Source organism: Oncorhynchus nerka, linkage group LG20 (genome assembly GCF_034236695.1).
Source record: "Oncorhynchus nerka isolate Pitt River linkage group LG20, Oner_Uvic_2.0, whole genome shotgun sequence".
NCBI lineage: Eukaryota > Metazoa > Chordata > Actinopteri > Salmoniformes > Salmonidae > Oncorhynchus > Oncorhynchus nerka.
The window spans coordinates 35,827,530-35,957,876 of NC_088415.1; the positions used below are offsets into that span (position 1 = coordinate 35,827,530).

Sequence of the window (130,347 nt, forward strand, 5' to 3'; positions counted from 1 at the left end):
GTAGGAATAAACCACCTGATTATTAATATTCATTAGATGTTCTTCTTGAAGGTTTGGGGATTTGATAAATGTGTTATAACAATAACATTTTCAAACACCTAGCACTTCAGGTTAGGCAAACATTTCATGTATAAAGAATCCTGAATACACCTGACCTGTGGTTTATTTTTTGTATTTACTTTTCCATCCTGGTCATACCTCTAAGCCATGTCAAAATATGTACAATTGCAGGGAATTAGCTTTATAACAGTAACATTTTCCATCTAGGGCAATGAAATTCACACAGCAAATCTCACTCAATAACTTGTACGAACTCGGACCCAGGCACAGAGAAACACAGCAGGCAGGCCTGATCCTCCCTGCCCATCAGAACAGGTATGTGACAATAACTTGTACGAACTCGGACCCAGGCACAGAGAAACACAGCAGGCAGAGGTGAGGGTACAGAACATTTACTGAAGTATTCACAGAAAACAAAAACAAAGCAAGTGCACATGAGTACAACACAAAACAAGACAAGAGGCCTGAGCAACCGGCCCAGTTCAATAGAGGAACCTAAATAGTCCTAAACTAGGTGAACCCAGTAATCCTAATCAGGCTCACCAGGACACTAGAAACATATGGATGCCCTCCTGTGGTACCCTCAGGGGTACATTTCAAACAATATAACCACGCACCAGACTTGTAGTTTTCCATATTGTTTCTAAAATTAGCAAATTAAAGCAATTTCCTCATATTTGTTTCAGTTTTAATAAGGACATCATGATGAAAATATAGCCTAGATAGGCTCTCTTATTACAAATACACATCAAAGCCTACAGCACAACACAATGGTCTGAAAGGAAATCTAGGCCTACTTCACAACCCAGTACTATCAACAATGTATTGGAAATAATGTCAGGAGAAAGGCCTCACTACACTGGCACGGTATCACCAGACGAGTTTAGTGATTAGCTATAAGATTTTCATATCATAGCCCCCACGACAGAGATGTGAACATTGCATAATGTGTGGGATCATTGGGCTCATATTTGGTTCTGTCTCCTTGCCATGTAATTGTCCTTGGATAAATCCACTGCACTTATAACAATAAATGTTCTCTTTTATAAATATATTTAAATATTTCAATTAACAATTTTGTCCTTAGGCATCTTGTACAACTTAATGTTATTTGTTGTTTGCATTGACCAACTTGTTTGTTATGGTGAGTGAGACGGAGTATAACAGCTGCCGACGTACATAAACATTTCAAGAAATATGTTTTTTTTGCAAAATATCCAACCTTGAAGCTGTGGTTCTTTGGCAGTGACCTTGGTCAGAACAGAATGGACTGAGGCTCTCCCTATAGGGATGCTGAGGCTGGCTGCAGCTTGCTGTAATGCCAATAATGGCTATCTGGAATGGAGGCATTAACAAATATTGCCCAAATAAGCGCCAATACTGGTAACTCAGCCAGCTAAAAACATATGTATGTTTGGGGGGATGGATGGCACAGGGGAATGCATGCACTGTTTTGTAGCGGAGGCAAACGCTGATGAGGCATGATGGGCCAGTCTCTCACAGATACTGACATCTTGCCCTGTGTGCTTGAACTGAATTCCACCTATCCTTTTTTGCCATTTTACTGTCTCCCATCCTGGCCATGTCTTTCCACCTGACCATCTCCATCCCTGCCTGAATGATTAGGGTAGGATACAGTTCTGATTCACTACTAGAGGAAATGAGCCTGTTGTTTAGCAGAGAGTTGACTGACAGTCGCATTGCTGTAGGTGGAGCCTGACAGTATTCGGGCAGTCCTCTGGGGAGTGGTCCCTGTGTGGCAGTGTGCTCCATCCTCGGCAGAGTGCAAACATGCCCTGTGGCTCTCTGGCTGTCCGTTTGAGACACTCATGTCTTGATGTTTCTCTGGGATGTGGATCCAAATGGGTCTTTCTGTTCAGGCCGGGGGCTGCCCCTGCAGATCCTATTGCGGAACGTGGATGTGTCTCGACAAAGACACTTGCGGAAGTTTGGTTTGCAAAGCAGGTAGACCATAGGATTGTAGATGGTGGACGATTTGGCAAAGATGGCCGCCAGGGCGAATGCAGTAGGAGGCACTAGGGTGGCGTCACCAAATGCCGCCCACATGGCCACTATGGCGTAAGGGCTCCATGCACCCAGGAAGCCGATGCATACTGCTACTGACAACTGTTGAAAAACACACACAATATATAAACAGCCATAAATATTCAATATCACTTGACTTAGTCTGCTTTATAACTTTGGCACAGACCCTGCAAACTATACAAGTCTAACCACACACAAAAGTACATAATCCCTGAGCTGTTGTTGTTGTGAACTGGACTGCTGACACAGGGCTACTCTGACCTTGACGATGAGGGCGTGTGCGTTGGTGGTCTTGGTCTGGGGTGACACATGCTGCTGGACGGCCTGGTGAGAGCCGCGCACCGTCAGCAGGATGAAGGTGTAGGAGAGGAAGATGACGGTGCAGGGCAGAGCGTAGCAGAAGAGGAACAGGCAGACAATGTAGGACAGGGCAGACAGCTCATAGTTGGGTACGTTCCAGTCAATGCAGCAGGCAGTGCCATAAGGCTCTGCTCTGTAGTGTCCCCAATGTGCCAGGGGACCGATGGCGAACACAGAGGCATAACACCACACTGCCACCACCAGGAAGCAGGCATGGGATGAGGAGAATTTATTGCCTGGGAATGGAAAATGGGACAAAGGGGAAAAGGAATGAGGAGAAATTAGCATTTTGACACAAGATAAAATAGTGCTTTATTCATCTCGAAAGGGCACATTAGATTGTATCAGTTTTAACATACTACTTCACCATCTCAGAGATTAACATACAACAAAAAATTAAGGTTAGATTATATGCCAATGTCATCTAACTCACCATAGTTAGAGAAGCAGACTTTGAGGCAGCAGATGCAAGAGAGAGCTGTGAGGTTGGTCAGACTGCACAGACCAAACAGAACCCCACACATAGCGTAAAACTGACAGGTGATCTCATCGAACAGCCACCTACACAGTGGGGAGAGATAAGAGAGTTAGACAAAAGTTTTCACTGAGATATTTAGTCATTATCATTGCAGCATAGAATAAAAATGCTTTCTCGATAATGTCCTAGGGTTTTTTTGTTCCATGAACAAGAAGAGAGAAAGAATATCAAATACTTGTGAGCGAATGCTGAGGGAATGGCCAGAGGGAATAAAGACAGGGTCATCCCGAGGTCGCTGATGGACAGGTTTATGATGAAGAACTCGGCCGGCTTCAAGGACAAGCGCTTACGATACGCAACAAGCAGCAAGATGCCATTCCCCAGGAGAGACAGAACACCTATAAGAGAACGAGAATGAAATATGAAAATAAAAAAAGAGAAGGATAACTACAGTGCATTCTGAAAGTATTCAGACCCCTTGACTTTTTCCTCATTTTTCTTTTACATCACAGCGTTATTCTAAAATATATATATATATTTTTTAAATATACTCAATCTACACACCCCATAATGACAAAGCAAAAACAGTATTTTTTTAAACATTTTTGCAAATGTATAAAATAAAAAAACTAACCTGTAGGTAACACGTTCATCTGTACAAACAATAGTACGCAAGTATAAACACCATGAGACCACGCAGCCGTCATACCGCTCAGGAAGAAGACGTGTTCTGTCTCCTAGAGATGAACGTACTTTGGTGCAAAAAGTGCAAATCAATCCCAGAGCAACGGCAAAGGACCTTGTGAAGATGCTGGAGGAAACAGGTACAAAAGTATCTATATCCACAGTAAAACAAGTCCTATATCAACAGAACCAGAAAGGCCGCTCAGCAAGGAAGAAGCCACTGCTCCAAAACCGTCATAAAAAAAGCCACACTACGAATTGCAACTGCACATGGGGACAAAGACCGTACTTTTTGAAGAAATGTCCTCTGGTCTGATAAAAAATAGAACTGTTTGGCCATAATAACCATTGTTATGTTTGGAGGGAAAAGGGGGAGGTTTGCAAGCCGAATAACACCATCCCAACCGTGAAGCACGGGAGTGACAGCATCATGTTGTGGGAGTGACAGCATCATGTTGTGGGGGTGCTTTGCTGCAGGAGGGACTGGTGCACCTCATAAAATCGATGGCATCATGAGGAGGGACAATTATGTGGATATATATAAGCAACATCTCAAGACATCAGTCAGGAAGTTAATGCTTGGTCACAAATGGGTCTTCCAAATTGACAATGACCCCAAGCATACTTCCAATGTTGTGGCAAAATGGCTTAAGGACAACCCAAGTCAAGGTATTGGAGTGGCCATCACAAAGCCCTGACCTCAATCCTATAGAACATTTGTGGGCAGAACTGAAAAAGCGTGTGCGAGCAAGGAGGCCTACAAACCTGACTCAGTTATACCAGCTCTGTCAGAAGGAATGGGCCAAAATTCACCCAACTCATTGTGGGAAGCTTGTGGAAGGCTACCTGAAACGTTTGACCCAAGTTAAACAATTTAAAGGAAATGCCACCAAATACTAATTGAGTGTATGTAAACTTCTGACCCACTGGGAATGTGATGAAATAAATCAAAGCTGAAATAAATAAATCTCTCTACTATTATGACATTTCACATTCTTAAAAAAAAGTGGTGTTCCTAACTGACCTAAAACAGGCAATGTTTACTGGGATTATATATCAGGAATGGTGAAAAACTGAGTTTAAATGTATTTGGCTAAGGTGTATGTAAACTTCCAACTTCAACTGTAAGTAAATCATGTATTTGTGTTTTTTATTTTAAAACATTTGCAAACATTTCTAAAAATGGGGGGGGGGGGGGTAACGTAACAAAATGTGGAAAGGGGGAAGGGGTCTGAATACTTTCAGATTGCAGTGTAAATAAAGACCTAAACATAGAGGAAGAATTAGGAATATGTCAAATCAGGGTATATATCCAGCCATAAAATCATACAGTACTCTTAAGAATGGATGAGGGTAAATGCCTTGACGCTTCTATTTGATCTGCATGTGGCTGGGACTGGCTCCGCTTGGAATCATGTAAGGACTGGATCAACAATGAGTAAATATGACCCATTGACATGGAATAGGAACTCACAAAATATGCTGTAGAAAGTGCCCATGAGCAAGTCAAGCTCCTTTGAGATTGTGGAGACAAACAGGGTTGTGTCTGAAGCATTTCCCATCTGGAGAGGACAGAGGAGTGTAACGGTTAGTTACAGAAAACACTAGTGCAGTTAATTGTATTAATTATGTAATTACGTCATGCTTGCTAGCGTTAATTACAGACACAAGTTCTCTCTGAATCATCTAGTTGAATAATCAGTGAATGAGTGACAAAGGACAAATCAGAGGGGAAACAAACAGGAAATGGAAGTGAGAAAGTAGCATAGCAACAAAGGCTTCCCTAAACTATTTGTTGTTGTTGTTAGCTCTACAGTTGTCTACTTTTGATAAACAAAAAAATTGAAAATATATGAATTGGAAATACATAGATTTTAAAAGAATGAATTGGCCTAACATATTTTTTCAAAAGGGCCCTACTTTCTGGCTAATCTGATTTAACTGCTCCGGAGAGACAAATAGAAGTCAAATCACACCGTTGAAAACCATGCACCATAAATGTATTTACAATAAATATATTTACAGAGACACAAATTGGGCCAAGATGTGGGACTGTGGTTATGCAGAGAGCTGTGTTGAGCAATGAATCAAGACACTGCCTGTACTTCTGCCAAGAGTTTGAATGTGTGCTCTTCACCCAGCAGCTGCTGGTTTGTGTGTGGCGTATATTGGAGTAGATGTGTTAAGGAGGCTGCATTATTATGTTATATGCTGCAGTTTCTGCAGAGTGGATGGCATATACTATAGGAGGTGGGTTGTTAGATAAAGACCAAGATTCTGTGATAAAGGCATGCATTTGAAGCGGTAGAAAGGCACAACAGAGGGAAATATAGTTGGAGAGATTGAACGTTTCACAGCAGATACGGTGGCACCTAAAAATGAATGCCCAAAAAGTCTAAGTATCTCACTGAACCCAAATATCCCATAGAGAGAAGATTATTCATGAGAGAGACAGAGAGGGAGATGGAGATAAATGGGAGCTTAAAGTTGCTCCAGAGAGCGTTGAGCAGATGGTAAATCTGAATTTTTTTCTACCTCACACACACTACGCACACACTGATGTTATATGATACACAGAGGTTATTGGACATGTCTGTTACGGTTGATGTGAGGGATGTTGGAGAAGCCTGCAGTCCCTCTGCTAATAAAGCCTGACTAGCTACAGTATTATATCAGAGACACACGTTCCATGTTATGAGTCATGCAGAGGAGCTGGACAGAGCCACTTCAGAGACCTGAGCGGTCCACATGGAAATGCTTCCTGCTGAGGAATTGAGTTTGTATTATGCAGACAGAGAAAAGCTAAATAAAAAATCAAATTAAAGCCAGGAAATAAGAAAAGCACAAAGGGTCTTGAACACCACTCGTGTTCTGAATGGGCCGCCCGCCCCTTCCTCCAGAGGCTCTAATCTCCCTAGACATTCATGGCCCTCAAGCATCCCTCCTTATGTAGGCTACGAAGTTAGCTTATTTTTCCATATTTAGTAACCAAATGAATAAGGATTGATTGCCTATCTATAAACAAATTATTAACAGTTTATAAGCTACTTATAAACCCTTTATAAGTTATACCCTAATGTAAAGCGTTAACAATGTGTTGGCATGATGATGAGGGTGTAAGTGTGAGACAAGCCAAGTGTGTCACATCTTATGTGCAGACAGATTTTCCCTAAACGAGAAGACAGCAATGCATTGCACATTACAGTATGGTTTTATATGCAACCCAACACAGTCATCAAACTAAATCTGCTACCTCATTTGACGTGCCCAGGGAATTTAGTTAAAGATAAACATTTAGGTCAACATTCATTCAGTCATACAGAGAGTCCTCGAACCTGTAGCCATGCTCCAATAAGTATTTCAATACCTTACACAGCAAGACATACAGTATCAGTCAAAAGCTTGGACACACCTACTATTTCAAGGGTTTTTCTTTATTTTTACTATTTTCTACATTGTAGAAAGTAGTGAAGACATCAAAACTATGAAATAACACAAATGTTTTTTGTTCTTAAAATGTTCCAGATTGACTGATGTCTTAAACAACACAACTGAAATAAATTCCACAAATTAACTTTTAACAAGGCACACCTGTTAATTGAAATGCATTCCAGGTGACTACCCCATGAAGCTGGTTGTGAGAATGCCAAGAGTGTGCAAAGCTGTCATCAAGTCAAAGGGTGGCTACTTTGAAGAACCTCAAACATAAAATATATTTTGATTTGTTTAACACGTCACTATTATTGTACAATGTAGGAAATAGTAAAAAATAAAGAAAAACCACTAAATGAGTAGGTGTGTCCAAACGTTTGACTGGTAGTGTAGTTCTACCACCACAACTCTAGGAAATATTCATCATTTATTACAACATCGGTGCCGTAGAAGCAAGGCTATATAACATAATGATGCTCAGTAATTGAGTCTGGTTGGAAGCGCTCCACAGAACTCATTATTCCTTGCATTTCCCCTTGACCTGAATATCAATTTCCAATAGAGTGACTTGTCATTATGTTTCACATGGTTACATAACAGCCCTCTCCGATATATTCAGGTACATGTAGGCAACAATGTTACGTGTTACTTGACAGATGTTATCAAATGGGTTGGTTGTCTGAATTGACTGATCATGTCATGACAACACACAGAACTTCGTATGGTTAATGTACCTCAGTCATATTTCAGATGGGTACTTGAGCCAGGTGTAGCCTGTCAACTATGTGTCTGTCTATCCCTGTTCTCTCCTCTCTGCACAGACCATACAAACGCTCCACACCGCGTGGCCGCGGCCACCCTAATCTGGTGGTCCCAGCGCGCACGACCCACGTGGAGTTCCAGGTCTCCGGTAGCCTCTGGAACTGCCGATCTGCGGCCAACAAGGCAGAGTTCATCTCAGCCTATGTCTCCCTCCAGTCCCTCGACTTCTTGGCACTGACGGAAACATGGATCACCACAGACAACACTGCTACTCCTACTGCTCTCTCTTCGTCTGCCCACGTGTTCTCGCACACCCCGAGAGCTTCTGGTCAGCGGGGTGGTGGCACCGGGATCCTCATCTCTCCCAAGTGGTCATTCTCTCTTTCTCCCTTACCCATCTGTCTATCGCCTCCTTTGAATTCCATGCTGTCACAGTTACCAGCCCTTTCAAGCTTAACATCCTTATCATTTATCGCCCTCCAGGTTCCTCGGAGAGTTCATCAATGAGCTTGATGCCTTGATAAGCTCCTTTCCTGAGGACGGCTCACCTCTCACAGTTCTGGGCGACTTTAACCTCCCCACGCCTACCTTTGACTCATTCCTCTCTGCCTCCTTCTTTCCACTCCTCTCCTCTTTTGACCTCACCCTCTCACCTTCCCCCTACTCACAAGGCAGGAAATACGCTCGACCTCATCTTTACTAGATGCTGTTCTTCCACTAACCTCGTTGTAACTCCCCTCCAAGTCTCCGACCACTACCTTGTATCCTTTTCCCTCTCGCTCTCATCCAACACTTCCCACACTGCCCCTACTCGGATGGTATCGCGCCGTCCCAACCTTCGCTCTCTCTCCCCGCTACTCTCTCCTCTTCCATCCTATCATCTCTTCCCTCTGCTCAAACCTTCTCCAACCTATCTCCTGATTCTGCCTCCTCAACCCTCCTCTCCTCCCTTTCTGCATCCTTTGACTCTCTATGTCCCCTATCCTCCAGGCCGGCTCGGTCCTCCCCTCCCGCTCCGTGGCTCGACGACTCATTGCGAGCTCACAGAACAGGGCTCCGGGCAGCCGGCGGAAATGGAGGAAAACTCGCCTCCCTGCGGACCTGACATCTTTTCACTCCCTCCTCTCTACATTTTCCTCTTCTCTCTCTGCTGCTAAAGCCACTTTCTACCACTCTAAATTCCAAGCATCTGCCTCTAACCCTAGGAAGCTCTTTGCAACCTTCTCCTCCCTCCTGAATCCTCCTCCCCCCCCCCCTCCCTCTCTGCAGATGACTTCGTCAACCATTTTGAAAAGAAGGTCGACGACATCCGATCCTCGTTTGCTAAGTCAAACGACACCCTGGTTCTGCTCACACTGCCCTACCCTGTGCTCTGACCTCTTTCTCCCCTCTCTCTCCAGATGAAATCTCGCGTCTTGTGACGGCCGGCCGCCCAACAACCTGCCCGCTTGACCCTATCCCCTCCTCTCTTCTCCAGACCATTTCCGGAGACCTTCTCCCTTACCTCACCTCGCTCATCAACTCATCCCTGACCGCTGGCCACGTCCCCTCCGTCTTCAAGAGAGCGAGAGTTGCACCCCTTCTGAAAAAACCTACACTCGATCCCTCCGATGTCAACAACTACAGACCAGTATCCCTTCTTTCTTTTCTCTCCAAAACTCTTGAACGTGCCGTCCTTGGCCAGCTCTCCCGCTATCTCCTCAGAATGACCTTCTTGATCCAAATCAGTCAGGTTTCAAGACTAGTCATTCAACTGAGACTGCTCTTCTCTATCACGGAGCGCTCCGCACTGCTAAAGCTAACTCTCTCTCCTCTGCTCTCATCCTTCTAGACCTATCGGCTGCCTTCGATACTGTGAACCATCAGATCCTCCTCTCCACCCTCTCCGAGTTGGGCATCTCCGGCGCGGCCCACGCCGTCCTACCTGACAGGTCGCTCCTACCAGGTGGCGTGGCGAGAATCCGTCTCCACACCACGTGCTCTCACCACTGGTGTCCCCCAGGGCTCTGTTCTAGGCCCTCTCCTATTCTCGCTATACACCAAGTCACTTGGCTCTGTCATAACCTCACATGGTCTCTCCTATCATTGCTATGCAGACGACACACAATTAATCTTCTCCTTTCCCCCTTCTGATGACCAGGTGGCGAATCGCATCTCTGCATGTCTGGCAGACATATCCGTGTGGATGACGGATCACCACCTCAAGCTGAACCTCGGCAAGACGGAGCTGCTCTTCCTCCCGGGAAGGACTGCCCGTTCCATGATCTCGCCATCACGGTTGACAACTCCATTGTGTCCTCCTCCCAGAGCGCTAAGAACCTTGGCGTGATCCTGGACAACACCCTGTCGTTCTCACTAACATCAAGGCGGTGGCCCGTTCCTGTAGGTTCATGCTCTACAACATCCCAGAGTACGACCCTGCCTCACACAGGCGCAGGTCCTAATCCAGGCACTTGTCATCTCCCGTCTGGATTACTGCCTCGCTGTTGGCTGGGCTCCCTGCCTGTGCCATTAAACCCCTACAACTCATCCAGAACGCCGCAGCCCGTCTGGTGTTCAACCTTCCCAAGTTCTCTCACGTCACCCCGCTCCTCCGCTCCCTCCACTGGCTTCCAGTTGAAGCTCGCATCCGCTACAAGACCATGGTGCTTGCCTACGGAGCTGTGAGGGGAACGGCACCTCAGTACCTCCAGGCTCTGATCAGGCCCTACACCCAAACAAGGGCACTGCGTTCATCCACCTCTGGCCTGCTCGCCTCCCTACCACTGAGGAAGTACAGTTCCCGCTCAGCCCAGTCAAAACTGTTCGCTGCTCTGGCCCCCCAATGGTGGAACAAACTCCCTCACGACGCCAGGACAGCGGAGTCAATCACCACCTTCCGGAGACACCTGAAACCCCACCTCTTTAAGGAATACCTAGGATAGGATAAAGTAATCCCTCTCACCCCCCCTCCCCCTTAAAAGATTTAGATGCACTACTGTTCCACTGGATGTCATAAGGTGAATGCACCAATTTGTAAGTCACTCTGGATAAGAGCGTCTGCTAAATGACAAACTCCCTCACGACGCCAGGACAGCGGAGTCAATCACCACCTTCCGGAGACACCTGAAACCCCACCTCTTTAAGGAATACCTAGGATAGGATAAAGTAATCCCTCTCATCCCCCTAAAAGATTTAGATGCACTACTGTTCCACTGGATGTCATAAGGTGAATGCACCAATTTGTAAGTCGCAGAGATGCGATTCGCCACCTGGTCATCAGAAGGGGGAAAGGAGAAGATTAATTGTGTGTCGTCTGCATTCTTTATTTAAACCGCACAAGGAACAGTGAGTTCACATCGTTGACCTACTTAACATACACCGTGTTAAATAGCAGGAAGTTAGCTGTCCCGCCCACAGAAAAAAGAGACTTGAGGGTGTTCCTTTCTTCTTCTTTCAAAGAAATAGACAGCCCGGCTTCGCTACTCAAACAGACACCAATAAGAACTATGTTATGATACTACTTCAAAAAGAACCTGACATTAATATTTCAGATTTTGTTTTTTGATTTCATGCAAACCAAACCCCTTGGTACTTTTTTAACATGTTGAATGTAAATTGGAAAGCTTCGTTACAGACCAATGTGTGTCATCACTTTCAAACAAACCATCTTTTCCACTGACAGCGCTACAGTGGATGTCCTTGTTCTACTCGCTGTGTTTTTCCAAGAAATAGGCATGCTCACTAGTAACAGTGTATGAGTACCAGAACACCCTCAGCTGTGTGTGTGTGTGTGTGTGTGTGTGTGTGTGTGTGTGTGTGTGTGTGTGTGTGTGTGTGTGTGTGTGTGTGTGTGTGTGTGTGTGAGAGAGAGAGTACGTGTGTGTGTGCGTGTGTGTGCATGTGTGAGTACAGCTCATGCGTGATCGTGTGTGTGTGCATCCGTGAATGCTTGTCACCACATTGGAAAGCTGTATTACCACTAGTTGACCGGCTGAACTGCGACGTTGGTCAACTGTGGCTAATCTGTTTTTTGTGGGACCAGCTGAACTGTGCCAAAGATAATGTGTCTTTGAGTTCAGTTGAACAGCTGCTCTGGTCAGTTCTAGTGTACTGGGTGACCTGGATAGTGACAAACACAGGATGTGTCCCAATTGGCACCCTACTCCCTATTTAGTGCAATACTGGGCCCTGGTCAACAGTAGTGTACTATATAGGAAATAGGTTGCCATTTGAGACACTTCCACAGATCCAGTTTAGATGTCCAAACTTAGATGGCCTGCACAAATATCAGAAGTCAATGATTTACAATTGACACTACTGTGTTATTTTTAATACTGTATCTATTCCTTTATGTATCTCCCTTTTTTCCCCAACATAACACTGTATTCAGGCCAAAAAGGGATTTGCTTTGCCACATTTTTTTCAGTATTACTTTAGTGCCTTGTAACAAACATGATGCATGTTTTGGAATATTATTTCACTTTGTTAGTTAGGTTAGTATTGTGGAGTAACTACAATGTTGATCCGTTCACAATTTTCTCCTATCACAGCCATTAAACTCTGTAACTGTTTTAGTCACCACTGGCCTCATGGTGAAATCCCCCAGCGGTTTCCTTCCTCTCCGGCAACTGAGTTAGGAAGGATGCCTGTCTCTTTGTAGCTCAAAGGGATATAAGCTCAAAGGGATATTCAAAGTCTGCATTTTTATTTTATTTTACCCATCTACCAATACAGTAGGTGCCCTTCTTTGTGAGGCATTGGAAAACCTCCCTGGTCTTTGTGGTTGAATCTGTTTTTGAAATTCACTGCTCAACGACGGGACCTTCCTTGCAGATAATTGTATGTGTGGAGTACAGAGATGAGGTAGTCATTCACAAACCATGTTAAACACTTATTGCACACAGTGAGTCTATGCAACGTATTATGTGACTCGTTAAGCATATTTTTACTTCCTGAACTTATTTAGGCTTGCCATAACAAAGTGATTGAATACTTATTGACTCAAGACATTTCAGTTGTTCATTTTTAATTAACATGCAAAGATTTAGAAAAACATTATTCCACTTTGACATGGTATTGTGTGTAAAATTCAGGCTGTAACAGAACTAAATGTGGAATAAGTCCAAGGTTGTGAATATTATCTGAAGGCAAAACACTTCAGTGGTTTGATTTCCAGAGAGACAAAGTTCCAGACACTAAACGCTGTGGTCTGACCATGTCTGTCGGATGCTCTCCTCTTATTGTTTCTCCTCTTATTGTTGGCTGGATGTCAGTCAAATGTTCACACATTCTGTGTTCTCCCTCAGTTACATTTATTTAGTCTGCGACATACTGCAGGACTCCACTTTAACTAGAAATGTCACTCGTACTGTGTGATGGTCTTGACTCGGGAGATAACTGGTGGGATCAGTGTCTGTTGTAGCATGGTGGTGGCCATGTACAGTCTGAATTACATTTAAGGCATTTGCCGTATAAATGAGCATGTGAGCGATGACACGATTATAATTGCAGATCATGCATATGAAGAAAAAAAAAACTTTAAACTGTGTTTCCATCTAGGCTAACTGTTAAGTAAAGAGCTTAACTTCAGGCGGTAATCATATGACACTGTTCGCCTGGATGTCTTTCATTCTGTACATTTTCCCTTGCAGAAGCGTGGATCAAACCAAAGCCAGTTAGATGAGGTATGAAGACACGGCCCATATTGACTGAGGAAGTATTTGTTGACTTGTATTTGCTGTGTATAGCCTATGCCTTGACTTAGCTGGGAATTGGTTTCTGTCCGCATATGAAACATTTAGATGCAGTAAATGTAGTCATGAATCTAAATATGACCTGGAGATCAACCCTTTGGTTGCCAAGGATGCATGTGCCTTGATGTCGCTTTCAAATGAGATAATTGTAAACACATGATCTGCATGGGCTTTGAGACCTAATGCCTTATCTTACCAGTCCTCAAAAACTGCCTCTTCTCATACCACTGAGTCTCTTTCACATTTAGGCTACATCTCACATCTGAATATTCTGCATGGCTTCTCCTCCACGTTAGCATGTGAACTTATTGGTCAATAGTCTTGTCGTCATAAATTGCATGTCAAGAAAAACAGGGGGCTTTGAAGTGCTTTCATCCACAAAAAGCTCCTTAAAATGAAATTCTGAAAAGCTCCTTAAAATGAAATGAGCAGTGAGTTAGATTTTTTTGTTGCATGGATGCAGAAATGCTCGGGTCCGCCCGGCTGTTATCAATTGAATGAGTTAGAGGAATTACTCAAAAATAAAAATAGGGACATGAATGAACCTCGAAGAGACTTACCAATGCATTACATCAGAATTGGATTTGAGGTCCACAAAAACATTACTCAATGCCATACAGAATTGATCTGTGTACTCCCTCCACAAAGTAAATGTGTTTCTACTGTAGGATTCCACAACTTTTCCTTGGTTTCTAACTGGAAGTTGATGACAACTACAATAGTTGCTCTCCTCTTAATGTCCTCTTACAATAGTATTTTATATTTGAGATTCTTCAAAGTAGCCACCCTTTGCCTTGATGACAGCTTTGCACACTCTTAGCATTCTCTTAACCAGCTTCATGAGGAATGCTTTTCCAACAGTCTTGAAGGAGTTCCCACACATGCTGAGCACTTGTTGGCTGCTTTTCCTTCACTGTGCGGTCCAACTAATCCCAAACCATCTCAATTGGGTTGAGGTCAGGAATTGTGAAGGCCAGGTTATCTGATGCAGCATCACTCTCCTTCTTGGTCAAATATCCCTTACACAGCCTGGAGGTGTGTTGGGTCATTGTCCTGTTGAAAACCAAATGATAGTCCCACAAAGCGCAAACCAGATGGGATGGTGTATCACTGCAGAATGCTATGGTAGCCATGCTGATTAAGTGGGCCTTGGATTAAAATCAAATTTTATTGGTCACATACATATGGTTATCAGATGTTAATGCGAGTGTAGCGAAATGCTTGTGCTTCTAGTTCCGACCATGTAGTAATATCTAACAAGTAATCTAACAATTTCAAAACAACTACCTTATACACAGTGGGAACTACACATGCAGAGATCCTCCGTTTACCTTCTCTGCGTCTCACAAAGACATGGCGGTTGGAACAGAAAATCTCATTTGGACTCATCAGACCAAAGGACAGATTTTCACCTGTCTAATGTCCATTGCTCATGTTTCCTGGCCCAAGCAAGTCTCTTCTTATTATTATTGGTGTCCTTCAGTAGTGGTTTCTTTGCAGCAATTCAAGGCCTGATTCACGCAATCTCCTCTGAACAGTTAATGTTGGGCGGCAGGGTAGCCTAGTGGTTAGAGCATTGTTAGAGCATTGGACTATTAACCGGAAGGTTGCAAGTTCAAACCCCCGAGCTGACAAGGTACAAATCTGTCGTTCTGCCCCTGATCAGGCAGTTAACCCACTGTTCCTAGGGTGTCATTGAAAATAAGAATCTGTTCTTAACTGACTTGCCTAGTTAAATAAAGGTAAATAATACAAAAAAAAAACATGAAGCACATTGTTCTTTCCATGACAGGCTGGCCAGGTGAAAGCTGTAATCCCTTATTGATGTCACTTGTTAAATCCATTTCAATCAGTGAACGGGAGGAGAGGTTAAATAAGGATTTTTAAGCCTTGAGACAATTGAGACATGGATTGTGTTTGTGCCATTCAGAGGACGAATGTTGTGTGTATCAAGATATGGACACCCAAAGGACATCCAGCCAAATTGACACAACTGTGGGAAGCATGAGTCAACACGAGCCAGCATCCCGTGGACTCGGTCTAACAACAGCTCCATGGTCTTGACACCAGATTCTGTTCTGACACACCAGAGTCCATGGGCCAACACAATTGATTCTGTTCTGACAAAAGGGGGTCCAACTCACACATATTCCTAATGTTTTGCATCTAAACACACACACTCCACACCAGACTCGGTCTCACACACACACACACACACCAGACTCGGTCACACACACACACAGACACACACTCGGTCTAACACACCAGACTCGGTCTAACACACACCAGACTTGGTCTAACACACCAGACACACACAGACACACACACAGACACACACCAGACACACACCAGACACACACAGACTCGGTCTCACACATACACCAGACTCGGTCTGTGACACCAGACTCGGTCTCCTCCTCTCCCTGTCATACAGACTCGGTCTTTTCTCACATCCAGGTGCATCTAAACATTTCCATACATACTCGGTCTAACACACACCAGACTCCATCTCCATCTGTCAATAAACACAAACCAGACTCGGTTCACACACCAGACTCGGTCTCACCCCAGGCCTATAAATACACACCAGACAAGTCTAAAATGATTGTGTCTAAAAACAACCACCAGTCAAACAACTTTCTCACACACCAGTGAAATAAATAGACTTGGTCTAACACACCAGACTCGGTCTCACACACCAGACTCGGTCTAACACACCAGACTCGGTCTCACACACCAGACTCGGTCTAACACACCAGACTCGGTCTCACACACCAGACTCGGTCTAACACACCAGACTCGGTCTAACACACCAGACACCAGACTCGGTCTAACACACCAGACTCGGTCTAACACACCAGACTCGGTCTAACACACCAGACTCGGTCTAACACACCAGACTCGGTCTCACACACCAGACTCGGTCTCACACACCAGACACACACCAGACTCGGTCTAACACACCAGACTCGGTCTCTAACACACCAGACGGTCTCACACACCAGGTCTAACACACCAGGTCTCACACACCAGACTCGGTCTAACACACCAGACTAACACACCAGACTCGGTCTAACACACCAGACTCGGTCTAACACACCAGACTCGGTCTAACACACCAGGTCTAACACACCAGACGGTCTAACACACCAGACTCGGTCTAACACACCAGGTCTAACACACCAGACTCGGTCTAACACACCAGACTCGGTCTAACACACCAGGTCTAACACACCAGACTCGGTCTAACACACCAGACTCGGTCTAACACACCAGACTCGGTCTAACACACCAGACTCGGTCTAACACACCAGACTCGGTCTAACACACCAGACTCGGTCTCTCAACACACCAGACTCGGTCTAACACACCAGACTCGGTCTCACACACCAGACTCGGTCTCACACACCAGACTCGGTCTCACACCAGACTCGGTCTCACACACCAGACTCGGTCTAACACACCAGACGGTCTAACACACCAGACTCGGTCTAACACACCAGACTCGGTCTAACACACCAGACTCAGTCTAACACACCAGACTCGGTCTAACACACCAGACTCGGTCTCGGTCTAACACACCAGACCAGGTCTAACACACCAGTCTAACACACCAGACTCGGTCTAACACACCAGACTAACACACCAGACAGTCTAACACACCAGGTCTAACACACCAGACTCGGTCTCAGACTCGGTCACACCAGACTCGGTCTAACACACCAGACTCGGTCTAACACACCAGACTCGGTCTCACACACCAGACTCGGTCTCTAACACACCAGACTCGGGTCTAACACACCAGACTCGGTCTAACACACCAGACTCGGTCTAACACACCAGACTCGGTCTCACACACCAGACTCGGTCTAACACACCAGACTCGGTCACACACCAGACTCGGTCTCACACACCAGACTCGGTCTCACACACCAGACTCGGTCTCACACACCAGACTCGGTCTCACACACCAGACTCGGTCTAACACACCAGACTCGGTCTAACACACCAGACTCGGTCTAACACACCAGACTCGGTCTCACACACCAGACTCGGTCTCACACACCAGACTCGGTCTCACACACCAGTCTCACACACCAGACTCGGTCTAACACACCAGACTCGGTCTAACACACCAGACTCGGTCTAACACACCAGACTCGGTCTCACACACCAGACTCGGTCTAACACACCAGACTCGGTCTCACACACCAGACTCACACCGGTCTCACACACACCAGACTAACACACCGGTCTCACACACCAGACTCGGTCTAACACACCAGACTCGGTCTCACACACCAGACTCGGTCTAACACACCAGACTCGGTCTAACACACCAGACTCGGTCTCACACACCAGACTCGGTCTCACACACCAGACTCGGTCTCACACACCAGACTCGGTCTAACACACCAGACTCGGTCTAACACACCAGACTCGGTCTAACACACCAGACTCGGTCTCACACACCAGACTCGGTCTAACACACCAGACTCGGTCTAACACACCAGACTCGGTCTAACACACCAGACTCGGTCTAACACACCAGACTCGGTCTAACACACCAGACTCGGTCTAACACACCAGACTCGGTCTAACACACCAGACTCGGTCTAACACACCAGACTCGGTCTAACACACCAGACTCGGTCTCACACACCAGACTCGGTAACACACCTCGGTCTAACACACCAGACTCGGTCTCACACCAGACTCGGTCTAACACACCAGACTCGGTCTCACACACAGACTCGGTCTCACACACCAGACTCGGTCTCACACACCAGACTCGGTCTAACACACCAGACTCGGTCTAACACACCAGACTCGGTCTAACACACCAGACTCGGTCTCACACACCAGACTCGGTCTCACACACCAGACTCGGTCTAACACACCAGACTCGGTCTAACACACCAGACTCGGTCTAACACACCAGACTCGGTCTCAACACACCAGACACAGACAGACTCGGTCTAACACACCAGACTCGGTCTCACACACCAGACTCGGTCTAACACACCAGACTCGGTCTCTAACACACCAGACTCGGTCTAACACACCAGGTCTCACACACCAGACTAACACACCAGACTCGGTCTAACACACCAGACTCGGTCTCACACACCAGACTCGGTCTAACACACCAGACTCGGTCTCACACACCAGGTCTCACACACCAGACTCGGTCTAACACACCAGACTCGGTCTCACACACCAGACTCGGTCTAACACACCAGACTCGGTCTAACACACCAGACTCGGTCTAACACACCAGACTCGGTCTCACACACCAGACGGTCCACCAGACTCGGTCTAACACACCAGACTCGGTCTAACACACCAGACTCGGTCTAACACACCAGACGGTCTAACACACCAGACTCGGTCTAACACACCAGACTCGGTCTAACACACCAGACTCGGTCTCACACACCAGACTCGGTCTCACACACCAGACTCGGTCTAACACACCAGACTCGGTCTCACACACCAGACTCGGTCTCACACACCAGACTCGGTCTCACACACCAGACTCGGTCTCACACACCAGACTCGGTCTAACACACCAGACTCGGTCTCACACACCAGACTCGGTCTAACACACCAGTCTCATTTAGGACCCCTTTCTGGAGTCTCTTTGCATCGGTCTCCAATGTCTAACACACCACTCGGTCTTCGGTCTCTGTCTAACACACCAGACTCGTCTAACACACCAGTTTATACCAAAGGCCCCTGTGTAGGTTAGACTCCATGGTACTGAATGAGCTTTAGAGACGAGCAGACATCAAGGGTAACTCAATACCAAGATCTACCGTGTCGTTCACTTCCCTGACCTCATCTCTGCCTTAATTTGATGCAGTTCTTGGAAAATGGTCAATAAAGCCTTGAGTTTATCTTCCATCATTATAGCTTTGGAAACCAGGGATTTGCCAGAGTGCCAAATCACATCATAGACTTTTATAAGCTGTTGCGGGAAGATGCAATACATTATTTGTGATCTGAACAAAAGTCCAGCTTGACACATGAGGAGAAGGGGTGACATTGTTGCCTTCATCTAATCAGTAGAGACCCACAATGCAGAACATTTCAATCTAAAACAGTCACTTAAATCTACTCCAGATAGCGCTTCAACCTTGTTAGATAGCCTCCATGTACAGTACATATACACATACAACACTGCTGTCACACTTTTGAATGCTGCTTTTTCAGCCATTTCCCTGACAACAACATCACATCAGGTGATGTGTCAAATACACTTAAACAGTAACAAACTAACCAATATAACATCTTTGAGAGAACACAAGTGCGGGAGACAGACATACAGAAATGCAAAAGACAGAGACATGCAGCATAACAAATTACATTCTCTCTACGACATGTGTGGTTCCCCTATATCAAATGTCATGCCTGTACACTATCCCTACACTAAAATAGTCCAATAAAATAACATCAGCTAAAACCTGTAAGGTCATGTAGCTGCGTCAACAACAGTGATCCCCATGAACCAGCCCTGTAATCCTCTAATCCCCAACACTGAACTGAAAGCAAACAGACAGAATCCTCCATGCAGCCATTTCCACAGCCTCCCTTAATTTAAAGCCCCACACCATGCAGCCCCATACCATGTCTGCCCATGGTACCTACCTTCCAGGGAGGAGATGTGTGTCCTCAGATAAACTCATGAAGGCCAGGTGGAAAGCCAGGATTGCATTAACAGACACACTCATTCATTCATACATACATACAGACAGTACATTTGCCTGCACACATTTCCTTGGAGACGCAGTGGGTCATTGTAGTGCAGCCAGGAAGAAAAGGCCAGGGTGATGCTAATGTAACCAGAGAACGAGAGAGAGAGAGAAATCAGCATAACACTGACTGGGAGGCGCTGAGTGTCACTGACGAATCAAAGTACCACCGTTCCCCTACCCCTCTCTCTCCCTCCACTATACAACTCTCTCACTCTGTTCCTCCCGTCTCTCTCTCATTATTTTACTGACTGTCTCTCTCTCTCTCCCCCTCTTTCTCTTTTCTGTCTCTGCCCCTCTTCTTCCCCCGCTCTCACCCTCTCTCTTTCTCGCTCTCTCTCTCTCTTTGTCCCCTCCCTATCTGTTTACCACTCGGTCTCTCTGTGTGAGAGCATACTTTCTCTGTTTATCTCTCACACACAGCCTTTCTTGTTTTTAAGCACCACAAAATGCCACCATCAGACAAACTATAACATTCCGCAATCAGTAAATACTTATTTTAAATGCGTGCTTGACATTAACAGAAATGAATTAACAATATTGAAAAAAGTGATATACCATTGTTTGTTACTTGACCATACAAAATTGACAAACACTAATATCTCATGTCAGTGCCTCAAAACTGAAACATAACTGAACACAGGACAACGAACTAGTCACTGAACAGATACATACAGATACATAACAGAAGCTACTTCTGCTTGATATCAATCAATAGTATCACCATGCAACAAAACATTATGAAAAGCCTTTCTATTCTAACGTTATTCTTTCATTAATAAGACAGTCACAGGACCAGGATGGAGGTGGTCATGGCTGGCCTGTCCCCATCAGCGTCGCCCCTCTCTGCTGCTCGTCTCATGTAATCAAGTCTCGATTTGCTGAGTGACTCGCCAGACTCATAGAAACACAAAGCAAACCTCAAAACCATTTGCTGTGTGCGTATGTGTCTCTTACATTGTATGCCAGAGGACAGACACTTCATAAACTGAGAATATAGATGAGACCAGCTGCAAGCTGAGCCTGACAAAACTGTCTGTCCAGAAATCCATGTATCAGATATACAGTGCCTTCAGAAAGTATTCAGATCCCTTGACTTTTTCAAAATATTGCTACGTTAGTCTTATTCTAAAATGTATTACAATTTTAAAAATCCTTAGCAATCTACATACAATACCCCATAATGACAAAGCGAAAACAGGTTTTGAGAAATGTATTGCAAATGTATAAAAAAATAAAAACATTATTTACACAAGAATTCAGACCCTTTGCTATGAGACTCAATTGAGCTCAGGTGCATCCTGCTTCCATTGATCACCCTTGAGATGTTTCTACAACTTGATTTGAGTCCACCTGTGGTAAATTGAATTGATTGGACATGATTTGGAAAAGGTCCAAGAATACAGTGGGCTCCATCATGGAAGAAGTTCCATCCTAAATGGAAGATGTTTTGAACCACCAAGACTCTACCTGAAGCTGGTCGCCTGGCCAAATTGAGCAATCGGGAGAAGGGCCAGAATTCCTCTCTGGAGATGGGAGAATCTTCAAGAAGGACAACCATTTCGTTTTCTCCCATTCTTCTCTGCAGATCCTCTCAAGCTCTGTCAGGATAGATGGGGAGCGTCGCTGCACAGCTATTTTCAGGTCTCCAGAGATGTTCGATCGGGATTAGGCTGGGCTCTGGCTGGGCCACTCAAGCACATTCAGAGGCGTGTCCTGAACTCACTCCTGTGTTGTCTTGGCTGTGTGCTTAGGAGTGTTGTCCTGTTGGAAGGTGAACGTTCACCCCAGTCTGAGGTCCTGAGCGCTCTGAAGCAAGTTTTCATCAAGGATCTCTCTGTACTTTGTTCCGTTCATCTTTCCCTCGATCCTGACTAGTCTCTCTGTCTCTGCCGCTGAATAACATGATGCTGCCACCACCATGTTTCTCCGTAGGGATGGCGCCCGGTTTCCTCCAGATGTGACGCTTGGCATTCAGGCCAAAGAGTTAAATCTTGGTTTCATCAGACGAGCTAATCTTGTTTCTCATGGTCTGAGAGTCCTTAGGTGCTTTCTGGCAAACTCCAAACGGCCTGTCATGTGCCTTTTACTGAGGAGTGGCTTCCATCTGGCCACCCTACCATAAAGGCCTGATTGTTAGAGTGCTGGAGAGATGGTTGTCCTTCTGGAAGATTTTACCATCTCAACAAAGGAACTCTGGAGCTCTCACAGTGACAATCGGGTTCTTGGTCACCTCCCTGACCAAGGCCCTTCTCCCTCGATTGTTAGTTTGGCCAGGTGACCAGCTCTAGGTAGAGTCTTGGTGGTTCCAAACTTCTTCCATTTAGGAATGATGGAGCCCACTGTGTTCTTGGGGACCTTCAATGCTGCAGACATTTTTTGGTACCCTTCCCCAGATCTGTGCCTCGACACAATCCTATGTTGGAGCTCTACAGACAATTCCTTTGACCTCATGGCGTGGTTTTTGCTCTGACATTCACTGTCAACTGTGGGACCTTATATAAACACGTGTGCCTTTCCAAATTATGTCCAATCAATTAAACTTACCACAGGTGGACTCAAATCAAGTTGTAGAAACATCTCAAGGATGATCAATGGAAACAGGATCCACCTGAGCTCAATTTTGAGTCTCATAGCAAAGGGTCTGAATACTTGTGTAAATAAGTTATTTCTGTTTATTATTTTGAATAAATATGCAAACATTTCTAAAAACCTGTTTTTGCTTTGTTATTATATTGTGTGTAGGTTGATGTTTTATTTAATCAATTTTAGAATAAGGCTGTAACGAAACATAACTTAAAAAAGTCAAGAGGTCTGAATACTTTCCGAATGCACTGTATATACAGTTTATTGGCTACACCACTCTGTTCACGAAAATGGTTCGCTCCTACAGATAGGTGGCTTGCTATATAAAGCAGGCAGACAGTCATCGAGGCATTCAGTTACTGTTGAACGTTAGAATGTGTAAAACAATTGACCTAAGCGACTATGAGCAGGGTGTGATCGTCGGTGCCAAGCGCGCCGGTTCCAGTATCTCAGAATACTATACTACACACTATAGTATCCCTCGATCACGTAGTGCTTACTTTAGAATGTTGTAGTATACTGTGTAGAATACTATACTACACACTATAGTATCCCTCGATCACGTAGTGCTTACTTTAGAATGTTGTAGTATACTGTGTAGAATACTATACTACACACTATAGTTTCCCTCGATCACATAGTGCTTACTTTAGAATGTTGTAGTATACTGTGTAGAATACTATACTACACACTATAGTATCCCTCGATCACGTAGTGCTTACTTTAAAATGTTGTAGAATACTATACTACACACTATAGTATTCCTCGATCACGTAGTGCTTACTTTATCATTTTTGGATTGATTGAACTGCTAGCTAGCTTTACTTCTAGCTGCTAGCTTTGTCGATGCTGTTTTGATTTGAACATGCTGTCCTTGGGGAGCTCATGCCAGGAATTCCCTCTGGGGTTCCCGCTCAATCGTGTAGTGCTTACTATAGAATGTTGTAGTATACTATACTCCAGACTGTAGTATCCATTGATTGATTTGATTAGATTATTTAACAACACTATAGAACCACAACCGTAGGTACAATGCATTTAGACATTTGTCAAGAATAACAACATTTCAAATGTATTTCCATTGTGGTCCTGGTTCAAACATGGTACACATTTACAGCTAACCCACATAAAAATATACTATAGTATAATAAAGGCCCTAAACCTGGAGGGGGTGTGGTGTATGGTCAATACTGTTCTTAGCACGACACAACGCCGTGTGCCTGGATACAGCCCTTAGCCGTGGTATATTGGCCATATACCACAAACACCTGATGTGCCTTATTGTTATTATAGACTGGTTACCAACATAATCAGAGCAGTAAAAATACGTGTTTTTTCATTCCCGTGGTATACGGTCTGATATACCTTCAGCCAATCAGTCAGCATTCAGGGCTCAAACCACCCAGTTTATAATATGGTCTAAATAATGGTGTGTTACTATATTTATATACTATAGTAGTCACTGTATTGTTTTTGCGGACATGACTGTAATACACTATAGACGGGTTGGTTGTTTAGCAACAAAACCGACGCATGCGCAAATATGGTGTCACACCCTGACCATAGTTTGCTTTGTATGTTTCTATGTTTTGTTTGGTCAGAGTGTGATCTGAGTGGGCATTCTATGTTGTGTGTCTAGTTTGTCTATTTCTATGTTTGGCCTGATATGGTTCTCAATCAGAGGCAGGTGTTAGTCATTGTCTCTGATTGGGAACCATATTTAGGTAGCCTGTTTTGTGTTGGGTTTTGTGGGTGATTGTTCCTGTCTCTGTGTTAGTTGTCACCAGATAGGCTCAGTCACTTTGGTTTTTCTTTTTTCCTTGTTTTGGAAGAGAAGAGAACGAGCGCCATTCTCCTTGCGGAGATGGTGCTAAATACATCAACACGGTCGGTCCCTGGGATTGGGCTGGCCAACACGATTCGGTTTGCTTGGAAGGAAAAGGAGTTGGAGCCTTTAGGACGGGAAACTTTTGGAAGGATAATATTGATGGGGATTCTAAAGCTGACGGTGAAGGACGTGTTTTGTTTCCAAGGCAACTCGTTGGAGGGAGCATACGACGTGGCACTATATACAGAGGAGAAACACGATGATATCCTGAGAAGGGCAAGAGCAGTGGAAGGTGAGAGGCCGATGAGCCACTATGAAATAACAAGCCTGGCGAAGAATAACTTTAGGGTTGTAACTGTCAACATTTACAACCCTTACGTTAAGGACGAAGAGGTGAGGGCCTTTCTGGGGAGATACATGGATAACGTCTCCTCAGCAAGGCACCTCAAAGACTCCCTTGGGTTTTGGAATGGGAGGAGAGGCTTCCAGGCCCTCCTCAGAGAGGACCCAAAGGGACATTTTTCTGTCTGGGTTTAGAATTTGAGTGTATTACATGTTTTTATTTTATTCTTTCATGGGGTCTAATTTTACTTTTGTTAGTTTAAATGTAAGGGGTTTAAGGGATTTTGTTAAGAGGAGGGCGGTTTTTAGTTATTTGGAGGGTGTGGGGTTTGATTTTTGTTTTTTACAGGAGGTTCACCTGAGGGATGGAGGGGATGTTAGTAGGTTTAAGAGGGAGTGGGACAAGGGGGAGTCGGTTTGGGGTATTGGGGGTGCACTCATCGGGGTAGGGATTTTGTGTGGGCACAGGGAGGTAAAAGTGGAGGATTCTTTTGTGGTAATGCAGGGGAGTGTTATAGGCGTGGATGTCACGATAAGGGATTGTAAATTTAGATTAGTGGTGGTGTATGGGCCACAGGTGGTGGCAGACAGGAGGGAGATGGTGGACTGTCTGACGCCCCTGTGTGTCACAAATAGGAAATGAGTGATAGGGGGATTTTTAATACAGATTTAGGAATAGGGGGGGATAGCAGTGCAGGCGCCATTGCCGGGCTAATGGCTTGCCATGGTCTGGTAGATGGTGGTCTGCACACTACTCCGAAAATGGCCGGTCCTACATGGCGCAACTCCAGGGGGGTTGAGCGGAGGCTCGACTATATTTTTGTACCCAGGTCTTTGGGTAAGTTGTCTGGGCGGCTGTTGCCTGTTTTCTTTTTGGATCACGACGGGGTGCTCCTGCAGGTGGGGTCGCCAGTCTGCCTCTTTGGTAGGGGGTACTGGAAGTTAGATCGGGATGTGCTGGAGGAGCAGGCTTTTGTTGACAGGTTTTATGGTTTCTTTTGGAGGCTTGAAGGCCTCCGGTCCATGTGCGAGGGGGTGTTAGAGTGGTGGGAATTAGTTAAGGTGAGGATTAGGGCTTTTATATTAGGGTATTGCAAGAGGAAAAAAAGGGAGGAGAGGAGGGAGGTGGATCGTATCCAAAGGTTAATTGAACTCGAATACGAGGCAGGCAACCTCGGCGGGTCGTTTGACTGGGAGAGATCCGCAACCCTAAAGGCGCAGCTCAGGGAGTTGCAGGAGCGGAAGGCTCGAGCTTTCCTGGAACGTGCGCATAGTGGCTTTCTAGAACATAATGAGACTTGTTCTGCTATGTTCTTTAAGTCGGTTAGGGCCAGACAGAGTAGGAAGGTATAATGCATGGCGTTAGGGAAGAAAATGGTAGTATAGTTAGAGAACCAGAGGATATGGTCAGGGTGACAACTGATCATTTCCAAGGTTTATTTAAGGAAAGGGAAATAGATGTAGAGCAGGGAAATGTGTTTCTAGAACACTTGTCCAGGCGGTTTCCGGAGGACATTAGAGAAGTGATGGAGGCCCAGATTTCACTAGAAGAGGTTGAGAGCGCTCTTAGGAGGATGGGAAAAGGGAAGGTGCCTGGGATGGATGGGCTGCCGGCTGAGTTTTATCTCAAGTTTTGGGGTATACTTGGACCAGTGGTCCTCGAAGTCTTGAAGGCCATCCTTGAGACGGGGGTCCCGGGGGGATCAATGGCTGTTGGTGTGCTGTCACTTTTATATAAGAAGGGGGAAGTAACAGACCTTGGCAACTGGCGGCCGTTGACCATGCTGTGTGTAGATTACAAGCTACCTGCAAAGGTTTTAGCAGACCGGTTGCGCACAGCCCTTCCCTACGTCGTCCATGAGGATCAGACGTGCGGGGTAGAGGGCCGCTCTATTAGATGGAACCTACAGTTAATCAGGGACTCCATCGCTTGGGTTGAAGATAGAGGACTGCCTTTAATGGTAGCAGCGCTAGATCAGGTGAAAGCCTTTGATCGCATGAATAGATCCTTTTTATTCAGAGTGTTAGGTCGATTAGGATTTGGGGAGAAGTTCATAGGATGGATTGGTACATTATATGTCGGAGCGGGGTGCCGAGTTAGTGTAAATAGTCACTTGGGTGACGTTTTTGACCTCTCGTCTGGGGTCAGGCAGGGGTGCCCGCTCTCGGCTCTCCTCTTCGTTCTGTACATGGAGCCTCTGGGGGCTGCCATTAGGGCAGACACAGGGGTGGAAGGCTTGTTGATCCCTGGAAGTGGTGGGCTGCGTGTTAAGATGACGCACGACGCCGACGACACTTCTTTGCTGCTGTGCAAGGACTCGTGCCTGACAAGGTCCCTTGCCATCTTTGGGGATTTCACCCGAGCGTCGGGAGCAGTTCTGAACCATGCAAAGTCTTCCGTCAAGTTTTTCGGAAGATGGCGTGGTAGAACGGATGTGCCTGGGGGGTTATCTCTCTGTGAGGGGGTCCTGAGGATTCTCGGGGTCCATTTTGAGACCTCCGGCTCAGCGACGCTAAACTGGAACATGCGTATCGCAGTGGTACAGAGGAAGCTAGCAATGTGGAAGGCTAGGTATTTGTCTTTTTCATGGGCAAAGTCCTGGTCCTAAAGGTGGATGTGTTGCCGTCTCTTTTGTATTTGGCGTACATCTACCCATTGCCGGCTTGTCTGAGGAGGCCTCTAGTGAGGCGTGTGTTTCAGTTCATGTGGAGTGGCAGGTGCGAGTGGGTCGCCAGGGCACGCATGATCTGTCCCATCGGGGAGGGAGGTAGGGGGGTACCACATTTCCCCCTCAAGCTGGACACAATTTTTGTTTCTTTCTTGTTAACGGAGCTTGCTCATCCAGTGATACACCCATCCGGTTACCTCCTGCGGGTGTTCTTCTCGTATCAGGCGAGAAGCGTAATGGTGTGGTCTAACACGGGTCCTCGGGCGGAACAGAGTCCGGCGCCTGTAGTGGGCATCTCGGAAGTGGTCTGGGAGGGAGTGCATGCGCGGGGTCTGGACAACAGGCTCAAGGACCTGAATTGGTTGAGCCTCCATAAGTGCTTGCCAGTCTGGGGTCAGGCAGTGCTGTTCGGTCTGGGGTCAGGCAGTGCTGTTCCATCATGTACCGGTATAGTTTGGTGCAATCCCCCACCTGTCCAAGATCCTCTTGTGGCAGGGAGGAGACTGTGTGCCATGTCTTTTGGGACTGTGCCTTTGCCGGAGTAGTATGGGCTAGGGCACGTGTGTTGTTAGGTTTGGTAAGGGGGGATTTTGTATTGACGTGGGCCAGGTTAGAGAGAGGTGTAGGGAGAGCGAGAGGGACGGATAGGGACAGGTTTCTGCTCTGGCTTCTCATGAGTCTCTTTAAACGGGGGCTGTGGGAAGCCAGGCAGAACATGGTGAAGACAGGGAGAGATTGGGGAGGTGGAAGGGATAGTGAGGAGGGTGGAAGGAGATTTGAGGGGGAGGATGAAGAGGGAGGAGAGGAAGTGGGGGCAGCAAGCTGCTCGGGAGAGGTGGAAGGGGGGTTTAGGGCTGGGTGTCATTTAGATTTGTAAGGGGATAGATTAGGGACCGGGAGATAGGGAACGGTATTTTGTAGGGTGACGGGGAGAGAAGATGCTCCCCTGAGGTTTTGTTTGGGGTTTATGTTTAGTTAAATTAGTTCAATTAAAATACCATTATTTGAGTATGTATGAAAATTATGAGTTGTAAAGAATGAATGGTATTGAAGATAAATAAATTATTTTTTATTAAAAAATTTAAAAAATAGGGCTGTTTTGGTTTTTCCACGTTTATTGTTTTGTATTATGTTCATGTTTAGTTTTCTTATTAAAAAAACATGAACTTCAACCACGTTGCATTTTGGTCCGCCTCTCCTTCCCAGGAAGAATCCCGTTACATATGGGGCAAAGCTGACTGGGTTAGATCAGGTATTCCCAGGGGGTTTGTGTACCCCAGTTTTTTATTCACATTTTCAAACAGTCCATTTATATTATCCAACAGGGATATACATTTGGGCGAGTTTTTTTTCTATCTAAGTAGCTTCGTTTCACTGCCAAAAATAAAATAAAACCATCTAGTGTTCAGCGAAATAACAACACAATGTCAAATACAGGTAGCCTAGTCAAATAATTTTGGACACAACAGTAAAAATGGTTAACTTTGTTAAAGCAAGGCCCCTGAACTCTCGTCTATTTTCTGCACTATGCAATGATATGGGCAGTGACCATGTAACGCTTTTACAACATACAGAAGTTATCTGGTTATCAAGGGGCAAAGTATTGACATGTTTTTTTTAAATTGAGAGACGAGCTTAAAGTTCTCTTTTACTGACCATTTTCACTTGTCTGACCGCTTGCATGATGACGAGTTTCTCACATGACTGGCCTATCTGGGTGATGTTTTTACTCCCCTGAATGATCTGAATCTAGGATTACAGGGACTCTCAGCAACTATATTCAATGTGCGGGACAAAATGTAGGCTATGATTAAGAAGTTGGAGCTCTTCTCTGTCTGCATTAACAAGGACAACACACAGGTCTTTCCATCATTGTATGATTTTTTGTGTGCAAATGAACTCAAGCTTACGGACAATGTCAAATGTGATATAGCGAAGCACCTGAGTGAGTTGTGTAATTGCGCACCCAGGTACTTTCCCGAAAGAGATGACACAAACAACTGGATTCATTATCCCTTTCATGCCCTGCCTCCAGTCCACTTACCGATATCTGAACAAGAGGGCCTCATCGAAATGGCAACAAGCGCTTCTGTGAAAATAAAATTTAATCAGAAGCCACTGCCAGATTTCTGGATTGGGCTGCGCTCAGAGTATCCTCCCTTGGGAAATCTTGCTGTTAAGACACTGATGCTCTTTGCAACCACGTACCTATGTGAGAGTGGATTCTCGGCCCTCACTAGCATGAAAACTAAATACAGGCACAGACTGTGTGGAAAATGATTTAAGACGGAGACTCTCTCCAATACAACCCAACATTGCAGAGTTATGTGCATCATTTCAAGCACACCCTTCTCATTAACCTGTGATGAGTTATTCACAATGTTCAATTAACAAATAAGGTTTTATATGTAAGATGGTTAAATAAAGAGCAAAATTATATTATTTGTGCTCTGGTCCTATAAGAGTTCTTTGTCACTTTCCACGAACCGGGTTGTAACAAAACCTCACTCATTCTTATGTTTAATAAATGCATCGTATAATGTGTGTGACAGGCTTACAATGAAGGCAAAAACACATTTGAGTGCGCTGACCCTGGTGCTAGAGGGGGTACAGGACTATAAAAAGTGTGGGAACCACTGGCTTAGATAAACTACAATTAGTCTCCAATATTTATTGAAAACAAAATGTGCACAATGAGCACTTGTATCTCAAATGCATAGCTAGCGATTTTTGTTGTTGCCATAAAATGTTCTGGAATGCGCTGAACTGAACAACCTGTTGAAAAACGGGGAGGGGTTGTGGGAACGCTATCCGCATGGCCACTGTACTTTAAATACATCAATCATTGCTTCAAGCCACACCCACCAAACGGGAGCAAACATACCTCAAAGTCTGTTCAAGACCTTACAAGAATGTTTTGGGGATGGATACATGTAGTTCAGTGCAAACCGTTCCGCAATGTAGTAAACGTTCAAGCGAACTGAACGCACCTATAAAGCTAGCTGAAACGAGCCACCTACGATTCCACGCATGGCAGCTTCTTGTCACGGATTTACTGTAATATTCTCTGTAGTGTTTTTGCAGCTGTGACTGTAGTATACTATAGTGTTTTTGCAGACCTTACTGTAGTATTCACTGTAGTGTTTTATTATTGTGACATTATTGCAGTGGCTTTACATAATTGATATCTTGAATAAACTCACTGATGGTCCAACTCAACACATACCATTCAGAACAATCGACCACACCCCAAACATGTCTTCAAGACAACAAGGCCACAAAATGGTTGCTCACTGAAATAAACCAACAGCAACAACGCCATACAGCAAATATACAAAGGACCTTCCAGGTACAAAGCTTTCTCCTGAACTATTTAAATGTATATATATATATATAACTAGGTAGGCTAGCTGAGAACAAGTTCTCATTTGCAACTGCGACCTGGCCAAGATAAAGCAAAGCAGTTCAACACATACAACACAGAGTTACACATGGAATAAACAAACATACAATCAATAATACAGTAGAAAAATCTATATACAGCATGTGCAAATGAGGTAGGAGAAGAGGTAAGGCCCCTCCCTCACGACGCCAGGACAGCGGAGTCAATCACCACCTTCCGGAGACACCTGAAACCCCACCTCTTTAAGGAATACCTAGGATAGGATAAAGTAATCCTTCTCACCCCCTTAAAATATTTAGATGCACTATTGTAAAGTGGCTGTTCCACTGGATGTCATAAGGTGAACGCACCAATTTGTAAGTCGCTCTGGATAAGAGCGTCTGCTAAATGACTTAAATGTAATGTAAATGTAAAGGCAATAAACAGGCCATGGTGGCGAAGTAATTACAGAATAGCAATTAAACACTGGAATGGTCGGGTGTGCAGAAGATGAATGTGCAAGTAGAGATACTGGGGTGCAAAGGAGCAAGATAAATAAATACAGTATGGGGATGAGGTTGGATGGGCTATTTACAGATGAGCTATGTACAGGTGCAGTGATCTGTGAGCTGCTCTGACAGCTGGTGCTTAAAGCTAGTGAGGGAGGTAAGAGTCTCCAGCTTCAGAGATTTTTGCAGTTCGTTCCAGTCATTGGCAGCAGAGAACTAGAAGGAGAGGCGGCCAATGGAAGAATTGGCTTTGGGGGTGACCAGCGAGATACACCTGCTGGAGCGCGTGCTACGGGTGGGTGCTGCTATGGTGACCAGTGAGCTGAGATAAGGCAGGGCTTTACCTAGCAGAGACTTGTAGATGACTTGGAGCCAGTGGGTTTGGCGACGGTAATCTGTTTGTTAACTTGGCTTTCAAAGACCTTAGAAAGGCAGGGTAGATATAGGTCTGTAGCAGTTTGGGTCTAGAGTGTCTCCCCCTTTGAAGAGGGGGATGACCGAGGCAGCTTTCCAATCTATGGGAATCCCAGGCGATACGAAAGAGAGGTTGAACAGGCTAGTAATAGGGGTTGCAACAATTTCGGCAGATAATTTTAGAAAGAGAGGGTCCAGATTGTCTAGCCCGGCTGATTTGTAGGGGGTCCAGATTTTGCAGCTCTTTCAGTGCATCAGCTATCTGGATTTGGGTGAAGGAGAAGTGGGGGAGGTTTGGGCGAGTTGCTGTGGGGAGCGCAGGGCTGTTGACCAGGGTAGGGGTAGCCAGGTGGAAAGCATGGCCAGCAGTAGAAAAAGCTTATTGAAATTCTCAATTATTGTGGATTTATCGGCAGTGACCGTGTTTCCTAGCCTCAGTGCAGTGGGCAGCTCTGAGGAGGTGCTCTTACTCTCCATGGACTTTACAGTGTCCCAGAACCTTTTTGAGTTTGTACTACAGGATGCAAATTTCTGTTAGGAAAGCTAAGGCTAGCTTTTTCAAACTGCCTGTGTATATTGGTTCCTAACTTCCCTGAAAAGTTGCATATCACGGGGGCTATTCGATGCTAATGCAGAACACCACAGGATGTTTTTGTGCTGGTCAAGGGTAGACAGGTCTGGAGTGAACCAAGGGCTATATCTATTCCTGGTTCTAAAAATTTTGAATGGAGCATGCTTATTTAAGATGGTGAGGAAGGCACTTTTAAAGAATAACCAGGCATCCTCTACTGACGGGATGAGGTCAATTTAATTCCAGGATACCTCGGCCAGGTCGATTAGAAAGGCCTGTTTGCTGAAGTGTTTTAGAGAGCGTTTGACAGTGATGAGGGTTGGTCAGTTGACTGCAGACCCAGTAAGGATGCAGGCAATGAGGCAGTGATCGCTGAGATCTTGGTTGAAAACAGCAGAGGTGTATTTGGAGGGCGAGTTCGTTATGAGGATATCTATGAGGGTGCCCGTGTTTACAGATTTGGGGTTGTACCTGGTAGGTTCATAGATAATTTGTTTGAGATTGAGGGCATCAAGCTTAGATTGTAGGATGGCCGGGGTGTTAAGCATGTCCCAGTTTAGTTCACCTAGCAGCATGAGCTCAGAAGATAGATGGGGGACAATCAATTCACATATGGTGTCCAGGGCACAGCTGGGGGCAGAGGGGGGTCTATAGCAAGCGGCAACTGTGAGAGACTTGTTTCTGGAAAGGTGAATTAAATTAAAATTACCCTACCAACTAACCCTACACTCATTAAAAACCCACCACCTTATTCCACTACTTTGATCCTATCTGATACTACCCCAGGATAATGACTTGAGAGGACAGGGCACTACCACTCAACACACCCTGTAACTCTTCTGAAGTCAAATCTCATATACCCAAGTACTTCTCTGCAGCTGCCACCACATCTATGTTCTGCCTTACGTTTAATCTCTGCAGTACCATTGATAACGATTGCTATGAAGGCTAAGAAGCCAACCTTATGGAAACATATCACTCATTGGGCTTGCCCTCTGTTCTGGCACAGATCTACTATTCACAGGGATCCTCTCAGAATCCCTCACCCTTCATCCACCCTCCATTATCTTCTTCCCTGCCTTAGCATACAACATCTTCTACACTACTCGCCTCTCTCGCACCGGCCAACATCACAAGCACCCTTATAGTTTCTCACCTGAACATGGCCAAGGGGTGCTTTTACACATATCCTAAATGTCCTCCCCTAATAAGGCTGCCCAGGGGAAACGCTGACCAAAACTTTGGTTCCTAGCCTGCCACACAATATTGTTCAGTTAGAAGATTGTAGCTGAGTGATGTTTAGGTGAGGGTTATGGTGATGCCCATCTACTGTGGGACTCCAGTTAAAAAGCAGGCAGAGGCAGAGATACAGTTCAGTTTAAGAGTATTTATAGGCTCAGGTAATGGAGATGATACATGGCAGGGAATGATTGACAATTGTTGACATGAGACTCTTGTCTTGAATTGAGACTTGGTTGGCTTTGCATGGAGTATGGTTCATCTAAAAGGAGACACCGAAAGGTGCAAATAATAACTGTCAATTACAGCAATGAGCATGCATGATTAATCAGCAATAATCAATGGCAATATGTAAATGAAATAAGCATATAAATGGGTAAAGCTATGCATAAATATAGCAGCAGTTAATAATGAATGGCCAGAAAGTGGGTGCAGTAGCCTGTGGCATGGTAGACCGAAACTATAGCAGGCTAATTGAATGGTTACATAGCATAGCAAGCAAACAATATAAAGCTAACAGAAGTAGCAAGCATCGCCATAAAGGAGGCCTAGTTAGCATAACAAAGGCAATGCACAAAAAATGCACCAATTATTAATGTAGCCATTAACGCTACAAGTACCAAAGAGAACAGATCAATAGACTCAAAATGGCTATTTGACTGATCCTCTAGAATTTTGCGGCCATCCGATTTTATAAGATAAAAGGTTTGTTCTCACATTTTAGTGACACATACTGGTTGTTGTTTATGAGAGTTGTTTGTCGTGCTCAACTACTCAGCTCTGTCTGGGTGAAAGGCCCAGTTTGAACCTGCCCATATAAATACCTTGTAGAGTCCATGCCCCGACTAATTGAGGCTGTTCTGAGGACGAAAGGACGGTGTTCCTAATGTTTTGTGCACTCTGTGTATACTACGGTCATGTCCACAAAAACCCAAAACCCAAAACCCTACAGTGAATACTATAGTCATGTCGGCAAAAACACTAAAGTGATTACCACAGTAAAGTCTGCAAAAACACTAGTGACAATAGTATAATGTAGTATTCTGATACTATCAAAATTAGGCTTCTGTTAGTTTTTGTTCTTGTCTTTTTTTATTTGAATCAGTCACTGAAATATATGATCCGGGAAGCCTAGTGAGTGCGCTGCACTCTCCGACCACTTGTGACAATAATGGTCAATTAAGTGTAGGTTAAATGAAAAACAGCAGGACTGCAACCTGCGCAGCCATGTTCTGTTGGAGTCAAGCGGAGACGTGAGGGCTCTGCATTTCAAGATGGCGCCTTGCTCAGACAACATTTATCTCCAATGTAATGGATTTTCTGTCATGCGGCTCCCTTTCTGACCATCCTGTTCCCGAGACATAAGAACGTTTGATGGAAAGGGATATTCCTATCGCTAAGCCTGAGCGCCTTTTTAATGAGAAGATCTGAGGTTGTCTTGTTTGTCCTGAGGAGAAATACAACTGAGTTGATTAGGAGAGATATGATTATAGGATTGATTTGATTTGGTGTGATGCTGATTTAAAGGGAGGAAGTGGATGGTAAGGAGGCGGTGCATAAGAGAGTGTTCTGAAGGTGATAACGTGTGACAGGGCCCACTGGATACAACCAACCGCAGTGCTGTGTGTGTGTGTGTGTGTGTGCATGCAGATGACTATCCTTCAGCACCCAATCTTGCCTCCTGCCTCTTATTTTTTTCTCTCCTTCTCTCCCTCCCAGACATTGCATTAATATGCACCACCATTCTCCACCTCTGTGGCCAAAACACTTTCACATAAAGTGTTCATCTCACACAAATCAGTCATTTTAATGGTGGGATGTCAGATGGGAAACAGGGACCGACAAGGGAGGGTTAGTAGGAAGGTCACCTATGGGCCGTCATAAGGACCCATCAGAGATGGGTGCTTTGGGAACAGAGACAGTCAACAATCTCGGTATCGAGTGTCTGTCTAGTCCTCACCCTGATGATGCTTTTAGTATTATTTGCATTCAGGAGCGTCATGCACCACATTTTCACGAGGGCTACTGAATGGCCAATTTCAATATCGTGATTGAATAATCAATTCAGTTTAAGCAAAACTACATATTTTATTTCATGTTTTACAAATGGATGAAGTTGAAGGTGCAAGTGACCCTTCAGTATCAATGGACTTGGCCAATATGTGTAATAAGACAGACAGACTGATTGGCCAAGCGCAGTATTTTCTTGAATCGGCATGCAGATGCTTCTCAGTGGGTAGTGACAGAGTAATCTGTCTCTCTGTTGCCCTCTGGTGGCTTTAGATGTGGCCTAATGTCATACTTTTGCCATTGTGTTCACTCACTGATGGATTTAAGTGCATCTTTTTATTTACTGTTGTCAAATTGATACTTTTATTCTTTCAGACCATAGAGCAACAGTGACATAACGCCTCTTTATTATACAAACAATACTTTAACAGCAAGAGGAATGGAGGTCACAAAGAACTGTAATGTTTTATAAAAATGTAAAATACAAAAGACGATAATCATACAAAATAAAAATATAGTATCTTGGATACCTGTAAACTCAAAGGCCTACGAAAGAACAGCAATACAAAAAAATCAAGTGTAAACATTTTGCTAAACAAAACTCAACACAATTAGAAATTCTCTATGGATTGCCAGTGGGTTGAAACATTAGCCTTTTGTTTCTACCACCAGCCCTTGTCTCTGGGGCTCACGATTATGGTCCATTATCATTCCGTACAGAACACTGGCCTCCCTCTTACAGTAAATGATTTCATAACAAGTTACTGGTCTCCTCTTAATTGTTCTGGCTCTACGAGGAATAGGTTCTGCTGGGTGGGCTCTGCCTTCGACGTGCAGTTCCTGAGTTCCTGTCTTAGCTCAGACAGTTGGTGAGCGTGATTAGTGAGGGTGCCGTTGACCTGGGAGAGGTACACATCTGACTGCCTCTCCAGCTCTGCCCTGATCCTCTCCAGATCCTCGGCCAGGTGACTGAAGCCTTTACACTGGCCCTCCATGCTGGCCAAGCGCCCCCCCACCTCCACGACCTCCTTCTGGACTCCCAGCGCAGTGGAGCGGCAGCCCTGCACCTCACCGGCTAGCCGCCTCCTCAGTTCCTGGAGCTCTCCTTTTAGCCGGGTCAGCCTCCTCTCTCCCGCCCCCAGCATGGAGGCCTGGCGCCCCACCAGCTGCACCACGCCCTTCACCTGCTGGGCCAAGCGCTCCTCCCGCTCCTGCCATGTGGTGTTGGCGTGCCCGACATCCCGGACCACTGACACTACAGAGTCCTTCAGGCCCTTCAAGATGCGGTTCACGGAGCGGACGTTGAATTTAAGCAGCATGATTTCACCCTGGACTGAGCTCCCCTCTCCCTCCCGGTGGTCTTCCCTCTGGGACAGTCTGGTCAGGAGGCTCTGCAGCGTGAGATTAACGCTGTTCAGACGGTCAGCCTGCACATCCAGGAGACCCTTCAACTCTCCGCCTCCTTTCTTCTCCTCATCCACCACATGAGTGTTCAATGTGGCTGTTTCTCCCTGGTGGATGGGCTGAGAGGAGGACATGCAGAGGAGTTCCAAGCCACGCAGCTGTTTCTGCACACTGTCCACATCCAGCTCCAGCCTTCTCCTGAGGGACTCCAGCTTTGTCTCCAGCGTGGGCACGACTTGCCCCTCAAGCAGGGCAGGGGCTGTAGCGTTCCCCAGCTCCTCCACAGCCGTCAGAAGACGACCCTCCAGAGCCTTTAGCTTCCCCTCCAGACGGGCCTCCAGGCCACCTGGCCCCATCCCTCCCTCTAAGCTGCTACCCTGGACCCCGCCACTACCACTGCTCCCACTTCTGCCACCCCTGACCTTTCCACTCCCTGTCAGGTTGAGCTTAGCCTCCACATACCCCAGACGGCCCTCCAGCATGCCCTCTACATGGGCCTTGTGCCCACCCAGCTCCACCCTCAAGTGCTCCTGGGACTGGTTGAGGACTGCTACTGACTGTTCCAGCATATGCACCCTCTCAGCCAGGCCAGTGACTGTACCACAGCATCCCTCTGTCAGGTCATGTCCCTGAATCTGAGCCTGCACAAGTCCCAGCTCCTTCCTCAGTCCCGTGGCGCTGCCCTCCAGGGCCTGCTCCATCTGTTCCTGCCTCTCCTGCTGCTCTCTGTGGCATTGCCGCCTCACCTCCCCGGCATTCTCTTCACAGCGGCTCTCAGCACTCTCCACGCGCTTCTCAAACCCATCGATGATCTCCGTCCGGGCCCCACCCAACTTGACGTCCACTAGATCCTCCATGGCCTTCTGGGTGTCTCTCAATGGGGTCCCTGTTAAGCTAGCCATCCCTCCTGACATCTTCTTCAGTGTGTCGTCGTGCTTGATAACCGTGCCTCTCAGCTCCTCCAGCTCAGCGGCCTTTGCCTGCAGCTCAGCCCGGAGCTCCTCCACCCTTCCTGTCAGCTCGCCCAGCCCTGGGAATGCCTGGCCACCATCCAGGCCCTCTGCATCAGGGTTCCCTCCTGGGATGTCTGCAAAGCCTACAATGGAGTGGGGGAGGAGGACAGAGCGGGGACAGGGCCTGGTGATGCAGACAGAAGGGCGGAGAGCATCCTGCTTGCGTCCTCTTGTAGTGAGGCACGCAGGCTGTCCTCCAGACCGTTCACTGTCCCACTAAGTGTCTCCAGACCCCGGGATAGATGCCGCATGTCCTCCTCCATCCGATCCAGACGCTCTGCAGACTCACTGCCCACTGTGTCTAGAGCCTGGCCTACAGCGGAGAGAAGAGTGTTACATACACAATCATACATCAGAGAGATCGAGAGAGTAAATGTAATGTAACATAAGTGTTCATCTGTACGAGTATTTGTCTGCATAAAGCCTTTGAAGAATGTTGCCAAAATCAATGGAGTTTCTGTGCATTTATGCACTCTAAATACATATAGATATCCTCTTCCAGTAGAGGAAGCAAGGCTAGAATCGTATGTACATGTAATATTCATGATGTGCAGCAGTACTGAAAATGCATTGGAATAACACTCTGTCTTACCATCGATTTCTTGGCTGCCAACAAGGGGAGCTGTTTCTTCAGCAACGGGCTCCAGCTCTGAGTGATCTGTGTGGTCTGGATGATCAGGTTGGTCTGGTCCAGGTTGCTGGTGATGGTGATGGTCTGGCTCTAGATCAGATTCAGGCTGGTGGTGGTCTGGCCCCTGGTGGTCTGGTTCCTCATGGTGGTCTGGTTCAGGTTGATGTTGGTCTGGCTCGTGGTGATCTGGATCTGAGTGATGGTCTGGTTCAGGCTCGTGGTGGTCTGGCTGTCGGTGGTGCTGTGGCACAGAAGGGTAACTCTCAAAGGAGGACACTGGGTAGGAGGGGTGGGTCATAGGAGGCCCAAAGTGACGTATAGGGTAGGACTTGCTGGGAGGAGGACCTTTTGCTTTCATGGGGTAAGACTTCATAGGAGGAGGTCCCTTCATGGGAGGGTCCTTGGCAACCATTGGGTAAGATTTCATGGGAGGAGGGCTCTTGATCTGACTCCAGGGATTTCCTTTAATGGGTGGGCCCTTGAATGGTGAGCCCTTGAATGGAGGCATCGCCTTAATTGGGTGGTTGTAGGCTGGGGGTCCCTCCATGCAGCCATAGCCAGAGTAGCCTGGACAGCAACGCCATTCCAACTCAGTGACAGTCTTATGGGCAACTTTATAGACTGGCTTGTACATCAGACGGTACCTGTGGGTCGATGGAAAAAAATATGAAAAACATGACTCAAGAAACTGCATAAGGTGACGTCTGTGAACAGCAGAAGGAAAAATGGCAGTACTGTTTTCATAACCTTTTCATATGGTAATAGCAGCAGAAACAATAATAGCGGTTGTTTTTACAGCAGTTATACACATAGTAGCCATGGTATTGGTAGGCGGCAGTAGAAGCAGCAACAACAGTAGCAATGTCAAAGGCAGTAGGTTTGTTTGTAGAACTATTAGGAATAGTTGTCTTGTGTAGTATGGATCACTCACATGAGGGTTGAACACTTCTGACCCCAGGCACACTTGTTGTACTCAGCCTTGACATAGGGTGTTACACCATTCTGCATGGTGAATGACATAGTCTTCTCAACCACATAGGCACAGTGGTTCCTGTCAGAGGGAGGATGATGGGGGGAAAAAAGACATCAGATAACAGTCTTAAAAATGTATTTTATACCTAAAAACAAACTTACAACATTTCTAACTGGCTTGAGAAAACTAGGAGAAAGAAAATTGACCAGGACAACCGATAATCAACTACAGTATGCACTGAATACTGAGCAAATCTATAGTCAGCCCCCTCTGCCCTGTATAGCCCAGTATAGTCAGAGTGAGTACTCACTTGTGCCTGCTGGTGGGCTTCCCATGGACAAGGTGGTGAGGATTGGGTCCAGCTTTGTAGAGGTTGGACTGGTGGGGTCTGTAGGATTTGGCATCAGCCAGTGACAGAGTGACTGACAGGAGGAGAATGGGATGTAATGCCACCACAATGTGCATTGTTACTCCCACTCAAGGAAAGGTAGACGAAAAATAAAATAAACTGCTGACAGAAAGAATGGCAGTGTAGTTTCTAAAGAGAACGTAAGTCTGCCTTACAGGCAAGTTTTGTGTTCAGCTTGAGGGAAATCCTAAAACTTGAATCCTCAGAGGTGTCAGACGTTAAAAGGATGTATAATTCAGATGTATAGCATCTCACTAAAGACACCTCACAGAACTAGAAAACGGTCAGTTCTAAAGCGAAAGCTTCATGCTGAGTAACCAAAATCCATAGATGAGAAGCTGACACGGAAAAAAGTTGTCAGAGAAAGAGTTCTTCAGCACTTAGGAAAAGCCAAGTCAAGTACAAGTTTGTCGGTTGGTGTGGCCCTGGTGCAGTCTGTAGCTACGGGTGTGGTGGACTCTCTGTCGGGGTGACAACAGTCCACTGTGAGCTGACAGGGCGGCTGCCGGGCCCTAATAGAGGGCACCCCCTGCATTTATTTGCATATCCCCCTCCCACACTGCCTTCCTGAAAGTAACACAAGTGTGAGAGTAGAGGGAGAGGGCCCAGTCCTCTATTCCTTCATATGTGTCAATGCTCATTAATGCTATATAATAGTGCTACCATGAATAGGCCTAGCTAGGGCCTCTACCATCACCAACATTACTCTGGCTGCGGCCTCTTATTCAACTTCCTCATGCAGGGATGGACAAATGGCTTTCGAAGGAATGCAGGATAGTAACAGTATCCCTTATCCAACATACACAAATTCAGTATCTACTGTCTCCCTATCGAAATGATGACCGAGCAATATCTATTTCTGGAAGCCATTACATGTGGGTTATTCTCTAACTGATATGATCTTAGCCATAATGGACCATGGGTCATGTCTAAAAGTTAGGTTTTTCCCATGCAGTAAAAGGTCATCTGAGGTGACAGTCAGGGTCACAGAATTAAATCAAACACGTTATTTAATGTCTCTCTATGGTCAGGGTTATGTGGGTTATGCCTCTGAATTTGAGCCCACTGCTAAGGGGACATAAGGGCAAAATTACATAAGCAATAAGTCATTTCTCTGTTCAGATAAAAACAGCACATTTGCAAAACAAACGGCTCATGATGGAAATTAAGCTCGGCAGTTGACACTTTCCCTGCTCTGTCCATTTCATACGATTCGTACAGTAGATATATTTTATCCACCACTGAACAAACCTATGAGAAATAGCTACTGCTACATTATATCTGTTACACAGCTGGACTCACCCCACTCTCACACACACCCCACCCAGACTAACAGCTAACCACCTGGACCAACCAGGAACAAATACAAACAAATAGCCTGTGTGGAAACACACCCACCCTTCCCAGTACCTCATCCCCCAGTAAACCAACATGCTGAATCACAACATGTCTTTGTTCAGCAGGGCAGTGCTCAGTGAGGTTGTTGGCTGGTTAGTAATTATATCATAGGGGGATTTTAGGCCTACAAGCCATCAGTTAAAGTGCATTTACATTTTCAATAACCCAAGTCCTTAAATCTATTTGCATAGTGTTGCTAACTTGCTCGTAGAGAAAGTGTGACTCATCAGGTAGGCTACATACATGTGAGGCGTGTGCCTGTCTTAGAGACATCTTATGGGTTAAAAATAGAAAATAGTGTAATTTTGCAGTCATTGGTCTTACCCAGGACTCAAGCCCCTCAGTAGTGGCCACAAACCATGTACCACAGAATGTTTAACTAAGCAGCTGGTGCAAATAACTTAACACAAAAGTATGTATACTGAATAAAAATATCAATGCTACATGTAACGTGTTGGTCCCATATACACAAAAAGATAATTTCTCTCAAATTTTTGGCACAAATTTGTTTACTAGTGAACAATCCTCCTTTGCCAAGATAATCCATCCACTTGACAGGTGTTGTATATCAAGAAGCTGATTAAACAGCATGATCATTGCACAGGTGTACCTTGTGCTGGTCACAATAAAAGGCCACTCTAAACTGTCCAGTTTTGTCATACAACAAAAGGCCACAGATGTATCAAGTTTGTCTCAAGTTTTGAGGGAGCATGTAATTGGCATGCTGACTGCTGGAATGTCCACCAGAACTGTTGCCAGAGAATGTCATGTTCATTTCTCTACCATATTTGGTAGTACATCCAACTGGCCTCACAGCCACAGACCACAGGTAACCAATTGGCTGATTTCCTTATATGAACTGTAACTCGGTAAAATCGTTGAAATTGTTGCATGTTGCGTTTTTATATTTTTGTTCAGTATAACATGTACTAAATGTTACTTTGTAGTAATTTAGGTTAAAAGTATCCCATTTGTTTGTGTATTTATAATGACGGTATATGGAAGAACCATGTTAAATGTTGATACATGAAACTGCAGAGGTCAGTTTCTCCCCAGAAATGATTTATCAACTGGACCTTGTTAGCCTGCACTCTGTCAGGAACAGGACTAACATTGTATCCATTATTTCAGAGCAGGCTTTTGATTAGCCCTCGTTTTAAAGGGTAATTTCCTGTATCCTGTTTGTGCCTGGTCCCACCTTCTTTACCTGGGAACTCCCTGTCACGCGCTGATACAAAACAACAGAATTTGTGTGTGTGTGTGTGTGTGTGTGTGTGTGCGAGCACAAATGTGTCCGTGTTTCCAATCCCTTAACTCTTAGCTACGCCACCATTTGATCTGTCAACAACAAGTCTTCATTGTGCCATAGGCAGGACTTGACATACTCTCAAACATAGGAGCTAGGCTTGATCCTGGACTGGTAATGCAACACAAGCACACCATTATTCTAGTAGTTAGAGCAGGCCACTCCACCAGGAAGTGCACTGAATGACATCACAATGTAGCAGCTGTTCCAGGCTCTACTCCTCTACTCACCTGCCCATCGTAACTCTGAATTCAGAATGTAGAATGTTCACATACCTATTATCACAACTGTTTTCTGAATAGGGTGAGGTGTAATTTACCTGCCACATGCTTTTCCGCACACAGCAGAAAAGTGTTGAAGCCATGCAGTGACTAGAAGGAATGGAGCATGTGAGATGGTGTGTGTGTCCACATGACTTTAATGTCTCTGTCTGTCTCTCTGTCTGTTTACTATTGACACCAGACATCTACATTCAGAGCCTGCCTGTGAATTATTTTAAGTCAGGCTTATGTTGTCTATGTTTGTTTCTCCAAAGTCGGTGTGTCTAAAGAGGAGTGTGACATTGGCAGTGTTTAACTAGGAATCTGCTACTGTTCTGATCGCTGGGATATTGGTTGGTCTTCTGCCAGATTCACAAACCCATGTATTTTTGCTATCAATTTAACCATAGATTTTTCTTGTGCAAAAACAATCTACTGCACAGTACTTTGTCTTGTTGAGATTTTATTTTAGGTCTGGCATTTAAATGTCTGCTGGTCAGACTTTTCAATGTTGCGTTATTTTCAGGTGTGTGTGTGTGTGGTTTCCGATTCTATGTGCATTGTGGAAATGTACATGTTAAAGGTTACAAACGTTATCATCATCCGCAGTGTCATATCTCTCGTGGGGGTACCTGCCATCACATCATCTAGCTCCGAGGATCTTCCCTCTGAGATGAGGTCATTCCCCAAACAATTGAATAAAATGTTATGCATTCTGTCTCGGTCTTACTTTCAGACTGTACTAGACTGAACTTGCTTTTGAGTAGGCCTACTGACAGCCATGTGGAAGAACAAACAGGGATAATTGGTCACACCCCTCCATCAACCTAATGTGTTTCCTCTGCAACTTCCTGAAGATTCTACTGTACCATCATACTTCCAAAGTGACCGTTTTTGTGGTTGTGTAAAGTACCTGTTCAAGTATTATTGTCTATGTAAGATGGAACTTCATGTCTTTCACGTGGTGTGTGGGAGAGGTAGCCTATTTGACACATTCTTGTAGTATGTCGATAAACTATTGACATAATACAAATGTTGAAAAGACCCAAGCTCATTTGATGGCCACATGGGGAAGCAGTAGCTGGTGGCACACTTAACACCCATGTTAGAGGTTGTGTGTTTGTGTTAATCTGGTCTCATACCATGTGGCTCTGTAGTGTCCACACATCTGTAGACATAGTCCACACAAGACCTGCCTACACATACAGAACACCTCCTCAGTCGTCCTGGTCAATTGGAACAAGCCATTGTCATGAAATGTTTCATTTCATAGCAGGACCTGCTGGGTGTGTAGCAGAGGAGGCTGGTGGGGGGAGGACAGCTCATTATAATGAGTGGACTGGTATCAAACACGTGGAAAACCAGATGTGTTTTATACCATGACATTTATTTAGTTTCAGCCATTGCTATAAGCCCATCCTCCCCTTTTTTCTTTCTTTAAAAAAGAAGTGCCACCACTGGTGTACTGTAGCAATGGGTGTTTTCCATTTCCATACACAGGAAGAACCATGTTTGAGGCTGCCCCCTGGTGTAGCCTTCAGTGAAGTCTGTAGAGAGCAGCTTGATAGTGCCAGTGTATTCTTTCTTCTTTAGGGAGGAAAAAGTTTGTCCACCCTCATTGTGTTGCTAAGCCTCTATTGGCTGAATGGCTTGCTAGTGGATGTGGTATTTTAACCATGTGCCCTTGAAATCTACCTATTGTTGGATAATGAATCATTCTCCACTGATACACCATGAGGGGGAAAAAAACCTTTTTCTCAGCGGAACCTCAAACTTATTGTTAATTTTCTATGCGCTTTGATGTTCCCTCCAGCAGAAATGTTCTCATTCTAGGGGTTCCCTTTCATCTTTTAGCCCTCTAACGAGGCCAAATATGCCCATGCTAATATGTCAGCCCCTATGTGCCCCCTAAAGTCTCTGCTGCTCCATAGATAGTTATGTTGTCATAGCAACGATGGTAGGCATACACCCCAGGAAGTGCCCATGCACTAGTAATTAGACCTATAGGAATTGGCTGTTTGTTGTCACTGGGTCAGCATGTCCCACATGTGGTTTGTGGGACTGATTGATCCAGTATGTATTCTGGGATTTACCATCAAGTGCTGCAGCTGATCCAACCACCAGACATGATTGTATACCCAACTGTGAGAAAATAGGCCTATGGGTGGTACAGACTACAAAATGCACATGATTTTATTTGGTGTAACATGACGCTTTGGTGTAACATGATCAAGCTACGAATGATTGTATACAATTGGATAAATTACTGATTAACTCAAGTCTTGACACTTGGCAGCCTATTGATGTGTCAAACTTCTCATTTACAGTAGGCTACCACTCCTGAAAGCATTGGGTTTCCACAGTGCCTGGGCTTGGGCTTCTGCCCCGGTTGTTTTGGGTCCAGCCCCGAACCTTCTGAGTTTCCATAACCACACATAATGCTATGCAGTATTTAAACCAAATGTTTTTCCAGACAAATTTTGATGACAAAAATAAACAATACAATATATCGCACTAGGAAGTAGTAAGGTAATGCGCTAGGCAGTAGTAGGGTTGTCACTCGTTAACACAGCAACAAAGTCATAATTATGGTTAAACTCCCTCCCATTTCGAAAATGTATCTTCTTTAAAATCTGATTTTAAACCAAACCTCAAACACACTGCTAACCCTTCTTAACCCTAACCTTGAGTTATGACCAAAAAAATAATTTAGATTTGAGGGATTATGTAATGGGGAATCCCTGCAGTAGGTATTGCAAGATCCCCTGAAGTGACGCGGTAGCTACTGTGATTGACCAGGATTTTACAACGCAGTGGACCGTTCACTTCCCCTACAACTATAGCACGGTTTAGCTTTCCATCCAATTGGTTAGATTTACATGCCAATATGATAAAATCCGCATAAAGAAAATATGCGCATTTTCCCACGAGTTGTGTTTCCACCAAACGGACTGCAGATAATCAGTGCGTGACGACGTGCAAACAAAAAAGTGTTCATGTACTACATTCAAAAAAATACATTTGTTTCATTGCATTTTCAACTGTACAGATAGTTTTGTCACAAACTGTTGCTTTTAAATGGGAAATGTGCCTACTCTGGTCTTGGCACATGCACGCTAGCCAACACCTCGCAGATACAATGGGGGTAGGCTGTGTGGGTAGACTAGTCTACATGATTCCATTTTTATGGATAATATTTACATTTGTAAAACCGCAGTCAATCATCATGTCACCAGAATTTAGACCCTAGATATTTATTGGAAAGGCATCAAAATCACCGTGCACTTTCACCACCCAGTGAAGTTCATCATTTATGTCATCTGTAGCCAAATAAACTGCATGGTTTCCGGAGTCGTAGTGGGAGCACCACACATGTCATCTCGTGACTCCAAGTTTACTTCAATATGATGGTTGTTATATCAATATTTGCGCATAAAGGCGTTTCCACCGGCTCTTCTCGCATAATTTTACCGAAACAAAAAGATCCCACCATGTCGAACGAACAAATGATCTGTCAGCATTTATAAAATTGTACAGAAACTTCCTTTCATCACAGCTTTCTGATTATTATTTTTTATATGGTATGACTTCGCACGCATAAAAACGGTGGCTGGAAACGTGGTTATTGTCATCATTCAGCAAAACAGCTGTCATTCAGTCAATCTGCAGTTTAGCACAGCACAGAGCAAATACGGATATTCTGAGCTTCTCATGTTGAGCAGGCAGCAGTGAATGAGGTGGAAAGGGCAGAATAGCCAGAAAGTAAAAGTGCAGCAGCAGAGTTAGCCACAGGTTTGTGCAGGGTTAATGGTAGCTAACTAGCTAGTCTCCCTCAGAATAAGTGTTGACTAACGCTAATGAGCTTGCGTTTGTGCTCAGCATCAGTTATTTAAAGCAACAAGGCCTGAGGGGGTGTGGTATATGGCCGATATACGCGGAGTGCTAGGACACAGCCATTAGCCGTGGTATATTGGCCATATACCACAAACCCCTGAGATGCCTTATTGCTATTATCAACCTAATTAGAGCAGAAAAAAATAAATGTTTTGTCATACCCGTGGTGAATGGTCTATTATAAACTGTGTGGTTCGAGACCTGAATGCTGATTGATTGAAAGCCATGGTATATCAAACCGTATACCATGGGTATGACAAAACATTTGTATTTTTACTGCTCTAATTACGTTGGTAACCAGTTTATAGCAATAAGGCACCTCACGGGTTTGTGATATATGGCCAATATACGACGGTTAAGGGCTGTTCTTATGTACGACGCAACGCGGAGTGCTAGGACACAGCCCTTAGCCATGGTATATTGGCCATATATCACAAACCCCCGCCAATATTCCACGGCTAAGGGCTGTGTCCTAAGCACTCCGCGTTGCGTTGTACGTGGAACAGCCCTTAACCGTCGTATATAGGCCATATACCACACCCCCTCGAGACATATTGCTTAAATACCCCATGTCTGTCAGCCAATCAGCATTCAGGGCTCGAACCACCCAGTTTATATTTAACAGTATATTTTGTGAATAGGCAAGTTAAGGATGTTATAAGTCATGATATTAGGAAAAGGGTTTATTTCCAGCGAGTGTATTTCATGGGTTTCATTTCTGTAGCTACGGTACTTATTTATTTGACCTTTTATTTAACTAGGCAAGTCAATTAAGAACACATTCTTATTTTCAATGACGGCCTAGGAACAGTGGGGTTAACTACCATGTTCAGGGGCAGAACGACAGATTTTTACCTTGTCAGCTCGGGGATTCAATCTTGCAACCTTTTGGTTACAAATCCAATGCTCTAACCACGAGGCTACCTGCCGCCCCATATAGTGTAGCTCGGCTGGCTAGCCACGTTGCTAGCTAGCTCAGACTGAAGAGATTTGTTTTTCTGACTAAATCACATACGGTATCTTCTGACAGCGCCCCGCTGTGGACTGACGCTGAACGTTACTACAGCTTGAAATAAACCAGGCCAAGTCAGGAAGTGCCGTTGCCCTTTAAAACAAACTGGTGACATGTAACTCTACCTTGCAGATGAGCCCAGGAGGAAGACAGATGAGAACAGCAGGCCAGTGGAACACTTAAAAACAGCAGGCCAGTGGAACACCTGGAAAAGCAGCAGCCAGAGGCAACTGATAGGGAAGAAGATGATTTAGGTGGCCCAGACACCGGCCCAAAACAAGTTAAGCTACCCTAGTATCCCCTTGACCATTTTTGGATTGAAAAACTAAAGAGACACACCAGACAGAGACAGCAACAGAAGAGTAGATGATGGAGAGACACCAGACAAGACACAGAGACAGCAACAGAAGATAAGGATGTGATGGAGGGACACACCAGACAAGACATAGACCAGAACAGAAGAATGCGTGATGGAGAGAGATACCAGAATAACAAAATGGGCCATGACAGAAGAGGATAGACAAAGGAGAAATTAACAAACAAACACGAGACATCAACAGACAAGACGCAGACGGCAACAGACAAGTGACGAAAGGAATGCAGAGAGAACAGAGGTGGGTTGAGCACACATTAGACTGTATCACTTCAAGCTGCTCTATAGATTCTAATTAGTTTTATTTATTTGCACAAATTATAACAGGCGAGACACAGACAGTGAACAAGTACAAAATGGTTTACAAAGAATTTGCAGGTGAGGTGAAAAGGTCTGTAATTACAATTTACACCATTTTTACAACCAGGACAGGATGATGAGAGAGGAGGGTAGACAAAAGAGACCTCAGCATAAAAAATGGAAGTGAAAAGGTATGGAGGCTTTTGGCAATACACTGTGGATGTATGTGTTTCAGAGTAGATAGTGTTCTATGGTAGAGAGAACCACAGTAGCTAGTGTAATTGAGTACTGGCAGTGTCTGCTGTGCCAGGAGGGAAGGTGCAAGTTACCTGAAAAATATCTAGTCTTTCAATGTTCTCAAAATGCACCAAATTCATCCATTTAGCTGTTTAAATTATTATTTATTTTTTTGCAGGGGGAGGATTCCCCAGGGCCCCCCTACTGGCTTTGGGCTATGCTCCGAATGTTTTTAAATCCTAGAAATGCCCCTGGGTTTCTCCCTGGGCTTTATAGCTCTGAGGCTCCACCACAGAACATGCCATCTTGGGAGCCCACAAGCTCTGGCTCCATTGGGCAGGGGGAGTCCTTATGCTGAATGTTCTCTATTTTATTTCTTGGGCTGGCTTTTCATCAGCCCGTTTTTAGTAGCTCTCCACTGGCTGCGCTAATTACAGGGCTCCTGGCAGCACTTTGAGTCAGCTCGTTCTGGCTCTTGAGAAAAAGCAGTGCGCCTGATTCTCACGAGTAGATAAACCACACGCATACAGTTCCGCACTGACAGAACCAGTCATTCAACTTCATTGGGACATTCCGCATCGAAAGAGACATAACGTCACCCGGGACAGGACACTATGAGCAGCACCATCTGATTAGAGGTTGCTCAAGAGCGCATCCCTATTATGGATGTTTTTTAAAAACTTTTTTTTAAACTTAGGCTACAGTCATGCTTCGTGTCAATTTAGGCAGTTGGTAGCCTGTTCCATGTGGTTATTCCTGACCTCACCACTGCATATAACCGGGCAATTTACGAGATTCTTGTTCACCGGCAGTGGCACCTGTGCGACTGTAAAGAGGAGCTAACTTGCGCTTCTGCAGTCCTGTTCAAGTAGGCTATAATTGGTTGTCCGTACTGTCAAGTTTGGCGGAAAGGACTATGCTGTAGCAGAACAGAGAGGTGAGGAGAACGCAAACGGGGGATTACCGGTCGGTCAGCGGTTACCGGAGAGGATGGGATACTTTTACTAGTGCATTCACTGGAAAGGAAAGGAGACACGCCATGGCTGTGGACGGTAATAGAGATCTAATAGTTTTGCATGCGGACATCTCAAATATCATCTCCCATCTTCTCCTCTAATAGCCTTTTTTGTTGTTGTCGGTAACTAGGCCTATTAACTACAGGCTATTCGATGTGCAGGCTAAGCTAAACAAGTGTACATAAGTTTTGCTGAATTTGCCTGACCGGTTTTCCATCTTATTTACTTAGGCTTCAGCATTCAGTTGGGATTTTGTAGCCGAATAAGACACCGCTGTTCAGACCTTGTGGTGCTGAAATGGACAGCGACTTAAGGGTGACAGTGGCAACTGACCGCAGTCCATTTCTTTCAAGTAGTAGCCTATTTTGATCACTTATGACCGTCTTTAATTAAGTGAAATCGAATTACATTGGGTACATTTTCTATGTAGCATAATTTATTATTTGTAGAAAAACATGACATGGCCAAGGGTATGTGGACACCTGCTCGTTGAACATCTAATTCCAAAATCATGTCCACTAGATGTTGGAACATTGCTTTGGGGACATTCTTCCATTAGAGCATTAGTGAGGTTGGGCACGCAGTCTGTGTTCCAATTCATCCCAAATGTGTTCGATGGGGTTGAGGTCAGGGCTCTGTGCAGGCCAGTCAAGCTGTTCCACACCGATCTCAAAAAAACATTTCTGTATGAACCTCACTTTGTGCATGGGGGCATTGTCATGCTGAACCAGGAAAGGGCCTTCCCCAAACTGTTGCCACAAAGTTGGAACAGAATCGTCTAGAATGTAATTATATGCTGTACTGTTAAGATCTCCCTTAATTCGAACTAAGGAACCAGCCCGAACCATGAAAAACAGCTACAGACCATTATTCCTCCTCCACCAAACATTACAGTTGGCATTATGCACTGGGGCAGGTAGCGTTCTCCTGGTGTCTGCCAAAACCCAGATTCGTCCGTTGGACTGCTAGATGGTGAAGAATGATTCATTACTCTAGAGAACGCATTTCCACAGTCCAATGGCTGCAAGGTTTACACCATTCCAGCCAACGCTTGGCATTGCATATGGTGATCTTAGGCTTTTGTGAGGCAGCTCGGTCATTGAAACCCATTTCATGAAGCTCCAGATGAACAGTTATTGTGCTGATGTTGCTTCCAAAGGCAGTTTGGAACTCTGTAATGAGTGTTGAAACCAAGGAGAGATGATTTTGTGAGCTTGTATGGCTTACCAGTTCGCGGTGGAGTCGTTGTTGTTCCTAGATGTTTCCACTTCACATTAACAGCCTTTACAGTTGACCAGGGCAGATCTAGCAGGGCAGACATTTGAACTGACTTGTTGGAAAGGTGGCATCCTATAACGGTACCATGTTTAAAGTCACTGAGCTCTCCAGTGAGGCCATGCTACTGCCAGTGTTTGTCTATGGAGATTGCATGGCTGTGTGCTCGATTTTATTCACCTGTCAGCAACTGGTGTGGATGAAATCACTGAATCCACTAATTTGAAGGAGTATCCACATACCTTTGTATATATAGTGTATGTGTAGGCCTATTATTAAAGTGACTAAGTGTCTAATGAAGACATACACACATGCCCCATGCTGAAGAGGTTTGATATAAAAGGGTTGTGTTCATCATGGCAATGTTCTTCACCAGTGACATTGGAATTGCTTGGGTTGATAACAAGAGCTGCCTTTGCAGAGCCCGGCTCTGTTGGGGGTCTGTGATAAGGGGGATGCTGAATGATGCAGAGGAGGGGTACAAGCAAGAGAGCCAAAAACTCACCCTTTCATCTCCTCTGTCTCTTATTCTGTCCTCATTTCAATTAAACCTTCTGTGTCATTTAGAGAAGAGACATTTTAATGAGCATCACGCACATGCACTCACACATGCGCACACTCTGACACACACTCTGCTCAAAACATTGCCTCCAACACAGCCAGAAAATCAACCCAATCTGGCACAGAATCAGTAATGACCTGTGGCTGGTTGCCAGGTTCGGTTTCAGTAATGGTGTGTTTACTCTAGCTAGCACCTTTTCCCTTCATTATGGTACTGAAGAGACACCTGCTGCCTGCAGAGTGGGATAGGGTGTGTGTCTGCCAGTAATTTAGCATAATGATGAGCGAATGGCACATCTGTCGTATATACATCCTATATGATTTATATGCAGTAGTCCATATGACGTTCCCATAATTCCCTGGGAGCTATCTGGGTGAAAGTTGAAATCCCTTTGAACAACAGCTTGTAACGACTCAGTTTACTGGCTCCGCTATTATAACACGTGCCTGGGCTTCTTCTTCATGTAATCAGTTATTCCCAACACAAGGATATTTTTCCAGATCTCACATGCCTTTTTAGGGCAAATTACAGACTTTGAGGGTGTTTCAAGTAAGAACCACGAGCTTGTGTATTGGCTACTAGCACTGTTCTCTCATTTCTCTCTCGCTTCTTATCTTCTAGCAGCCTCCAGTTTCAGTTTCTGCCGGCCTGCTGTGGAGTATAGGGCACTGCCTGAGGACTTCAAGCACCTGAGTCGACAGACGGGAGGGAACCTCACCTGGCATGACGGGCGTGGTCAGAAAACAGCAGGGGGCCGGACAGTGAAGTTGCTCCAACAGCCTGGGACAGAGAGCTATCAGGTAGAGTACCTCAACTACTCTGGATCTCTGTGATTTTCTGCATATCATATCATGATCACAGATCAGATGCAAAACCAAATTGTATTGTTTGCATACACATATTTAGCAGATGCTATTGGGGGTGTAGGGAAATCCATGTTACCCCATTTCTGTATTGCTTTTCAGCCATGATGATAATGGATGTCTTTTTGTGCTTTATCTGCTTCTCGTCATCCACCCCATCTCTCATCATTGTAGGCCTATTCTAGATGCACATGCAAATAAGAAAAGGAAAGAGCTTCCTAGGTTTTCATTCATCTCAGATCAGTCTAAGAAAGCCTTTGTTTTCCATTATTAATTGATGTGTACAGTATGTAAGCTTCTCTCCAGCCTTCTGTCACATGCCAACATAAAGGCTTCTCTCTTCACAAAGAAAAAATATTTAAAAAATAATCTGACAAATGCAATGCGCTATCTGGTGACCATCCATTGTTCCAACATGAGCAGCACTTTGTTTGTGGAGAATGGAAGATGCTGTTAACCCAGAGGGCTATGAGGCACTCAGCCGGTCCAGCATTTTAGAATGGATTTAAATAGAACTGCTGGCCTTCCTATGTGCAGAAGCACCAGCACTTGTCTGTGGACTAAGAGCTTAAAGGGGCATTATAAACTGGGTGGTTCCAGCCCTGAATTCTGATTGGCTGACAGCCGTGGTATATGAGACCGTATACCATGGGTATGACAAAACATTTACTTTTACTGCTCTAATTACTTTACTAACCAGTTTATAATAGCAATACGGCACCTCAGGTGTTTGTGGTATATAGCCAATATACCACGGCTAATGGCTGTATCCAGGCACTCCACGATGCGTTGTGCCTAAGAACAGTCCTTAGCCATGGTATATTGGCCATATACCACACCCCCTTATTGTTTAAATATACTGTATGAAATATAATGGCTGTAGTGAACCTTACAGTACGTGCTTTTACGGATACGTTTTCTAACAAAGCATGTCTAGCTATTTCAGGTAATACTATCTGATATATTATGGTATCTCCTTCATGTGGTATTACAGCACAGTGCACCTTTTGTGTTCTAAATTTTCTTTTAAATCCTGCTATTGTAATTTTGACATGCCTGGTTGTTGACCAATTAATGAAAAATAATTCTCACCTATAAATTGGGGTTTCTGAGTACCCTACAAATTTGGGTTGATGACAGAGGTACATAGTTTTTTTGCAACCGTTTTTTCAATCCCCTTGCATGTATGCATGCATAGGCTTCACTCTTTGTCTTTCACTATCACTGCAATATGTTACAGAATTTTGTATCGTGAATGTCTGTGCTAAAAAAATGCAGGGAGGGTAAGGGGGGGGGGCTAGCACTAGCATGTTGCGTTCCAACCTTTTGAACTTTACGCGGGGCTGCTCTACTCTGGAGAAGAAGATCAGAGCAGAGGGAACACTGCATTCATAGATTTTTTTTGTAAGTGAATGAATGATCAAAGGCTTCATTTGATTAGTCACCCACATCCTGCTCAGATTCCAAAGGAATGAATTTGGTCGTTGGATACGACTGACCCACATGCACCCTGGTCTGATGCTGATGCTTATTCCTCACAAAACTATGCTCTCTGATCTTCGGGCTTCATATGTATGTATGCTTTGATCTGCAGGGGGACCTTTTTATATGATAGTCCTTGTTAGTAATGGGTTTAGTGTGTGTGCTTTTGTCAGAAGTGCAGTGGTTGCAGAGAAAGTAGTATGTGACCATAAATAAAGGAAAGTCACTCACATCACTATATTCTTGGCAACTGCATTGACATGCATCATATCTGTGTGGCTAACATCATGAAAGTGGTCCCTGGTTAGGGTCACAGAATTAACATTTAAGGAAGGACCTCTGGGTGTCTGAAGAGATTCCTTTATGGATGTGCTTATGTCTGACTGGAGTGGTCATCCCTTGGGGTACTCAAGGTTAAAACACTGTACGTACAAGCAGTAGCGGGCCATTACAGAAACGTTCTCTGTGTGCGTGCTCATGTTTCCAGCATCGTTCAGGTGACTCCTATGGAATCTACCACACCAGCCCCACCCAGCCCACTCTGATCCGACCTGTGGTGTTGTGGACTCAGCAGGACGTCTGCCGATGGTTGAAGAAACACTGTCCTCACAACTACCTGACCTACGTAGAGGCCTTCTCTCATCACGCCATCACAGGTATCAACCAGGAAAAATGCCCTAACACAAATCAGCATTTCCAGTCCTAAAATGAGAGTGGAATGCAGTTGACGTGAATGGCTGGCAGAGTAGTATCAGTTGACTCAATAGGCTTGCTGGGATTTACCCTTCATGCCATCACAGGTATCAACTACTGCATGAGCACAAAAACCATCATTCATAATAATATTAAAATGCGAGTAAAATCCACAATACAGCGGGTGTGGGTGAGTGAATTGCTAAGCTTTTAATGGCAGCCTCCTCTCTCTGCTCCCTGTCAGGCCGTGCTCTGTTGCGTCTGAATGGAGATAAGTTGGAGAGGATGGGCTTGGTACAGGAGACGCTGAGGCAGGAGCTCCTACATCAGGTGCTTCAACTGCAGGTGCAAGAGGAGGAACGTAATTTGCAGCTCCTTAGCAGAGGTGAATACTGAGTTGTTTTTTTGTATCGTGATTATGTGTAAGATGACTGGTTAAGTTTGGATGCCATTCTAACAGTTACTGTTTCCCCCCCCCTCATATTTTAGGTGGCTCTTTTGGGAACCTGTCGTAACATGAATATTATTTTCCTAACTGGGCTGTTTACACTGAACACTGGAAAAATGTATTCAACGGTGTGCATGCAGGTAGACTACTGTATAACGGTCAGAATTCATATGAATCACATGGAAACCATGAACTTTAAAGAGGACACATGGGATGATCACATGCAGCATCAAACTTGGATGGGACAATCAATAGAGCACAGCCCCAAGCTTTCAAAGTTGGGTATCTGTTTTCCATCAACCAAATCTGTCTCGACTGAAGACTATAATCATGATTATAGACTTTGTCAGGATTGGTTGTGTCTTGTAGCCATTTGTATGCTATTCTATGTTTTACCCTAACAGTTGCAAGGTTGTGAATGATTCCTTTTTGTCTCACTGTTTCTTTAGAAGTATCCTATAGATTCAGTGTTTAATTGTGAATACACTCTAATCTGGATTTTCAAATGGGTTTATTTTGAAAATATTTTTGTGAGATGCATTTTTGGGTAAAGGCTCATTATTTCTGACAAATAAAATGTATTTTACATTGGTTTACATGGTTTTTGTGTATCATCTGACTGGAGATAAACTACATTACCCAGTATCCTCATCTAAGATAGTATTCCTACTGAATGCCACTGGTGGTTCCTCAGAGGAGGAAGGGGAGGACCATCCATCCTCAGTGAATTTCATAAATACAAATAGTGAAACATTAAAGTTAACCTTTTTAGATAAAACTATACTAAATCTATTCACGTCGCTAAATAATTAAAACACACTGTTTTGCAATGTTCTACAGTAGCCTCAATAGCACTCTGTAGGGTAGCACCATGGTGTAGACAGAGGACAGCTAGTTTCCATCCTCCTCCAGGTACATTGACTTCAATTTAAAAAACTAGGAGGCTCATGGTTCTCACCCCCTTCCATAGACTTGCACAGTAACTATGACAACTTCCAGACGATGTCCTCCAACCTATCAGAGCTCTTGCAGTATGAACTGACATGTTGTCCATCTAATCAAACAATCAGATAATAAATCTAGTACTGAAAGCTACAGCTAGCAAGCACTGCAGTGCATAAAATGTAAGCAGTTAACTCCAAGATAAAGACAAAAGTTAAACAGTTTAGAACAAATACATTTCTTTAAAAATGAAGGAGAAGCAAGAGAGCTATATTTCAGTGGGTTTTTTTCACTTTCACTTAGAGAATATAGTTTAGCCTACTCAAACACCTGGCTCAAAAAGAAAGAGATGCTATGTTGGATAGCCATAGCCAGCTAGCTAACACCGGAACCCTTCCAAGTCAAGGCTTTTGGTTTTATTAATTTATTGCCACCGGGGACCGCCGGTGAAAATGCTTTCTGACTGTACACTGTACTGCATGATTGTAGTGGATTTACTAACGCGTTAGTTCTAGTAGCTATGTTGGCTATGATGTTAGCTAATATGATCACTATGAATTAGGTTGTGTGTAGCGGTTAGTGGATATGATATAAAGGTTTGGCTTGTATAATTCCTTCTCGCATCTACATGCTCTCCTCCTCTCACCTTTTCCCTTTGCTTGTGGACTTCAGTGCACAACACATCAGCTGTCTGTGACCAGGCGGAAAAAAACGTTCCAACGAGAAATATTATCATGCTGTTGGTATGTGGCTGCTATCCAGACTGTATCACATCCAGCCGTGATTGGGAGTCCTATAGGGAACCGCTCAATTGGCCTCATCTGGGTTTGGCCGGGGAAGGCCGTCAATGTAAATAAGAATTTGTTATTAACTGACTTGCCTAGTTAAATAAAGGTTAAATGAAATATGGTGAACTGTGTTTGCATGTGATCAGGAGTGTATTCATTCCGCCAATTCTGTTGAAAAAATGTTTCGTAAACTGAAGCAAAATGAACTAAATGAGGATTAACATACCTGAATTTGTCCAATAGAAATGTTTGTTTGCAACTGTTGGACTAATGATAACCCATCAGCTTGATGCAAGCAAGAGTGTGCAAGGCGGTATTGAATGTGTGACTGTTTGTCACCTTGATTACTCAAAATGTTTTCTCGACCTGTGCACCTACATTGTAAACTTTAATTCAAAGGCTAGGTTGAATCAACCTCATGATGGCTATAGGGAAAATTTGAATATCATATAGTCAACTAAACCTATCGATGTTACATTACCCAAATCCAGAGAGCTGATGTTCTGAAAGAGCTGCAAAATCTGGACCCCTACAAATCAGCTGGGCAAGACAATCTGGACCCTCTCTTTCTAAAATTATCCGCTGCAATTGTTGCAACCAATATTACTAGCCTGTTCAACCTCTCTTTCATATCGTCTGAGATCCCCAAAGATTGGAAAGCTACCGCGGTCATCCCCCTCTTCAAAGGGGGAGACACTCTAGACCCAAACTGTTACAGACCTAAATCTATCCTACCCTGCCTTTCTAAGGTCTTCAAAAACCAAGTTAACAAACAGATCACCGACCTTTTCGAATCCCACTGTACCTTCTCCGCTATGCAAACTGGTTTCCGAGCTGGTCATGGGTGCACCTCAGCCACGCTCGAGGTCCTAAACGATATAATTGCCATCGACAAAAGACCATACTGTGCAGCCGTATTCATCGACCTGGCCAAGGCTTTCGACTCTGTCAATCACCGCATTCTTATCGGCAGACTCAACAGCCTTGGTTTCTCAAATGACTGCCTCACCTGGTTTACCAACTACTTCTCAGACAGAGTTCAGAGTGTAAAATCGGAGGGCCTGTTGTCCGGACCTCTGGCAGTCTCTATGGGGGTGCCACAGGGTTAAATTCTCGGGCTGTCTCTCTTCTCTGTATACATCAATGATGTCGCTCTTGCTGCTGGTGATTCTCTGATCCACCTCTACTCAGACGACACCATTCTGTATACTTCTGGCTCTTCTTTGGACACTGTGTTAACTAACCTCCAGACGAGCTTCAATGCCATACAACTCTCCTTCTGTGGCCTCCAACTGCTCTTAAATGCAAGTAAAACTAAATGCATGCTCTTCAACCGATCGCTGCCCGCACCTGCCCGCCCGCCTTCCATCACTACTCTGGACGGTTCTGACTTAGAATATGTGAACAACTACAAATACCTAGGTGTCTGGTTAGACTGTAAACTCTCCTTCCAGACTCATATTAAGCATCTCCAATCCAAAATTAAATCTAGAATCAAATTCCTATTTTGCAACAAAGCATCCTTCACTCAATGCTGCCAAACATACTCTTGTAAAACTGACTATCCTACCAATCCTTGACTTTGGTGATGTCCTTTATAAAATAGCCTCTAACACCCTACTCAGCAAATTGGATGCAGTCTATCACAGTGCCATCCGTTTCATCACCAAAGCCCCATATACTACCCACCACTGCAACCTGTATGCTCTTGTTGGCTGGCCCTCGCTTCATATTCGTCACCAAACCCACTGGCTCCAGGTCATCTATAAGTCTTTGCTAGGTAAAGCCCCGCCTTAGCTCACTGGTTACCATAGCAGCACCCACCCGTAGCAGCGCTCCAACAGGTATATTTCACTGGTCACCCCCAAAGCCAATTCCTCCTTTGGCCGCCTTTCCGTCCAGTTCTCTGCTGCCAATGACTAGAACGAATTGCAAAAATCACTGAAGCTGGAGACTCCTATCTCCCTCACTAACTTTAAGCATCAGCTATCAGAGCAGCTTACAGATCATTGCATCTGTACATAGCCCATCTGTAAATAGCCCATCCAACTACCTCATCCCCATATTGTTATTTATTTTATTTATATTATTTTGCTTTTTTGCACCCCAGTATCTCTACCTGCACATTAATCTTCTGCACATCTATCATTCCAGTGTTTATTTGCTATACTGTAATTATTTCTCCACTATGGACAATTTTTTGCCTTACCTCCCTAATCTTACTCCATTTGCACCCAGTGTATATAGACTTTTCTATTGTGTTATTGACTGTACATTTGTTTTTTTCATGTGTAACTCTGTGTTGTTGTTTGTGTCGTACTGCTTTGCTTTATCTTGGCCATGTCGCAGTTTCAAATGAGAACTTGTTCTCAACTGGTTTAACTGGTTAAATAAAGGTGAGAAAAAACAAATAATAACAAAATAAAAATAAATAATTGAGCTGGGGTGAATGAAATATGAATGATAGTCATTCAATATGCTGTAATACAAATAAGGCCATGCTCATAAAAAAATGTATCGTCCTCCATCTTAAACGTCACCGACCGCCACTGCTGAATTTACATGTCGCTGTCTGACCAGTACGGAGGAGGGCGAGAGATGCTGTGCGAAACGAAGTGCAGCGGAAAGAAAACGTCATCCTGCTTGGACAGGTACAGCTTCTTGCACCATAGAGTATTCCATACTATCCTTTAAATCAGCTGAGGTTTAGAATAATACTAAATTATATTACTGTTTGCTAACCACAGCAGCCTATGCATCCTTCTCGTTGTAGCCTAATCTACTACTGCATAATTTGACCTCCCCGAGCGCAGTGGGTTTGTTTAGTTGATACAAATTCCCACCTGTGCGTAACACACAGTCAATGTTGGCTATATAAAATAATGTTTGAAGCATTGTACATTTTATTAAATTACCAGGTGGTTACTGAATCAGGTATCAAGTTTGATCATTAACCAATTATCATTTTAATGCGCCCGTGATGTCGTTGCCAATAAAGTCTCCGTCACCAAGCAGACGCGTAATAGGAGCCGTCTAATGGACATCTGCCTTGTATCTACCACATAACACAACATAATGACATACTATTTATTGCATTGCTCTGCTATCAATATGTATCTGTTGAAATTGTAGCATTTGGGTGTATGTAGTTTTATGCATTATAATAACTAGGTAGAGAATGGTAAGAAATGTAGTAACATCAATTGCCACATGCCACAAGGGACACATGCTGAATGAAATGCAGTGCCCTGGTATTGTGCAAGAAAGATGCTGATAAACATGATCATCAGACAAACACTTGCCCTGCAGTACTATGCCTGCCTGCCCTTCTTGGAGCGTTGCACACATTAGCCTCGACTTGCTCCAGCAATTCTAATACCATGTTGAGGTCTGGCTCACTCGAGACTATGAACTTGAAGATGAAGAGCAGTAGAGGAAGTCTTGGTGTAAACAGGCCTCTATTAATAACAGCCAAGCAACTCTGTGGTCCTCATATGTGGTCCTCGTAAACACACTCAGACTACAGAGGGGGGGGCACATTGAACTTGACATTTTCCTGTCTCCCCTCTGAGCTGAGATGAGGGTCGAGATCGGAGAAGAGGTAAAGGAGAGTACGTAGCGGAACCTTAGAGAGAGGCTGGATTCAGTGGGTACATTTGCGACAAAGGTCTGAAGAGACATCCAGAGATTGTGTCTCAATGTAAAGTGTGTCAGGTGGATTGGACCTGTGTTTCTGTGGGGGTTCACTTTAACTACGCTTGCTGCCTCAGCAAGGGTTAGCCTGTGTGAGCTCTACTGTGTGAGCTCTACTGTGTGAGCTCTACTGTGTGAGCTCTACTGTGTGAGTACTGTACCGGTTGGGCCTGAGCTGTCTGACAGCCAGCCGCCCCTGTCCAAGGCAAATATGACTCTGCCTGGGTACACTGGCGCCAGAATCTCAGGCTGCTGGTCCATGAGGGCCCGAAGGTAAGTGTGTCTGTTTACTCAGTGTTGTCCATGCTTATTGGATTGTATGCTATCTGTCTGTGTTTGAACACTGAGCAACCACAGACAGCACTGTGGAATTCATTTTGCCTGTGTGTGTGTTGAGGGTGTTGTCCCATCCCATGTCAGTTTGAGACATGCTGATGATGAGAGGTGCAGGGAAATGGAGGATCTATCTACCAAAAATATATGTTTTGAAACTAACCAAGATGTTTTATGTTGGTGCTTTAGTGGAGCTTGTACAGTACTAAATGTGGATTCAGAGTTTGATGTAACCGTTAGGCTGTTTTTTGACATTCAATTTAGCTGGATAATAAACAAGGGTGTGTGAGGGTGTTGGTATAAACCTATCTGTGACAATAAGGACCATTATAGTCCTGTTATAACACTCCAGCGTTGACTGTAAAAGGATATGACCCTCACTGCCCTCTCTCAGATTTGAATAAAATGAGAACGTTTAAAACATCCTTCATTTTTCTGTTATTTGTACTGTAATTCTACCTATAGCTCTTTGTAAATGACAGCTTCAAACCCTTTCCTGCAATCAAATGACCAAATCGCCCTCTAGTGGCCTCATGGGTGGAATTATTTATTTGACACAGAAAATCCAGTGTTTCTATGTCAAACGTTTTTGTTATTTTTCAGTCTTCTGTGATGTATGTAATGTGTCATATTGGGATGCAAACTCAAAATGTAATACATTTCAACTCTATATCTGACAAACTAATAGTCGTGTGTGAGGTGTATACTTTTGTTTCAAAGAACATTTGGTTAAGACTACCAATAAACACTCTGTGTGACCCAGATTTGGCCCACTGCAGTAAATTATTGATGATATGATGATTGTTGTGTTACAGTGGTAGTGGGGAAGACTCATTGGACCGGCTCCTGCCTGGCCCCCCTATCACCGCCGTACGCAGGAAGAGCACATCCCAGACTAAGACAGAGCTGCCCCTGCTCCGCACCTGCACACACACCATCTACACAGCAGGCAGACCCCCCTGGTACGATGAGCATGGTGCAGAGTCCAAAGAGGCCTTCGTCATCGGCACAACATTCATGGGTGTATGCCTTATTTTATTGTCAGTGTGTGAAGTGTTACTCAGGTGTTTTTGCTGTTATATGTGGTGTTGTAATGGTCTTTCCTTATTGTTGACAGGTTGTTGTACTCAAAAAATACATGTGTGTTTGTCTGTGCAGGGTTGTGTGGGGGCAGTGCCTCAGGGAAGACCACTGTGGCCAATAAGATCATCGAGGCTCTGGATGTCCCCTGGGTAGTGCTGTTGTCCATGGACTCCTTCTACAAGGTGAGACTCTGTCATTCATTTGGCTTGCTTGGGCTTTAGCCTTTCGGAGATGCTACTGTATTTTCTTCACAACAGCCTGGAGCCTTATTGACAGACATGTCACCCTTGTAATACTGTATGAATGAGCCTACCCACAATCCCTCACTCTTAATAATGTGGGGAAGAGACTGTCATGGGGAAGAAACATACCATAATGTTCTGAATAATGGCCAAGTCTACCTCGCTCCTTATTCTACTGAACCGCTTAGGCGTAACAAACACAAGTCCAACATTTATCCGTAACTGTTAAACTACCTGTTCACTACCCTCCTGCTCTCCGGGGATGTACAACTCAATCCTGGGCCCAATATCACCGAGCCAGTGATACGCACCGGAGTGGAGAGCGGTGGATGGCCTCGTCCACTGGTCGTCGCCGCTGTGGAAGTGGGTGAGTGCTATGGTCCTATGGTTTCTCTCGACTCACCCGGCTCCAGGATAGATTTTGACTCTTCAAACATACCAGAGTCGCTATATGCGATTCCTGACTCTGCTTCTGGTGCGCAAGCTATTTTAATTAGTTTCCCGCATCCAGTGCAGGCGGGAGGGATTGTTAATTGCTCTACCGAACTGCCCCTAATCAAAACGAAACAAAACGGCCTAAACCCAGCCGTCAGAAAACACAGAAAATTTTACTTTTTTCAAAGTGTCAATCACTCTCGAGTCATCTGGGACCCACGAGCTAAGCCCAAGGGACTACTAGGGGGGCACTTGAACATTCGTAGTGTCATTCCAAAAAGTGATCAAATTCAACATCTACTCACAGACTCCAACCTTGACTTTCTTTGCCTCTCAGAGACATGGCTCCATAAACACTCTCCATATGCTGCTTTGATTGTGCCTGGCTACAATGTTTTCAGGAGAGACAGGATTGAAGGAAGAGGAGGGGGTGTGATGATTTACATTAAAGAACATATCCGATGTAAACAAATTGAGTGGTCATGTGATAATGAACTAGAATGTATCGGCCTGAACGTTACACTGTCTCCCCAAATGTCTTTTACCCTCATTGGAATGTATAGGCCACCTTCCACCAAAAGTGTGTTTTTTGATCAGTTTAATACCATGCTTAGAGAATGTGATTTTGTGAAAGAGGTCATCTTAATGGGAGATTTTAACATTAATTATGAAGACAAGTGTTGTAGGAAAACCCTCAAACGGATCACTAATACCTTTGACCTTACACAGCTAGTTAAAGGGCCGACCAGGGTGACTTGTTGCTCTAAAACACAGATTGATTTGGTGTTCAGTAATAAACCAGAGAGAGTGACTAAATCATTCAATATGGTTACTGGGCTGTCTGATCATAATCTGACACTTATAGCCAGAAAGCTGTCTAAGAGCAGGTTTAACCTCTCTACTGTTAGAAAGCCGGATCAACTCAGAATACCTAAGAGTGAATTAAACTATTTTGAAAAAGCAATTAAGGGAATAAACTGGAATGATCTCTTGTCCTATACAGATGTGGAAGCTGATAGTCAGGTTTTTCTATCCACAATCCAGACTACAATAAATGGCTGCCTAAAGAAAATCAAATCCAAACCTGGCCAAAAGAGCACTCTTCCTTGGCTAAATGGAGAAATCTGGAAATTGATGAAAGAACGAGATTATGCTCTAAAATAGCCCTAAAATCTAAATTAGAGCATGACAGACGTAGGTTTACCATGTTGAGAAATAAGGTGATGAAAGAAATCAGACAGGCCAAAGCAAACTTTTTTATTAACATAATTGGTGAAGCAAAGGGAAATTCTAAATTGATATGGGAGAATCTAAAAAAGTTAACAGGGAAAGACCATAGTAACACTGCAAAAAGACTAGAAATCATGGTGAATAACAATCTAACACAGGATGCAGTCGAAATAGCAATAGCCTTCAATTCCTACTTTATTGACTCTGTCAGGGTACTGACACAGAACCCCCCCACTGGTTTCTTGGGCTCAGTGCTAGTGAATGACACTCAACCTGTCTTCATCATAAGGGAGGTTTCTGAGTCAAAGAGCAAACAACAAGCTGCACAAGAACTCACTACTGTAATGGTCCAGGTTACAAAGTGGCTCAGTGAATCGTGTTTGCATCTCAATGTGAAAAAAACTGTTTGCATGTTCTTCACAAAGAGGGCAACAGATGCTACTGAGCCAGATGTCTATGTGTCAGGGGAGAAGCTCCAGGTGGTATCCGATTTTAAGTACCTTGGCATCATACTTGATTCCAACCTCTCTTTTAAAAAGCATGTGAAAAAGGTAATTCAAATAACCAAATTCAACCTAGCTAATTTCCGATTTATACGAAATTGTTTGACTACAGAGGTAGCAAAACTGTACTTCAAATCTATGATACTCCCCCACTTAACATACTGCTTGACTAGTTGGGCCCAAGCTTGCTGTACAACATTAAAACCTATTCAGTCTGTCTACAAACAGGCTCTCAAAGTGCTTGATCAGTCGAGTCCTCTGTGACTGCAACGTACAGGAACATAGTGCTCTGTTGTTGCTCTGTCTGTCCGAGACATGAAGAGCATTGTGGACACTGACTCAGACATCCGGCTCGTACGTCGGCTGCGCAGGGACATCACAGAGCGCGGGCGGGACATTGAGGGGGTCATTAAGCAGTACAACAAGTTTGTGAAGCCTGCTTTTGAGCGGTACATCGAACCCTACATTCAGCTGGCAGACATCGTTGTGCCACGAGGTGAGTGATTTAGCACTAACCATTCGAAATTTCAAAAGTGCAATATTTTGGTATCTTCCAGTCTTTATCTAATATTTGTCAGCCATAGGAGCTAATACCCATATGACGGCATATATATCCTGCAGATATACTATTATTTCATAGCAAATTTTCTGTGCAGATATTTTATCATGTTAATTATGAGGTAGCCATATGAGCTAGCGAAATGTTTCTGACCAAGTGAAAATATGTTGTTTCCAAGTGAAAATATGTTGTTTCCAAGTGAAAATATGTTGAATGTGTACCTCTGCCAGGTGGTGGTAACATGGTGGCCATTTACCTGATAGTCCAACATGTTCACAAGCAGATGGAGGACGTGAGTGAGCCACAGAACACTGTGCATGAGAAGAGGGTGCCACACTGTGGCAGAATGCTGAAGTGTCTATAGAGGCATGGTGAAGGGATGAGTGGCTGACATCTCTTTGCCTCTTTCTCTCTTTCTTTCTGTTTCTTTCACCCTTTACTACATTCCCTCTCTAGCTCTCGCTCTCTATCTCTTTCCCTCTCTCTTTGTGCTGCACGAGCTCAGTGTCAGGTAGGCTTACACATCTCCTACAGCTCCTCCCTCATTCCACGCCTCTCTTCCTGGTGTTATTCACAATAACCCCACCAGGTGTCTCAGTGTGACTACATGGTTGACTCCTACTAAAGAACTAGTGGGAGAGCAGAACAGTCTCTTGTCATTGTCACCTATTCAAATGTATTCTCCTTTGTGTTGTTTCGTCCAGGGCAGTCCTGTCCTCGGCCCAGCAGACTCAGCCCCCCTGCCCTCCCAGACCCTCAGAGTGTTGGAAAGTATGCCCCAGGTCAAAGGCCTGCACACCATCATCAGGTCAGATCACAGTCTATGGGTCTAGAGCCAAACTAACGTCCACAGACACTTCTGTCTTCCAGACGGTATTTGCCGGGTCATCGAGCTTAGCAATGAGAGGCATTTAGGCCTTTTCTCATTCTCCTCTCCAACTCATTTGTGTAGTCCAGGAGTCAGGAGACCAGTCGAGACGAGTTCATCTTCTACCCCAAGAGGTTGATGCGCCTCCTTATTGAACATGCTCTAACATTCCTGCCCTCTCAGGTATGTGGACATTTTCCCCATATTATAGTGTATTTCATTGTAATATGTTATTTGGTTTGATAGTGATTTGACATAATGTAACGGACTTTATCCCTATTGTATCATGTCACAGCCCTGCACGGTACAGACCCCACAGGGCCATGAGTATGAGGGGAAGAGAAGCCTCAGTGGAAAAGGGGTGGGTACTATACAGTCATTGGTAGTACTCCTATTTTGCTCCACCGTGTGTGTTTGGTGTTCCTTTCTAATAGTGCAGCGTTTGTGTTTGTAACCATGCTGAAGCTGGATCCTCCTTTCTCCAGATCACAGGAGTGTCCATCCTGCGGGCAGGGGAGACCATAGCCTTCCCTGAGGGCGGTGTGCAAGGATGTCCGCATCGGCAAGATCCTCATCCAGACCAACCTGGACTCAGGAGAACCAGAGGTACTTTAGAATGTAACAGAATAGAATAGATCTTTATTGGCTGAAGAGAGAAGTGGCCTTGTTTAGAACAGTCACACTTATATCCACCTCACTGGGTGTCTCCTTAGTAACCAGATCTGCCTCCTCCACCTCCTGATCGTATCTCCGTGGTAACCCTGTTTCTCCTTCCTCCTCTCTCTGCCCCATCCCTTTCCAGCTGCATTACCTGCGTCTGCCCAAAGACATCAGTGAGGACCATGTCCTTCTAATGGACAGCACTGTGTCTTCAAGCGCTGCAGCCATGATGGCTGTGAGGGCCCTATTGGTAAAGTAGCAATTGACATCCCTATCACATAATAACTGATAGCCCCCCAACTTCATGATTAATCATTATAGTAACCATAGAATTATAATTAGTAGTTCTGTTTCTATGAAAGTAACCCCCATTACCCACCATACTAAATGGCTGGGTTTTAAAAAGTTGGCATAGCATTAATTGTGTGTTGTGTTAAACGAGTGTTGTGATGTATCTGTGCAGGACCACAAGGTGCAGGAGGAGAAGATAGCGCTGGCCTCTCTGCTGAGGGCAGGGTTGGGGGTGCACTGGGTGGCCTATGCCTTCCCCAAGGTCAAAATCATCACCACCGCTGTGGACAAGGGTGTTGATGACTTCCTCCAAGTCATTCCTGGGATTGGTGGGTTTGTAGCACTCCGGTTATGCGTCATGGACAGTGGTGGAAGTCATTGAATGTATTCTGTACTCCGTGTAATGTAAGTTAACTCTGTGTCGTACAACTCAAACTGTGTATCTGTGTGTTCTGTTGATACAGGGGACTTTGGGGACCACTACTTTGGGACAGGTGGTAGAACATCAGGCTGGAGTGACGGTGAGGGACAGGAGCGACCCGAAACAACAAACAATGAACTTGATTCTGTGAAACACAAGATTAAAGGCTAGTCTTGTGAAACCAGACTGTGTGCTTGCTCGATCAGGCTGGTTTAACAAGGCTAGTTCAGGGCAGGACTTCCTGGCCACACCAGTCACATTCCATTCAGCTGCTATACAGTAGATGGACCAAACAAAGGGTCTCAATAAACGAGTCAATACTCAAATGTATGTACAACAAGACATTTTTGTATGGTTTATATTAGATGTTAATGGGTCATTATTCTATTTATATGGTTGGATGTTTCAGTTCTGGACTGCTCAAGCAAGCTAATGTTTCTAATGTATATGGTGCTACATGAAACTGAATCAGTTTCATCCCCCCTCAAGACACTATCTTGAAATGACCTAGCTATTTGTTTTTTATTATCAGATGATAATTGGCAATTGTATATTAAATATAACATTATTGAAAGTTTATCCATGTTTTATTAGTTAGAGAAGCTTTCTAGCCTGTAGGGGGGAGCATTGTTCGATTATAGTTGCTGTGTTGCCATGTTGTGTGTGCTCCCAGATACTCAAAGTACACTAGACATATGACGGCCTGTAATTGGTGCATTTCATTCAACTCCTTTCATTGAGTGAATTGACAAATCATGTACAGGGAAATTTCCCATTATTTTCAAGTATTTGAAAAGGTTTTGAAATTTGAAAGGTAGTGAGTGGAAATGGTATTGAATCCTCTCCACCCATGATGGAGATGATCGAAAACAGTCACTCGAAATTTGTTGAGGATGATCTTCACCTGAACAAAGAGATCGTGACATGTCCTGATGCCCAATGCTAAATACCAAATATTAGATATCTTTGTATTTTTCTTAACCCGTTTTTTTAAGGGATGTGAAACCCATTTATACATTACGTTTATTGTATTCATTTTTACCTGACATAGTATACACACATGTATGAGTGTTGAATGTATTTTATCTCTGCCTCTATGATTGACAAGCATAGCCTACATTTAGTCATGAGAGAACACTGTTTTGGGGGAATCTCTTTTTCTCTGTGATAACCCTTCCAGAGTGGGTGACTGTGATCATGGATGTCATGCTGTATTCTCCAAGACAGCACAAGACCCCGCCTGCCCATGTGACTACTGCCTCAAGGTTAACCTGTTACTATGGAGACAAGCCCACCAATGAAAATTCAGCAGACGGTTGCGATGTTGACTGCAAGCTTTTTGTTTTAAGGGTGACCTAGTTTGTTCTACAGCTAGTCAGACACACACACACACACACACAATAACACACACATAAACAAGGATACTCACACACATTGAGATTTATAGACTGTAGGAGGTTATAAGGATACACAAAATAAATAAACACACTCAAAGATAATAAACAAAAAAGCTTTTTAATTCATTTTAAGATTACAGTTTCTTGCTTGAGCACATTTGTCTAAACAGATTTCACTTTTTCAAAATAATTACCACGCAGCCCAAAACTGAAACATGTTGGCCAAAATGACACATTTAATTTGCTAAATGCATTAAGGCTCTCAAAACATGAAATACATGACGCGAAATCAACTACCTCCATCAAAACATACAACCTCTTATCTAATGAAAAGTTATTTCAATCAATCGTTGCACAATGGCCCAATAAATACTATCTACAACTATCAATATTGTCTAACAGTGTTAACCCTGCCATTTGTTGATACTATAATTATAAAAGACAACAAAACATATTATCACAGCATAGGCTGTATTCTTTTTTTCCCAAAATGATTTTACCAAAGACGATGAATGCAGAAAGAAGGTCACTCAAATATTTTTACAAAATTTAAAAAATATATATATATATATTGTGCTTTATTTTAAAACATTTCATTTGAACTGAGAGCTGAACTATCTTCCTTCACAGACCCCTCTACCTCTCCTTTGTCTTTGCCCTCGGCCTCTAACTTGGTCCGTTCTTGCAAACAGCAACTCAGAGGTGACCTTTTTTATGCATGAATAAGGACTGATTGCTGATTGAACAACCGTGCAAACAAGTTTTGCACACATACAGAAGAGGTTCACATTCCTGGGAGTAATTTGTATCAGCTGTAACCAAATGTTAGAATTTGGTTTTGTTACGATTTACTCAACTGAGTTTTGCATCTTTTATAGAGTTGTGTTAAGTGTTTTTCAACAATGTGCTTAGCATTTGCATCGTGTGTGAAAGCAACGAGAAATTATTTACCGTTTCGCAAAAATAATACTGTTGTGCTCATTAGGTTATGATGGAGAACAAGTGTAATATTTTGACATGGCAAATTTGAACATTTATCTCTGGGAAATGCATGAGAGTGTAATTATGGAATAAAGTGAATGGCAGATTACCATGTGAGGAAACAATCCCCCATACATCTACTTGCAAGAATCTGACTTTCGCAATGCCTTAATAGCCAATTAAATCATTTTTACCTGTGATAAATCTATAGCACTATTGCAGAACCTTTGTCTTCCATTAGTCATCACCAGTGTTTTTCAGAGTTGACTTTGGTTTCAGGATCAGTTTGATATTGCTATATATTTGGCCTACAATGAGGGTTAAAGGCAACCGTGTGTTTGATTTGCGAGTTTGATCTTGGTCAATGCTTGGATCAAATCCAACTGTGTTTGTCACATGCTTCGTAGACGACGGGTGTAGACTAAAAGTGGAATACTTTCTTACAGGTCCTTTTCCAACAATAGAGAGTTAAAGATAAAATATCAAATAAGAAATAGTGACACGAGGAATAAATACACAGTGGATAATGATAACAAGTAAAAAGTAACATGGATAACATGGCTACATACAGGGAGTACCAGTACCAAGTCGATGTGCAGGGGTAATTGAGGTAGCTAAGTACATAAAGGTAGGGGTAAAGTGACTTGGCAACAGGATAGATGAGACAGTAGCAGCAGCGTACGTGGTGAGTGTGGGTGTGTGAGTATGTGTGTGCGTGGCGTCAGTGTGCACGTGTGCGCATGTTATGTGTGTGTGTGTTGGGGTGTCAGTGTAAGTACTGTATGTGTGAGTGTGTGGGTAGAGTCCAGTGTGTGTGTGTTGGGTGTCAGTGTAAGTACTGTATGTGTGAGTGTGTGGGTAGAGTCCAGTGTGTGTGTGTTGGGGTGTCAGTGTAAGTACTGTATGTGTGAGTGTGTGGGTAGAGTCCAGTGTGTGTGCATAGAGTCAGTGCAAGAGAGTTGGTGCAACAAAGGGTCAATGCAGGTAGTCTGGGTAGCCATTTGATGAGCTATTTAGCAGTCTTGTTTAGTAGTCTTATGGTTTGGTGGTAGAATCTTTTCATGGTCCTGTTGGTTCCAGACTTGGTGCACTGGTACCGCTTGCCATGAGGTAGTCGAGAGAACAGTCTATGGCTTGGGTGGCTGGAGTCTTTGACATTTTTTTTGTGCCTTTCTCTGACACTGCCTTGTATAGAGGTCCTAGAAGGCAGGGAGCTTGGCACCAGTGATGTACTTGGCAGTACTTCCCTTCCCTCTGTAGTGCCTTCCGGTCATGTACTTTGCAGTTGCAGTACCAAGTGGTGATGCAGCCCGTCAAAATGCTCTCATTTGTGCGGCTGTAGAACTTTTTGAGAATCTGAGGGCCCATGCCATCTTTTCAGCCTTCTAAGGGGGAAGAGGTGCTGTCGTGCCCTTTTCACAACTGTATGGGTATGTGTGGACCATGTTAATTCCTTAGATCATGATGTTATAATAGACATAATGATGATAATAATAATATCTTACCAGATCATGAACAGTGCATATGGAAAAGGGTCAAATGGAAAGACTGCTTTGGACTGTGCTGTGTTTTAGTGAAGTTAGCTGGCAAGGTTGGACAAATAATTATTACCTTCTGGTAAAGGTAATCCTATCGAATTAAAAGGCATATGAGGTAAATGTTTAGATTTTTTAAAAGTCAAGCTTAAGAGAAAACACATTTTTCAAAGTGCCACTTTATTACAAAAGTATAAACTTGACCGACATTTTCATGAATATTAATCTTGATATAAAACATTACAATCTTTTTCATTTTTAGCACTTAATTACAAGCTTCGGGCACAAGACCCCGTCGTCTGATTAGCAAACACACAACAGTAGCTGCCACATAAAACTTAGCTGGGCTTTTCAATGAACACATCATAGCTTAAGTGGCTTGGAAAAATGTAACAAAAGCACATCAAACTTCACATTGTAACTTACTTCTTTGCAAATTTGCCACCAGAGAAGTCATTCCAAAAACACAACCAAACATAAATAGTAAAAGATAGATTTCTTGACACCAATTATATATTTATTATTATTTCTCTTTTCGTAACATACACACACGCACATTGCGTCAACATACATAATAATAATAATAACCACATTGTGTGCTGGTATATTTGGTCAGATGAAGTTTTCTTCTTTAGTATCCAGGTTGAGATAACGTTTTGCGTTCTACTTTTTATACTCTCCTTCACAATCTCTGCGTTGGATCATTGGCATTTATTGTCACTTGCACTGTTGTTGTTATTTCCTGTATATTTAAGATGTCACTGGGGATCGAGAGTCGATCAAAACGTTCATCAGTGGCGTGATGAGACACAGCTATGGAGGGTTTGTTGATGGATGTCAGTTCCGCCATGCGTTCAGAGTTGAGGATGGTGGAATCACCATCGTCACTGATCAGGACTGTGAGGCAGAAGCAGTATCTTGGCTGATCCACAGTTTTGAGAGTGATGATGGAGCTATTCAATTTGTGTGGACTCCACCAGCATGCCCCCTTGACTAGATATGGCCCCTGTAATTCACATAGTAGTATCCTATCCTCTCTGTGGTGAAGACGAAGGCAGTGACCAACTTGACAGTAACAATTACCAGAGATTTCCAGTGACCAAAGCTATCCTGAATCAGAATGACATTTTGCTCTCTAAGAGAAACAAGGCAACATAATAACTAAACAATCAACAACATTATCAAAAAAGAAACCGTTCTTAGATACCACATGACAGTGCTTGATTTGAGTTTTTTTTAGCATGCAACATTAAGCAGGCAAAGTGCAAGAAAAAGATTGACAAAATAAAACACGTCATTTACAGACGGCATTGGAGACAGTTGTCAGTCCATGTGATATGTAACAAATGAAAAGGGAAAAATGTCTGCTATTATCATCTGAGAATATGGTCAAATTATTTGTGTTTTTTGGGTGGGAAGAAAACAACAATGTGTGCAATTTAGTTAATTATTCTCTCGTAATTTGACTCTTGGTCCCTGAGCTTTCAAGTCTTTTGATTAATATTGAATTTCTTTACTTTTGATACTTTTAATTCCTTCCTGAATCACACCTCGACCAACTTGGGGGAAAGGTCTGCCGTACACAGACTAAGTGCTACATAGGGAGTAAACTGAAAGTTGTGCTCATTCCTAAACTAGGGCTCCAGGATTGCCAGTACAATAACACTGTTTTAACCATAGAAATTAATTATATTTCAATGGTTAGACCTGCAAAAATTGGGAAGAATTTTCCAAATGTTCCCTCTAATTGTGCTCTGCACATTGTTAAAATAGTGCTGCCATCCTACAGATTTTTCTGTAATAGTTTTGTGCTCATTTCTCATCACTACCTTTGGATTCAAGGTAGGGGTTTGACCCAGCCAAGGGCTTTCTCTTCAGCCCAGGTCATTAACCACTGACCAACACTGTTGCCCTAGGCTCTGAAAGGCAGGAAGTTATGACTGTAATGTAAACATGTGAGTGAGCATGAGAGGGGCTCAACCAGCTCTCCTCGACCGTGGTCTTCTTTTTAAATGCTAGGAAGGAGGTGAGAGGTCACAGGTCACAGAGGGAGCAGCCTTAGAGCCCAGTGACATACATCTCCATGCCGTCGTTGAAGGTGAAGATGGTGGTGGTGCTGGAAGTGGCAGTTCCGCCCTGCTTCATGTCCCCTATACTCTCGTACAGGTTCTCCCCGGGCAGCAACAGGGCTTTGGCTGGAAGGTGCTGTAACTTGGGGGTTTGCTGTGTGGGTGGTGGCGGGGGAGGCTGCTGCTGCTGCAAGGGCTGCTGGGACTTCTTCCTTCTGGGCCTGAGGGTGGCGCAGGTGTTGGGAGGCCGTTCGGTTCCTCCAACTCGCTTCCAACCACCACCACCTTCCATAGGCTCATAGGCAGGGTTGCATTCCTCCCCCGTCCCGATGGACTCGTAACAGTGGTCCTCCAGAGTTGCAGAGGCTCCTCCGACAGGCTTCCCTTCCTGCGGGGCCCAGTTCTGGGGCTTGACCACCACACTGAACCCACCGTCTCGGTCCCGGTCCCGGTCACCGCGTCCCAAGGTACGGAAGCCAATGTTTGCTGGGGGAGACCCAGGAACAGTTCTCTTCTTCTTGACTGGTTTGGAGTACATCTCTGCAGCCTGGAAACCACACAGCACAGGACAACCCTCAGTACTAATCAGTCTGATAAACACAACACATACTTTGTAATGACAAACATACTCACCAGAGGAGGCTGTTGGGAGAAGCTATAGGAGGACGGGCTCATTGTAATGGTTGGAATGGAACCCACGTTTGACTCCTCCTCTACATCCACCCACCAACTTCCACTGATACTCACCATAGCAGTAGATGGCTGAATGTTCTCTCCACTGTGAGGACTTAGAGGGCCTAAGGGTTTGTTTTGGAGCATGATGATGTCATCATCCTCTGGAGGCTTCCATATATACTGCTCTCCATTACCCATGAACACTGCCTCCTGCCAGCCAATCAGAGAACGGGAAGAACGGGTTGTCAACACATCACATATGATTGAGATGAAACACAGCAATAAAACAAACAAAACATAGTGCTTTTGTATAATACGTGGGAGAGTGTAATGAAAAGTTCAATTACAGGCTTATTATTTCAAATGCCTTTGCTCTCCTCTGCTAAGGAGTATACAAGTCATTCCTTGTGTGCAAACATACATATAAATGAATTACATTACATTTGCACTCTAAACATCTCAATGAAATGTTTAGCTCTCAACAGAATTACTTGAGCTGCAGAGGCATCAGGAGAAATTGACTAAGATGCAATGCTCTCTAGGGGCTGCCTAGGGACCCAGCATCCATGACAGATCCTAAAGAAGATGCATGCTCATTCACAACACCTCAAACAGCCTTGCAGGCATAAATGTAGGAAGCATCTAGATTCTAGACCATTACAGTTGATTCATGCAAGCTGTACAGCTCTACATTATTGGAGCACAGGGGATACTAACCAAATCAAGAATACATTATCTATATTAAAACTAGGATTAGAGACTTGACTTAAAGTACCACATCTTGTGGATTTTAACTGATAGGTGCAGCTTGCTGTTTGAATGACAGGACAGCCAAGCAGCACCATTGTCTTTCTGCAGGGATAATGATCTGTGTTTCAATGCATTGCGTCATCTATATGGCATTGAGCCCGAGAGAGCAGCGCTGTGAAGAATGCTAAGTACAAAACGTAATCTTATACAAAACACACAAACATACACACACACAGTCTGTGAGTAATACATGTAGTGAACTGGAAGTACATAAAGAGACATGTATAAACAGGCAGGAAAATGCAGTGAAATGAATCACCATTTCTGCACACATGGCCTTCGTCAAGGTCTGACTTTCAGACTCCCCTAACGAACAGAAATCTGTATCTGTATAATTCTGTGTTATCAGCCTTTTTCTACCAACCTTGGGGAAGGTGGGCAGGTTGAAGGCCTCCGCGTTTTTCCGGAGCATCTTAACGCTGTGAGGGTGTGGCGGAAGCGGGGCAGGATGTGAAGGTGGGGCGTGGCGAGGGGGTGGCACCGGTGCCTCCCCCATATCCGTCCCACTATCTCTCTTTTGGGGGACAGCCTTGTCCACCTTCAGGAGCTTACGGACGCAGGCGTACTCTGCAGTAGTCTCCGGGGGGTGTGGAGGAGCCATGGCCTGGGGGATGGGATCTGGCTCGGGGAGCAGTTCATTCAACCCATCCCCGTCTGGGTCAGGGGGGGCAGGGGTGTTGGCTGGGACGGCCGGAGGGGCTGGGGTGTCTGTCTCCCCGGCCCTGCCCACTATGGCGTAGAGGTTGTTATCAGGGCCACGCTTCGGGGAGGAGCGTTGACCGACCTCAGAGTAGGTGTGCTCCTCTCCCGTACCAGAGGGTGCCTGGGGTAGCGTCCGTCCCCCGGAGCGCAGGTCAGAGTTGGACCGGCGGCTGGGCAGCAGCAGGAGGTCCATGCTGGCCGGACGGTTCTTTTTGGATGACTCTGCAGGACACGTGGAAACCAGAAAGGTTAGCATTCTTTCACACCTAAATAAAAGAAGGCTTTGTAAAAGGTGTCAATTTCATTGTTTGTTATGTAGTGAAGATTTCTCGAAATGGAGCTCAACATTTGTGATAGTCTTATACCTAAGAGTTCTACTCACTCTTGCCATTGCAGTTTAGCTTGTTCATCTCACCGTCCGACTTGCTGATGGAACGCAGCCTTGACTGCTTGAGTATACTCTGAAAACACACAAACAAATTATAGTTTTTCTCAATCGCTTGAATGCATAATGTATCCATGCTTTACCTAAAATGATGCTCACAGCTGAGGTAAATGTGGTAATATGAGGGATTCTCTGCTCACCATGTCCATCAGCCTGTGCTTCCCACCTTCACTGGAGACATTATGCGTCTTTCCCTTCCTATAATAAACACAACATTTCATGTACTATAAAGACGCAAATAGCTGTGTACGTGTGCACATGGTCATGGTCATTAACTCGTCTCACCTCTGGCAGCCCACACAGAGCACCACGATGAGGATGGTGACGACGAAGGCTGAGGCAGCAGCGATAGCGCCCAGCAGCAGGACCTTGCCGTAGGAAGGAGACGTGAAGTTCAGCCCGTCCTGCATGGAGGCCATGTGGGAGCGCTGGCGCTCGCTCTCTCACAACCACACACTCACCACACACATGCACACCGCACACGTAGGCACCACAACCTCCCTGGGCTCTGCAGAGACGGAGAAGGAGAGGAAAGAACTGTGTGTTTGTCATACAGATCAGCTGCTCTTATTTAAGCCCACGGAATTGTAAGGGGGAATGGGGAACTTGGGCAAACATATCATTCAAATAAAAAGGAGAAGACATCATGAAAAACAGTTGCTTGAATTGCTCCATTTATTCCATTGCTCCAAGGACCAACAAAAGAAGGACATAGGAATAACCAAGAGATCAACCACAGCATTTCTGACCTCCTTTTCTTTGTCCTCTTTTCCTCTCCACTGACTGTCATTTGCCCTGTGGCATCTTTATCTTCCCTGGCTCGTTAAGGATTTGGGGCATTTCTGACACATCCACAAAACATCAGGTACCTAACCTGTTGTGTCCAAAGAGCCCATAGTACTACAATCAACATCAGTGGAATTAATATCCAGATTCAAATGTGTGCTGGACTTTATCTTTGAAACTACGCTTAATCTTTAGTCTTCAGGGACCACCCTCACCAGGACCTTTCCTCTACACACACATATGCTGTACCAATCTTCCCTGCGAGAAACCAGTTGAAGATATGCTGACATATGTGTTTGTTTAAGTGTAATGTAATTCACCCCACGTAACTATCATGATTTGCCCCATGTTTGAATCAATCCTGCACAACAGTGTAAATATTAACAGGGTCAATGAGTCACATGGAAGCTAAAAATACTGTAACACAGACACGGGAACAGAGAGAGGCACACATCATTATCTTATTCCAAAACCAAAGAGAAGATAGAGAACAGAGGAAACCATCTTTCCTTTGATTATATTGTCCTCCAAGCTTTTTCCTCTCTCAGTGAAAGAGGAGTGTAAGGTGGACGGTTTGATTGAAACAAAGAGGAAAAGTCCTTATCAGGATTATTTCATGATGCCCTCCAAATCTCAAAGCGACAGCAAATATGTTTCTGGTGTAACTGTCCTGGCTGACTAATCAGTCGCATATTTTCAGAAAATCCGTTAAACTTATTGAACTACATGACTACAGAAGAAAACACCAAGTATTTTGAACCAGCAATCCCCAAGGTGCTAGCCTATTTTGAAACAGGTTCCCAAATCTCTTCTCACAGATATATTCATTGGTGAATATACTGTCACGATCTTTATACATTACGATTCATATGACTCCTTTCACTCTGATCTATAGTCTAAAGTCTCTCTATACCTTCAACTTTACGACTTCTCCAGAGTTCATCATAGCCTCTTGTTGACTAACAGTTGAAGTTGAGTCGGGATGGTCTCAATTAGTACAGAAGGAAAGAGTTATATCGCTTAACTTTGTCTCTGCATGTGGCTATGGTTGGACATCTGTGCTTCTGAATATATTTATGCTAACTATGGAGTGCCATAACCTGGCATGAAAAACATTTGACATTTAAATGCTCAGGTCACACAGCATGCTGAGGTACAGTATAATGTGTTCTTTATGTCCTTGTTAACAGAAGAACATTGTTTTCTGCACTACTACCCCCATCTCCCCCCAAACACTGGTTCAGACCAGCTGCTAGGTAATTAGGAGGTACTGTGATGTATGTCCAGTTTCACAGGGGCTTTTCCCCTCTTCAATTAACTCCTATTAGGTTCCTCTTGTATTTTTATCTCTCGCACACAAAAACAAACCCTTATCTCCCATGACTGTCTGACATGCCTATCGCTCAACCATTTCTTCAGTTAGACATAATAGTAAATTGGCTCCTACACACTGAAACAGAGAGCTCTGCACTGAATCTTGTTCCGGTACAGCGAAAATGGGATGGGGTGTTTGGGGGGGGGGGTTCTGGGTAGGTGGGGGGAGTTTTGAGCTGTGCGCCTTTGTGCCTGCATCATTCATTCTATAGAAATAGATGAGGTTGTGAAGAATGTAGCACTGATTTGCAACATATGGATATTCCACACAGGGAATTTCAACACCAACAGATATGCATGTTTCTGCCAAGTGTTGATGTCTTTAAAGCATTTATCTTATGTCCTCCTTGGGAATTGGAGTAAATAATTGGTGGAATGCACACACATTATTTTTTGGTTTTAGCCAAAAGTGTGTCTATGGTCAGATCAATTCAGTGGCTATGGGACCAATGTGCCAATTTGGTAGGCACTTACATGGTTAGTATTGTTGCTCATTAGCATACCAGTGTGGGTATCCAAAATGGCTGAAGCAGCTCAGATAAATTAGCCTTAGCCTTGCCATTGCAGTGGGCTGTGGTGGTGGTCTGTACAGTGCTAGTAGGGCACATGTTTACATTCTAAATTATATGGGAGAGAAAGTACTGATTCTTCCAAAAATATGGTTTCATCCTTCAGCTGTTCTCGTAAGTATGATACAGAGTGCTCTCAACAGGGCACAAACACAAACTGTGCTCTTTCTTGACTCGCAAATTAGTCCCTGCTTGATAAATATGAATAGAATGTATTAATAAATGACATTTCGCAACAGTAGAGAGCCAACCACTACATACCTGTACAGATCTTTTGGCAATGACTGTACAATACACTGAGGCAGGAAACATGCTTAATAACACATCTGTATTACCTTACAACTTAACGGACATACGTATATATTGTATACTGTGTGTAAAGCATGTCATAAAAGTGTTAAATACAGGGGATGTATAAACAGGAGAGGTGAAAAAACCTTTAACTTTACACAATTTAAAAAATTCCCACCAGAATTCAAATGTCTTTAAGTGCATTCCAACTCCCTCCCCAGAGTTGACCCAGAATATATATTTTGTAACATTCTCACAAGAATATCCTGAATATTCTGAAATACACAAATGGATCCAGAAAGACATATTCTATTCATTCAGAAATCTGACAGTGTATCTATGTTCTGAGAACAGAACACAGATGTTTTGAGTAAGGGTAAGGCAAGAGGAAGTAGAGCAGAGTAAGGCTGAAAGGAGGGTGAGGAAGAAAGAGAGAGGCAGGCACATCAGTGTGTGCGTGGGAGTTCCGTGACAGGTGTTTTGAAGAAGCTGAAAAGCCGATGATGAGAGGAGACTGTCACATTTCCAGAGCCAGGTTCCCAGAGCTGCTGCCTTGTTGTCCCTGTCGGTCCACCTCCTCCTCCTCCCAACATATTCTACTCTACTCTCTCTCTATCCCCTGCCTTACCCCTTGGCTCATAGTCAGAGTGACGCCTCGGCACTGCAGTGTAATCTCTGGCCCTGGAGCAGCTTTCTCTAAGCCAACCAATTGGACGTTGCGCTCCGAGCAGAGCAAAGCAGTCAAATGGCCCTCCAACAGAGGCTCCTCTGCTAAACAAAGCCCCTCTCCCCAGCCACAGAGAAAAACCCCTCATCCTATGGCAATCTACTATGCGCTTAAACCTCAAACTGTAAATGTTCATTGTTCTTCTACCCCTTGTGTTGCCCTACCTGTCTGTGTGTTACTGGGGTGACAGGAGGCTGGGCATGTCAGCGTATAAGGGAGCTAAGAACAGGACATGTGGTGTGGGTCCTTGAGAGGCCATAGAGACAAGTTTTAGAGCATGTTGATGCACCTCTTTATGCCTACATTATGTCTTTAAGCCTGTATCTGCATGCACATCTGTTTTGTGGAGAAGGGATCCGCATGTGTATTTCATTTGTATAGTCTGGAAAGGGTACTGGGTTGGAAATCGTAAAAAAGGGTACAAGCTAGCCGACAACTCAATGAGCGTGCCGAACGCCTTCCAGAACCGGCACGAGATCTCAGCACCCCGGTCGGAGACAATGTCCACTGGGAATCTGAGGATACGGAAGACGTGCTGCACCATAAGCTGGGCCGTCTCCTTGTCCGAGGGTAGTTTGGGGAGAGGAATGAAGTGGGCGGCTTTGGAAAACCGCTGCGTTTGAGGTCCCGGAATGCTCGGTCAGCGGCAGAGGACCACGTGAACGGAACCTTGGTAGAGGTGAGTGCAGACAGGGGAAGACCAGGGTGCTGTAACCCAGGATAAAGCGGTGTAAAGATTTGCAAACCTCAGGAAGCATTGCAGCTGCACCCTGGATATAGGCTGAGGCCAACCCACCCCCGCTTACACCTTCCTGGTATCCATCTGGACACTCCCAGCAGAGATGATAGCCCAGAAAGGGAATGGTGGAGCAATGGAACTTGCACTTTCCACCTTAACAAACAGCTGGTTCTCCAGAAAATGCAGCAACTATTTTGACGTAATTGATCCATGGCACGAAGCCTCCAGTGATGATCCATGGCACGAAGCCTCCAATGATGATCCATGGCACGAAGCCTCCAGTGATGATCCATGGCCCGAAGCCTCCAGTGATGATCCATGGCACGAAGCCTCCAGTGATGATCCATGGCATGAAGCCTCCAGTGATGATCCATGGCACGAAGTCTCCAGTGACGATCCATGTCCCGAAGCCTCCAGTGATGATCCGTTTATCTTCAGTCTCTGATTGGGGATCATACTTAGGCAGCCTCTTTTCCCACCTTAGATTGTGGGATCTTGTTTTTCCATAGTTGCTGTCTAGCCCTGCAGAACTTTACGTTCGGTTTTGTATTTTGTTGTTTTGTCAGAGTTCAGTATTAAAAATCATGAACACTTTCCACGCTGCGCTTTGGTCTCATTCTTCTAACAACGGGAATTTCCACGTGTTGATCAAAAACGAGGGCACTGTCAGCCGTCAGTGTAGCTAGCTAGCATGCTAACTTTATCTAGCTAGCTAATGTTATCTGTTGTTGCTGTGTGTTTTTTTTTTAACTACACAGCATTCAAAAGATTTGCCAGCTGACTATGGCTTCTAAAACTGGACTTGTAATAAGCACTAATTTAGGGAAAACTTTGCCACAGATGGAAACCACTGGCCTATCTTTGACTTCGCAATCTATTGTTGTCTCCAAAGTTATGGCATTTTCCATGAATTGCGGCAGGCAAATCCACCATAGAAACAGTTAGAAGAAATTGTGATGAAGCTCCAGAAATTATGGATAACTATTGAAAGATAGCTGATATGCGTTTTTCTACATTGTAATGGACACGGTGCAACCTTTGGTAGGTAGGCTGCTGGCAGGCTTCAGCTGCGGTACAACAAAGCCAAGTCAGATCGTGCTCATAGTTCTCACAGGGGAAGTGAAATGATGGGCTACAATGACTTTGCTCATGATCATGCACGCCACAAATGACATGTAACTATAAGTTCCTTGAATTTTATTTTGCGAGTGCCCTTTCATTATCTGGATAGACACTTGTGGTTTCTAGCTGACGTTACTGTCACGCCCTGACCATAGAGAGCCTTTTTATTCTCTATTTTGGTTAGGTCGGGGTGTGACTAGGGTGGATGATCTAGTGTGTTTATTTATACGTTGGCCTGGTATGGTTCCCAATCAGAGGCAGCTGTTTAGCGTCTCTGATTGGGGATCATATTTAGGCAGCCATTTCCCTACTGTGTTTAGTGGGATCTTGTTTTTGTGTTGTTGCCTGTGAGCACTTCATTTATGTCACGTTTCGTTCATTCTTTATTGTTTTTGTGCGTTTCACTCAAATAAACATGTGGAACCCAGATCACGCTGCGCTTTGGTCCGAGTATGCATCCAACGATGATCGTGACAGTTACACCAATCAAAGCAGTGCAGTGTGTAGTTAAGCAAAACTTTAGTGGTCAAAACCATTCATCTTGGGGGCGACAGTGGGAGCAGGTTTTCAAAGGCTATCATATCACGCAATTATATATATAATGGTCATATATAAAAAAGAATAATACAGACTAGCTCAAAAATAAGTGAACATTTACAAATTATCCAATGGATATGATCATTTTCTGGTAAAAAAAAAAAAAAACTTTGTGCCCCTTATTTTAATTTGCTCCATGGCTCAGGCGGCCAAGTGGACACATGGCTGTTTGACTCATCTCAGTCACGAAGAGGAATAACTTTGCAGCTGTTTGTAATTAATAAACAAAGCTGTGCTAGTGGGTGGTAACATTCAAATAAAACCCAGCACTGAAACTAAACGTAGGCTAAAAATCATTTGTATGGCATGGGAAAAGACCGCATTCACACGGATTTGAACGAAGTGGGCAGTTCGGATTTGTCAATTCAAGCCAAAATATATCATACTTTGACTAAAACGATGACTTATTGACTTAAATCATTGTGCAACATCATGGGTAATATTTGGCCTTTGTTTCTCATCTCGAAAAAGTAGATTTCTACTGGTGTGAGCCTTTAAATTTAGTTCAATATGGGAAAAAATAAATACTACATTTCACAGAAAGCATTAGTTAAACCCTCAAGTTCACCATGAGGACTTCAAAAAGAAGCCAAATAAATGAAATGGTTGGTGGAAATATAATTGGTTATTGTAAGCGCTATGTTTAAAATAGTATATGAACATTGTTTCTAGAGAACAGTTATATATTCTTTATTATCTGGAAGTGTGACCTGTCAGATTCAATGAAACTCTCATGTTCTATTGCCGAGTGGAATTTCTTTGAATTGCACTGAATTGAATTCTACGTCATGTCACTCAAGCTGAAATTCAAATTCTACATCCTGTGGGGTGTGGCCAATTCAACTTGAATTCCAACTAATGAGTTGATTGGGAGTCAATTCCACAATTCTGAATTGAGCACAACCCGGACACACACACACACACACACACACACACACACACACACACACATACACATACACACACACACACACTCATATGCAAACAGATACATTGTCTCTATTCTCTCTATGTCCTAAACTCACCCTGGCCACAGCAAGCATAGTCTTAAGTCCTGATCAATCAATTGGGAGATGATGTGGAGAACAGCCCCACCTTTTATCTGTGAGTCATTCCAGCCACACACATACAGACACACACACACACACACACACACACACACACACACACACACACACACACACACAGACAGACAGACACCATGAGCACATTGAGCCACAATTCAATCTGTGTGTGTGTGTGTGTGTGTGTGTGTGTGTGTGTGTGTGTGTGTGTGTGTGTGTGCGTGTGCGTGTGAGAGAGAGAGAGGGGGGGGGGGGGTAAAGGAGACATGAGGATGATGTGAATGAGGTCAGATGCTTGCTTGCAATAACATTAACCATTTTAGCCTTGAATGAGGGAGAATATTGTCTGTGAGAGGATTCTCAGTAGCATGTATTCATCCATGCATTTAAGTGTGCACTGAATGCTAAATAGATCTATAAAGGCTTAGGCTACTACAGGAAGCTGGCTCATACACTGGCCCTGTGGTTCTTCTCTCCCTGGCTCTGAGCTCCAACTGAGATGAATTTGTCTGCACCCTTTGCTGCTGACAAAAGCAAATCCCAAACCACCTTCTCCTTTGATACATTTTACCCTGTAGCAAACTCAAATGCATTTCGTCTTCTCCACAAGTAGGCTACACACAATGTTTCCTATTCAACCTCTTCATTATGCATCAGTCGAGTAGCCTGGTATGTGAGCCTAATGATTTGCGCCCTTGCCTGCACTGCACACCGTGACTCTCTCATAGGTTGAATGGGTTTTAACATCTCATCGAGAACCCCGACAGCTCAAACTGCAGTGATTCCGGAGACAACAGGTTAGAGACCAAACACGGAGCTGGCACAACATGACTCTAGCCATGACAGAGAGACTGGGTGTGAACACGCAAGGTGAATTAGAGAATCACCAAAAAGGTTCAGAGACACACGCACACATGAGAATCGATGTAGTGACTGTCATGTGTGCGTGTTCTCATTCACTGACCAAGCTTGGTGATCTCTTATCAAACACAAATATTGGTCTAATATGAATTATCTTTATGATTCAAAGAAGCCTCTCGAATACTAAGCATGCGATGTAAACGTAGTCTAGCCTATACATAACGTTTCCATAATGGCCGCATGCAATTACATTAAGGTTCTCTGACGAATCGGTTAATTAGACGTCTAATCACAAAAGCCAGGCAATGAAGTGACATTGTGGTTGTTGCACACGTGTCTGCTCTATTAAATGCATGACCCATTGGAAATAAAGGTAACGGAGCTTGTGAACACAAAGGAAAAAAATCGCGAGGAGAAATGCATTTATCTTACCAATCAATTATGAAATTGAAAAATATTAATAAGCTAATCAAATTTATGTCAGCAAAAAATCTATAATACAATTATGGGGATATATGAAAATCCCACATGCTGGAAAAGAGAGACATGCTCTAGGCAGAGCATTGCGCCAGGAGCTGATCTCATACTCACTCAGCTCAGAGATTCGGGAGGCGCGACGGCGCGCAGCGTCCACTTTGGTCTGTTCCTTCTGCGTCCACTCAGACCATCCACTCCCCGCTAGCATAATCAATTAAAGCGATAACTGGAGCCTCTTGTGTGAGAAAACATGACCCTAATGCACCATTGCATTTGGCATTTTTGGACACCTCCGCAAAAAGCAAAGCAAGGAGACAGATTAACTATTTTCCTCTGTATCCCCTGTGTTGTATCGAACCGTCAGATGTTCCTCCACAGTTTTTCAAGCCCCCTCCATCTCTACACTATGCCTCAGCTCGGTGGTAGAGCCATGTGACAGGGGAACTGGAGAACCCCAATTATGAATTTGTGATTTGCTTCTGGCGTCATCTCTCGGAAGGATGGAGAAGTGCTGTGAATGGAGTGCGTGGAGATTGGAATAACATTTCAATCTAAACCATCACACAGATGTGGACGTCTGAGGTGAAATAGATGACCATGTGTAATAATAATGTGGTAAGTGGTAGCCTGATGCTTTGAAATCACCAAGGATGGGTCATAATTTGGTTGATCAGGCTGTGTTACCACATCACTGGATGAAAGCAAATTATTATTATGATGTGTTTTACTGTGTCACAGTCATAGAACTGCCGTTTGACAAAAGTGCTGACAAATCATCACCACGAATCCAACCTGGCCTATTGACTGTCCTTCAGCTCCACCCAAACACGTGCACAATGGCGTGCGCTGGTTTTTCTGTGACCGCGTTATCATGTTTGGGTTATAGACTTCAATATGGGTTGGACTTGTGTTTTTAGTACTTCCATGGTCCACAGTATAGGAACCAGTCATTTTAGGTCCTATGTTATGTTTGTGTATGACCCCAGGTGAGAGTTGCTTGAAAGTGCACAATTTGGATGGTAAGAATGGACAAATATTTGTTTTTGAGAAAATATCACTGAGACCAAAAATGTTCTTGGTCCTGTGCACAGGTAGGCTACTAAACGTTTATGCATTGTCCCTTCCACCAGCACCAAAAACTACTGGAGTGTTACACTAGTTGGTGCACTAGTGCAGTGTCGAGCGTCCCTAGCGCCACACCTAGCAGAGCATCCGAGTAGGGGAATTACTATGCCCCCTACCCTCCCCCTCGTTGTAACAACCTTAAGTGTTTTTCCTTCTCAGTCCGTTTTGTTCCACCGCTGCAAACCACGACACGTTCCCGGACCGGAGAGCTTGTTTGGATATGGGAAGGACTATTCAACTTGCCCCCTATGAATTTATAAAAAGTTGCTTTGCTGTTTCGATTCGCCTATTTGGAAGCCATTTATGCAGATAAGAGAGAATGGGTTGCTGTTCAGGACGATGTATGCTGATCTTCCTCTGCACTCTCCAAGTGGTGAGATCATTCTTCTGCGATGATGCTATCTCTATACAGACTTTCAAAACACACCTGCTACCATAGCCTTGGTTTACTTCCTTCAGTGATTACTGCCACTTCTGCTGGCTGATGTTGTTGAAATTGTTTTTGTAAAGACAAAACAAAGTAGGCAAATTTTGCGCGTTTGAGATAAACGTGTAAATTACAGTTCCCACGACACACCCGTCAGTCTTTCCATTTCCATATCCAACTAAATTGAATTAAACATATTTGAAGTAAAACTATGTAATAATAGGCCAAATATATTTGTGTGCTGAGAAAAACAAATTTAAGTGTATTATAATAATATAACTATTTCACATCAAATACCACGTCAAACATACATTAATATTTCTCTATAACAATTTTTTTTCATGAAGATTTTTGTATTCATGCTCACCATAACTACAAGCTATGGGTCAACACTGAAAATAAAATAATTGATTGTGTGCTTTTAGAATACAAAAATATACATGTTTATCTTGCTTGCATGAGTTGCCTAAGGGGAAAGGGAGTCTACCCCCACTCTGCCTGAACCTTAGTCCCACCTTGTCCCGCTCTTTCTTCCAACCCTACCCCCCATTTTGAGTGATTGAGAAGGCGACTCAGAGGACAGAATTCATATCCCTGCTCTGCCCCTCTCCATGAAACATGCATTGTCCCAGTGACTCAGTTACCTTGACAACCCAGAGAGAGCAGTCAGCATGTGGAAAAAAATGAGTCTAGTGAATGCTTTGTAGGAGAGATGACCGTTTAACACCACCATCCATCAATTCAGAACCAACTGTTTAGATGAGAATTTCTGGAGAGTCTGGAAGCAGTGAGTGGATGACTTGATAAGATGCTTCCTCATGCATAATGCACGTCATAGAGATTCTTAATCCACCATCTCGTTCTGCCCCTCCTACTCTCTCTCTTTCACATCCCAGATGACAGCATTGGAGAGGCAGGCTTTTGACTTCCTTGGGTACCAGTGGGCTCCCATCATGGTCAACTTCCTGCAAATAATCATGGTTATCCTCGGCCTCTTTGGAACCATCCAGTACAGGCCACGCTACGTTGTTCTAGTAAGTCACATCTAGGCCACACTACTTTTGTGTTAATCTGCCCCAGGCTATCCTACAATGGATAATGTTGTGTTTTTGTCTACGATAAAGAAAATAAATCTTCAGTCCCCATTGAAATATTACTGTTGATCCATAATCCAATCTACAATAGCTGTAAGGGATCACCTGTGATGTAAGAATGTTTATGTGCTGCACATATAAATATTGATCCCATGTTATATTAAGCATAGAGAAAGTTGTGTAATTAAATGGTTATTACATAGGCAAGTTTAAATGCAGTGTACTGTATTTACTTACAAATTACACCTTGTAATCAACATGGATAATTGCATGAAATGTGCCTATTCTTCATAGAAGAATGGAACTGTACGTGCTGAAGGCAAAGTCATTTCTATAACCACTGTGGAAAAGCTTTGGCCATTGTTACAATTCTGTCATGTATAGAGGTTTGCCTCCATACAAATAGATAGACATTATGTGTCTAAAATGGTCATCAAATATTTTGTTTCATGCCTCAGTACCTGCTGTGGACATTACTGTGGGTGGCCTGGAATGTCTTTGTGTGCTGTTTCTATTTGGACCTGGGAGGCCTTTCCAAGGTATTGGTCACTAATATTCAGACCTGCTGTCAACTAATATATTTGCTTCGTCTTCAATTGTGTATTATTTTGGCACTGGATCAAACAGTCTTTCTATTCCCAAACAATAACATACCATAAATACATAACCATGCTAGTATGAACATGAACAACCCATATGCTGTGTCACTGCAGGAGAGCGACCTGCTATCCCTGGGTGTATCCTCACACCTTTCATGGTGGAAAGACAATGGGCCAGGCTGTGACGACAGGGACCTTCCTGCCACTAGGTGGCAGAGTATGGAGAGCCCAGAACTCATCTATGCTCTGGGATGCTGGCTGGAATACCAATACATAGAGGTCCTACATTGTATCATACAACTCCTAATCTCTGTGAGTACTCTCTCTCTCTCTCTCTCTCTCTCTCTCTCTCTCTCTCTCTCTCTCTCTCTCACACACACAAACACACAATTAAAGAAATTCAGAATGTACCCATGTGGTGGTATTCATTGGAATGTAATGTTACATGTTACACACACACTCACACGTACTTACACCGACACTCCAATACACACACACACACACACCCACACAAACACTAAATATGCTCACACACTCGTAAGTAAGCATTTCACAGTAAAGTCTACACCTGTTGTATTTGGCGCATGTGACAAATAAAATGTGATTTGATTTGAATGTTGAACTGGTGGTCTCTGTGTTTGTGCCTACAGCTCTTGGGATTCGTCTATGCCTGCTATATGGTCAGCACCTTCACTGAGGAGGAGGACAGCTGTATGTGAATTTAAAGTGCATTTTATACATGGTCACAACACACTTTACAAAGAAAACACAAACACAATTTAACACGTACTAGAACAGATAGAAAGGCATAAGGTCACAGCCACATGTAATACTGTCAGGTAGGGCCGGGGACAATACTAGTATTGCGATACGGAAACAAAACACGGATTAGATTGAACTTCTTTAGAAAAAAACGCCATAATGTTGGAAACAAACATAATTATGTTGTCATCCAGAGTCACATTAATTTATTTCCCAAGCTATAGCACACACTATTTTACATACAGCAGTATTTTAAAGGACTAAAGAGTTAGGTCTGCTTCATGTTTTCATTTTTGCCACAATTTTCTTTTGCGATACTGGTATCATCACTGCCCTACTGTCAAGGCCTCTTTTTTCCTTTTTTATTTTTATGTCTCACTTGTTTTAATCATTTAGACCCTTTTATTTAAGAGCATGAAATTAGTATTGAATTATTTGATATTTATTCATATAATTGTGTTTTCTTTTTCAGTTAATTTCATTGGTGGTGTCCATTACCCATCTAAAACATCGCCGCTGTATTTATAGTGTACAATTGGGCTGTAAGTACCATTACTTTCTCAGGGGGTACAAAATCTTACATATTCGGCCCGTGTGTGTTTGCGTGCGTGTGTGTGTGTGTGTGTGCACACTTATTTTATATTGCAACATGTATTCAGTATGTTTCTGTCTGAGACTGTGCAGTTACTTTACCATCATGTCTTGATTTACAGACTATAAGTAAAGGCTTGCAAGTGGGTTGAAAATGACTGACAAGCAAGGAGGGCAGAAGAGGAACGAGTGAGTGAAATACCTACTTTGGAAGAGTGAAATCACATCTCCAGTCACTGAAACAGAAGACATTCCCACACTGCACAAAAACATAATTCCTCAGCCTCCCGGGCACTCTTAATGTATACTAGCCTACACCAACAGTTCAGTGCAGTTATGGTCAATACTAGCCTGGTCCCAGGTCAGTTTGTACTTTTTCCTACTCCATTTTCATTGTCAAGCTGTTTGGCATGACAATTCCATAAGTAGTTGGCAAGAGAGGAGAAACAACAGAGTGGCACCCTGCGGGCTATACAGTAGGTCAGTACAGGTACAATCAGAAAACTACTGATACTTCTGACATAACATGTATCAGTGTACAGGGAATGGTATGTGTTGTATTTTTGGTATTTGGAATTTTATTAGGATCCCCATTAGCTGTTGCAAAAGCAGCAGCTACTCTTCCTGGAGTCCACACAAAACATAATACAGAATGACATAATACAGAACATCAATAGACAAGTACAGCTCAAAGACAGAACTACATTAAAAAATTAAAAAATGCACACGTAACCTACATATCAATGCATACACACCAACTATCTAGGTCAAATAGGGGAGAGGCGTTGCGCCAAGAGGTGTTGCTTTATCTGTTTTTTGAAACCAGGTTTGCTGTTTATTTTAGCAATATGAGTGGTAGCCTGATGCTTTGTAATCACCAGGGATGGGTCATAATTTGGTTGATCAGGTTGTGTTACCACATCACTGGATGAAAACAAATAACTATTATGATGTATTTTACTGTGTCACAGTCATAGAACTGCCGTTTGACAAAAGTGCTGACAAATCATCACCACGATTCCAACCTGGCCTATTGACTTGCGCTGTTCTTCAGCTCCACCCAAACACGTGCACAATGGCGTGCGCGGGGTTTTCTGTGCCCGTGTTTTCCTGTTTGGTTATAGACTTCAAGTTTTTGGACTTGTCTTTTTAGTACTTCCATGGTCCACAATATAGGAACCAGTTATTTTAGGTCCTGTGGGCCTATGCAATGTTTGTGTATGACCCCAGGTGAGGGTTGCTTGAAAGTGAACAATTTGGGTGGATAGAATGAACAAATATTATTTTTTTTGAAAATATCAATGAGCCCAAAAATGTTCTTGGTCCTGTGCACATATAGGCTACTAAACATTTATGCATTGTTCCTTCCACCAGCACCAAAAACTACTGGCGTGTTACACTAGTGCAGTGTCGAGCGTCCTTAGCGCCACACCTAGCAGAGCATCAGAGTAGGGGAATTACAATGCCCTAATCAGGCAATGGAGTAGGCAAAAGCACGGCTGAAGGAAGTTCCATGCGATTAGGAGTCTGTATAATACTGTACACTTTCTTGAATTTGTTCTGGATTTGGGGACTGTGAAAAGACCCCTGGTGGCATGTCTGGTGGGATAAGTGTGTGTGTCAGAGCTGTGTGTAACAATTTGGGATTTTCAACACATTGTTTCTTATAAAAATAAGAAGTTATGCAGTCAGTCTCTCCTCAACTCGTAGCCAAGAGAGACTGGCATACATAGTAAACTCAGCTAAAAAAAAAACGTCCTCTCACTGTCAACTGCGTTTATTTACTGCAAACTTAACATGTGTAAATATTTGCATGAACATAACAAGATTCAACAACTGAGACATAAACTGAACAAGTTCCACAGACATGTGACTAACATAAATGGAATAATGTGTCCCTGAACAAATGAGGGGTCAAAATCAAAAGTAACAGACCGTATCTGGTGTGGCCACCAACTGCACTAAGTACCGCAGTGCATCTCCTCCTCGTGGACTGCACCCAATTTGCCAGTTCTTTCTGTGAGATATTACCCCACTCTTCCACCAAGGCACCTGCAAGTTCCTGGACATTTCTGGGGGGAATGGTCCTAGCCCTCACCCTCCGATCCAACAGGTCCCAGACTTGCTCACTGGGATTGCGATCAGAGCTCTTCGCTGGCCATGGCAGAACACTGACATTCCTGTCTTGCAGGAAATCACACACAGAACGAGCAGTAAAGCTGGTGGCATTGTCATGCTGGAGGGTCATGTCAGGATGAGCCTGCAGGAAGGGTACCACATGAGGGAGGAGGATGTCTTCCCTGTAACACTCAGCGTTGAAATTGCCTGCAATGACAACAAGCTCAGTCCGATGATGCTGTGACACACCACCCCAGACCATGACGGACCCTCCACCTCCAAATCGATCCCGCTGCAGAGTACAGGCCTCGGTGTAACGCTCATTCCTTCGACGATAAACGCAAATCCGACCATCACCCCTGGTGAGACAAAACCGTGACTCGTCAGTGAAGAGCACTTTTTGCCAGTCCTGTCTGGTCCAGGATGGTGGGTTTGTGCCCATAAGCGACGTTGTTGCCGGTGATGTCTGGTGAGGACCTGCCTTACAATAGGCCTACAAGCCCTCAGTCCAGCCTCTCTCAGCCTATTGCGGACAGTCTGAGCACTGATGGAGCGATTGTGCGTTCCGCATCTTTCTTTTGGTGTTTTTCAGAGTCAGTACAGAGTCATCTTTAGTGTCCTAAGTTATCATAACTGGGACCTTATTTGCCTACCGTCTGTAAGCTGTTAGTGATTTAATGACCGTTCCACAGGTGCATGTTCATTAATTGTTTATTGTTCATTGAACAAGCATGGGAAACAGTGTTTAAACCCTTTACAATGAAGATCTGTGAAGTTATTTGGATTTATTTGGAATTATCTTTGAAAGACAGGGTCCTGAAAAAGGGCCGTTTCTTTTTTTGCTGAGTTTATTTATATTAGCCCTCTGATTACAATTAAGAGCAAAACGTGCTGCTCTGTTTTGAGCCAGCTGCAGGTTAACTATGTCTTTCCTTGCAGCACTGGACCACACGACTGAACAATAATCAAGATTAGACAAAACTAGAGCCTGCAGAACTTGCTTTTTGGAGTCTGGTGTCAGAAAAGCAGAGCATCTCTTTATTATGGCCAGACCTCTCCCCATCTTTACAACCATTGAATCTATATGTTTGATGACATACAGTAGTGTCACTGTAAAAATATGCATTTACACATGCTGTTGAAAATGGACCAAACCCTATAATTGTGTGTCCTACATTAATGTTAATGGCAAATTTGCATGTAAATTTGAGTCATGTGCAAATTATCAAAGTTATGTATACAGATTTATAGTTAGGATTTGGACCTATGTGAAGGTATGAGTGTGCCTGTGTGTGTGCGTGTGTGTGCAGTTCATACATTAAATTCCAGATAGCAGAGGAAAATAAAGACATTTTATTAACAATCTTCAATATTGTGATAGAAATTAGCTAAAGTCAGTGGTTGTCATGTAAAAAAGCATCTTCTAATTTTTTAGGCCTACCTCTGAATTTTGTTTGAATTTGCGTGCCACTGATGGAAAAAAAGACCCTGGCTGTATCTTTAAGTGAATTTTGTTTGAATAAACTGCTTTTCTGTTAACCAATGTGTGCAGATATGTTTTTCACTCACATTCCTCATTTACTTGCCTTACTATTGATTTTTTTAAATTGCATGTTAACCATTGAGTATCACTGGCTATTATTCAAGTCCCGACTCAAGAGTCCAGTCCATCAAATCTGAATATTATAAAATGATTGCAGGGCTGTAGGTCTACTTGGAGCCTATAATAAATACACACAGCTGTACATTCTCTATATGAAACACTTATAACTAAGATATAACTTAATGTTTGTGAGAAACACAACAGAGTCTATAAAAAGTGTGAGTGGAAGGGGAAAAAAGCTCACTAAATGGCTTCAGTGCAATGTTTTATACAGAATATTTGTAGTAACAGTCGTCAAGATAATATACATGATATCTACATTGCTATTGAGAGTATTTTCTCTATTGTGAAGGTTTTACATGTTATTATCAAAGCCATACCTTAATTCTAGTAGATTGTGCCCCAAATAAATCGTCCCTTTTCAGAATGTCCCCATCACTCTTCCGTGGGATTGGTTAGCGCGCTGACTCGTCATCGCGGCAGAGCATTAAAGATCACAAGTGATATTTCTGAAACGCGATTACCGCAGTCCTCCTATTGAAGATGCATGACTTCCGACGTTTTGTCGTTGAGGCACCGCGCCTGGTGTGCCGCTGACGTCAATCCCTTCATTTAGACCCCGGATGAAACTGCTAGTGGGGGAAGTGAACAGGGCCATCAGCACAATAACTGCAATTTGGTGGATAAGGGGGGGAAATAAAAAATACATAGGATTAATCCTAACAGTGGACCCTTTGAAACCACCAGGACTATCTCCAAATTGGATTTACGTAAACATTGGGGGACTGGCAGAATTGAGCCTTGGAACAGTAGTTTGAGTTAGCTTGCTGCTGACTAACGAAGGAAAACATCTTGCTGATTAGCTTGCTAGCTACTGTACTGGGATACGAATAAAACGCAGGTTTTGAGGGAACGCGTCTAATTGAAACGCTCTACACAAATCCAGTGGCTTGCTTCATGAATTATGTCTGCTACAAGTATTGACCCTCAGGTAGGCAGACTGTATTTCCCGGAAAAAATCCACTCAGCGTCGACTCAAGGCCTTGCATTGAGGAAAGGTGGCTGGTTGTGCGCCCAATCCACCCATTGCTGAGATGTGATTCAATCTAGCTAGCTAACGTTAACTCCAATTTAGTTAGCAAGTTAGCCGCTAGCTAACACGTAATAAATCTGACCTTTTTATACCAATAATAATTTGAAGCAATCGCCACGTTTTGTTCCTAGCGCTTAGCTAGTTAACGTTAGCTAGCTATGTGGTTTGCTAAAAACCCAACATTATGTATTTCACATGTATTCTCCTTATTAATATTGTCAGGCTCAGTTTCAGCTGTTGCAGTGGTTTACCAGCTCTAGTAAATTGTGGTTCTGTGCTAACGCAATGTGTTTAGTTAGCTAGTAAACTGGTTGTTGGCTAGATAGTAAAGTTAAGTAACTAACGTTAATGTAAGCGAGCTTCTAATTTTCAGCGAGTGTGGGTTGGATGTTAATTAGACAGCTAAAACAGATTTCTCTCTTTTACATGTTAACCAATTACACGGGAATGAAGAATTCAAAAGGACAAGACGCTAAAGGTAAGATCACTGTAGTTACTGTTAGCTAGATCAATTTCGACTCATTAGGTAGACTGCGATTGCTCAGACCATGCACGGACTGAGTTACAAACAATGCAGCTGCGGTGTAAATACAGTGCTGTCTTGTTATGTCAGTGATGCATGTCTTGTTATGCATTCGATGTCTTGCTGCTTTTACACACCCAAGTGTTAATCAGTACTGACTGAAAAGACATGTACATGTGTGTGTCTGTTTATTTGACACACATTGATAAATAACCCTACTATCAGTCTTTCCGGTTTCAGTGCAAAATGGCTCACTCCACCAGAAGGAAACTGTCCATGATAATGACTTTGAGCCCTATCTCACTGGCCAATCCAATCAGGTGAGTGACTTTTGAAATGTGTGTATCTGTGTCTGAATTAGAAAATAAAAAAGTGACTTGGCTGCAGGGAGGACCACAACTCGATATTGTCTCACAGGAGGACAGGACGTTTGCTTGGCTACATTGTTAGCTGATATTGTTATACATTTGCATAATTAAAGATGATGCCTTAAGTACTGCACGCATGGCCCTTTGGTCCTAAAATCAGATTTTTTGGGGTATAAGCTGACGGTCATTGGGGTTTGTGATGGTAGGTCATGTTGATATTTAGTTTGATGTATCAGGATTTCAAAATTGTATTTACACTCCTTTTTTTTCTCTAGAACAACAGCTACCAATCCATGACTGACCCTTACCTGTCCAGCTACTATGCCCCCTCCATTGGATTCCCCTACCCCCTGAGCGAGGCACCTTGGTCCACCGGTGGCGACCCCCGATCCCTTACCTGACCCCCTATGCGCCCCTTAGCAATGGAGACCACCACTTCATGCATGACACCGTTTTTGGCCAACCTGGGGGACTTGGCAGCAGCATCTACCCACATAGATTTAACTTTTTCCCTGAGAACCCAGCCTTCTCCACCTGGGGTACCAGTGGGTCTCAAGGCCAGCAGACTCAGAGTTCAGCCTATGGGGGCAGCTACAGTTACCCTCCCAGCTCCCTGGGGGGCACACTAGTCCCTGATGGTCAGACAGGGTTCCACAGTGACACTCTGAGCAAGGCACCAGGCATGAACAGCCTGGAGCAGGGGATGCTGGGGCTGAAGATAGGTGGGGATGTGTCGGGCAATGGCTCAGGCGTGAAGAGTGTGGGCTCTGTGATCGGTGGTGGAGCTGTGGCTCAGGCTGTTTCTACAGGCAATGGTGGAACACCAATTGGCATGCCCCTCCTAAGCCCACGTCCTGGGCTGCTATCGCCAGCAAACCAGCCAAGCCACAGCAGCTGAAGGCCAAGCCAGGCATGCCCATGGGGGGAGCCCTGCCACCACCACCCATCAAACACAATATGGACATTGGGACATGGGATAACAAGGGGTCCATAAGCAAAGTGGCCCCTCCACTGTCCCACCACCACCAGCAGCAGCTCCACTCTCATGGCCATGCCCACCTCCCCCACGGGCTCCCCCCTCCCCCTCAGCAGTCTGTTCAATCTGCCCAGTCCCTTGTGCAGCAGATGACCATGGGCCCGCCCCCCCCACAGTCATACCAGAACCACAACTCAGCCCCACCCCCTCAGACCCGCTGGGTTGCTCCACGCAACCGTAACCCGGGCTACGGTGGGGGCAGCATGGACAGCAGCGGTTCCTCTAGTGGTGGGGGTGGAGGTGTGCCTCCAGGTTCTGGCCCAGGTCTAGAGAACCACCCTGTTCTGGAGAATCTGCGGGCTGCCCACAGCTACAACCCTAAGGAGTTTGACTGGAACCTGAAGAATGGCCGCGTGTTCATCATCAAGAGCTACTCTGAGGACGACATCCACCGTTCCATCAAGTACTCCATCTGGTGCAGCACAGAGCATGGTAACAAGCGTCTGGACTCAGCCTTCCGTGCCATCAATGCTAAAGGCCCTGTCTATTTGCTGTTCAGCGTCAATGGCAGCGGCCACTTCTGTGGCGTGGCAGAGATGCTCTCGCCCGTGGACTACGGCACCAGTGCTGGCGTTTGGGCGCAGGACAAGTGGAAAGGCAAGTTTGACGTGGACTGGCTGTTTGTGAAAGATGTGCCTAATAGCCAGCTGAGGCACATCAGGCTGGAAAACAACGACAACAAGCCGGTGACCAACTCTAGGGACACTCAAGAGGTCCCTCTGGAGAAGGCTAAGCAGGTGCTCAAGATCATCGCAACTTACAAACACACCACCTCCATCTTTGATGACTTCTCCCACTATGAGAAGAGACAGGAAGAAGAGGAGGTTGTCAGAAAGGTAATCATAATTACAGTCTCTTGTTGATCACAAAGATCCTAAACTAACTGATCACAGATAGGTTTCATCCATTTTTGTAAAGACCCCCCCCCCCCCCCAAAAAAAAATGTATTCAGAACCATGACCTTTTTCCACATTTTGTTACAGTACAGCCTTGTTCTAAAATTGATATGTTTTTTTTACTCTTCAATCTACACACTACCTCATAATGACAAAGCAAAACATTTAATTTTAGCAAATGTATAAAAATAACAAAAAATTAAATATCACATTTACAAAAGTATTCACACCCTTTACTCAGTACTTTGTTGAAGCACCTTTTGGTAGTGATTACAGTCTCAAGTCTTGGGTATGATGCTACAAGCTTGGCACATCTGTATTTGGGGAGTTTCTCCTATTGTTCGCAACAGATCCTCTCAAGCTCTGTCAGGTTGGGTGGGGAGCATCGCTGCACAGCTATTTTCAGGGCTCTCCAGGGATTGGGTTCAAGTCTGGGCTCTGGCTGGGCCACTCAAGGACATTCAGTGACTTGTCTCGAAGCCACTCCTGCAATGTCTTGGCTGTGTGCTTAGGATTGTTGGAAGGTGAACCTTTGCCCCAGTCTGAGGTCCTGAGGTCTCTGGAGCAGGTTTTCATCAAGGATCTCTCTGTACTTCCCAGTTGCTGAAAAACATCCCCACAACATGATGCTGTCACCACCATGCTTCACTGAAGGGATGGTGCCAGGTTTCCTTCAGATGTGGTGCTTGGCAATTAGGGTGACGAGTTCAATCGTGTTTCTCATTGTCTTAGGTGCCTTTTGGCAATCTCCAAGCGGCTGTCATGTGCCTTTTACTCAGGAGTGGCTTCCGTCTGGCCACTCTACTATCAAGGCCTGATTGGTGGAGTGCTGCAGAGATGGTTGTACTTCTGGAAGGTTCTCCCATCTCCACAGAGGAACTCTGGAGCTATGTCAGAGTGACCATCTGGTTATTGGTCACCTCCCTGGCCAAAGCCCTTCTACCCCGATTGCTCAGTTTGGTCGGGCGCCCAGTTCTAGGACGAGTCTTGGTGGTTGCAAACTTTTACCATTTAAGATTGATGGAAGCCACTGTGTTCTTGGAGACCTTCAATGTTGCAGAAATGTTTTGGTACCATCCCCAGATGTGCCTCCACACAATCCTTTCTCGGACCTCTACGGACAATTCCTTTGACCTCTTGGCTTGGTTTTTGCTCTGACATGCACTGTCAACTGTGGGACCTTTTTTTTTTTATATAGACAGGTGTGTGCCTTGCCAAATCATGTCCAATTAATTTAATTTACCACAGGTGGACTCCAATCAAGTTGTAGAAACATCTCAAGGATGATCAATGGAAACAGGATGCACCTGAGCTCAATTTCAAGTCTCATAGCAAAGGGTCTGAATACTTTTGTAAGTAAGGTATGTATAAAAATATATATACACTACCATTCAAAAGTTTGGGGTCACTTAATGTCATTGTTAATGAAAGAAAAGCAACAAAAATTGGCCATTAAAATAACATCAAATGGGCCTCCCGGGTGGCGCAGTGGTTAAGGGCGCTCTACTGCAGCGCCAGCTGTGCCACCAGAGACTCTGGGTTCGTGCCCAGGCTCTGTCGTAACCGGCCGCGACTGGGAGGTCCGGGGGGCGAAGCACAATTGGCCTAGCGTCATCCGGGTTAGGGAGGGGTTGGCCGGTAGGGATATCCTTGTCTCATCGCGCACCAGCGACTCCTGTGGCGGGCTGGGCGCAGTGCGCGCTAACCAAGGTTGTCAGGTGCACAGTGTTTCCTCCGACACATTGGTGCGGCTGGCTTCCGGGTTGGATGCGCGCTGTGTTAAGAAGCAGTGCGGCTTGGTTGGGTTGTGTATCGGAGGACGCGTGACTTTCAACCTTCGTCTCTCGCGAGCCCGTACGGGAGTTGTAGCGACGAGACAAGATAGTAGCTACTAAACAATTGGATACCACGAAATTGGGGAGAAAACGGGGTAAAATGTAAAAATAATAATAAAATAAATAAATAACATCAAATTGATCAGAAATGCAGTGTAGACATGGTTAATGTTGTAAATGACTATTGTAGCTGGAAACGGCAGATTTTTTTATTTATTCCAAAGGAACGTTGTGTTAGCTAATCCAAGTTTATCATTTTAAAAGGCTAATTGATCATTGGAAAACCCTTTTGCAATTATGTTAGCACAGCAGAAAACTGTTGTTCTGATTTAATGAAGCATGAGTATCTGGAGCGTCAGCATTTGTGGGTTTGATGACAGGCTCAAAATGTCCAGAAACAAAGAGCTTCTGAAGCTCGTCAGTCTATTCTTGTTCTGAGAAATGAAGGCTATTCCATGCGAGAAATTGCCAAGAAACTGAAGATCTCGTACAACGCTGTGTAATACTGCCTTCACAGAATAGCGCAAACTGTCTCTAACCAGAATAGAAAGAGGAGTCGGAGGCCCCGGTGCACAAGAGGACAAGTACATTAGTGTCTAGTTTGAGAAACAGACGCCTCACAAGTTCTCAACTGGCAGCTTCATTAAATAGTACCCGCAAACACCAGTCTCAACGTCAACAGTGAAGAGGCGACTCTGGGATGCTGGCCTTCTAGGCAGACTGGCCAATAAAAAGAAAAGATTAAGATTGGTAAAAGAACACACACTGGACAGGGGAACTCTGCCTAGAAGGCCAGCATCCCGGAGTTGCCTCTTCATTGTTGACATTGAGGCTGGTGTTTTGCAGGTACTATTTCATGAAGCTGCCAGTTGAAGGCTTGTGAGGCATCTGTTTCTTAAACTAGACACTCAACTTTTGAATGGTAGTGTATATTCAACTTTTTTTTTTAACTTTGCTTTGTCATTATGGGGTATTCTATGTTTTATTTAATTTTAGAATAAGGCTGTAACGTAACAAAATGTGGAAAAAGGGAAGGGGTCTGAATACTTTCCAAGTGCAGTGTATATCTCCTTTTTACATAGGGATGATTAAAAAAAATATTGGGGCAACCTGAGTTTTGTATTACTTGATTTGTCCCATCACAGACCAAATGTATACCGTTTTGTATTTGTTTGCTGTTTTTATTGTTTTGTGGAGGAGGTGTAACCATCCCTAAATGCCTCTTCTTTCAACAGACCTATGAGCCAGCTCCAATACAGAGAGGGTCTCGACTTGATCAGGTAAAGAACCTTTTCTGAGTGTTTCACCTTTTATTCGGCTTCTGCCCATCAAGACATTGTTCCCTATGTCTCTAAGGAAATAATAAACCATTGTAGGGGGGTGGAAGATTTTATTCAGTGAAGTTTTTCTAATGGTAACACTTTTGTTATTTCTTCCCCTCCCCACCCAAGGAACGCCAAAACCGAAGTAAACCACAATAGAGGAATGCTCCTTATAGCTTGATCAATGGTTATACTTGGATGGACATAATGGAATTTAGATCATGAAAAAAGAGGACATAAAGAAATTGTCAACTCCTATTTATTTTGGCCCACATCAAACTTTGAGCCACACTGCTTCTGGTCCGGTTCCCAGTCTCTAAGTCGTGCGCAGGGATGAAGTCAGTTTCCATTAATCAAATTGCTTCATCCTTATTTGTTTTCTTTCTTTCTGTATTTTTAGCCTGGCAGGTCTTTATTTGCTCTACTCCCACACTCACATCCTTAACTGAGTAACAAATATCTGCACTTCTTTAACAAAATCTAACATGCTGCTGATATTCAGTGACTGTTCAACTTGTGGTGGTGTGAGTGTTGGAGAAACGTTAAGTGCTTGTATTGGTTGTTCTGATTTAGGAAGAGTGAATGCGACAATTAACTGAATCTTGACAAATGTTTGATAACTGTACTTGGCCAGTTTTATTTTGCATAATCAAAATAAACTGTTCTGTTATGCCCTTCTTGTCCATGTGAGGGTGGTCTTGTGGCTTGGTAGAAGATGTGAAAAGCTTCTGCAAATGATGCATATAATGGATAATGTGAAAGGCTGTGACATTAGAAAAATGTAATGTTTTAAAAAAAAAAAGAAATATTTTTTAAATTAGGTATCACTTGGCTTAACACTGTTGTGACAACAATTTGTTGAAGAAGAGATACAATATGTTTTCTTTTTTTCAGTGGAGCCTTAACACTTTTTCTGACAACAGTGTCAATGAAACTCTATTTGCTGTACTGTAACTCAAGTGTGTCAGCAAAAAGATTCAGGGGAAAGATGTCTAGAACATCCGCTCTCAAAGGAGGTCCCTTTCTTTTTTTCTTGATGGGGTGGAAATGTAAACTGTCTTGAGTTCAAGTTCTTAGCCGGACTATACTATTGTCTTCTTCCTTATTTTAAATCATAGTTGTTACTTTTCTCTGTTCCCCATCATTCCAACAACGGGGTCAATGAAACTAAGTCATTTTGGGGACAAATGTAGCATGTACTGCTTTTAAAATCAAGATAGCCCTGTCACTCTTTCTTATCCTTGTCCTTTTCTTAACAGATTTAAAGCATTGATATAACCCTTCCACTTCATCCTCAGAAATGTTAAGCTTTAATGTACTGGCAATGCTAACTGAGAACGCCTCAAATATGTAATCTTAAAATTAATTTGACTGATTTAATGTCAAGTGTATGAAAACCCAGAGAATAGTATATATGGTATCTGTGTGTGATTTCTTTTTTTCCGGGACCTGCTTGCTGTACTGTGTATGTCTGTATGCGAAAGACAGAAGGGAGTGTGATTTATTGAGGGAATCAGATTTATGTAATGGTATTGGAAATGATTCATTCATGAGAATATATAAAAATTTAAGAAAGCAAATGTTTAAGTCACCCCTGAATTTAATATGCGTTGTATCAAAGGTCACTATCACATTCTTAGATTTGATCATGGTCATTATTAAAGGTATACTATCTATTGTAAGTGTTTTTGGTTTGTTCTATTGTGAGTGAAAAGTAGCTATGTCTGCATCTACAGCAGCCTCAATAATGTTTGCCACCTAGCTAACATTAGCCATAACAAATTGGAATCCATAACATATCATACGTTTTGCAAAATCTGTCATACAAAATGGATTAGGGACATCCACAAATTAATACATATGAAAAACGTACTTTATCATACTATATGGAAAGTCTCGGATTTACGGACAAAATACAAAATTCTCGAGGGGGGTGACGAGGTGACGACGACCCACGTTTGTTAGATGAGAGAGTGGTGCCTGAAGTATGGACGTTGCCATTTCAGACCTGGGTCAAAAACACATAAAATACTTGTACTCTCTCTGATAAAACCAACGGTATAGTCCCAAACCCAAAATACATTTTGTTCAGTTTTGAATCCATGATCCATAAAAACAAACTGAACTGTAGGCCTACATAATTCACAGCACATCAAACCAAGGCTAATGGATTACGTAAAATGTGTCCATATACTTTTCCCGTGTTTGATCACCAGAGCTCATAGCCTACAACTATGTTTCTTACCACTGAAGTAACTATGTTGATATGTTTTGTTTGCCTAAAATACAATCACTTCAATTATTTGGATCGACGTTAACGTGATTCCTCTCTTGGCATTCACCGCGTGCCTTAATTGTATTGCTATTAAATCAAGGTCCGGCGTGAACACGAAAAGTGGTAATCCTACCCCCAAAATACTCGCTCAGTTTACCTATAAATTGTCCTAGATTGCAGATGGATTGCTTCATTAGATTAATGCCAATAACCACTACTCCAGTGTTCAGGAGTTGTGAACTAAATTCAAATTGAGGTAGTGTTTAGAGCAGTTAATTACTTTCTTGCCATTTAGTGGTGTAGCTAACTGCTGCAACCTGGTCTCGAGAATTTTGTATTTTGTCCGTAAATCCGAGACTTTCCATATAGTATGATAAAGTACGTTTTTCATATGTATTAATTTGTGGATGTCCCTAATCCATTTTGTATGATAGATTTTGCAAAACGTATGATATGTTACGGATTCCAATTTGTTATGGCTAATGTTAGCTAGGTGGCAAACATTATTGAGGCTAGGGGTTAAGGTTAGGAGTTAGGTTAAAGGGTTAGGCAGGGATGCAAACTAGTCACATTTCACATAACCAATTCGCTATAGTATTAACTGGTATACGACTCCTTGTCATTCAAGTTATAATGCGTTAGTTGCTTACTGGACCCTGGCAATCTGTGAAATGTTAACTAGCTAACGAACGTAACTACTATCTGTGAACTAATGTTTTCTTTCTACAGTATGTAGTTCATTTTCAGAATGAGGGGAAAATGATGGGCCTGGCTTAAACTGGATGCCACTATAGAGGTGAAAGGAACACCACACACTTTTTCAATACAGTGGATTAAAGGGGTATGCCAGGTGTACTCTCTGCCTGAAAGAGATCAATTATGCCAACAAAGGGTATCATGCTCTGCATGCAGAGGCAGAAAGTGTACAATTGTAATAATGTTCAGTGTAGCCCAAAGATTTTGCTTATGTTGTGTTGAACTTGACAGTAACATGTGTGTGTGTGTGAGGGGGGATAATACACATTTTTACTCAGTGAACATTATTTTTGCACACATGTAGTCTTGTGCACTTGATCAATGTCTACTATAGTTGCCATTATAATAGAGCAAAAATAGAATGCCTGTTGTTTCATTCTATTTCTACTTTAAGATGTTTTTCCCCCAAGTGCAATACTTAGATGTGTGTGTGTGGTCACAAGTGTTCTATTATAAAGGCTTTCATGGCTAACTGCAATATTAGTGTATTGTTTTTCTCAAAACTTGAGTGTAATTTGCAGTAAAGTCTAGGCAACAAATAACATTGGATTGCTTTCTTATTTTTTTTTAGCTGTGAGTTAGGTTCACATTGACCACTTTTTATTTTACACACAGACTGACCATGTAGATCATATTCTTGGTTGTTTAATTAGCTGAAACATGCATTTCCCCCTCGCAGAGATTTATTGCATGTTTCAGTGCAAAAAAAAAAGTGTCACCTTTTTGGGCCCTCACCAGTTTGCATCCCTGGTTAAGGGAAGGGTTAGCTGAAAGGGTTAAGGGTAGGGTTAGCTAAAAGGGTTAAGGGTAGGGTTAGCTAAAAGTGTTAAGGGAAGGGTTAGCTGAAAGGGTTAAGGGAAGGGTTAGCTGAAAGGGTTAAGGGAAGGGTTAGCTAAAAGGGTTAAGGGAAGGCTTAGCTGAAAGGGTTAAGGGAAGGGTTAGCTGAAAGGGTTAAGGGAAGGGTTAGCTGAAAGGGTTAAGGGAAGGGTTAGCTAAAAGGGTTAAGGGAAGGGTTAGCTAAAAGGGTTAAGGGAAGGGTTAGCTGAAAGGGTTAGCTAAAAGGGTTAAGGGAAGGCTTAGCTGAAAGGGTTAAGGGAAGGGTTAGCTGAAAGGGTTAAGGGAAGGGTTAGCTGAAAGGGTTAAGGGTAGGGTTAGCTAAAAGGGTTAAGGGAAGGGTTAGCTGAAAGGGTTAAGGGTAGGGTTAGCTAAAAGGGTTAAGGGAAGGGTTAGCTGAAAGGGTTAAGGGAAGGGTTAGCTGAAAGGGTTAAGGGTAGGGTTAGCTAAAAGGGTTACGGGTAGGGTTAGCTAAAAGGGTTAAGGGAAGGGTTAGCTGAAAGGGTTAAGGGAAGGGTTAGCTGAAAGGGTTAAGGGAAGGGTTAGCTGAAAGGGTTAAGGGTAGGGTTAGCTAAAAGGGTTAAGGGAAGGGTTAGCTGAAAGGGTTAAGGGTAGGGTTAGCTAAAAGGGTTAAGGGAAGGGTTAGCTAAAAGGGTTAAGGGTAGGGTTAGCTAAAAGGGTTAAGGGTAGGGTTAGCTAAAAGGGTTAAGGGAAGGGTTAGCTAACATGCAAAGTAGCAAAAAAATATGAAGTAGTTGTTACATCTGTTACACTGTTACATCCAATACCTGTTTGCCTAAGGCTGATGCCATGCAGGTGCTTGTAATGAGATTCTAACACTCAAACTTTGGGTTGCTAGATGTCTGCGTTATTGCCTTAAGCAACCTGTCTTATGTACCATGCTAAACTGTTTATTTATTTTTACATATTTTTTACATACAATCTACCTGCAGTGAAGCCGTTCAAAATGTATGTTGCATTCAGTCATCTAGCAGACTCCCATCCAGAGCGACCCACAGGAGCAACCAGGGTCAAGTGTCCAGCCCAAGGGCACGTTGAGAGATCTCCCACCAAGTCAAATCGGGGACCCGATCCAGCAACATATCGGCCACCGGCCCCATCTCCCAACCGTTAGGCCACCAACCATCCAAGATCCCCCCCCCCCCACACACAATTCCTTGAGAGCTGCCCCTCAACCATCCGAGAACCCCCAAACGCCCACCCCAAGCCACCGTCCCCAATGCACCAGCAATATGGAAAAAAGAGAAAAACAAAGGAAAACAACCATTTAAAAAAACAAAAGACAAGGACAACAAAAATCCAAACAGCAAGGCGTTTGAGTGCATGTGTGGCACTATTTTGTGTGTGTGTGTGTGTGTGTGTGTGTGTGTGTGCGCATGCGTGCACACGTACATGTGTTCGTTTGAATGCGAGGTTACGCGCGTACAAGCACCTGCACGGCATCAGCCTCAGGCAAACAGGTAATGGATGTAACAGTGTTGCCCCTCAGTGTCATCATTGAAACATACTTTTTTGTTGTTGTTTATTTAGACTTTATTTTTTACTTTTATCTTTGACCGTCATTCTATCCCCCACCCAGCAACTCCACTCCCACTTGTCTTCAGTTCCACATCTCAACCCCCAGCTTCCCTCAGCCCATTCCATCCATCTCTGCTGACCACCCTCTTCGGATTTCTATGCGCCATATAGCTTTCAACTATGCTGTGATGTTTAACATACAATTTGAATCTATCTAATCGAATTGAATCCACAGTTTGCAAGTTGAAGATAAATACTCTTACTAAGAGTATTAGTATATTAGTAATTGACTGACCAGATCTCCCAACAATGCTATTTCTAGGGTCAATTTTAGATGAATGACTTTTTCAGCCATTCCTCAACCTGAGACCAGAACAAATGGTCTATTGATTCTGTATTTTCACAACAAAATCTGCAGAGCTGTGACGTTTGTATGCCCCAAATATTAAACATTTTGTTGGTGCCAAGAATTCTGTAAAATAATTTTAGCTGAAAAGCACAATGTCTTCAATTAATCTTGCGTTGTTTTATATATAAACGCATACACCCTTTGCAATGGAATCGGTATATCAAAAATCTCTTCCCAGATATTTTGGAATCTGTATGGCACAGCTGTCAACACCCTGGTCCTCAAATGAAACTGGTATACTTTCCTATTTATGCTATTTTTGTTACCTCCGCCAGTTTTGATCCTTTATATTGGGCAGACAGACCAGTTCCCTACCTCCTCCCGTTGCCACCCGTCTCCTCCATTTTTGGGGTAATGTAATCAATTGGTTGTAATCTTAAGCAGAACTTCCCATACAATTTCGATAGCTCCATGAAAGACATAACTGTAACATTCCAATTTACAATATCATTTAAAAACAAAACCCTTTTCAAACATAGAACAAATATTTTTTATATCTTTTCGAGGGGATGACATTGTAACCAGCCCTGCAATGCTTGTTCGAAAAAGAGAGACACTTTCAACAATGTTTCATTTTCAATTCATCGAAAATGAGACATGGCAAAAAGGCAATTTTTAAACAGTGGACATGTTTTCTCAGTAATCTACTTGAGAATAATTGTTTGTATAAGTGAAGCTTTTAGAGAGAGGTGTAGTGCTTTTATAATCTCAAACCACCCAGATCATATTCATTATATAGATACTTCATCTTGTCTGGTTTAGCATCTCAGATAAAGTGAAATATTCTTTACTCCAATGATTTGAAAAACGAATCATCAGGAGTAGGCAGCGCCATAAGTAAGTGAGTAACCTGAGATATGACTAAGGAGTTCATTTTTCCATAAATAGACAGGTATTTACCCCTCCATGTTTGCAGGATCTATTTTTACTAGTTTTCTATTTCTATAAAAAGTTGTGCTCATATCTTTTGAGATATGAATACCAAGTACGTCTACTTTACCGTCAGCCCATTTTATAGGTAAACTGCGTTGTTTTTTAAAGATCAAATACGTAATATGATACACTTATTATTATTAGGCCAGAAAAGTTATCTAGATCTTCAATGAGAAATTGCAAGGATCTAGCGTGCAGACTGAATATAAAACTTGAGTCATCGTCATACATGGCCACCTTTGTTTTTAAACCTTGGATTTCTAATCCTCTAATATTATTTTAATAGCTAGCATTTCGATGGCCATAACAAATAGATATGGTGACAGGGGGACAGCCTTGTTTAACTCCTCTTGATAGTTAAAAACTCTGAGAAGTAGCCGCAATTTACTATTTTACACCTGGGGTTGCAAAACATTACTTTTACCCATTGAATAAGAGACTCACCAAAGTGAAAATAATCGATGTATATATATAATCCAGTTTTACTCTATCAAAGGCATTTTCAAAATCCGCTATGAAGGTAAAACTATGCATTTCGAAAGTATTTTTGCATCACACATTGAAGTGTAAGAGGCCTCCAATTTTTTAGATGGACTGAATCTTTATATTTGCCATCTGGGTCTTGTTTTAATAATAGGCAAATTCCGACTTTCCTGCTGAGTACCTGACAGACTACCATTTCTAAAGGAGTAGTTCAAACAATCTAATAATGGAGCTATGAGTATATAAAAAAAGGCTTGCCATCAAGCCCTGGGGTTTTTCCAGACTGAAAGGATTTAATAGCCTCAAAAGGTTATTCCTCTGTAGTTTGGACTTTGCACTGATCTTTTTGTCTTTGTTAATTTTACATTTGTGTTATTATTTGGAAATAATTCCTTAGAGTAATCGTCATTCTGAGGGTTAGGATGAGACAGAAAATAAAATATATGCTTAAAATATTTAGCTTCCTCTTTTAAAATATAATTTGAAGAATCATGGATGACTCTGTCTTTAGTAACGGGTTTCTGCGAATTATTTTTGGTAGCATTCCATGCCAAAGGTAACATATAATCATTTGAATGTTCCTGATTTACATGTACTATGTTACTTCTACGTTAATGAGACTAGGCTGAACGGCTCGAAATACAGTAGGCCTAGTTGGGTCTTTTAGCAAATAACATATGGGTGAAGTAGGCAATTTCCTTTCTTTTTCGGCATTAGACCTGCCAACTTACACTTTCTGTTAACATATGACCCCAGAGTGATATATTCTTGCAATTTGTAGTCAATGACATTTCAGATTTACATATAGCTAATTTTTCACGAAGTAGTTTGGATGTACTGAACTATGCTTTATCAAAGTAACTTTAGTTAAAGAAGATCCATTTTTCTTTCGTGTAGTTTAACTTCTTCCAGTGTGATGTAATTGGTAAACTATTTTTTTGAGGACCTTCCCCTACACTGACCGTTTCCAAATCACCATTACCTCACACCTGTTTTTAGATTACAAGGGGCATAGTACTAAACAACGGACAGTGCCAGCCAGCAATACTGGAGAATGAGCATTTGGCGCAGGCTATTACAATTAATTTGATGTAGCCTAGCATCCTATATCTCGTGAATCCGCAGCGTCAGACAAAACACCAGTCAGTGTCCAATGTCCATACCACATTGGTCCAGTTACATCAGGGTGCCACTATAATTATAGAAACATTTACATCTCTGATGCACCACGGACTCCAATATGCGCGAGTGATTTTAGCAAGCGAGACCTCACTGTCGATGTTAACTGCACCCTTGTTGTACAACCTTCTATCCGGAGAATGATGTAGTATCGTAGCCTACTAGGCCTATGGAATATGGTCCATAGTCGGCTATCGAATACATAGAATAAGCTAAGCCTATAACAATGGTCCAGGCATCCGCAGCCCCAGCACCACTCCAGCCATGATAACGCATAACCGGAGAGAGGACATCGCTTCAAATACATGTGCCCTATATATTAACCTTGATTGTCCGAAACAGTAGTTGCGTAGTCCACTTGCTTTGTTTTCATCATCTCTGACCCAGTCTAGAAGGATTTGCGTCTCTTCTCATCCCAGACACTCGTCCTCTTCCGCCGAATTGAATGCAATGCTTGAAGATTAGATGCAACTGACATCAAGAACGGGTCAAACTCCCCCCACCATAAACCATCCGCGAAATGTTCTTGCGATGAGCGGTTGACATTTTGCAGAACAGTTTACGGTTCATTTCCAGTGTGCATAATAACCATAATATCCGATTATTATGTAATTTTATGACTTTCTTAAACCTACCTGAATGATAGATAGACACCTTGTGGGGAAAATAGTGCATCGACGATAACACCTCCCCAACCAACCTGGTCTCAGAGCATTTTGTGTTATTCTGTATGTAAATCCGAGTCACTCCATTTTGTATATGTTATGTTTAGTATGGTATGTATTCATTTGTGGATGTGCATCACCCATTTCATATGATGTGTTACAAATTAAAATTCACATTATCTGTTACAAATTTGCCAAATGTACAATACCTTATAAATTTGCTACAAATTTGCAAAACATATATATTCTAGCTAGGTGGCTAACATTAACTAGCTGGCTAATGTTAGCTAAACTAGGGGTTAGGAGTTAAGATTAGGATTAAGTTTAGGAGTTAGGCTAAAGGATTAAGGTTAGGGATAAGGGTTAGGATTAGCTAAAGGGGATACGGTTAGGGGAAGTGTCAGCTAAGATGCTAAGTAGTTGCAAAGTAGCTAAAAAGTAGTAAGTAGTTGAAATGTTGCAAATGAGCTAAAATGCTAATGTTGTCCGTGATGAGATTCGAACTCGCAATATCTGGGTTGCTAAACTTTTATGTAACCATACCAAACTTAACATATCATACTAATTTGAGAGTCCCTGATTTACTATGTTACTCCTAGTCTATGAGACCTGGCTAACTACTGGAACTACAGTAGTTAAGTCTTTTAGCTAAATAAAATAAAATATGGGTGAAGTAGGCAATCATTTCCTTTCTTTTTTGGCATCAGGCATGCTTAATTCTCACTTGAAACATAGTTATTGTGTTTAATTGTCTAAATTACACATTCTGTTAACATACTGTATGACAAAAAGTGATCTAGCATTTTGGCAATATAATGTTTTCAAAGTTCTACCAAGTTCAACTATTTATCTGTACACGTTTTAAACCCTTAATTTTGCCATTTGTAGTCTATGACATTTCAGATTTACATACTGATAATTTCACTAAGTAGTTTGGATGTGCTGAACTACCTTATCAACGTAACTTTATTTAAGTAAAATAGAATTTTCTTAAGTGTAGTTTTAGTGTAGCTTAGATCACAAGGGCATATTACTACACACAAACAATGGATAGTGACAGCCCGCAATAGTGGAGAAGGAGCATTTTTCTCAGGCTATTACAATTCATTTGATATAGCCTCCTATAGCCTATTTCCTGAATCCGGAGTGTTAGAACAAACACCAGTCAGTGTCCAATGTCCATACCAATATAATTATAGAAGCATTATCCAACAGAAGCATCAATTAATTTACATATCTGATGCACCACTGACTCCTACAGTATATGTGCAAGGGATTTTAGCAAACGTAAACTCACTGTCAATGTCAACTACACCCTTGTTGTACAACTTTGGATCCGGAGAATGATTGATGTAGTAGCCTACTAGGCATATGGAATGTGGTCCGTATTCCACGATTGAATACATAGAATAGGCTAAGCCTAAAACAATGGTCCAGGCATCAGGCATCCGCTGGACATCTATAAACTATGAGACCAGGCTGCACCAACACCACCGCTGTCCACTGGCTATGGTGCTGAAACTGCACTAATTCTCTGTGGCTTTTCCTCCCCAAGGCTGTGCGTGCCTACATGCACATAAAGTTGCTTTCTACTAGGTCGTTATTTCTCTATTCAATATCAGAGAACGAACATGCATTTTTGACAATATAATGTTTTCAAAGTTCTACCAAGTTAAACAACATTTAACTATACATGTTTTAAACCCTTATTTTATGTAACAACAAACATGCTTGGGGATGTTTTAAAGTGGGTTCAATAGCTACATCTATTTTGAAATGACACTTAGTTCCATTGTATCCCAACATGATCTTATTCTCAGACCTGTTGCTAGAGGGCATAATATAAAACGTGACAGAAACAAGTCACTTTTTCATAGGCCTACTGTATTTACAATCCTTTTTACAAATAATGTTGTTAGACAGACATTTGTCCTACACAAACATATAAAACAAAACAAAATACAATTGTGTACATTGTTAAATCATACTCCTCAAAAAATGCTAACCTCCCCTGTTATTTGTAATGGTGAGAGGTTAGCATGTCTTGGGGGTATGATCTTTGAGCCTCTGTAACTAACCATTTATGATGATTTGTAATCATGGCAGCATCCACATTAATGTAGAAGTGATCAGAAACATTATATTCTTATTTACAATAAAAGTGACTCCAAAATGACACAATGCATTAGTTACCATTCAATTTATATAAGGCACAACATAATCTGAAACAAAACCAAAACAAACTGCAAATACATCCAACAAATTTGTAGTCACAAGCTTGATGTAGTCATTGGTTGCTCATACTGAACTTTTGGCTACTTTAATACACATATAAGGGAATTTCAAATAGAAGGAGACATTCTGTTCTATCACCTCATATGAAACATTTGATCTCAAATACAAAATGCTGGAGTACAGAGACAAATGAAAAGGTTTAGCTTCACTGTCCAAATAAATATGTAGGGGAGTGTGTACACACAAAGTTAATGGCAGTCTCTCTTTGTGAGTCATACAAGTGTGACATGGGACAAATTCCACAAGTCCACGCAATTGTCATCTCCAAACATGAGGAACGCTGCCAGGCCCATGGTATTCACCATTGTGATGAGGGAGAACACGGTAACCCAGGAAGTTGTAACCTTAATCAGGTAAGCAGAGAAGTACAACAGAACCAGCCCTGTAGGATACACAAACTGGTCTCATTTACAGTCAAATACAGTATATAGGCCTATAATACACTTAACCGTGAACATCATATAATTCTGATGTTCAATATACAGTGAGGCAAAAAAGTATTTAGTCAGCCACCAATTGTGCAAGTTCTCCCACTTAAAAAGACGAGAGGCCTGTAATTTTCATCATAGGTACACTTCAACGATGGCAGACAAAATGAGAAGAAAAAAAATCCAGATAATCACATTGTAGGATTTTTAATGAATTGATTTGCAAATTATGGTGGAAAATAAGTATTTGTTCAATAACAAAAGTTTATCTCAATACTTTGTTATATACCCTTTGTTGGCAATGACAGAGGTCAAACGTTTTCTGTAAGTTTTCACAAGGTTTTCACAAACTGTTGCTGGTATTTTGGCCCATTCCTCCATGCAGATCTCCTCTAGAGCAGTGATGTTTTGGGGCTGTTGCTGAGGATGACTAGAGATGTGTAATTCTGGAGATTTAAGGGCTTGTTTCTCAGAGCCGGTAAAGTTATTCCTGACATTTCCTATTGCCTCCAGCTTGGATATGTCTTCACGCTCCAGGTGGAATGATGGTAGATGCACTCTAAAAAGAAAAGGTTCCTGGAGTATCCTTTAGGGATTATTCAAATTGAAAATGTGGGGGAACCACTAAGTAATTCAAAGAACCCTTTAAAAGGGTCCTTCAAAGAACCCCTTTTAATGGACATACCTTTTGAAGAACCTTTGAAGTACATTTTTTAACTACCCTCCCTCCCTTGTAATTATTATTAATATTAATAATATGCATACTGTAACAATAACAACAATAACACAATATTTTAGTTCTGTGTTTATTATGATTTTAGTGGCAAAGCAGAATAAAAACAAATCTAAATATGAGGTAAACTCCCAGCAGAATCCCATGTCCAATGGGTATATCCTCTGGTGTGTTGATGTTAATGTGTTGATGTTCTCTGTATCCATAGCCAGAAGGATATTGCAGTGCATGGTGATCGAACAGATTTCCTGTTATATTCATCAGAGGTGTAGGGAGGGTGAAGTCTGTGAATCCCCCCAAAATTTTAATTATACAGATGATTAACCAAACATTGACACGACAGTATTCATACCTTGGTTTTGGTTGTAAATGGGGAAAAAAAACGTTTTGATAATGGTTTTCATACACATACCTTGTCCATAATGTAGAGGCCTATGGGACAATCATTGACGAGGTAAGGAAGGAGGATGGTAAATGTGATCTGCATAACATACCAATTTACATATCTATGCCTCCTTGTCTGTTCAGTCATCTGCACCCAATACAGCTAGCCTTCAACATATTCTTATAGCCTACATATTCTTACCTCTTGGATTGATACCCATTGAATTGTGTCCATTTTCTGTTTTAGAAAGATTTGCACAAATGTGAAAAGAGAGACATTATCGTCATAAAACAATATGAATTTAGATCATACAAGGGACAAACCTTACCTTAAATTGAGGAGATCTTTACATTTTTACAGTTAAGCACCTGCAGCTGCTGTCCTTTCAAATTAAAATCAGAACGTTTCAGTTGGGCAGTTAGGTTCCTGCAAGAACCCCCTCCAACTAAGGAGGTTCCTCGATGAACCCCACCTCCTATGGGGTTCTTGGAAGAATCTTTTGGGAGCCATTTTCAGTGCCAAGAACCCAGAGGTTCTTCGAAGAACTTTGAGGATCTTAGAATAACCCTTGTTGAACCCCTAATTTTTGCAGAGTGTGGAGCCCTAAAAACACTTTTAGTGAGGACAGAAGGGTTACAATCTGTAAATAATAGTTTGAGATGCAATGTGTGTATGAATTAGCAGTCGAAACACACTCCAGTTGTTATCCCTGATATTCAGGCTGATTTGCCCGTATGTGTTTTATTTTGTATATATGTATATATTTTCTGTATATAATGATAAAGGAAACAAAATATTCTAGGCAGAGCATGCCCAAGGCTTGTGGCTGAGCAGTACTAGAGTGAAATTGGAGCCGGAGAGAAGGCTGGCAACATTTTTTAAAATCTGCTCTATTACACTCTGCTCTATTACATGGCATTCAAAAGCAGCCATTCTTTAGGCTATCAAAGAACTGTCATTCATATCAATGGATAGAATCAGCGAATGAACGATTGCAGCAACCATTACTTGGTCTGACAAGCTGCATAACAAATGAGGCCTAATTAGACAGAATAACAATTATCTAGTTTGAAGGACTTAGTATCTCTTTTCATCAACTTTTTTTTACTAAGTAGTTAAAGAGATAAGTCGTTAGTATCTCTTTCAAAGTCGTTCAAACGAAAAATTATAATTGCTTTGGGCTTTCATATACAGTATAGTCTATATGGTAGTGACGATTATGTATATAGCAGTAGCTTATGTGTAGTTCTCCAAGCAGAGACTTGTCTGGCAACGAAACAGTACATTCGGCCTCATTTACTGCTGATACGGCTAACTTGCTTAAATAAAATGTTTTTTTACTGACAATTGAGATGTAAAAACTATGGCAATAACGGACGATAAATGAATAAGAGGCAATCCATAAGTTCGATTAAGACATTAATGAGCGCGCTAGGACGGAGGTAGTCAATATAACTATTTGTTCAGCACTTTCGGAATGAACATGGCCAAAGTTGAATGTTTATTATTTTAAACTAGGAAAAGAGACCCTTAATCTTAAACTTGGGACCACACAGCCACTCCACTGAATAGCAGGCTAATGATTTCTTTGCAATGCTTGCAGTTAGCCAACTTGTTGTGTAATGTTTATGTCCAATGGCCGATGAGCATGGATACGTTTTATCTATATTTATCTCTTAAATATTTCTCTTCATATGACAAAGATGACAAAAATGGATTTGCTATTGGATTTGTTATTAGCATAGGGCTAAGTGTGCCAGGGTATCCAATGGGAACAGCTAACATGTAGCATTCTATCATGTGAAACTACGTCTACGATTTTAATTGGCTGATACAGATTTTGAGATGGAGAAAAGGTTGAAGTTTAAACTTAAACCCAAGTTTAAGTTGAACATTTTCTAATGTTCGCACGTATGGACCTAGTGAGTAGGACAAACTGACCAAACCAGGTTCCAGCTCACGATGGGGCGAGGTCCAGTACATTCACAGACACACGACTAGGGCATAGGGACAATGGCAACGAGTTAGTATACTAATACCTGGATGAGAAGTTACCCTACAGATGTTTGTAGTATGTACAGGTGTACTTCTATAATGTGTATTGTATAATATGACATGAACACACAAACAGATGTTGAAGGTGGCCCTTAGCAGCAGAGACAAAGGCCACAGCTGAAGGGAAATGGAGAGTGGATAAACACACCCATGGACCAGACAGAGTATGTAACATCCAGAGTCAAGTTATTTAACTTTAAATTACCCATTTCAAGAGATAGCTAATTCAGTAATGTAAGTCATGGAAAATAATTCAGATATATTCCAATGAATATGTCTCATTGCCTTGTCTGGCATGAAATTGTGGAGATCCCTCCTGTCTGAACAAATCTCTTACGCATACTTTCTCTGCCCACATAACACTGAATATTATGTGTTCAGTTACACAAGAACGTAAGTTAGCGATCTTAAACCAAATAGGCTTACCTGCATCATCTTCCTAACAGATGCTGTTCCTAAACCTAGAACAGAGAACAGTCTGTTATTACCATGTCCTGTAAACTGTGTCATTATTATACCTTGCTGAATGAGGTAATCTGAAATGTTACTCACCCATCCCTGGAACAACCTATATTAGAGGTATGAATTATGATATAGTGAATTGTCAGATTACACTAAATTGCAATGGTTAGACCATTTATTTTGGGGTAAGAAGGAAGTTTAGGTAAGACATGATGAGGCAAAGAAAGAGCCTTAATGAAATTAAAGCGTGCAGAAATGTATCTTTGAAGAAGGTTGGTAGCCATGACATTAATGTGTAACTAGTATTACAGAAGCATACCACCCTGCATTCCACTGCTGGCTTGCCTCTGCAGCTAAGCAGAGTTGGTCCTGGTCCGTCCCTGGATGGTAGATCAGATGTTGCTGGAAGTGGTGTTGGTGGGCCAGTAAAAGGCAATCTAGCTTCTGGTCTAAAAATAAATACATATCCCAATGCCCCCAGGGCAATGATTGGGGACATTGCCCTGGGTAGAGTGGCGTCTTTCGGATGGGACATCGAATGAGTGTCCTAACTCTCTGTGGTCTCTAAAGATTCCATGGCACTTGGGTGTTAACCCCGATTTCCAGACTAAATTCCAAATCTGCCCCTCATACCATCATGGCCACCTAATCATCCCCAGCTTCCAATTGGCTTATTCATCCCCTCTGTGACTATTCACCAGGTTGTTACTGTAAATGAGAATGTGTTCTCAGTCAACTTACCTGGTAAAATAAGGGTTAATAAAAATACAATTAAGACCATGGAACTGGAGAGAAGTGAAGAACAAGAGAGTAAAAAGCAGTGTAAAAACAAGAGGTTGCCGCACAACATCAAATCAAATATTATTAGTCACATGCGCCGAATACAACAGGTGTAGGTTGACCTAACAGTGAAATGCTTACTTACGAGCCCCTAACCAACAATGCCGTTTTTAAAAACACATAAGAATAAGAAATCTAAGTAATAAGTTATTAAAGAGCAGCAGTAAAATAACAATAGCGAGACTATATACAGCGGGGTACCGGTACAGAGTCAATGTGCGGGGACACCGGTAAGTTGAGGTCATATGTACATGTAGGTAGAGTTATTAAAGTGACTATGAATAGATGATAACAACAGAGAGTAGCAGCGGTGTAAAAGGGGGGGGGCAATGAAAATAATCTGGGTAGCCATTTCATTAGATGTTCAGGAGACGTATGGCTTGGGGTAGAAGCTTAGAAGCCTCTTGGACCTAGACTTGGCGATCCGGTACCGCTTGCCGTGCAGTAGCAGAGAGAACAGTCTGTGACTAGGGTGGTTGGAGTCATTGACAATTTTTAGGTCCTGGATGGCAGGAAGCTTGGCCCCAGTGATGTACTGGGTCATTCGCACTACCCTCTGTAGTGCTGTCACGCCCTGGCCTTAGTTATCTTTGTTTTCTTTATTATTTTGGTTAGGTCAGGGTGTGACATGGGGGGGATGTATGGTTTTTGTCTCATCTAGGGTGTTTGTACTGTCTATGGGTTTTTGTAGATTTATGGGGTTGTGTTCATTCTAGGTGTTTATGTAAGTCTATGGTTGCCTAGATTGGTTCTCAATCAGAGGCAGGTGTTTATTGTTGTCTCTGATTGGGAACCATATTTAGGCAGCCATGTTCTTTGGGTATTTTGTGGGTGATTGTTTCCTGTGTCAGTGTTTGTGCCACACGGGACTGTTTCGTTGCCAGTTCACTTTATTATTTTGTATTTGTGTTCATGTTTAGTTTTTCTTATTAAAAACCATGGACACCTACCACACTGCGTATTGGTCCGATCCTTGTTTCACCTCTTCAGAGGAAGAGGAGGAAATCTGCCGTGACAAGTGCCTTGCGGTCGGAGGCCGAGCAGTTGCCATAACAGGCAGTGATGTAACCAGTCAGGATGCTCTTGATGGTGCAGCTGTAGAACCTTTTGAGGATCTGAGGACCCATGCCAAATCTTTTCAGTCTCCTGAGGGGGAATAGGTTTTTTCGTGCCCTCTTCACAACTGTCTTGGTGTGCTTGGACCATGTTAGTTTGTTGGTGATGTGGACACCAAGGAACTTGAAGCTCTCAACCTGCTCCACTGCAGCCCCGTTGATGAGAATGGGGGTGTGCTCGGTCCTCTTTTTCCTGCTCCACAATCATCTCCTTTGTCTTGATCATGTTGAGGGAGAGGTTGTTGTCCTGGCACCACACGGCCATGTCTCTGACCTCCTCCCTATAGTCTGTCTCATCGTTGTCGGTGATCAGGTCTACAGGTGGTAAGGGTAGGTACTGTTGTGTCATCGGGTAGGTACTGTCGTGTCCTCTGCAAACTTAATGATGGTTTTGGAGTCATGCCTGGCCGTGCAGTCATGAGTGAACAGTGAGTGCAGGAGGGGACTGAGCATGCACCCCTGAGGGGCCCCTGTGTTGATGATCAGCGTGGCGGATGTGTTGTTACCTACCCTTACCACCTGTGGGCGGACCATCAGGAAGTCCGGGATCCTGTTGCAGAGGGAGGTGTTTAGTCCCAGGGTCCTAAGCTTATTGATAAGCTTTGAGGGCACTATGGTGTTGAACATTGAGCAGTAGTCAATGAATAGCATTCTCACATAGGTGTTCTTTTGTCCAGGTGGGAAAGGGCAGTGTGGATTGCAATAGAGATTGCATCATTTGTGGATCTGTTTGGGCAGTATGCAAATTAGAGTGGGTCTAGGGTTTCTGGGATAATGGTGTTGATGTGAGCACTTCATGGCTACAGACGTGAGAGCTACGGGTTGGTAGTCATTTAGGCAGGTTACCTTAGTGTTATTGGGCAAAGCTTAAAACATGTTGGTACTACAGACTCGGACAGGGAGAGGTTGAAAATGTAATTGAAGACACTTGACAGTTGGTCAGCGCATCCTCGCAGTACACATCCTGTAATCTGGCCCTGCGGCCTTGTGAATGTTGACCTGTTAAAAGGTCTTACTCATATAGGCTGCGGAGAGCGTGATCACACAGTCTTCCAGAACAGCTGGTCCTCCCATGCATGTTTCAGTGTTATTTGCCTCAAAGCGAGCATGGAAGTAGTTTAGCTCGTCATCCATGTGGCATACTGTATTTAGTTCACATGTAAAATATGAGCTGTACCACACAGAGGGCGGTTTGAACATTCTCAGCCAGTGTTTCTTTGACAGACCCAAACTAGATCGATGGCTTGACACCTCTTCCATTGTGTTCATCTGACTTGCAACCAACATGCAATGTCACATTATTATTTACTGAAAAATAGGAGTAGGGTTGTAGAGAATCGAAGGACCCTGAATATAATAAGAAACCTTAGGTGCTGGCTTAAGGCCGGTAACAACCACTACAGAATGTCCGGTTAGAACAAGGATGAGGCGGATGTCCAGGTTAAGGGGAGTTTAATGGAAGAAGATGTTCACATTCACACATCACACATCTGACCACTCATGTTTCAGATAACTGAAAATCATGTCCAGTGAGAACTGACATTAACTATGTGCGGTAGTTTAGATGCACACACAATTAAACATCAGACATGCAGGGATTCAGTCCACAGGAGGAAAAGTTCAGCAGGAGAGTAAACTGTGGAAGTGCTCATCAGGATGGGGATAGCATGTTTCTGACCACACAGTGTGCTGGGGTCATAGACTAACTGAAACTAGAGTCCTGGGAAACAAGGCCACTGATAGACTGAAGGAGACATAGTGATAAGTATTTGGCGTGACCTTGACCAATAAGACACAAACAAAATTGGGGGTTCTCTGAATGGGAGACTAAGCTGCAGGACTAGATCTAACCAGAAGGGATGGCTAGAATCAGCTGTCTGAAGCTGGCCGTTCTAACATATACAATAGTATGATTATAGCAGCCTACCTCAAGAACATAACAACCAGTTAAACAAGTAGTACTTAGCTATAACACATGCATTACATTTTTTTATCATTTCAAACTATAAATATATTATTAAATACAGTACTATACAGTAGTAGGAGATATTCTAACATCCTACCTCATATGAAACCTATAACCAACCACTTATTATTTGACACTCGTTGGACATGGCAGGGCTTGCATCTATCACAGATTACAAAGGGAAACCAAGCCACGAGCTGCCCAGTGACACAAACCTACCAGACGAGCTAAACGCCTTCTATGCTTGCTTTGAGACAAGAAACACTGAACAATGCATGAGAGCACCAGCTGTTCCCAGACGACTGTGTGATCTCGCTCTCCGTATCCTTTAAATAAATATAGACCTTTAAATATGTTAACATTCACAAGGATGCAGGGCCAGACGGATTACCAGGACTCCGAGCATGCGCTTGCAAGTGTCTTCACTGACATTTTCAACCTCTCCCTGACCCAGTCTGTAATACAAACATGTTTCAATCAGACCACCATAGTGGCTGTGCCCAAGAATGCCAATGTAATCCGTTCTAAATGACTATCGCCCTGTGGCACTCACATATGTAGCCATGAAATGCTTTGAAAGGCTGGTCATGGCTTACATCAACACTGTCATCCCAGACACTCTGGACCCACTCCAATTCACATACCACCCCAACAGATCCACAGATGACACAATCTCTTGCACTCCACATTGCCCTCTCCCACCTGGACAAGAGGAACACCTATGTGAGAATGCTGTTCATTGAATACAGCTCAGTGTTCAACAACATAGTAGCCTCAAAGCTCACCACTAAGCTAAGGTCCCTGTGATTGAACACCTCCTTCTGCAACTGGATCCTGGTCTTCCTGACGGGCCGACCCCAGGTGTTAAGGGTAGGCAACAACAAATCCGCCATGCTAACCCTCAACATGGGGGCCCCTCAGGGGTGCATGCTTAGTTCATTCCTGTACTTCCTGTTCACCCACGTCTGCGTGGACGCGCACGACTCCAACGCCATCAAATACGTTTTCAGACACACAACGCTAGCAGGCCAGATCACCGACGATGATGAGACAGCCTATAGATAGGTCAGAGAAATGGCAGTGTGACTTTGATGTCAGTAAGACAAAGGGGCTGATCATGGCCTACAGGAAATGTAGGGCTGAGCACGCCCCCATTCACATCGACAGGGCTGTAGTGGGGCGGGTCGAGAGCTTCAAATTTCTTGGTGTCCACATCACTATGGATCTATCATGGTCCAAACACACCAACACAGTCGTGAAGAGGGCACGACAACACCTCTTCCACCTCAGGAGGCTGAAAAGATTTGGCATTGGCCCTCAGATCCTCAAAAAGTTATACAGCTGCACCATCAAGAGCATATTGACTGGTTGCATCACCGCTTAGTATGGCAACTGCTTGGCATCTGACCGCAAGGAGCTACAGAGGTTAGTGTGTACGGCCCAGTACATCACTGGAGCCGAGCTCTCTGCCATCCATGACCTCTATATCAGGCGGTGTCAGAGTCGTACAAAAATGTACGACTCCAGTAATCCAAGCCACCGACTGTTTTCTCTGCTACCACATGGCAAGCGGTACCAACTCTCTTGCACTGACTCTATGTTACACACACTGGACTCTGCACACACAATTGCACTGACACACACACACACACAACATGCACGCACATGCATACTGACACTACACACACCTTCACACTCATCACATACACTGCCGCTAGTCACTTTACCCCTACCTACAGTACCAGTCAAAAGTTTGGACACAACTACTCATTCAAGGGTTTTTCTTTATTTTACTATTTTCTACATTGTAGAATAGTAGTGAAGACATCAAAACTATGAAATAACACATGGAATCATGCAGTAACCAAAAGAAGTGTTAAACAAATCAAAATATATTTTATATTTGAGATTCTTCAAAATAGCCACCCTTTGCCTTGATGACAGTGTATCTGAGCTTTAAAGGGTACATTTCTGGGTTGTGGTGTTTGTATAAGAAAGCCCTGTGATGATAATATTCTGGATTACAGTGTGTTAGTTGAGTCCAGAATTTGGTCGCTCTTTTTCAACTTGGAGTGCTAGGGGGAATCCCCCGAGTTCTGTCCTGCAGGCTAGGTTTGGGACATTTCTGTGCACACCTAGAATATTTTTGCCAGGTGTTTAAAATTTAGGTGGGGATCTTGCCCCATGATGTGTAGTTTAAATTTCGCTGCCATATAGGAAAGGATTGGAGTTATGACAGAGTCAAATCATTTTTGACAAATTGTAATTGGAGGGTTAAATTTGTACAATGTTTTTCTCATTTCACAATATTCCCTGCGTGCTTTATCTGTAAAATACTTTATGGACACGTTAAACCGCCCAGATGAATTTACTCAAACCAAGCACCAAGGTAAGTATAGTTGGTGGTATGTTTCAAGGATGTTTCTCCTAGGGTGAAATGGTATATACTCTCCTGAGATCTAGACTTTTTCTGAAAGATCATTACTTAGTTTTCTGGATAGTGTCCAGTCCTTAACATATTTTTCTAGTGTCGTGGAAATTCTTACACAGGGACACTCTAAGTCAATATTAAATGAATCCTTGTTTATTGCAGCGCACTGGAGAGGTTCCAACCAACTCAATGCACCATAGTACACATGTCAATCAGGAGCTCTGCCGGGGCAGTCCCATCAGTTGTATTATATATGGCTATACAGACAAGTTATATTTGCAAGATTTAGCATAATTAATTCATCATTACCATTTTGCTTCATCCATGTGACAGACCAATATTGGTTCATAACATGTGACAGACCAATACCTCACGAGGCTTCTATCTCTCTAAGCTGAAACCTTGAAACTGAGATATCTCTCAAAACAAGGTCTGGGCATACTGCCAAATTGCAGCTACTGATAGTGAGGATTTGTACAGTCAGTCACTTGCAAGAACACATAAATTGGTTTATAGAACAGCACATGAATACAAATTCGTTATAAGAATAGCACAAACATAAACATTTCCCTTACACTAGTAAGGACAGGCTTTTTTTAGCCCCTGTTCTGTTGGTGAAAAGATTACTAAGTCATGGCATATAAAACAAACTATATTCCTTTGTCTTCTAGGGTGAGTCCCGGAGATGTACACTGAACAAAAATATAAATGCAACATACAACAATTTTTAGGATTTTACTGAGTTACAGTTCATATAAGGAAATCAGTAAATTGAAATAAATTCAATCTATGGATTTCACATGACGGGGAATACAGATATGCATCTGTTGGTCACAGATAACTTACAAAAAGGGTAGGGGTGTGGATCAGACCAGTCAGTATCTGGTGTGACCACCATTTGCCTCATGCAGCGTGACACATCTCCTTCGCATAGAGTTGATCAGGCTGTTGATTGTGTCCTGTCGAATGTTGTCCCACTCCACTTCAATGGCTGTGCGAAGTTGCTGGACATTGGCGGGAACTGGAACACGCTGTCGTACACGTAGATCCAGAGCATCCTAAACATGCTCAATGGGAGTGCTAGGGGGTGAGTACACAGGCCATGGAAGAACTGAGATATTTTCAGCTTCCAGAAATTCTGTACAGATCCTTGCGACATGGGGCCATGCAGAAACATGAGGTGATGGAGGCGGATGAATGGCACAACAATGAGCTTATGCCTGCCCATACCATAAACCCCACTTCCACCATGATGCACTCTGTTCACAACATGGACATCATCAAAACACATCTGGTCGGTACAGTTGAAACCGAGATTAATTGTTGAAGACCACACTTCTCCAGCAAGCCAGTGTCCATCGTCAGTTACGACACAAAACTGCAGTTAGGTCAAGACAATAGTGAGAACAAGATGAGCTTCCCCGAGACGGTTTCTGACAGTTTGTGCAGAAATTCTTCGGTTGTGCAAACCCACAGCTTCATCAGCTATCAGGGTGGCTGGTCTCAGGCGATCCTGCAGGTGAAGAAGCCAGATGTGAAGGTCCACCACCCCTCCCCCCGAACACCTGCCCTCACCATTGTTAACAGATCTGTGGGATAATGGTGGGCGAAGGACAAGGACTACTGTTCGCCCCCGCCACCCACTAGCACAGCAGATGGAGCAACACAGTGTGTTAGCTAACCAGCTAGATTGCTAATTAGAGACACCGTGTGCTAGCTAACATGTTAGTTAACTAGATAGCACACGGTGTCGCCCCCACCTCCTGTGTACCAGACTAGCTGGCTCAGCTAGCAGTATCCTTTGTTCCCGCTTACCAAACACCTGCCCTCGCCGTCATTAACGGCACTGCAGGAACGAAGAACACGCTCTACCGGTGTATGGCTAGCTAGATACAGTTGTCGCTACCACCCCTTCTTCTGTGGGGGTTTATCGGCAGCTAGCATCCAATGTTATTGTGCATCAACACCACCTATTGTAATGAAGCAGCCTCGCCTCCAGCCTGTCGTAACAAATAACTGTAGCAATATAAGTACAGAGGGGTTCCTGCAGATGCAGTAACACCCATATTGCATGTGGCAATTGCACCCTTCTCCCCTAACTTCGACTCACCTCAAGCTGGAAAAAAACCCTGCCAAAGACCAAAAAGAAATGTCACAACATATGCGCAAACTTTTGACTGGGAAGCATATGGTAAAAGTTATATTTAACCTTTATCTCAGAAAGTCAGTTAAGAACAAATATTTTTTTACAATGGCGGCCTACCCCGGCGAAACCCTAACGCTTTCAATATCTGCACATTTGACCTCAAAAACACCCAATAATACAAGCGAGAGGAGTTCTCTGTAGTCTGTGCATAATCACATTGTCTGATCGTACAATGAAATTGACATTTAGCAGCAGGAAAAAAACAAAAGTCACAACATAAACGAGAAATAAGCGCTTCTACAGTGACCTTGACCCATTGAACAATATTTACGCCACAAGCCTCTGTGCAGTAAATGTACAAATTCAGACTGGTTACTAACTCTTAATAGCAATCTGGTCTTGTGTACCTTATACCAACTTCTCTACGAGAGACGTTATACTGTGAAAGGTCAAGGGTTTCACCCTCCAGCTACAAGTTTTCATGCCTCAATATAACCTACAAGGCAGAGCTTCAGGTATCTTTCAAACACAGAAGGGAATGTAAACTCAGTCAACCATTTAAAAGAAACCCGTATTTCCATGTGTGTAATAATTTCATCCATCAGTAGACAGGTTAAGACCAGATGTCCAGAAGATAGAGACTTGCCGTTTTAACCAATCAAATTACTGTAACAGTTACCTGACATTTTCCACAAGACCCAAACCCCTTATAAAAATATAAACAGCATTTAGCCTATATTTCCCTCTGTCCTTTACATAGAAGCCTAATTTAGGCTTAAAAGGCTGTGCATTACAAACAAATATATTTCCTGTGTTTAACATACATATCTCCACAGAGGTTGAAATACTGACATTTTGAAAAAGGTGGTAGTGTAAGAGCTGTTTGAAAAGACTGCCTCAGAGTTTTGGCCTGTCTGGTAACATCACCAATAAGAAAGAGCGCTGTCATTAGATAGTTCTGTTTTACCCTCCCCACTCAGATCACTCCCAGACAATCCTAGCAAAATTCTTGCTTGAGGAATTGCTCTTCACCAAGAAGCTATTTGTTTCCTATTGACCACTTTAATTGAACAGTCACATACTTATTTGTTACCCAGAAATTATTTTATAGAGATAAAAAAAAAAAATTAAACAGCTACATTGGACCTTTAACTATATGGTTTGTATAAAATCCTAACACCCACACTCAACGTGGTGACTCAGTGTCTTAAAAACCAAATTGAAATTCAGAACTGACCATGACACTCAAGTAAAATTGATTAATACCAATTTCTCAGGTAAGCAAATATAAACCAGCCATTTAAAATGTGTGGTCTCTCAAAGTGTATATCAATGCGGGTATTCTGTTGAAATGTTTAAATCGTGTTTTACACTTCTTTTTTTTTTACAGCCATATAGCATTTGCACACTCAATTATGCAACATGAAAAAAGCATTTATATACATGTTATTTTTCCGTTATCATCCTGTCTTTCACAGATTATAAATAGGAGAAAGTATGGTAGTCCATGTCACTGCTCGTCATTTCACTTGGGATCCTCAATAATGCCTTTGCTGAGGTCTGTCATTTTGGGGTATTTCACTTTCTTCTGGTCCAGCTCGTTCTGAGCCCACAACAGCAGCTTGAGTAGCTTGGCCAGCTTAGGCGTTGACTCCCTGTTCTCGTAGTCCAACACAGCCTGGTTCACCTCACTCCACACCTGAAGAGCATTCAGAAGGGAAAGAATGGTGTGTCAATTACAGGAATACAGTCAGACAGAACACCTATACAAAGGAGTCCCCTTTACAAATGCACATTAAGGCTATTAGTAAAATATGTGAAGTAAGATCTCTTCAACTTCAGATGTGCAAATTTTATCTTTACAGTTTCCTTACATTAGCCTTGGATGTGGTGTGGCCAAAGGCACATTCCTGATTCATGTGTGTGCAGCTAATAGCAAACCATAAATACCTTAGTATTTAGAAAAACAAAATAAGGATAACTATACAGGAGCATCTTTTATTTTATTTGAGCTTTTGAACAGGAAGTGGGTTAACTTCCTGTTCAAGGGCAGAACGACAGATTTGTACCTTGTCAACTCGCGGGTTTGAACTTGCAACCTTCCGGTTACTAGTCCAACGCTCTAACCACTAGGCTACCCTGCCTCCCCATCTCATCCAAACCATGTTGCACACATGATCAATCAAAGAGTTACAAAGCCTGTGGACATTTTGAAAACCGGTCATTTTCAATTTGGCCAACAGCAAATGCTGTATACTGGTATTATTTATTTAACTAAGCAATTCAGTTAAGAACAAATTCTTATTTACGATGACGGCCTACCCCGGACGACGCTGGGCCAAGGTAAGTTAAGTCTTTTTACACTACAAAAATATGTAATGGAACTAGTATGTGTTGTCAAACTAGTGTAGTGTAAAGAGGCTCTAATAATACAATGATGCAGATTATAGACCACCCACACACACCTTCTGTCGCTGCATCATGTTAAGCAAGTCTCCAAAGGGCGACTCCTCTGGGGTATCGAAGGCAAGAAGAGCCAGTGTCCTCTCCATCTCTGTCAAGCACTCTCTGCTCTCCTCACCCTGCTCTGCCAGCTGTGTCTGGGCAAACTCCAAAGCAGACTCCGTCTCCCGCAGCCTGATTAACTCAATCAAGTGCTGTTGCTGCAAAGAGGAAAGAAATGGAGAGGGATGACAGAAGTTCAAGTGTTTTGGTGTAGGCAATGGACATCCACATCGAGATGCTTATGATTTGGACAGGAGCTGGTCCCAAAACAGTCCACTGAGGGCATCCTTACTTGCAGGTGAAAGTACAGGTAGCGCTTGGCGTCAAGCAGTTCTGGGTGTAAGTGGTTGATGAGTGCGATGGCCTCCTGTATTTGCCCCTTTAGGATCATCTCTCTGATCTTTATCCTCTCATCCAGCGAGTCCAGGTCCACACTGGGCTCGATCCCAGACTCCATCCGGAACTTCTCAGCTGCCTCTTTAAACCCCTCTGCACAAACAGACAAGAGTGAGACCATCAAAATCACAAGAACAATCAACCGGATATAGGAAAGATCAAGGAAAAAGGTGAGCGATTCTGCAAGTAGACGAGCTGAAAAGCCAAAGACGTTTGGAGCAGAACAGTAAACTGGGATTGCGTGCGGCTCAGATTGGAGGTTGTTTTAGCAGCAAATGACAAAGTGTGAATGATGGTATACCTGTCACCAGGTAATTCATAATAAGCCGGTTCATGTCAGCCCTCTGTATTTGTACATGGTTCAGTTTGTCCATCCATGAGTCTTTTGTAATGTCTTCAGGCTTTTCCACGTAACTCATCTTTGGATCCTGCAAAATTTTAATATGAATTTTTTAAATGTTTAAATATGTAGCAGGTAGCTAGTTATTGCACCGACCTGCCGTTTATGTCGAGAGTGACTGAAGTAGTGTTTGAAAAACCAAAACAACGTTAGCAACTCAATACAATTTAAAGCAATGCTAAAACAGTCTGGAAAGACAGAAGTGAAATACAACTAAATTTCAAATTACTGTGCCAGTGGGCAGGATGTTTGGTCATTATGACGGGGGGCATGAGACTATCTAAAAAGGATTGTATTAAAGCAAATATTATTAGTCACATGCGCCAAATATAAAAAGGTGTAAACCTTACAATGAAATTCAGTTAAGAAAAATGTGTTAGGTAAAAAATATAACAGTTAAAGAGCAGCAGTAAAATAACAGTAGCAGGGCTATACACAGAGGTTACGGGCACAGAGTCGATGTGCAGGGGCACAGATTAGTCAAGGTAATATGTACATGTGACTATGCATAGATTATACCAGACGGTGGTCGAGGTCCTGGATGGCAGGAAGCTTGGCCCCAGTGTTGTACTGGGCCGTACACACTACCCTCTGTAGTGCCTTGCAGCCACCATACCAGGCAGTGATGCTCTCGATGGTGCAGCTGTAGAACCTTGAGGATCTGAGGACCCATGCCCAATATTTTTTGTCTCCTGAGGGGGAAATAGGCTTTGTCGTGCCCTCTTTACGACTGTCTTGGTGTGATTCGACTAGGGTTGCACATTTTGGGGAATATTCAGAGGTGGAAACTTTGTGGGAATATATGAAAATGAATATTAAATACCATTTAAAAGTATATATTTTTTTGCATTGGATAAATTTACCATATCATATGGAGACAGAAACAAAAACCTTTTACCTTATAAGTAGGAATAATTGCAAATGATTAAATCCCAAGATATTTATTTTGTTGTTACACATTGAACTTTAATTAAATGACTTGACTCTTCACATGGGATGATTTCACTGATCAACAAAAGGGAATATTGAATGATCTGTCGCATCTCCCAAAAACATTTAACACATCTGTAAAATGATAGTTTCTAGACTAAAGCTTTGGTTGTCTTCCTCTCAGGCTTCCATGTCTCCTCCCTGGACCTCCTCAATGTCCACCTCTTGAACATCAGACTCTGGGGCCTCATCTTCACTGTCACTTCCCAACCTTGTTGAGGATTGCTCGTTGTCAGGCTCAAAAATCCTCAGATTTGCTCAGATGGCCACCAATTCTTCAACCCTTGTATTGGTCAGCCGGTTGCATGCTTTGTTTTTCCAAACAAGGACCAGTTGCGCTCAGAGGCGGCTGATGTTGGTGCGATAGAGGCAACAGGGGAAAGAGCCTCAGACCCACAAAGTCCCTTCTACCAGGTGGCTGATGAGATATGTTGGCACGACTGCCATATTGCATCTCCAGCCCAAAGCCCTTGCTTGAAAGTATACTTCGCTACAGGCAGGATGCTCAGCATAATTGCGGTCCAACATGTACACTGAGGCGTGTATGGGCTTCAGGCAGAGGTCTTCGTGCTTTTTGATGCATTTCAGAACTGCAGTTTCCTCTGCTTGGAGCAACAGTGAAGTGGGCAGGACAGTACGGATTTCTCTTACATCTGCAAGCGGAGGCTGAACATCAGACAGGATGGCATGGTCTCCCTCAATCCGTGCAATGGCTACTGCTACAGGTTTCAGGAGTTTCAGGCTGCTTACTACTCTCTCCCAAAATACATCATCCAGGAGGATCCTCTTGATGGGGTTGTCCATTTCTTGGAGACTCCTTCCCCTCCAGGAGACTGTCAAACATAATGACACCACCCCAATGGGTGTTGCTGGGCAGCTTCAATGTGGTGCTCTTATTCTTCTCACTTTACTAGGGAGGTAGATTGCTGCTATAACTTGACTCTTCACATACCTAACCATTTCCTTGGCTTTCTTGTAGAGTGTATCCATTGTTGTCAGTGCCATGATGTCCTTGAGGAGCAGATTCAATGCATGAGCAGCCCAGCCAATGGGTGTGCTGTGAGGGTAGGACTCCTCCACTTTAGACCAAGCAGCCTTTGTGTTCACAGCATTGTCGGTCACCAGTGCAAATGCCTTCTGTGGTCCAAGGTCATTGATGACTGCATTCAAGTCATCTGCAATGTGGAAACCAGTGTCTGTTGTCCCTTGTGTAATACTGGTTGAGGGGTGGAGATGAGGTCTTCAATTATTCCTTGCCCACGAACATTCGACCACCCAGCAGAGATGATTGCAATAGTCTAATGAATCTGACACCTTATCCATATCAACAGCTCATAGTCTTCCTGGAATCAGAGGTTTCTTTTGACTCAATGGAGGAACGTACTCAGAAATGCTGTTGAATGTCTTGCTTGAGCTGTGTATGCAACTGGTTCACCTCTGCTCACTGGCAATGTGTATTGGAAGAGATTTCTGAATGTTCTTCGCCCAGCATACACCGCTCCAACTGGACATGCTTTATCTACTAATTTGCTGAATACAGAGTTCAAGTGAAGGTCAAGCAAAGCATTTTCACCTCAAATAGAAGAGGGACTTTTGGCATCTTTGTTGTGTTCTTCACTTATGATTTGGACACAGTATTTGCATATGTACACAGCTTGTCCTTTTACATTAGCTGCAGTGAAAGGTCTCCACACATCAGATCGTACCAGTGTCATTTTCCTGAAAACATAAGAAAAAAAATGTGTAAAACATTTTTTTAAATACAATTCCATGTACAGATAAATAATTTGGCAGTTACATTAAACAACCCCTTTGTAAGAAATGTTTTAAAATGAAATGTGTGGAAACATGCGAATTAACTCAGTCAAGCTAGCTAAAACCCACATGGTAGCAAAAACTAACCAGCAGAAATTGTTATGTTCAAAATTATTTAAAACACATGTCGCTGTAGGCTACTATTTACTAGTTTACAAAAGAAATTGTCAAAATATATTCACCCTTCCAAATATTGTAATCACAACATACCAGCATGTAATCCTTGGCTCAGACAGTGTA

At 43.3% G+C, this 130,347-nt stretch overlaps 6 protein-coding genes and 2 pseudogenes across 9 annotated transcripts in view; 4 read left to right on the forward strand and 4 right to left on the reverse strand.

Moving 5' to 3' along the window:
• Positions 1-1,238: 1,238 nt before the first annotated feature.
• Positions 1,239-20,488, reverse strand: LOC115101664 (opsin-5-like; annotated as a pseudogene).
• A 15,759-nt stretch (positions 20,489-36,247) lies between these two features.
• On the reverse strand, positions 36,248-40,739 carry LOC115101665 (EMILIN-3-like). Its single transcript, XM_029621128.2, is given in 5 exon segments — positions 36,248-38,377; positions 38,380-38,592; positions 38,872-39,554; positions 39,842-39,961; positions 40,194-40,739. Coding segments are annotated over 5 exon segments (2,925 nt in total). The 5' UTR covers positions 40,349-40,739; the 3' UTR covers positions 36,248-36,623.
• An 8,919-nt stretch (positions 40,740-49,658) lies between these two features.
• Positions 49,659-56,004, forward strand: LOC115101666 (sterile alpha motif domain-containing protein 10-like). Of its 2 annotated transcripts, none has more exons than XM_029621130.2 (5): positions 49,659-50,124; positions 52,550-52,725; positions 54,758-54,926; positions 55,208-55,348; positions 55,453-56,004. In XM_029621130.2, exons 1-5 carry the CDS (start codon positions 50,112-50,114, stop codon positions 55,476-55,478), a joined length of 525 nt encoding a protein of 174 aa, XP_029476990.1. In that variant the 5' UTR covers positions 49,659-50,111; the 3' UTR covers positions 55,479-56,004. The 2 variants fall into 2 exon arrangements, with proteins under 2 accessions (XP_029476990.1, XP_029476989.1); XM_029621129.2 differs by having other exon boundaries at positions 49,660-50,124; positions 52,547-52,725.
• Positions 56,005-62,184: 6,180 nt separating this feature from the next.
• LOC115102382 (uridine-cytidine kinase-like 1) lies at positions 62,185-68,982 on the forward strand (annotated as a pseudogene).
• Positions 68,983-71,546: 2,564 nt separating this feature from the next.
• Positions 71,547-85,094, reverse strand: LOC115102384 (trithorax group protein osa-like). Its single transcript, XM_029622287.2, has 7 exons — positions 84,795-85,094; positions 76,359-76,581; positions 76,214-76,271; positions 76,011-76,089; positions 75,291-75,850; positions 74,189-74,326; positions 71,547-73,988 (listed from the first exon to the last, which is right to left on the reverse strand). The coding sequence occupies exons 2-7, from the start codon at positions 76,490-76,492 to the stop codon at positions 73,431-73,433; spliced, it is 1,527 nt and encodes a 508-aa protein (XP_029478147.1). The 5' UTR covers positions 76,493-76,581; positions 84,795-85,094; the 3' UTR covers positions 71,547-73,430.
• Positions 85,095-85,878: 784 nt separating this feature from the next.
• Positions 85,879-92,935, forward strand: LOC115101667 (sodium/potassium-transporting ATPase subunit beta-1-interacting protein 3-like). Of its 2 annotated transcripts, XM_029621131.2 has the most exons (7): positions 85,879-86,178; positions 87,129-87,266; positions 87,785-87,865; positions 88,040-88,237; positions 88,576-88,636; positions 89,160-89,229; positions 89,401-92,935. In XM_029621131.2, exons 1-6 carry the CDS (start codon positions 86,125-86,127, stop codon positions 89,213-89,215), a joined length of 588 nt encoding a protein of 195 aa, XP_029476991.1. In that variant the 5' UTR covers positions 85,879-86,124; the 3' UTR covers positions 89,216-89,229; positions 89,401-92,935. The 2 variants fall into 2 exon arrangements, with proteins under 2 accessions (XP_029476991.1, XP_029476992.1); XM_029621132.2 differs by lacking the exon at positions 87,785-87,865 and having other exon boundaries at positions 85,881-86,178.
• Positions 92,936-93,600: 665 nt separating this feature from the next.
• LOC115102385 (YTH domain-containing family protein 1-like) lies at positions 93,601-101,754 on the forward strand. The gene is given in 8 exon segments (XM_029622288.2): positions 93,601-93,990; positions 94,546-94,570; positions 94,841-94,935; positions 95,259-95,364; positions 95,367-95,813; positions 95,816-96,855; positions 99,986-100,030; positions 100,202-101,754. Coding segments are annotated over 8 exon segments (1,815 nt in total). The 5' UTR covers positions 93,601-93,963; the 3' UTR covers positions 100,232-101,754.
• A 22,293-nt stretch (positions 101,755-124,047) lies between these two features.
• Positions 124,048-130,347, reverse strand: part of LOC115101668 (glucose-induced degradation protein 8-B homolog) — an 8,548-nt gene continuing 2,248 nt past the window's right edge. For both annotated transcript variants that reach the window (XM_029621133.2, XM_029621134.2), the window contains exons 2-5: positions 127,204-127,330; positions 126,799-126,995; positions 126,467-126,664; positions 124,048-125,700 (exon numbers count right to left, since the gene is read on the reverse strand). In XM_029621133.2, the coding sequence (XP_029476993.1) occupies positions 125,527-125,700; positions 126,467-126,664; positions 126,799-126,995; positions 127,204-127,321 (687 nt within the window). In that variant the 5' untranslated portion in view covers positions 127,322-127,330 and the 3' untranslated portion in view covers positions 124,048-125,526. The remainder of the gene's footprint in view (positions 125,701-126,466; positions 126,665-126,798; positions 126,996-127,203; positions 127,331-130,347) is intronic.

Coding starts and splice junctions, on each gene's coding strand:
- LOC115101666 (XM_029621129.2), top strand. Junction 52,726..54,757: donor CTGGGACAGAGAGCTATCAG/GTAGAGTACCTC, acceptor TCATGTTTCCAG/CATCGTTCAGGTGACTCCTA. Junction 55,349..55,452: donor TTTGCAGCTCCTTAGCAGAG/GTGAATACTGAG, acceptor CTCATATTTTAG/GTGGCTCTTTTGGGAACCTG.
- LOC115102384 (XM_029622287.2), bottom strand. CDS start 76,492: ATGGCCTCCATGCAGGACGGGCTGAACTTCACGTCTCCTTCCTACGGC. Junction 76,272..76,358: donor CTCTGTGTGGGCTGCCAGAG/GTGAGACGAGTT, acceptor TGTTTATTATAG/GAAGGGAAAGACGCATAATG. Junction 76,090..76,213: donor AGCACAGGCTGATGGACATG/GTGAGCAGAGAA, acceptor GTGTGTTTTCAG/AGTATACTCAAGCAGTCAAG.
- LOC115101667 (XM_029621131.2), top strand. CDS start 86,125: ATGGGTTGCTGTTCAGGACGATGTATGCTGATCTTCCTCTGCACTCTC. Junction 87,267..87,784: donor GGCCACGCTACGTTGTTCTA/GTAAGTCACATC, acceptor TTCATGCCTCAG/TACCTGCTGTGGACATTACT. Junction 88,238..88,575: donor TCATACAACTCCTAATCTCT/GTGAGTACTCTC, acceptor TTGTGCCTACAG/CTCTTGGGATTCGTCTATGC.